At 41.2% G+C, this 129,602-nt stretch overlaps 2 protein-coding genes across 2 annotated transcripts; both read right to left on the bottom strand.

Moving 5' to 3' along the window:
- Nucleotides 1–6,534: 6,534 nt before the first annotated feature.
- Nucleotides 6,535–29,856, bottom strand: CNGA3 (cyclic nucleotide gated channel subunit alpha 3). Its single transcript, XM_088521238.1, has 8 exons — nt 29,713–29,856; nt 23,994–24,110; nt 21,078–21,257; nt 19,378–19,431; nt 15,830–15,937; nt 13,856–13,963; nt 12,945–13,051; nt 6,535–8,076 (listed from the first exon to the last, which is right to left on the bottom strand). Exons 1-8 carry the CDS (start codon nt 29,811–29,813, stop codon nt 6,668–6,670), a joined length of 2,184 nt encoding a protein of 727 aa, XP_088377364.1. The 5' UTR covers nt 29,814–29,856; the 3' UTR covers nt 6,535–6,667.
- Nucleotides 29,857–61,563: 31,707 nt separating this feature from the next.
- Nucleotides 61,564–127,426, bottom strand: VWA3B (von Willebrand factor A domain containing 3B). The gene is made up of 27 exons (XM_088528932.1): nt 127,338–127,426; nt 126,103–126,327; nt 124,029–124,123; nt 121,395–121,645; nt 114,230–114,389; nt 110,953–111,122; nt 108,933–109,057; nt 102,193–102,309; nt 98,165–98,361; nt 97,501–97,655; nt 94,922–95,060; nt 93,921–94,052; nt 90,341–90,439; nt 88,864–89,046; nt 87,309–87,436; nt 86,150–86,340; nt 85,343–85,480; nt 84,432–84,471; nt 84,154–84,310; nt 81,613–81,731; nt 79,005–79,055; nt 77,075–77,279; nt 68,731–68,851; nt 67,586–67,710; nt 65,732–65,869; nt 65,122–65,219; nt 61,564–61,825 (listed from the first exon to the last, which is right to left on the bottom strand). Exons 1-27 carry the CDS (start codon nt 127,375–127,377, stop codon nt 61,564–61,566), a joined length of 3,861 nt encoding a protein of 1,286 aa, XP_088385058.1. The 5' UTR covers nt 127,378–127,426.
- Between the last annotated feature and the right edge of the window lie 2,176 nt (nt 127,427–129,602).

Raw genomic sequence — 129,602 nt, 5'->3', positions numbered from 1 at the left:
GTGCAACTCTCCTTATGTGAACTGTGGTGATGTGGTGTGCAGCGATGTTCCACTGTCAAAGCCAATTCAGGAATAGAGGGCCTTAAAATGGAGATTTAAGCTTGGGCTGTCACCCGTCTTCTCATTTTTGATCTCTAGGTGGCACTTAACGGTTTATTTTCAGGGTTTTCACCTAGTAGCCAGACAGGTGTAAGAGGAAAATACCAGATATTCAGAGTTTCAGCAGAGCAGAAAAGTGCTGCTTGTCGAATCATTTGGATTGGGGCATCTTGTACTGGAGATGGTGCGAAAGTTTCTGCTTCCAGGTGCCTGGAGGTGTTTGGTTATAAGTGTGAACTGTGTCATGATACAACTATAGTCTGCATTGCAGTAGCAGCCTAACATTATTCAAATTATATCCCTATATTCTGATTTATTCTGATAGGGCGAGGGATGGTAGTGATACCCCACTGACGAGTGTACAATGCTGGTGGTGCATTTTTACGTATATATCGGTCCAAAAGCCAAAGAGGCAATGTTGTCGCAAATACAGAGTTTTCTCACGGAAGTGCTGACATTGCAAATGTGTAGGTTTTGTGGCTTTTTAATCTTCCTTTAGCATTAAGATTTAAAAAATATGTTTTTAAAGGCCAGTACTATTATGTAAGTTGGTTTTTGAGGCATCACTTTCAGGTAAAATAAGGACTTAAGACGTGACAGTTTTCCTAGCTAAACCTTCCCTCCCCATGGCACTGTCTCAGTACCGAGACCTTCTCTCCCTTGGGCCGTTACAGCTGCGTGTGACTGCAGCAGTTCACAGTGAAGTCACTGCAGCTGCATCTCTTGCGCTGCGGGAGCTGCAGTCAGTCCTTGATTGCCTGAAGAAGCTGTAGGTTAAAGCAAGAAAACACCGTTTCAAGGGGCTCTTGGAGTTGTTTGGCTTTCTCCTATCCCCCCTTCCAGGAACAAGATGCATATCCCCCCACCTTCACTTAGTATTTCAGATGGTCACAAATATGCCTACAAAACTTCCCTTGGGAAGGGAGGTGCACGGAGGCAGCACCTGGATACTCTCCCATGTGAACGGGAGCATCTGTTTCCCTAGGGCTGGGATCCTGGTGCTCTTCCCTCAGGATGTCCTTAGCGTGTTAATAAGGAGGTGTTTGGTACATCCCCAAAATACGTTTGCCACTCACCAAGTGAGACAGAGCCCAGTGTTTCCTTCCGCCCTTCCCAGGTCCGAGGGAGGAGATTATTGGGCTTTAGACGATGGGTGTCGGTGCCTTGTGCCTGGGAGGCCGTGAGCGCAGGATGAGCCGTGAGGAGCTGTCCTGAGCTCTGAGCAAAGGGACTCAGGGCTTTGGGAGGAGGCAGCACGAACTTTGCCTAACCCTAAAGGTCTGTCAGCAGGTGTATGAGTGTGTGTGGAGGGAGCCCGGAGACTCCGCCGGTGGAGATTTCTGCCTGTTGCCAGAAAGGTTTCTGGAAAGGGCTTCCCGAGAAGGGTGAGCAGAGCTGAGTACAGGGAGAGTTTCCCGGGCCCCTGACAGGGCTGCTCTCCCAGGTGCCCGGCAGCAGCAGGAGCAGCCCCCGCAGCGCTGTGTCCTGAGGAGAGCCCGAGTGCCGCAGCTCTGCGCGCAGCCCCGTGTGCCTTCCCCGCAGTCAGGCCCAGCCGCTCCCCTCGCGGGCGCCTTCAGTGCTGGAGCGGAGCCCTGGTACCCCCGGCATCCCCGCAGCAGCCGTGTCCTGCACCCGCTGGGCTTTCCGCGCCGTGGACAGGCGCGTCGCAGCGCGGCCCTCGCTGCCCTCCTGCGGGACACTGGCTCCGAGGTCCTTCTGCAGCGAGGCGGGTGCAGCCCCCACCACGAGCAGCGTAGCGCTGAGGCGGGCGCGGAGCGTGTGCGAGCAGGGAGTCCCTCACCGTTCCTGTGAACTTGCTGCTCTTGGCCGCACGTGGAGAAGCCTGAAGGGCAGCTAGCAGAATAAGTGGACTGCAATGGCAACCGAGCTGTTGGGAAGAGTGTGGGACACTCTCCTGGAAAGGCTCTGCATCCCTCTTGCTGGACGTTAGCTTTTCTCTCGCCTTCATGCAAGTGCAGCGTGAGGTGTTCATGTCACTGCGTGGAACGGGGCTCATCTCTTCGGACTTCAGGACTTTCCATAGCCAGGATCCATGTGATGCATCTGCGTCACCTCCTTTACTGTGGAATCCTCCTCTGTAATAGAGGTTTCACTGACTGAAGCATTAGGGCAATGCCCAAGAAAATACAGCCACGAGGACTTGCTTTAAAGGGCCTCGAAGCTGCCAGTAATGCATTAAGTAGTGGGAATCCCGCTGAAGGTAGTAGGATGAATCATCCAAACTGTTCTGCATGTAAAATATTTGTACTTCAGTGGGGAAACTGGCAACTGGTTTTCCTAAAAAGAGTAGTAGTTTTTTTCCAGTGTGGTCTATTTGCTTCATCAGCCCTGGAGGCAGTGCTGGAAAAGGCTTTATTGCTTCCCTACCTACTTATCTGCAAATTCAATAAATGACCCCTGGCTCTAGCTGTACTTTTCATCTAGAAGGGGGACGGGCTGCTCAGGTGCAGTGACTTTCATGGGTTGGCGGCTCCTCCAAAAAAGAATGAGAGAGGGGGAAGGTTCTGTAGATGGTGGAGCAGGAGCTCCTGGCAGGAAGCAGGGAGTTTTTGCTTGTCGGGATATGAATAAAATGTCCTGTCAACGCAGACAAGAAGCTGAATAACTATTCATCAAGCGGGCAGTCACTCCAGAACACAGTTGTGCTTTCGCTGTTTACCATTCCCCAGTTTTAGAAAGGCTGATACCAGCTACTATAAACATTAAAAAAAAATAGGTAACTATTAGTAAATTTCTATCATGTATATGAAGCTCTGGTTTTACTAACCTACTCTAACACCATTCTAAACTGGGCAGGTCTTTGATAGCGCCTAACGGCCTCTTTGGGCCTGGAGGTGGCCATGGCCATGAGCAACATGATGAGGAAAACTGCCGGAGAGATTCTGCTGCTTCTGGAGGAGAGTTGAGTGCCTGTGTTCGTCCTCTGAGGCGCAAGATGAGGAAAGCCCAGGTTCCCGTTGTTGAGGTTGCTGGAGCTTCTTTTGCTTGAATAACGCAAGTCTTCCCACTCCTCTCCTAGGGTGCAGGGACTGCAAGCACAGGGCAGCAGTTTTACTTTCCACAGGGAAGCCAGGAGGGCAGCTGGCAGCAGCAAGGGCTGGCGTTTGCTTTGTGACCTCTGTGTGCAAACTCGAGCTGGAAACGGTTGCAAAATCTGAGTTTCAGGAACAAAAGGCCGGAGCGTTTTCAGAGGCTGTGGCTGCTCCTTGGGGCGCGCGGGCGCTTCCCTCGGCTCCCGCCGAGGCAGCCTCCTTGGGGGCTGCAGCTCCCATGGCTGCTGCCCTGGGCAGCCGTGACCGACGGCTCCTTCCCTCGGCAAAGCTGCCACAGCTGAAGCGTTGCGCCCTAGCTGCCCACGCGCCGGCCAGGGCCACTTAGCACACAGTGCGTTTGGCACTCAGAGCGTTTCTATGAATGAGAACTTACGCAAAATATATAAAATATATATATAAAAAAAAGAGGGGGAGTTGATTCTTCTTGTTTGTTCCAGGATGGAAACGTCAGTTGAAGAGGCGGGGGACTGAAGCAAATGCAAACGCCACCGTGTCACAGATCGCGGTGCAGGGACGAAGAGCGGCGCTTCCGTAGCCAGCTCTCCTGCACACTCTGCTTGGACAGCCCGCACCAGATTTGCCAATGAGACCTGCTCTCATCCTAGCATCGCCAGAGCTGGAAAAAGGATTCTCTCCTCCAAATCGGCAACATATGGACCGGCTCAGAGAAAGCGCTGGTGCTTTTGTGTGGGAAAAGAAGCCGAGCGGTTTGTTCCCTAATGTAAAGCAGAGCCCACGCTGCTCGTAGATTAGTAAACATTTGGCAGGAGCAAAACTTTAAAGCAGATGTTTAAGAGGGAGAACTGAACACAGGGGCTGTTTTCTTTCTCAGGCCATTTCTGCAGAAACATCCGCCCAGCTCGCCACGAACCCCGGAGCGGCCCCACTTCAGCTATATGTGTCCACACGGGCACGTGTTGTTTTGCTTTTTTTTTTTTTTTGTATACTCCACTCAGTAAAGTTTTCCAGGACAATCTACTGTAAAAACAGTGCAAGTGAACTAGGGCGGGAAGGCGGGGGCGCTAGTGAAAGCTCTTTGGAAAACAGCAAGGCTTGGATCATTACAGAGCAGGGCCAGTGCCTCCGGCGCCCCTTGCCCATGCAGAGCCCGCTCCGAGCAGCACCAGGGAGGTCAGCGGTGCTCGGTGAGCGCCATGCTCCTCTGGCACCCGCAGCGGGCGGGCAGTCCCAGCGCCTCGAGCTGCATCTCACGGTGCCCTGCTCAGCTGAGGCTGCTCGGCTGAGGTCGCCCCACAGCCACCGGCTCTCGCACGCATGGGGTGCGGGTGAGTCGTGCCCGCATGTGGAAACAGAGCGATGCGGCTGGCAGGTGCTCTGCACTGAAGGGAAAATACTGCGAGCCCTGCTGGGTTTGCTGTTGCCTTAGACCTCAGTTAAAACCAATGGTTTTTCTAGGTCATTTATCTTTGGTCTTTCACCGCCTGTGATGAAACACTGAAAACCAGGGGGCTATGGACAAGGGGAAATGCGGTTGCTGGAACATCACTCAAAATACGTATGTACATATACAATATACGTATGTACAAGCTGTATCTGTTCTGAAGAAAGGGGAAAAAAAAGAAAAAAAAAAGACGAAAGATAACAAAGGACATGATTCCACCATGCCGAGATAAATATTTAGAAGGGATTGAAGCCAATAGCTCCAAAACGGCTCTTGTTCTGGTATGCAAGAGCCAGCCCTGGAAGGAAGGAGAGAGAGAAGGCAGTATCTACATCTACCTGCAATCATCCAGATCAAGCTGCTGTGATCCATCAGGTAAAGAGCACGTGTTCTTATGTGTATGGGCACTCTTTAATAGGTCTAAACTTGTTGAAAGTAATAATACTTAAAAATAGTTGTATTCACTTGTACCGGATAGGCTGGAGCCGCTGTAGCAAGGTGGGTAGATCATTTACAAAGACTGACACAGACCATGCCACTGAAGCATGAGAGCCCGTCAGATGTGACGTGTGAGGAAGGCGGTGAGCAGTGTCCCACACGAAGAGCTGCAATGGGGCAGTGCAGAGGGGCTCTCGCCTCTGTTAAGCCCAGAGCCCCGCACCTAAGGATATGGATAATTCAAAACTACCTGTCAGTCTCCCATAAGTGCAGTGTTATTTTTGCCAACAGGTACCTGCAAAGCAGCCCCCACCCAATACATGGCTCCTACCCCCAGACGAAGAGAGCGACAGTGCGAGTCCTCACCCAGGCAGCTCTTTGTGGATGTTAGGAGAAAAGCCCCCTTCCTAACTCATTGCCACATTTCTTTTCTCTCAGCAGGCTCAGTAGGAGGGAGGCCCAACCCGGCTGCCCCAGGTGAATGTTTCTTTAAGCAGTTGTGCTCAGCTGAAACCAGCTCAACCCTTGTGCCCAAGGCGTGAGGCAGCCTCTTGCTTCCAGCTCCTCTTAGGTTAGTTACACAAAGGTGAGAGAAGAACAAGGAAAACTGCAGCACCCAGGGCAGTGCCGACAGCCCTCCATGCTCCAGTTTCCCAGGGGAGCCCTCGCTGTCTGCACCCCAATGAGGCCAGGGTGGGAGGGGAGGCAGCGCTGCCCTTGGGTCCCAAGATCTGGGCTCCAAGGCACCTCCCTCCCACTGCCTGTGCCACCCTCCTGGGTGAGCAGCAGAGACCAGTCATTTTAGAGAACCAACATATTCTGCAGCCCAGAATGGAGGCGCTGCCTGCAAGCCCTGCAGCCTGGGCTGGTGCTGACCACGTAAAGGTGTCTGGAAAATTAACGAAAGCTGGGCTGGGAGGAGGTCCCTGGGGATGGGGCTGGGGCTGGCACTGGTGCCTGGGGGCTGCAGCCTCCCTGCAGAGAGCTCACCTGAGGGCAGCCAAAGAGCTGCCTGCATCACGGTGCTTTTCAGGGAAAACTTCTGTGGAAACCTGCCCATTGTTTTCCTTAGGCAGTGAAAACATGGAAGTGCGACAGCTACTTAGGAGGGAAGCTGGCACAAACGGGGAAGGCATCACTCAGTGAAGCAAAGAGGAAGGTGCGCGCTTCCTACCCGCAGGCCTCCAGACTGCTTCAGTGCATAGGAATAAAGATTGGGAGAAGCCTGGCTGTAAGTCCATGTGTTTAATAGGCTAATAAGGTAGCAAGGTAGAGCACGTACCCTATAAATATTTTAAAACTCCTTAGGCAAAACCAATCCCTTCCACTTTAAATACAGGGTCTTCCTAACATGGGAAGAGACTGTGTGCCCTGTGACTTACACATAACGACACCATGCTGAGCATCATGGGCAACAAACTCGCTCCCAGTACAAAAAAATGCACCCAAATGACAGACCCAGATCTCCCCCTAAGAAAGTAACAATGATCTATTTACAAGAAAATACTGCTTCAGTTAAAAATGCTAAAAACCCTTACCTCGGAGGCCATATAAAAATAATCATCATCTATGTATGCACACATATATTTATACATATTTATGGCTTTTACATGCTTCAGGCTTCTCTAACAAATGAGAAAATACAAATGCTCATTTAGTCTTTTTTCTCGCCCTCAGGTTTTGCAGCCTCAGCCTCTATCTCTGACATGGTGCCACTACCATATTTCTTCACTCTGTTTTCCACCTTGGCAAGTCTCTGCTTCACTTTTTGTTGGGCTGAGGTGTATTCTGCCAGGAGCCGAGCAAACCTTGTTTGTAGAGTATCCAAAGCTGTTTCAAGTTTTTCGATTTTTTCTTCCAAGTCTTTTGGGTCAGCTCCTGCTTTTGCTGCTTCCTCATCTATTAAATTGTCTTTCATCAGGATTTGTCGCCCTTTCTCTTCCAGAGCCTTTTTGGCATCTGGGTATTCAGTGAGGGCTTCCATTAGATCATCTTTAGACAAGCAGAACAAATCAGAATAGCCAATGCTCCTTATGTTGGCTGTCCTCCTGTTGCCAGATTTGCTACCTTTGATGTTCAGGATACTGATTTCACCAAAGTAGCTGCCATCACTTAGGACTACAAACTGTGTTATGCCATCATCTGCCACCACAGCCAATTTGCCCTCTTTGATAATGTACATTTCTCTCCCAATATCTCCCTTTTTGCAAATATAGTCCCCAGGGCTGAAGACCGTAGGTTTCAGTTTCAGCACCAGCTCAATGAGAAGCCCAGCTTCACAGTCCTGGAATATCCGCACTTTCTTCAGTGTGTCCAAATGGACATTGATGGCAATTTCAGCCTTCAGCTTGTCGGGCAGGTTTTTAAGAACCTCCTTCTCATCCACAGTTTTCTTGTTAGTCCAGAGGTAATCAAACCACTTGATAACCCTGGCTTCCAAGTCCTTGGTCACTTTTCGGAAATGCATGTACTGCTTAATAGAGTCAATTTTGGCCTGGAATTCTGCCCGGGAGGCGTTCATGTTGGAAATCATGGAGCCCACGTTCCCCACAATGGTGGCAAAGATGAGCACACCCACGAGGAAGTCGATGACCACAAAGAGATACTCCTCATCTTTCACGGGAGGCGGCGTCTCCCCAATGGTCGTCAGCGTGAGCGTCGACCAGTACAGGCTGTAAATGTACTTCCTGGACAGGCGTGCGTACTCTGGAACGGACACGTTGGGGTAGACCCAGGAGTCAGTTCCAAACCCAATGACCTTCGAAATTGCAAAGTAGATGCACGCGTTCCAGTGGATGATGATTAGGATATATAAGACAAGATTTCCGATGCGAAACATGTTTGGATAATTTGTCCTGGTTTCTGTACGGTCGAAAAACTCAAAGAGACGAGAAATCCTGAGCAAGCGGTTAAACCGCAGCTCGGGGTAGTTCAGACCGAGCTTCAGATAGGCCAGGTCCGTTGGCAAGAGAGAGAGCACATCCAGCTTGAACTGCACAGTCTTTGTGTAATGCTCTCGTAATTTCTTTTCATCCTTCACTAGCAAGCCTTGCTCGAGGAAGCCTTTAAAGAAGGAAAGCATGTTACTAGTTAGAATTAAAAGGACAGGTCAAAAATACAGTCAGCAGCACTAGGCGACTTAGATTTCGCACACCTTAGAACACACAAACTGGAACTGTTGCGCATACGAAAAATACTAGGAGTTCATTTAATGAAAAGCTTTTCATTGTGAACTTAAGTATCTCAAGTTTCAAAGCTCGTAAATGGTGATGTAGAGAAATGACTCGTATTATTACATGGTGCCTTCTGCACTTTGCCACCCTATTTTGGGATGACTGTGTCCATATCTTTCAGGCATCTTTGTGAATAGAACATGGAGATTCGCGCATCTCATTTCTCATGAACCATTGGCATGACTCAGAGCTAAAGCTAAGCATGTTTTGATTGTATATAAAATGAGAGTGGAACGTTTTTAAATAAATTCCAAGAATAAATACAATGCAATGTCAGAAAAGTGTTCAGAGGGAAATAGATAATGTTGAGATAACAAGACACATCACTTTCTCCCTACTCCTTACTTTTTCTTTTCTATCTAATGTTACAGCTGACAGGATTTTCAAGTGAAATGGTGGATATTGTTTGGTAGTTTCTAGAGAAAGAGCTACTGAGCAGAAGTCTCTCTACTCAATATAAATGGACGCAGTAGCTGGCCTAGTTCTCATCACCTTGAGCAGAAGGAAAATGTAAAGTCATTTTCACCAAATACATCCTGAGAAGGCTGGTGATTTGTCAATGTCTCATTATTTTAAAAGTTATAATATTATTGGAATTATATTGAAGGGAAGAATATTAAGCATTAGAAATGTTGGCTATATATGCGTTTTTTTTCCCCACCAGAAACCTAATAGGGGAATTAATAATAGAAGCTATTTGGCTAACACAGGTTGATTCCAGGTTATCTCAGTATGATTACTTAAGAATGGCTTCAGATTTGTTTGCACATTAAATCTGTAAGTATTTAATTAATATATTTCATCATTATTTAGTCATGGCAAAAAGATTATTTATGTTTAAAAGACTCAGAAGAGCACCAAATCCAACACAGAGCAGCTCTGTTCTGATTCCCCACAAAGGACCACACGTAACTGATATTTTGTCTCTACATATTGGTGTTTCATCCATAAAATGGAAAAAGGATGCCAACCTCCAATGTTGAGTAGTTAAAATCCACACACGAAAGATCCACACTAGGTCAGTTATTCAACATTAGCATTTTCTTTCAAAAAATTAAGCTCCTGGATGGATGATTCTGAGCCAGATGTGAAATGAGAAAGTCTAGCTCAGATTCTTTTTTACAAAAGAACTGGTGTTAATTTTTTTTTAATTGTAGATTTTTTATCTACATTTCTATATTGAAAAAGAAAAAAAAGAAAGAGAAAAAGAAAGAGAGAAAAAGAAAGAGAAAGAGAAAAAGAAGGAGAAAAAGAAGGAAAAAGAAAAAAAAGAAAAAGAAAAAGAAAAAGAAAAAGAAAAAGAAAAAGAAAAAGAAAAAGAAAAAGAAAAAGAAAAAGAAAAAGAAAAAGAAAAGAGAAAAAGAAAGAGAAAGAGAAAGAGAAAAAGAAGGAGAAAAAGAAAAAGAAAAAGAAAAAGAAAAAGAAAAAGAAAAAGAAAAAGAAAAAGAAAAAGAAAAAGAGAAAGAGAAAGAAAAAGAGAAAGAGAAAGAGAAAGAGAAAGAAAAAGAGAAAGAGAAAAAGGAGAAAGAAAAAGAAAAAGAGAAAGAGAATGAAAAAGAAAAAGAAAAAAGAAAAAGAAAAAGAAGAAAAATAAAAAGGGAAAGAAAGAGAAAGAAAAATAAAAATAAAAATAAAAAGAAAAAGAAAAAGAAAAAGAAAAAGAAAAAGAAAAAGAAAAAGAAAAAGAAAAAGGGAAAGAGAAAGAGAAGGAGAAAAAGAAGGAGAAAGAAAAAGAAAAAGAGGAAGAGAAAGAAAAAGAGAAAGAGAAAGAGAAAGAGAAAGAGAAAGAGAAAGAGAAGGAGAAAGAGAAGGAGAAAGAAAAAGAGAAAGAGAAAAAGGAGAAAGAAAAAGAAAAAGAGAAAGAGAATGAAAAAGAGAAAGAAAAAGAAAAAAGAAAAAGAAGAAAAATAAAAAGGGAAAGAAAGAGAAAGAAAAAGAAAAAGAAAAAGAAAAAGAAAAAGAAAAAGAAAAAGAAAAAGAAAAAGAAAAAGAAAAAGAAAAAGAAAAAGAGAAAGTGAAAGAGAAAGAGAAGAAAAAGAAAAAGAAAAAGAAAAAGAAAAAGAAAGAGAAAAGGAAAAAGAAAAAGAAAAAGAAAAAGAAAAAGAAAAAAGAAAAAGAAACAGAAAAAGAAAAAGAAAAGAAGAAGAAAAAAAAGAAGAAAAAGGGAAAGAAAAAGAAAAAGAAAAAGAAAAAGAAAAAGGAAAAGAAAAAGGAAAAGGAAAAGAAGAAGAAAAAGGGAAAGAAAAAGAAAAAGAAAAAAAGGAGAGAAAGAGAAAGAAAAAGAAAAAAGGAGAAAGAGAAAGAGAAAGAGAAAGAGAAAGAGAAAGAGAAAGAGAAAGAGAAGGAGAAAGAAAAAGAGAAAGAGAAAAAGGAGAAAGAAAAAGAAAAAGAGAAAGAATGAAAAAGAGAAAGAAAAAGAAAAAAGAAAAAGAAAAAGAAGAAAAATAAAAAGGGAAAGAAAGAGAAATAAAAATAAAAATAAAAAGAAAAAGAAAAAGAAAAAGAAAAAGGAAAAGGGAAAGAGAAAGAGAAAGAGAAAGAGAAGGAGAAAAAGAAGGAGAAAGAAAAAGAAAAAGAGGAAGAGAAAGAGAAAGAGAAAGAGAAAGAGAAAGAGAAAGAGAAAGAGAAAGAGAAAGAGAAAGAGAAAGGGAAAGAGAAAGAGAAGGAGAAAGAGAAAAAGGAGAAAGAAAAAGAAAAAGAGAAAGAGAATGAAAAAGAGAAAGAAAAAGAAAAAAGAAAAAGAAGAAAAATAAAAAGGGAAAGAAAGAGAAAGAAAAAGAAAAAGAAAAAGAAGAAAAAGAAAAAGAAAAGGAAAAAGGGAAAGAGAAAGAGAAAGAGAAAGAGAAGGAGAAAAAGAAGGAGAAAGAAAAAGAAAAAGAGAAAGTGAAAGAGAAAGAGAAGAAAAAGAAAAAGAAAAAGAAAAAGAAAGAGAAACAGAAAAAGAAAAAGAAAAAGAAAAAGAAAAAGAAAAAGAAAAAGAAAAAAAAGAAAAAGAAAAAGAAAAAGAAACAGAAAAAGAAAAAGAAAAAGAAAAAGAAGAAGAAAAAAGAAGAAAAAGAAAAAGAAAAAGAAAAAGAAAAAGAAAAAGAAAAAGAAAAAGGAAAAGAAGAAGAAAAAGGGAAAGAAAAAGAAAAAAGAAGAAGAAAGCAATCTTTGGGATAGTCTTTAAAATCTTCAGTCATCTTTACTTTTTTGTCAGTTTATTTCTGCTTTTCATTCCGGTGTCACTTTTTTGCTCAGGACATTTTTGCAATCACTTTTGTAAACTATCCAAAAGAATTCAGAAAACTTTAGATTTTAAGAATTGTGAGATGGCATAAAGAGCAGTAAGAGACCTTAAAGCAAACTGCAGCAGTGCACTGGTAAGAATTCTCACGGAAAGACTGCCTGAGCAGCACAGCTGCAGTGCTGTTTTGTCGCCTCTGACCACTCAAGGCAGTAAAATGTGTTCTTCAGGGAAGAGCCAATGCTCTGTGAAACACTCTCTGCAGTTGCAAGTGGAGACATATCCAAATGGCCACTCACTGGATCTACTAGATCTAGAAGTCTACCTTGGAAAAAAAGGAAAAACATTTCCTATGTATCAGGAATTACCACTTGTTAGATTTGGATACTACCTGAGCAATCTACAAGCAGTTACTTTTTCAGCATACAAGTAATGGCTAATGAAGCCTGAGCTGCAGTTGCCCCTGCCTTATACAACACCGCTGTATTTCTGGAATCTGTTGCGGTTTCTGTTAATATCTGCACAGCCATCTCCTGTGCATGCGTGCATCCATCTTTAAGTTTCTGTACGCTGATGCTGACTACAAATGGAAAAGACTGCCATCTGAAAATTATGGAAAGTGCTGGGCAAATATGCCATTATGAACAGTCCTATGCTCCTGAACAGAAAAGTTGTCCAGACAAGTGGATATCTGACTCACAATTATTAAGGAAAACTTTGCAAACACCTTTATACTGAAGGGAGACAGAAAGCCCTCAAGTCTTTTCGTCAACCACAAAACTGGAGTTCTATAGTAACACCTTTTGAAAACATCAAAACACGAGGTATGCCAGATGGAATCAAATGCTGAAAGACAGGAATATTTTCTGTTCTACAGTAAAGTTACCCAATGACTGAAATATAGGGAAGCTGGCGCTGCTGGTAGTCAGAGGTGTACCCCAGAGAACCTGCCATGGAGTGTGTTATCTCTGGGGCTTCCCAGATGCCATTTCCAAGCCAGTCCTTGCTGCTGCCCAGCCAGGGAGTCATTTCATAGATGGCACAGAACGTATCTCACCCTTCCTTCCCCACATAGCCTGTAATGGTGGACCTGCTTGGACGCAGTCCTGTGCCACATGCTCTAGGTGTGTGCAGGGGAGTTGGACTAGATGACCTCTGGAGGTCCCTTCCAACCTTAAGCATTCTATGATTCTATGATTTGGAGTGGGTTTGGACTGTTCTGTCAGTTCTTGGCCTGCCTGTTTGGCGCTGCTAGGCGTAGGTTTGGAGATGAGGGAAGTGCAGCTATGGGGATGTAAAGCCCCACAACAAGCCAAGTGGGTCACACACTTCATTATCCCAAAGACTCCCTTGCTGGGTTCTGCTGGAGACATGATCTTACACTGAGCAGACTCCACAGGAGAAGTCCTCTTCTCCAGCTTTTATATCCATGTTATTATCTGAAAACAACGTTTTAAAAAAATAAAACTCACCTGTCCTGAATCTGACGAGCATGTCAAAAATATATATGATATCAGAGCAATAGTCCAAGACCAGCCATAACCTAACATGGTCAATTTGTAGCTCATCAAAGCAGGCTCTAAAGAAACAAAGATAGTGCAAAATTTACACATGAGCAGAGCACTCAGAATGTATTTCCTAACAGCCTGTTAGTGCATGTCACTAGCACTGAACAGACCAAGGCAGTATGTCTCACACCTGCTAGTCTGCACACTGGAGCTATGTCTAAATAGACAGAAAAGATATTTAAGCTAGGAGCAAAACTTAAAACACGTATATGCAGCACAAGTGCACAGTGTAGCACAAGTGCACTTGTGGAGGGATGTACATATCCCTACATTTAAACATGCATCAGATTTCATGGGGAATACACCTAGGCACTTCCAGTCTTGCAAATACAAATAGGTCAGATAAAAAATCATATACATCATATATATTGGCTCAAACTGTGTTTTCCCCTCACTGTCCCACTGGTCTCTGCTTTCTTTACTGACCTGCCTTTTGAACAGCCATGTATATCTACACTGCATGGCTAAAGACATTTCTGCAAGGATGGTGACCAAGCCCCTGCTGAGTAAGGCACATTCCTGCATGTAGCCAGTAGGTGGCACACAAAGGCCACTGCCAACACCCATGAGCTGCTTTTTGCAACGTAAAATCAATTCATACACAAACACACACAAAGAATTAAAAATAAAAATTGCCATCTATTTCCTCTGATATGTACATCATATAACCTTAAACATAACTATGTGAACTATAAAGCCTCTAGATAAGCCTCCCAAAAGATGCCACAGGGAGCTAAATTGATGATATATGTAAGAAACATCAATAAGACCCTTTACTTTTGAAACCTAAAATTATTAGTAACTTAAATCCACACCTGCACACTATCATACACCAGTTATAGAACACAGGTGCTGCAATTATAGTCAGCCAGTTGTAGTACATGTTGCTTGAAGGATCTATTACAAAGATCTCTTTTTTCTTCCTGTAAAGTAAAACACACAGGTTACACTGGAACCGTAAGGACCCTTTGGATCTCCCTCTGCTGGAGGCTGCTCATCTCATGACTACCACACAGCTGCCTAAAAATGTGACAGAGTATCTATGCCAGCATCTCAAATTAAATATCAAATATCAGCCGAAAGATTCATCCCATTCAACACAATCTATTCCTATCTGATGCAACATTGGAAAAAAAAACACCAAGAGCAGAAAAAAAACCTAGGATTTTCAAATCACATTGGCCAAAAATACCACCATTTCAGCACATGGCCACCACTGAACAAGAAAACATTGAATGTTTCTCACTATAACTCCAGATAGAAGACTACAGTCCACAGCTAGACGAAATGTCTTCCTGTGAGGATTACTTTTGACATTTTTGGCAAATCCTTGTATTATTGAAATGACTGTGTGACCATGCATTTAAACAAGTTAAACACACATACTTGAACATTTGATTACACAAGCACAGCTGTGTGCATACACATGCGCCCAGAAGCAACATGTTAGTGTCATCTGTAAGCTGTGCAGTAGCAGGTGGAATATATGGCTGAGCAACACTTGGGTATGTATTTGTGTGACTTTTCCCAATTTTCAGGAATGAAAATATTTTAAAAGGTAAAGATTATATACTGCAGATTTGTGTGTATTTCTGGCACTGTCTTTGCCATCAGTTGAATATCAACCTAGGTGATAGTATTAATAAGGTAATCTTAACCTCAGAAGTACTTTGCTACTCTCACAATAGATTTTTAGCCTTTTCTTCTAATTCATCACCTGAAATGAAATATGGTCTTCATTTGATAATTCCATTGCCTTCTAGGCATTTTAAAAAACATTCATATTCCTTGCTGCAATGTTTTAAGTTGATTTAGGCTGATGTAAAGCTCAGGTTCTCATTACACAGTAATTGAAGCTGAACGAGAATCCTTAGAAAAAAAGGCTTTCAAATTCAAGCTTTGATTAAGACAGAAAGCCAAGACCTGGAGATCAAGCAGACCCGATCTAGAAATGACTCCCAACTAATGTCACTCCATCTATATAGCACACACAACCATATACACAAACAGGCTTGCAATACACTCATCATTTAACCTACTTCTTAACTGTGAAGCCCAGGCAAATGCACTCGCTTTTCATCTATTGCCACTGTATATTTTTGTGATTGGTATACTAAGCCAAATTAGGTGCATGTCAGATCTGTGAGGGCTAAATGAGACCATGATATATTTCTGTTAAGAGCATTTAAATGATTTCTTTTTTTTTTCACAGAAATTCAGTAGCTTTTAGTCATCATCAGCAAGCTTTACTATTCACTAGTAAATAATTGCACCCTAAGTAATCAGAAATGCTGCTCATGGTAAGGATTCACAGTAAGCAGGCATCTTCCTCACATATTTGTCAGAAATTATCAATAAACTAAACTTCTTAGTATATCTGTAATTGCCTACATTATATTTTCGTTCTGGGCCCACACTAGGCTCTTGGACCATCTGCTTTGAGTCATTACATATATATTAGAACTATGAAAACCCCGTACAGATTTGCAAAGCAAGGGCTATCCTAAAATGCCCGATAGCAAAAAAAGTGCCTTGAACAGCCAAAGTGATCAGAGGTAGCTGAATTCCCTTTTATTGACCTGGGGAGCTGTTCGTGACAGGTCTTAAAACAGGTTTTTAAGATGCAGCAAATTTGCTGAGCAGTTGCATCATTTCAAAGGGAAAAATGCATTAAAGATTTGACAATATAACATTCTGTAAGCTATAAAACAACTATAGTGGCAGTGTTAACCTTGAAATGTCATGTGTAGGAGGTGTGTTACAAGTGCACATTCATTCTGTATACTTACTCTTCCTTTTTTTTATCATCTTTTTTGTCATCTTTCTTTTCCTCTTTCTTTTCCTCCTTCTTTTCCTCTTTCTTTTCCTCTTTAACCTCTTTCTTTTCTTCCTTTTTGCTGTACAACATAATGTAAGACTTAGCAACATTACCAATTTTCTACTAGTGACGGGAGAGGATCAGTGGTACAAGAAACTACAAGGAACAGGAAACCAGGATGCTGGAGAGAGCAGGACAGGGTTTCTCTGGGCAGAACCATTCATTCAGCAGTAATTGGATAACAGGCTGAGGCTCTAGAACTAACAGCAGCACACGAGTAAAGCAGGTAACCAGCTGGCTGATTCTGTGTATTAGTCAGTCACGCTTTGTTGACCTTTTCATGTATCATGTACCAGGCTTGTTTTAATTAAACATTCCAGTTTGTCTCGCAGTGGTTTAACAAACTATCAAAAGTCTTGCCACATATGAACCTTCACAGTGCCTGCTGGACGCTTTAGTACTGATTAAATGAAATTAATCTGACTCTGATGAATCCAAATATCCTCTCCCAGTTCCTTAAAACCAAAATAGCCAGAAGTAATTAATTGTGGCTTGGAGAAGAATGCCAGCCAATACCTTTGAAGAAAGATTGAAAATGAAGAAAAAAAGAAGCGTCTCATTTCACTTAACTTTAGATCTCTACACATGATCTAGTCATTTTACACAAGCTTATACAATCAACACAATTAATGCAAATTATTTTAAATCCCTACATTAGAATGAGATGACTTGTGCCCTAACACTACCTTTTTTTTTTTTCTCTCCATCAGCTATAAAGGGAAAATGGGTTGGCTAGTGCAGATGCAGGGGTCCACGTGTGATCAGCCAGTGATGCTCAAGCTGCTGTCTTTGCAATACTGTCACTGTATTCAAAGCCTGAGCATTAAGCAAGAAATTCTACCCCCTCTGAAATCAATCAGTTTTGCATTGACTTAATGGAGACAGGACTGCCTTCGGGTTTATTAAGTGTTATTCACACAATAAAATGCAATATATTTGGACATAAAACTTCTGTCATTATGTCTGCACATCACTACCATTCCACAGCATCTAGCACATACCAAAGCTGCAAGATTTTGCCCCAGATCTGCATCCCAGATATGTATTTCCCTAGAGTTCGGCTATACACAACTTTGAGATCATTAGAATATGATGAGCTAGATGTAAAGATGGATCTGATTTACCCTGTTCTTAGGTTTGTCTAACATAACCATAAGAAACATCATAACTGAAGAGAGCACCTCAAATCCAGACAAACTGTTTCATTCACCAAAACTGATTTCTACAAAACAGGCAGAAACTTCTGCTCAAGACTCTCTGCCACTGGTTTCCTGGATCTTTTGTGGCTTTTTCAAATCAAATCTGCCACTAAAGCTCTTTCTAATATAGAAAACATGTGAGGATTTCATGATAAATTACCGTGCTTGGTACCTGATCTGAAACGTAATTTCCAGTTGCTGTTTTAAGCATTAACATACAGATCAAAGATACTTCAAATGTCTGGCCTCTTACTGGAAAGGAAGGACTGTGTGTAAACATAATTTCAATGGCTGCTGTCACCATACATTCATGACCATTGTTAGGCAGAGAAAAGTAAGCAGAGATGGAGAATCAGTGAAAATCTCAGTGACAATAAACTTCAGAAGGAAATTTTGATAGTTCCAACTTTCTCCTACATTTTGTTTCGAAACAGCTATCTAATGCCAACGTCTATTTTTCCCTGGTTTAAGATCTCCTTCACACTGATCCATTGATTACAGGTACCCTTCATATGTGAGAATCCTACATTTCCTTGTTCTCAGCTCACCTCCCTTCTGAGGTAATGTTACCATGCTCCAGCTGCTTGTTGTCTAGCAGTAGAAATTACTCAAAGGAAAAGGCTGGCCATAATCCTCATGATGTCTTCTAAGATTTGAAAGCATCATCCACAGTTTCTCAGAGATAGGCACATGTAGGTCCTTTACACACTGAGAAACTCAAAGCTCCAACAACACCTGCAACTTGTTTTCTTCATCAGTGCTTTTGAATAAACTAGAATCCAGTAATTAATACAAGAGTTGTATGTACTTATCCTCTTTAATAGCACTACAGCAGCAATTATTCTGTATCTTCAGCACTGTAAAGAAACACTCATTTTCAGGCTGAGAAGACATATCTCCACCAGTCACTATAAAAATACTGTTGTAGTCTCTGAATGATTTACACCTTTCATCTGCCAAGTAATTTTCAGACTGTTACGAAGGCAGACACAAAGATGTTGCCTTCTTTGAGGAATAATGAAACACTGGCTAGATCAAAGTTTTGCCCAAGGTATATGTGTCACTTTCAGAAGTAAGATCAAAATGCATTTCCATTCTAAATGCTCCTTTGGGTCCTGACTAGTAAGCCAGGCCTCAGGTTTATTAAACCTTTTCTTTTTTTAATTTCAATCTAAATAAAATGCTGCCCATTTCTATCATTGTTCTCTGCACAATGATTTTCACTTTTATAAAAGTCATGAAACCAAATCAAAAAGTTGCTCTAGGAAAAGAAGACTTCTTGTTCAGATATATGCACACAGGTTTTGCAGTGTCATTTTAAATGTACACTATGCTGCTAGTCTGATGTATTTGGAGACAAAACCCAACAAATTCAGGAATATTTCTGACATGATTGGAAACTATCCTGATGTTTAAATCCTTTTTTTTTTTAAATCTGAAATGTAATGAAAGAAATTAACTATTGTCACGTAAAAGAAGAATTCTGCTGCTGGAGGTTACAATGCAGATGAGTTCTCCAAGATTTGTGATTGAAGATGTGCAACAAACATCAGTGTTGGGTGACTTTAAATTACAGTAGTCCTTCACCTTTTCAAGAAACTTCTCCTTGGAGGGATATTATGAGGTATCTTGTGAAACATATAGAAGAGATTCCAAAGGACAGCTTCTGTCAGAGCTGGTGTGGTGCCAGCCTCATTATATTGCCTAGCTGCTACTCACTCTACATCCACACTAGGAATGCCTGGCTAAGCTAAAACACACCTTTCAGAAAGATGCTCAGATATCATGTAGACTTCACATACAAAGGTGGTTTTGGTACCCTGCTCAGAATTGACTTCTCTTGTAACAACCTGAAATTACTGAGGGACTTGATCTGCAAAAAGGACTGGTATATTAACAGAGGAAAGACCCTTGTTAGAAAACGAACACATGGATCTCACTGAGAAACTGAATCATTGACAAATCATTGGCAATGCAGTAAATCAGCCAGCTGAAGTAGAGGAGGAGGACTAAATGCTCAGGTAGTTGAACTCACTCCTGGAGAGGGAAGGGCAATTTAAGAAAAAATGTAGTTCATGAGGAACATGAAGGATGTCTCCAGAACTGACAAAGCAAGAGCTTTCTCAGTAATTAAACTATGTACTTGGGAAGGTTTAGAAAGAGATAAGCAGAAGTCTACACCACGTATGTTACTAGGCTGAAAAGGGAAAAAGAGAAGGAGCTAGTGACAAAGAGATGTTCAAAAGTTGCTGGTACTTACTCTTCATTCGTGTTGTTACTATAGTTGACATTAAAATTGGCCAAGGGCCAGTGACTGCAGCAAATTCAATAAAACACATTAAAGAGTGTAAAAGACTGGTACATTTAATACAAACATTACCAACATGACAGACTGACTTACTGGCATTTCACATATGTACTGGTAAGATTAGGAAGACCAACTTTGACTGCAATAACTCCCTCTGCATAAATACTTGAAGGCACCAATTTCTCTTTATCAAGTGCTGGGTATACATGGCTGTAACTGTATCCGATGTCTGAAGCTTGTTCTCATGGCCACACATACCGCTATTTATAGCCTTGTACCCATTTGGCTGCTATTTTAAGCTTTCTTCAACCCTTTCAAGTCTTCTTTACATATGCATCGCCAAGGCAGCTGGACAAATAACAAGCACAGCCACGACTGCTGTGGAATTGAGCCCCAGTGATAGCACAACTGGGAGTTACTGTCACATGGCAACAGTGTAAATCCATGAAGGCCAGGATGGACACTTCTAACCTCACCTCTTCTAATGGCCTTATAGAGAGGTTTGTTGGCCTGGGATCAATGCTGTCTTCTCTAATGACTTTTAATCTGCAGTTGCTACTGATCCAGAAGCCTGAAAAATCTCTTGGCTGCTGCCTTGAGTGACTAGAGGATAGCAGCCTAGCTAATACAACAAAATGCGTGAGAAATGCAGATTACTCTGCTCTTGAGCTGAATTTCTGAGGAGCAGATCAAATGAAGATAGCAGGCTCTGCTGGTCCACCACAAGTCAAGGTGACCTGTACTGCCATGCATTGCCCTTTAAAGGTTCTTCCTTTTATCTGAATTACTAGCTGAGATTTTGAAACAAATCTCAGATGACTGATGACTTGCCTACCTACTCAACCCAGCTATCCAAAAAGCTATGGAAACTTGTGCAACTTGGGACTCTGTTTCCCACTTTTAGTTGGAGTTTTATTTATATCTCTGAGTTATATTCTCATAAAGTAATTCATAAACTCAAAAGACTGGAAACACATAAAGCTTTCTCTTGCCGGCCTCAGTCAATTTTTTAGGAAAAGCACTTAAGAGAACACTAAATTTGCCTTCCATAGCAAAGACTGAATATGTGCTGATGAGCTCAACCAGCGGTCAAAAGATTTTCCCATTTCTGCATCAGAAGCTTTCTGCAATGTTAACAGCTGAACTCTTGGGCAAGTATAACTAAACAACAAAGTATTCCACATGACTTCGTGTTTGGAGTTTCCTAGCACTACCTGCTAATGTGTGTAAAATGAATGATGGATGTCATGAGAAGTCACAGTTCTCAGCCTCCTGAATCCTTGAAGTGGGAACAGCATTCATCCTCAGTGCAGAGGAATTCTGCAACCACAACTTGGCAGGTCACACAGATGAATATAGCCTTTTATGAAAGGTTCTGAGACAGGAAGCCTGAAATAGAATTTTATTTCTAAGAAATTGCTCTGCCCCAAGCAGCATGATCAAAACCCTCCACTTCAAGATCTCTGCCAAGCTGCTTTTGAGGGAGAATGAAAAGTCTGCTGAAAGCTGCAATACTTAAGTTATGTGGAGATTCCTGAGCTGCATTAGATACCCTGTTCATCTCTCAGGCTAAACTCCATATTAAACTCTCTATATAAAAATAAAGCTCTTACCCTGATCACAAAGAAAAAAGTACAAACACATCTTCTTACCTGTTCACTTTCCCAGGCTGCTCATCAACACCCACACTGGAGTGGATTTTATTTTGCCTGCTGGACACTTCTATGAATGTTGGCCCTCTGATACGCTCCAGGAAAGAATCAGGTCTTTGGTCTTCATGATGCAAATGTCTTGTGGCCCATGACCTCAGAGATACAACAAATTGTGAAACCCTGCAAGGAACAGACATGCAACATCATTGACTAAACCAGACAAGAAAAATGGATAATGTAAGCCATTTCTACATAGAGTGCTCCAAGAGGATTTTCCTCCATTTTTACACCTCATATAGGAATGGAGCTTCATGGATTCACACAGTCACTTCCCAGAGCTTCATATATCACCTTTCACAGTAACTCACACATCACTCCCTAGTCCACTGTTTCAGAACTGCAGGAGCAAGAGACTATTATTGATATAAATGCAGGTTATCAAGTGGTTGGGATGGGGAAGTTGATGAAAATCTCTGAAATTATGTAATAATGTGAGGAGCATAGAATTACATAAAAGAGACTTACAGGATCAAATGCTTGAGGGCTGGTATATACAGTGGAGACAGTTTCCTAACCCTAATACATAACTTTCCACCACGGGTGATATTCACATGCTGTGTCCCAGACTATGTATTCTTCTGGGCAGACAATACAACCCATTCACCACTGTCTCTAACACACTGTGTGTATTTCCAAACATTAACAACAAGAGGAGAACAAATCCTTCACGAGAACCATTAATTGACTGTTGCATAAAAAGAACCATTTCCTAATCCTAAATTTCTAGCAAAACACTAAAATAAAATGAAATGTGCAAAAAAGATGGTATTTATTTATTATTATGCTTCTTTCTCTGTTCCCTCTAACTCACATCATGAATTCTTTTTTTTTGAAAAAGTTCAAAAATAAATGACATTTGTGGAAAATTCAAAATAATGGACACCAAAATGTATAACATGGATGTGATTTACCACCAAAATAATATTCTGTATTATTTCCCATAAGCAGCCCAATTTGGATGGAGTAGTATTATTTCAGTTTCCCACACCTAGCCTTAGAAATACAATGAAATACTGACCAACTTCTCAAAGAGTTTTGGGGCTTCTTAAGGAAATCCCTTTATATTTGCTCAGTCCTGGTTAATAACATTTGTAGCAAGAATCCACAGAGAGGCCTGTGAAGATATGACCAACTTAAGTCCTATAACAAAATATAGCTACTTCTGGAGTGCAGTTCTCAAGGGTCTAACACCACAGCATGTCAAAAGCCCAGCCCAAAATCTCTTACTTTGAGATGAAAGAACATCAAAATAAAGGAATATCACATATCAGAAATCAGAAAAAGCTATTTCTAGATCCTCATCCCTACACTGAGACATTATCATACAAATCATCTAATATTTTCAACAAGAGAATTCAAGGCCTACCGAAGACACAAAAGAAAAACATAATATTCCACATGAAAGTCAGAGGTTCCTAGATTCATCATCATATTGAAAGAAAGCTGCAAAAATAAAACTAACCTCCAGAATCTTTCTCTGCCTGTGGACTTCCACTTTCACGTAAGGAATCATAAGAAAAACTCTTTAAGAATGTTATTAATTATATTAGAAAGTCCCCAGATCCATTAGTTAAAGAGTCAAACAAGTTTTACAAACTTAGAGTAAGAGCTTCTCTACATGAACAATGAAATACTCCTTTCTGATTTCTGTCATGGCATATTATTTCCACCTTTTCTGTCTTTTCTATCACAAATCCTGAGTCAAATGCACAAAACGATGTTGTTTTAGGTCCTTGAGCATTTGCATTCAATAGGCATATTACATTGCCATGACATCTGAACTGCTAGGCATTCAAGTTTTCATCAGACTTCCTTGTAGTTTTTGAGCATAAGTAATTCTAGCTGTACATATATTTAATTCAAACTGTTCTGAAAAGGAATAAAGAATAGTAATATAAACAAGGAATTAAAAGGAGTGCTCAATCATAGTTTATATATATATGTGTGTGTATATATATATACACACACATATATGCTTGTGTATATCATAACATACATGCGCGCACACACACACACACACACACATACATTCTACCAAAAACCAACTGCCTGTAGACTTAGTAATCTACACATAGCAGTGTTTCTATCTGACAACCCAACAGGGAATGGCAAGTGAATTCTCCATTGTCCAATTAGTTTTGTAAACAATTATTCTTTGCTTTTTGAAATATGATATGGCTAAACTATGTTCTGTAGCATATGTATCAATGGTATAAGAAGACAGTCAGAGTTCTGTAGTATCAGCTGGAATTATTTAAATCAAATACAGAAACTCAGATTCAGAAATGGACTTCAGCACTTGCTCTGCTTCGGGCAGATTGTTTAAGTCCATGGAAAGTAAACGACTTAAGGAAAAACTTAGCCTGGATTGATTTTAGCTTTGTTGAGTAAGGCTTCCAATACAACAAAAACATGATCATATGTATCTAAAAATAGACAGCAAGCTTTGCACTCCCAGCACAAGAGTCCCTGTTTCCTCCCTCCTCAGAGCCAACTACCAGCAAAAAAACAATCATTAGGTCGTAGGAAATCATTAGGATAGGAAACTAGCAATGCATCAACTATCAGCCAGAACCAAATATTTAATCATTCCTTTTATAGTCTGGCCTCACTCCAAGTATTTCCTCAGTATTCAATATATTTTCAGAGCTAATCATACAAATTAATCCTTTCTCTTATTTAGACTATTTTGTGTGAGCTCACTCAGCATCTCCAGGATTCTAGCAATTGTGTGAGTACATGATCAAAGTGAAAACCAGCTTCTGTTTATTTTATAGACTTTCTTCTAACCAGTAACCAATCTCTTTCAAGTATGTTAACACTTAACAACAGAAATAGTATTAATCAATACATTACCTTGCCATTGCTCCTCTGCCCGCGAATGAGCTTGCCTGAGATTCAGGCAGACCTCTTCCATCCACTGAAATGACCCTCTGCAATTCAGAGGATGAATCCTCACACAGCGAATGGGTTCTGCAAAAGTAAAAGTTTTAAAAGAATTTTGAAGAATTTCACACAGCCTCCAGCAGACTAAACCCCATCCAATACTTTCTACCACTACATCAGAAGACAATGTAGCAAATTATCCTCTTTCTAGCAGACACAGCATAGATGTGGTGAACACAAAACTAATCCTAAACTCCCACTTTTGTGGAATCTGTCAATACCTAATGAAGTCAGCTAAGGCTCTGGCACCCATGAAGCTGCTGCTTCACTGGCAAATACATCTCTGGTGTGCACATACACGACATGAAAGCAACATCTGCTACTCTGACACTTCCTGTACTGCATCAGCAGCTTTCATTCAGCATGGCTCCAAAACCTCCGAGGGGCTTTACAAAAACTCTCCACCGCTTTTTTCAATTCTGTTCTTCCAGATACTGTTTGGGTTTAAGAGTGTGGAATTCCTACCAGTGCCCTTCCTTTTACGATTCAAAGCAAATACACACACTCTTCCCTTTTGCTCCTGGCTGACTTGAAAGAGAAAATGATGATTTTACAGTAGTTATCCCTGACTAGCATCACTACCCTTCACACCAGTCCCTTGCAGGCAGCTATATGACTGCAGGCTTAATGCCTAAGGAAAGCTCTCCTACTGCAGAGCCAAACAGGCTCCAGATCTTCAAAGCTGTTTGAGTGCTGATGAGATGAAGCATCACAAGCTATTGCCACAAGAAGGAAACAAGATAGCAGCTCAATTGCACACAACAGCACACAGTGATTTTAACATTACGCCATGTGCGATGTCTGCCAACTCCCATGAATTCCCATAATTGCAAGACTGCCTATAGGCACTAAAATAAAAGCAGACCACTTTGGCCTCACTCTTCTTCCTCTAGTTTGGAAATTGACTTCATTGGAACAAGAACTTTATCAAAGCTTGCTCTGAATCTCGTTGTTTAACTCCTCAGCTTTTCTTTGTGTTTTTATTTCTTTGGGATTCGCTTTTGCAAGACTGCATCACATTCACTAAGGATCACTTTTTCCGCTTTGTAATGCAAAAAGGATTCTCATTTTGCTCTGGTAATCTGCTACTGTCAGAAAAAGACCAATTACAATGATATTTGCAATACCTTTGGAAGAACTTGCAATAACATTTCAAACGCCTACCAGAAAGTAATTAGCAATTGAGTTTTGTATGTGCTCACAGAAGAGAAGCTGACAAAACGTATTAAGATTTAAGATTTTAAGAGAATTAAGATATCACAACATATGGGTCCAGAAACAGTTTGCATTCTCATTTTCTTAATTGTTTTATTTTTCTCTTCTAATGAGAGGACACCAGTAGACAATGTCTGATACTGAAAAAGGTTCATAACTTGGTTTATGTTGTGTTGTGAATACTGTGGATGACAGAGTCAATATTGCTCCTAGAGGAGAACGAACAAACTCTTGAAAGAGAAATCCATTAAGGATCATCAGACATGTTGAAATTACATCATACATGATGAAAACAAAACATAAATAATTTAAATGACACTTAGGTCAAATCCCTGCCAATAAGTAACCAGATAGATTCAGTGGCATGTTCATGTCTTCTGCTACTCAAAAAAAAAAAAAAAAAAAAAAAAAAAAAGCTAAATTGTAGGAGAGAAAAGTGAAATTCTCTGACTCAACTACTGGAATCACAATTGGATGGAATTGTGGACTCAGCTGATGAAAGTTTGAAAGTCTGTATTTTTTTGCCACTTGACTGTTTTCAAAAACATTTTTATTAGTTTACACATGCATCAAGATATCCCATAATTCGGCTTATGCTGTAAGTAAACAATTATTAGTAAATATTTTAATAATTAAATTATTATTATTAAAATATTATTAAAATATTTTAATAACAATTTTAATAAAAATATTTGTAAATAAACAATTTATTAGTAGATTCAGTATTACATTCCATCATTCTAGATAGATCACGTACAGATGGAAAAATGAAAATCATCTGATAGCAACAGCACTATAGAAATCACATTTCACTTATATATATATATTTTACACATATCTGCAACAAAATCATAAAACAATACACAAAGGACTCTGCTGGGCAACAGCATCTGTCCAACATCACACAGCATAATCACAAACACACTCCACTAATTCACACAAATGTGAATCAAAAAGAAAAATCAAACATGAACTTTTCTATTATCTTCATTCCATATTATAAAACTCAGGCACTCCTTCCTGACTTCTCTCAGACACTCCTTCCCGACTTCTCTCAACCCTATTCAGATGACATAAGATGCCTCATCTGTCATTTGGCTTTACATCAACACAGAGGGACAATTATCAGAAGAGGCTTTTGATGAAACCTCTTTCATAGACATGTCCCAGTTTTTACTGGTCACCTGGTTTCTGCAGCAAAACACCAATGCTGCCACTACTGTCTGAGGGTATTACATGGTCTGAAATAGCAGGAGAAGCAAATGTGCAATACACCAAGGAACAGACAGCAGGCTACAAAGCAGAAACATCAGAGGATGATGGTGCCTCCTGGGCTTACGCTGAAAAATGCTGTATTTTCACAGTGATAGTCAAGTCGCTACATCTTAGAGACAACCCACAGAAGCTGAGGTTTCTGTTCCTTGTCTAAAGAGCTCTCATACCTCTCTTCAGCTGTCTGAGGGTAAATTTACTCCCATAAATCCTTCTGAATAATGACAATCAGCCAGATTTAAGAGAGGAGAAATTGGCTCCAAGTATGAGCTGGGTATATAGGTTTCCACTCTCATCAACTGAGGTCTTAGAGATTCACTTGCTTCAGTATAGGAGTCTAGGACTGTTTGGATCGTCTCAAAGTACTTTAACTGATCTCTCTAGAGCACACACGTGTCACATCATATCCACTAGCACCAGTTAGATGCATCAGAAACTCTATGATAGCTCAAATATCTCTAGAACACTGTATTTGAGCAAGTGAATGCCTCTACAGTCAATACAGTCAAAGAAGCATAAAAAGCTATTCAACTTCAGAATAAACTGAACAGCTCCCTAGGCTTTGCTGACTGCTAGTACTGACAAAATCTCCACTGATGATAGTGGGAACTTAGACACTACTCACAAACAGACACTGAAATTCAGATGTCTACAATGTTGAAAAACATGTCAAAAGCGAACTGTGTCTATAAGGTGATTTGCTGCTCTCCTATGGAAGATGCTTCTGTAGAGAAGCTGGATTAAAAAAAATCAATAGGCCACTTCTAATTTTTGCTTTGTTGATTTTTGTTTAACAAAATGGGCTTGTTTTACAGCACATTTTACTACAGCATGAGGATTCATATGAAACATGAACTCTAGCATAATAAAGAATGAGAGCTTAAAGACCACCAGCAACTTTCTCTTGACTTTTTCAAAGAATTGTTTTTTTATCTATTTTTTTTATATTTTTATATTATATTATTTTTATTTATTATATCAAGGCTTGGTCTTGATAATACCTCATTCTGCAGCAGAAATCACTTAAGCATATCCTAAGCATTAAGCATAAATTTAATACCCACTGACTTTAACGGGAATTAAGTAATGTGCTTAGAAGCTTTGTTGAGCTATAGCCAAGGGGAGCTATAGGAAGATAAGGGGAAAGGGGAAATATTACCAGCCTAGAGACCCTGCATTTTCTGAAGTCTGTAGTTTAAAATCTCACAGCAAGACAGAGAAGAGCTAAAACTTCGAACAGGCATCTGTCTTTTGCTACAGATGTACTTTAAATCGAATCTGAAATTAAAGAATGTATATCAGAATTTTGTCTGAGATGCAGATTAAGTACCAATGTCCCAAAACACTCTTTAACATGAAGATCTGAAGATGAAAGTATATATTCTGATTGATAATGACTGAAGTCTTACTATAGATCTCAGAATAAGAAATGCCTTTTGATGTTTGTGACAGATAACACACCGAACAATTACATTTTACTGTCTTCATATCCCAGCTTTCCAAGTCCACTTCTAATCTTTCTGATCATTTTGGATTTGCTGAAATTCCCTATAGCCTCATTCCCTTTTTCATTTCAAGCAAAAAGACATTCCTTTTGTGAAATGAAATTGAATTAAATGCTTTTGGTTATGAATTCGTCTTCTGATAAATACCAATTGCATTCTTACAGCTTGAGCAATCTAAGCCACATTGCTTTCTAATCAGTACATACATAGTTCTGCATGTATAGTTTTTTCTGGAAATTATATTACAAGGGTGTTATATATACTTACTAGCAATACTTTAGCAATCCATCAATATTAAATGTGAGATCTCTTTCACAGAATGAGGTTGAATCTTTTCACTCCTCAATAAACTGTCTGTAACAATGCTGATCACAGCAAACTGTATGTTTTAAATAAATTGTCTTTTCAGGATCATCATCATCATCCTGATAAAGTACAATTCATATTTCAGTCTCTTTAGCTTGCATGATTAAGTCATTGCCTCTGAAGCTGCAGCTGATTGTGATGATTTATTTCTACATTTACAACCATACTCTCACATCGCCGCCAGTACTTCCATTCTGCAAGCTGCCAATCACTGATATTCTCTACAAAAAGGACATAAAAGAGAGAAGGGAAGGAAGAGGCTCACTTTAATCTGTATTTTCCCTGTTTCTGAGGCATCACTGCAGATGGAGACAGAGGGCCTTGCGTGGCCTTGCAAATCTTCCAAGGAGACCATATGGAAGTATAACTAACTCAAGCAGGCCATACTGCACACAAAAACAGGTCCATCTCCACTAATGTAGGTATGTCTATATCCAAAAGATGCCATGTAAACAACAGAGGAAGAGAAAAAGGCACATTCTGCATGGGGACAGGGATCATGTCTAAAATACATGCTGGGGGCTTCCAGTACCAGCAGTTCTACCATCCAATAGACTTTTGAGCACTGTAGGCTGAGAGCACATTTGATAAGCAAGAGACAGTCCAACCAGGCCGATGTAGTTGACATAGTTGATGAAAGCAGGCCAAAAGGAAGCCACTTTTTCAATCTATAGGGGTGTTGTGGAACATCGCACAGTTTCTTGCGGGCGTACTCGGTTTGTCCAGACGGAAAAAATGAATGATACTGTGTAACATAAGAAAAAGCTCACTGACACATTTTAAGCAGCCACTTCAAAATTACCTAAAGAGAGGAAGTGAAACACAAAGAAACTGCTAAGTTCTACTGTGCAGTGAGAGGCTGTGAAAAGCCAGTTCAAAAATGTCAATATTCTTTGTGTTTCATATATCACAGATGTTACTTTTCAAAACCTTCCTAAGGCTTTTCACTGCATGACACTGGGACGATCCCTGTGAGTAGCTACTCAAGAAAGGGTGTTCTCGTTACTGAGCCTGTGTAATTCCCAGTAATGTGAGGATGGGGTCTATTCCTGAATACAGGTTCTAGTTCCATAACTGCAAGAAACGATAACCCTCCTGTTGTTGTCTCTTCTGTACTTTGGTTATTCACTGCTAAAAGTCTGTTAAAGGCATTAGGTCAACAGTGACGTTACTACACTCCCCTAATGCAACGCTACAGCAATACCATATGGTGAACCATAGATTATTGAGCAATCTTTGTCCTCTTGACTGGGATGAAAGAAATGGATTACCTGATAAAGCCATTTTCAATCCTTTCAATGTCTTCATCAGTATTTCTGACAGATATTCTGTGTATATCAGGGTAGGAGTGCTGGGTGTTGATTTTTGCCATTTTGCTTTACATATCAACATCTAAGCGACAACTGAAACAAGAAAAAAAAAAGAAAAGCATTTGGTACAGATGGCAAAAATGTGCTCAACACTTATAAAGAGGGATTTTTTTAAAAAGCAACAGAAAAGCAAAAAGAAATATCAGTCATTGGAAGAATAGTCAGTGCAACACAAAAGCCATTCCTTGATTTATTTGCATTAGACAGGAAAAGCACTAATAAAAAAATAACAAAGGAAATTAATAACAAACAAAGAAGAGGGTTACACAACACAAAATATTTTATTTTACTCTCTGGGGTTTAGAAATACCCACATTATCACAGATTTTATCCATAATGAAATTACATTTACAATCCAGTTAAATGGAGTTTAGAAAGTCAAGAAAAAAGCTAGGTGATACAGGTATTAGAACAACCTATTCAACCCTTATTTAGCAGCCCAGCTCCAAAGAGTTAGGAAAGTTACTCATCCAAATTCTGTCCCACATTTGGCCCTCAATACCTCACCAGAATTAATAAATCCAATTCATATCATACCTCCAAGCTAAGGATGTGATAACCTTGTTCAAAACCTGTTGAGAAACTGAGTCACAGAATTGAGACCAAAGTTACCCAAAATATAGCCACCTTTCAGTACAAACACACAAAACCTACAAGGTGGTATTCATTGCAATTAGCAATTTACAGCAGTTTATGAAGATTCTCTGGCAACTCTGAGATCCACATCTGACTGCTCAGCAGCCCTACAAAACAGGTTTTAAGACTGAAGAAAAGTGCCTCAAAAAGGTGGGACAGAAGGATCTTCAACAAAAATTCAGAAGTGACCTAGCAAACTCACTTCAGGAATATCTCTGAGACACCAAATTCTCTTTTGGGAACATTCAACTTCCTCAGCCCATCTACTGTCCCTTTTCCACTGTAATTCTCTAGATCAATGATCACACACATCCCACACAGCAGCAAATGAGATGATAGAGATATAAAAACTAAAATTCTCCCCTGAATTATTCCCCTGAAAAATTCACCATTCATGATTAGGTCTACATTATGCATTCAGCTTCTTAGAACAGATAGTTGATGATAAACCATCACTCAGTTCTCTGAAGAATCATATATAACATCTAGTGTTATTCAAAATATTTCAAAATAAAAATTTAATTAATTACTTTTTGGACAGAAATAACAGAATTAGTCTAGAAATACCACTAGGACATTTTATTTTAAAATGATTTGGCCTCTGAGATGAAGATTTTAATAAGTTTATCATCAGCCAAATGAATAGTTTTCAAAAAATAATATCATACCAAAAAAAACTCATCTCTAGGAAAATTGTTCATAAACCACTTTGAGCTACAATTGCTGCTTCTGCTACAGACTCTGTGACACCAAATTACAGGCTAGTTATATGCTGCACAAGAGCAAATTGGTGATTCAAACTTTTTTTTTTTTTTTATCCTAACAGTGTTATGGGAACTTCTACTTCTTATATATTAATTTGAATATAATTCAATATAAGAAGAAAATGTATTTTCTCCTTTTGCCATTACTGATAAATTTCAAGTTCCAGTTTAGCCAAATCCACAACTACACCCTGCTCCCTGTCCCACTGCCCAGGGTCCAAAAATTGAGGTTGTAACGGGAGACTACAGAGTTGGGATGTCACAACCTCTTCATTTAAAAACAGGGCACACATTTGCCTGAGGCCAAACTGTGTGTACAAACAGCAATAAGGCTCAGTAGCAAATTGCTTTTGCCTACTAATATCTGCTCTCTATGGCTCTCTATTAGCTCTTTCCCATTTTTGCTGCACTGAGCTGTACTAAGTGTCAAGAAAGAAAACTTGTAACAGTATGGTGGCACCAGCTGCTTGGGGTTTATTGCTCTGTTTAGTTCCTGCTCTCCGTCAAAGCTTAGCCAAATCATTTTATTTTAAAACAAACAGAATTCTGTGTCACATTGTAGGAGGGATGGAGAAGTTGACACTCTTTCACTGAACATCATAATGTATTCCCCATGTAACCCCACTAGTCTTCTGTTTTATCCTAACTAACTCAAATTTTTAAAAATTTGATGGAGGTAAAAGCAGAATAACTGATAAGAAACGAATTGAGAAACAGTGTTCTCCTAAGGATATATTTCCAACGCAAAGTTACTAGTGAGTAAAGGTCTCAACTAGTTCTGCCACCTAACACAACAACCACCCTTGTCTTTAGTGCTGTTATTGATTCATGATCAATTGCCTATACACAGTGGTGAATAGAACTTCTTAAAGGAAGGTCACCTGTTTTATAATCTCCAATAACGTAAGTAATTTGGCATAAAAGTTTAAATTATGAGATAATAAAAACCTTCTGAAGATTAAGGATGATATAGCTAATTTCCTATATCAGCAAAACACAGTATCTCAATGAAAAGATCCATTGCTCTGCCCTAGAAAAAATAGTGAACACTGCCACTGTATTTTAAAAAAGCTTTACATGTGATATATGGATTTCCAGATCAGTAATCTCTGTATCAGTATTTGGAAATCTGGTTAGAAATTACAAAGGACTGTACTTCTTTAAATCTGAAAATGACATGCCTTCTTCACATGTTACTAATCTCCTGGAATTAGATGTTGCTAATCTGGAATTACACACTACTAATAGATACTGGAATTAGATATTCCTAATCTGCTGGAATGCTATGAATAACTGCTAGAGAAGTGGATGCAGTAAACAGTTGTATACCTTATTTAGACATGAATAAGTCACAGGACATGAACGCAAACACTATCCTGGATGACAAACTAGCCCAGAAGACAGAAAGTTAGACCTGAATTAAAGGGCCAATTTTCACCACAGCAAAAGGTTGAGAATATTACTTCTCAGGATGCTGTATGAAGACCAGTGTCACTAACAATGCTGACAAAGGAAGGAGCAATGAAACCAGGTTATCTCTGGATGGCACGAAGCACTGTGGTCAGGAGAAACAAGAAAGAAAAAGCAATGCAGAGAACTTTGGAGAGACCCACATCAATCAGATGATTCTATCATCTTGATGACAAATGAAATTCAATATAGGCAAAGACAAGTCAATGCATACTGATGAAAAACACGTAAACTGCTATCTTAGATGCTTCCAAATTAATTATAAGGTCTCAGGAAGGGACCCTGAGCATCATTACATACATGTAGCTCAATTAAATCCCCCTGCTTCATGCAGACTTGTGGACACAAAAGCTAACAAGATGAGAGCATGTGTACATGGAAGAGTTAATAATATGAAGAATATTAAAATTGCTCTGTGAAATAACGGTGCAGACTTGTGTGGAGTATTACCAGCCCCCCTCTTAGAATAAACAGAGTGTGGTCTGAACTTCAGCACTGCACTAGACTTGAGGGAAGGAGGAAGGAATAACATCACAAAGAGACCCCCAGAAGCAACACACTTCAGGGAACTCTTACTCCACACAGCTCCCTTATATACTGGGAAAGAAAAGTCAGATCCCTGCAGTTAGTGACAAATGAACTGAATGCAAACACTAGTGGGATGAATCTCACAGTGTATTTCCATAAAACACTTTAAAACGGTCAGTACTCTTCCAAGTGTATGTATATGACCTATCAAGTCTACAACGGGTAAAACAACAACATAATTTACACCAGGAAGATTTTAGGCCAACTCTCCATTATTTTGACTATTTACATTACATATGCAACACACAAAATGCTGGCAAATTGCTGCCCATCCTATCAAGGAGAAATATGCTTTCCTTCTAAGCTTCCACAGTTCCTAGCAATAGCGGTGTTTATGAAGGTTCCTATAGGAGAGAGGAGCGTTTCAAAACTGAGTCCCTAACCAGACAAGACAGAATAGGACATATCTTACAGTAATCACAAAGCTACGAGGACCCAGGCAGCAGGAAATGCTAGAGGGATGAGTCTCCTCAAACCACAGAGAGACACTTGCAGATAGTTGGCATCCACATCCCTGAAACTTTTACTAAAAGTAGATTACAGGCCAGTCTGAAGAAGCAAGGACAGTCTTATTTCTATTTTAAAACCCAGCTGCTGCAGTAGACGTTCGCTTTTTAAACAGTCTCTGTGGTCTTTAAATCACATGTTCTGCTCTGAATATTTGAAGCTGGAAATTACACTGAGGGTAAAACTTAATTACCTAAAGGCTGGCAAGTCTGTTAAATCCATACTAGCCACTTAAAACAGGTATTTAGATCTTAGGTGATTTAACTCTCTTTACACATACACATACACATACACATACACATACATATATGTGTATCAGTCCTCAGAGCCTGAAGCCAGTTTTAGGAAGTCAATTTGGAGAACTGGATCCTCAAAGTATTCTTTCAAATTTAGTTTTCCAAGCCTTAGCAAATTATCTTTCAGCAGAATGAGTCTAACTATAGAAAACAATAGGCTACTTCAGGGTGTCAAATTTTTCAGAAAAGTGAGGAATTTCCAGTGCCAGACAGCAAAATAAAATCTATCTGCAACAAACATAGCTCTTAAAAAAACAATATATTTACCACAAAAAAAGACCTAGGCCAAATTATAACACACTTTCTCACTTAGTATTCTTTGCTGCTGCCAACTACTAATCTGCAAGGATGAGTAATAATTGCACACTCTTTGTATTGCTTTGCCTATATAAATCATTAAGATCAAAACTAAAACTAAATGAGAAATACATAATATCCCACTGAAAATACAACTTACTATCTATTAATGATAGCTCTACCTACTGTATGAATGCAAATAATTCATGTACTGTTGAATCATATTCCTTTAATATTCAACACCAACTAATGCATTGTGTCAAATGCTTTTATATGTATTGTTTGGTATAAAAGACTGGTTTTATCAAATTGAATGAGTTGTTTGACAAAAACTGTGTGTTCAAATAATAAAAGAAAGCTTCATTCACATCAACATTTTTTAATTCTGAAAACCAGGTTCTAACCATCTCTCCACAACTATCATAGGTCTTAGGACTAAATATATTAGGATAGCAGAATTTAACTTTTAACTTAACCCTACTTGGTGGCTTCCCTTAGTTTGGCTACCAGGTTTTCTACAGAAAGAATGAAGAAAATCAGGTAGCCAAGAATAAAATTATGAGAAGGAAGTTCCTTTAGGAAATGGCTGAAGCAAATATGTAAAACACTGAAAAAAACTAAGCATCTAAGCCCAGGTCAAAAAAAGGGGCACATGTTTCATTGCCATAACCTCCTCTTTCTCAAGTGTGTTCACCCATCTGCAGCAAATGACATTGTACTTACGACGTACACCTCAAAAACAAGAAACTGTGCAAATCTGCTGCAAATTAGCAAGCCGGGGCAGGCATGGGAATGCCTCGTTTCAGAATCCTGCATGAATTCTGACATTATCAAGGCCTCTGGGCTTCAAAGTTTATGATTTAGACAATTTCTCACCTGCTCATACGCAAAACCACCAAAAAACAAGCACGCATTTCAATATGTTCAAATGATACCAAGTCACTGGCTAAGCCAATAAAAAAGAATAGGGCAGCCTGCTAAAACCATTCAGGAAGGCGTTAGGGCTTGAACATCAATGAAGGAGGTTTAACATAGCCTCTTCAGAGCAGGAGGCTGACAGTTCACCCATGGACTGCTCCAGCAGCTCCTCTGCTGGGCTGACTGTGTTAACTCACCATAATTCGGTCCAAAAGTGCACCAAAATTGGCAAAATGTTAGTTACCGACAGCCTTAGTGCCTAAAAGAACTAGAGTGACTGAAAAAATGCATCAGTTTATATGCGCCTTTACAAAGTCCCATCTAGCAGGTAATTGTAATAATAATAGAAATTGAAGACATTTAAATCAGAATGGAAAGCAAAGAGTTGCAGAAGCAAGACTTCTTCAGAATAACTTCCTGTTTCATCTAAAGCAGCAGAGACGTTTCTCTGGAGGAGACCTATTTATGCATACTACACCTACTGCTACCATTACTGTCAATGGTAATACTAAGAAGAGACAGTCCTAATACGATTTGTATTTATTTGATTAACTTTTAAAGACATCATCTTTCCTAGTGCTAAATCTTGGAAGCTGGATTTTAAACTATTATCTCTGGAAAATCTACAGTTTTAAGACATCCATACCTCATTAAATTTTGTATTTCTGAAGTAAATGCTTATTTTTATCAAGCAATGATGGCAGATCAAGCTGTTCACATCACCCTTTACCTTTAATATTCTCAGCTCTGCTTTGTTTAGACCAAAAGAGTTATGGACAGAAAACAGGGCAGAATTCAAAAGGAGCTTTTCAAGGCAAAGTATTCCATCACTGTGACAGAGCAAAAGATGATGTTCCAACTACACAAATGCATACAATTCCTTATAAAATTATGTTCTAATTCTTGAACCTTTCAAACATTTTAGGTACTGCTGCAGAATCCCTGGTAAACTGCATAGTCTCACTTACATCATGTTACTTAAAGCACATCCCAAATCCTCACACAGTTTCTCAGCTACAACTCCAATAAGTCCCTGGGATTTATTTGGGGATTTCACCTTCACCCACATGATCCTTGTTACAGCACATCATTTCATAAGAGCTGTAATTCAACTATATGTAAAGACAATCAGCAAGTTCAACCTACCAACCTGCAGAGGTGGCACATGAATTTTTAAAATTGGACCTTTGAGCAAATTTAAGGATAGAAGGGCAAATTTTTAATTACAATTCTTATTACTTACATGAATTGGAGATTTGTAAATTAACCTACAGATTTAAATCTGGCAAATTCTCATGGAAATCAGCTTTATATAAAGACCACTGGATCAAGGCCAAATAGCTTGAAAAAAATATTAATCAGGCTGCATGGTCTTACTCCTTTCCTCTTTCCTCATGAATCACTGTGCATAACAGAGATTGTAACAGCAGTTTTTAAAACCTATGAACTCTTTTAAAAATATGCTCTTGAAATTATACAACTATCTGCCAAATCATTGTATTCTCTACAATCACTGGGCATTAACTAAATGAAATTAATTTATTTAGCTCAGTACTAAAGAGCTCACAAATAAACACACCTTTCTCACAGCTACTCCAGAACATTCATGTAATATAGACAACACTGCATATTGATATACATTTACATATTCACAGTTTTAGACTTAATGCATAAGATTGACCTTGAACGGTTCGCTTGGTCCTTGAACGTTTCCTTTGAAGATACTAAATTATCTTTTGAAAAAACTCAATTGTTTTCCCTTTGTACCTATGAATGACTAGTAACACATTTCATTTTTCTGAAATGTACTCATTTTTTGGCTAGAGACTTTCTATGTTTTTTGTTTGTTTGTTTTAACTAGAAACCATTCAGGAGAAATTTGCTGCAAGTATTGAACATGATATTGTTAATTACAATAAATTACATGTCACAGTAGACTGAACAGCCAAATCACATGGCATTGTTTCTGCTCCCTGCCTGGGTTAACGTGAAGCAGGTATCTATGTTTAAATATGGAAATAAGCTTATTTAAAGGATTCTCTGACCCCTGGCAGTATACTTATCTGGCAAAGAAACTGGCAAAAGTGAACAAAACCAGCGCATAAACACAGCTAAAAGATCACAAATTCAGATTTTTTAAAGACTCTCTATAGAAATTATATGTACGGCTATGTATGTGTAAATGGACATGCATTTGTACACATTCACTCGAATTCACTCCCACCCACCTTATGTAACCTGTCACACCCATCCTACTTGGCTAGGAAAGGAAAACATGAGCAGTAGGCAATTTGTGTCACGTTTTAGCAACACTAGCAAGGCATTTGGCAGAAGAGGATTTAAGGAGATGCTAATAAAAAGCGATGGTGACATTGGAGAAGGTGGCAGGATAATGTGCTGAACTGACATGACAGAGCTTGGGTGCAAATTGGATGACAAAGGCTGGCGTGAGCAGAGGTGCAGGGAAGGCCAAGCTGAAAATAAATAAAAAAGCTGACACAGAAGGATGATGTGTAATTTCTTGGAGCTGAAGAGCGTTTTCTCTCAAACCGGTCACTTCTTGTTTACTGTGATTTCCCTGGATGATTACACATCCTGACAGCCCATTATCATACAAACTTCTTCTTTTTTTTTTTTTTTTTAATCAGCTTGCAAAGGAAGGGAAAAGTATTTTTAAAAGTGGGTTTAGCATGCACACTCAAGGAAACTGGCACATAGGAAAAACAAAGCAAGAGAGTAAGAGTGCAGACTGAAGGCAAAGTGTCGCTATTTAAAACAAATATATTTGCAAATCGCGATTTACTCAACTGTAACCACTCAAAGCATAAATTTAAAATGCAGCATTCCCATTACTATTTGTTCGGATTGCAGTAACTCTGAATTTAGAAAAATAAAAACCCAACACGGAGAGGCAGGTGTCTTCGCGGGCTTCCCGCGCCAGGCAGCCGCGCTGCCCCCGCGCTGCCGCGAGCCGTAAGCCCGGCTGGCTCAAGCGGGCAAAGCGGCTCGCCGGGCTCGGAGGATCCTGTTAAGTTCTCGGAAAGGATCAAAGCGTCAAAGGAGCTCGGCGGCGCACCCGCGGAGCCGGGCGAGGACCCGCGCCTCCCGGCGGCCCCGGCACCCGCCCCGTCCCGGCGCCCGCATGGCCCCTTCCTCGGCCGCCGGAGACGCGCTCGCTACCTGCGCGGCGGAGCTGCGCCCGGCCGGGCGCTCATGCCCTCCCGCGACCGCAGCGCGCTGCGAGGGGGCCCGCGCCGCCTCCGTGCAGGGTACGGGCCGCCTCAGTCTCGCGCGGCCCAGCAGAGTCCCGCCGCCGTCGTCCTGCTCGCGGCCGCGCTCGCCGCCCGCCGCGTCACGCCGCGGCCCATGCCGAGAGGAGAGGGCGAGCGAGCCGCCGGCCTCCGCCGCGTGTCCCCTGCTCTGTCCCGCTCCGCTCTCTTCGCCCTGCCCCGCAGAGCCCGGCTCCTCGCGCACGACGCCCCCAGCGCCTTAATCCGCCGCCCGCGGCGGGAGCCGAGGGGCCGGGCTCGCCCGCTCGCCCGCCCGCCCCGGCCCCCCCACCCCAGTCGCCTCCCCGCAGCCGTTGGCGGCGGGGCCGTGCGCACGGGGTGACCGTTGGCCATGAACGTTGCGGGGGGACGTTGGGGGAGTGTGCACGGGGGACCGTTGGCGACGACGGTTGGCGACGGCGGTTGGCGGCGGGGGGAAGCGTGCGCACGGGATGGCCGCTTGCGATGATCTTGGGCGGTGAGGGGGCGTGCGCACGGCATGGCCGTTGGCGGGGGGGACCGTGCGCACAGGGTGGCCGTTGGTGACGACCGTTGGTGGCGGGGCCGTGCGCACGGGGTGGCAGTTGAGCGGAGCGGGAATGGGGCGCGCGGTGCCGCCCGCTGAGGCGGCCGGTTGGGTCGGGAGGAGCCGGGTGGAAAGGGCGGGCAGGACGCCGTGCTGGTGGGCGGAAACGCGTGCTCAGCAGTCAGGAGGGAGCATATTCCGTGGGAATTTCTGCTTCCAGTCGTCAATGGACATTCTCCACGTGATCCTCCATCACTCACCCCTTTTAAAGTACTCAGCTTAGCCTCTGGGTAAGGTTGTGCTTGAACATTTTAGCCCTCAGTGAAGTTCAGCAATGAGCCCACCTTGCTCAGACTCTGCCTGCCCTACCTCTGCCCAACTTGCCAACATCTCGACTCGTTGTACTTGAACTCCCCAAAGCCCTTTTGTGCTCCCTCAAACTTCACCTTCTTGCTTTTCAGTCTGCTTTTTGCAGCAGTCCAGAAAAGCTTGAAAGAGGCATTATATGCAAAAGCTCCATGAAATGGTTCTTCAGTTGAGAAAGGGGCCAACAAAAGCCCCATTGCTCAAAACTGAGGGAGGCTGCTGCATGGCTGCGCCGGCGCGTCAGGCTGGATTTGCTGCATAGCCTCAGTTCAGCCAGATTGAATACAACCTCACACTAAAAGCACACTTAAATAGTAGCCTTCATGGGGAGGGATGGAGTTACCCACAATTTACCCCACTCTAAGAGCTGTTGTACCTATGAAAGATTAAGCATGCCACACAAAAAGCAGTAATCAGAGAAAACGGCTCTAACACTCTCAAACCCTGTGAGAAATTCAAGGTCTCTTTTTCTCAAGCAGATAATCTTACCACAAGGGTCCTTGAAGTAAGAAGCTGTTTTGGATCACAATAATATTCCAGGAAGGCAGAAAGCAGTGAAAGAACATGCATTTTCTCTTCCTTTTCTGCTTCGCTGTCCCTCTGGAGAACTCACAGTAATATTATGGAAGTATTGGGCACCGGAGCTGGTTTTGCTGTTTTGGGAGCTGCTGCGTTGGTTTTCGTATAATTAGTTTGGTATAAGACCCAGAAGTAAGGGAATTTGCAACACAACAGTCCTTTTTGGCCCCTGCCCTTCATCAACTCCATGTAGGTTTTAACCTGTTAAGGGAGGGAATTGAGAGAAAATTAAATGTGTTCACAGAAAAACAACTGTGCCCTGTGCCTTGATCTCTCCTATACTACTTCAAACACCGTGTTTTTGAAGGCCATGGAGTAATAATATTACTTCCACAATAAGCTAGCCAAGGGAGATGGTAGTAAAAGATAATAATGGGCAGCAGTAACGGAGCCGTAATGGTTAGTCTTTAATATGCAGCAATGAGACCCCAATGTACTGAGATGCAAGAAGATAAGCTCTTGCATTTATAATAATAAAATCTGAGGGGATATATCTAAGATTTGCAGAAAGTTCTTTTGATAATGACAGAGCTAAGGAGTTTCTCAGTCACAGCATTCAAAAAAATCTCAGCCAACAGATTTGGTTCAGTGATACTTCCAGTTACATGAAACTTTCTCTGCTGATATAATGGCTGATTCAAGTGCTCCTTGTCAACAGATTTGTATTTAAGTTTCTCTGAAAGCAGAATAGAAGCTGAGGAAACTTCTGCTCTGCTTGTTTTCTCCTCTTGACCAGTGATGAATTCTTGCAGTTAAAATGAGATTAAAGAAGAAAAAAACAAAAGCATAGTGGGGCATAATCTGAATTTACTTCAAAGTAAATAGTTGAGTTTCTCAAAAATCTAGATCCATTTGTGTATTTCATCTACCAGTTGCATTTTTTCTTATCTGGGGCAGAGTCTGCCATATGAACACCCAAGCAAAGTATTTTCTGCAAAAGAATTTACAATAATTGCCCTGAAATAGAGAAACCCAGGGCAGGGTTCAACTGCCTGAGCATAAGGGTCTGGTTCCATTCCAGTTGCCCCGGATATGCTGCTTGCCTCCAGCTGCTTCCTCAACAGAGCACATCTCCCATAGATTCTGTATCATGTATATATGTTAGTACGACTCAAATGGAAGCAGGAAAGCATCTAATTATCCAGCACAAATGCAAACAAAAAACAAACCAAAAACAGTAGTTCTTACATATGTAAGTCTTTCCTCTGTATTAAAAATGTAACTTCAGTGTGGACATGTATTTTTGTTATGATTTTTAAGGGCTTGTGACTTAAGAGTGGGATTCCGTTGCATAAACATAGGTGCCATCATTCTTCATGGAAAAATTCTGCATCGCTTAAAAGACATTAATCGTTTTCTTTAGAAATACCAAGGCTACACTTAAAGATCTCTAGAAAGATAAAACTATTACCTATGGTCTAAAATTCCAGTACCAATATTCTTTATTTTATATATGCCATTAAATATATATGCGGTAATATTAAGCCTTCTCCATTAAGTGTGCCACATCGGCACAATGAAACAACGTCAAAACAGCATTAGTTGGGAGGTGAGAAAGAGAAGGGCAAAGTGGTAGCAAAGCTCCCTGCCACAAGCAACAGAAAACACCCTTAGGAAGGATGCAGGCATCGTTTAGGAACTGAAAACCTCACAAAATGAGAAACAGGAGTTTTAAACCCATGAGTTTATGAAGGCTTATTATACACTCCCTCACTGCAGGTCAAGTCAAACTAAACGACCCTTTTCCAGTCATATGTGCTGGGGCTACAGGCAAGATGAGTGAGTGGGGATCGAAGTGGTTGTAGTGCTGTCTAGTAACTACTTTTAAAATTATGCCCCAAATGTACTGTTACTACTTGCAAAGCTCATAGATTTAATTCTACTAGAGTAATCTCAAAAGGGAATGAGCAAACAAATGTAAAATGCAGAGCTACGCAGACAAAACTCAGGTAAGGGTTGGTGTAGAACCTCTAATTCTTTAAAGATACTTGAGTAATAGCATGAGGTAGACACAGCCACCTGGGAAAAAGGATTAATGGCTTCCTTCTATCACCAGCCACTATTGAGTTGTTGTGACTGACAGGCAGAAAACCATTCTGAATCCTGTAGCGGAAAGTGGCAATATTTGTCCGTTCCCAATTCTATTCCTATGAGGTAATTGTGTTCTTTTTCAAATCTATTTACTAGTAGGTTTCAGCAGTGACAATGTGCCAGGAATTAAAGAGGACAGAAAGTAAGTAATACTTTTTCACTTTTCCATTTTCTGAATTGTTAGATACAAGTGAAAACTCACTTACACAGGACATGAATCTTTATTCTTCCCAAAATTTGCCTAATTTCAGTGTTGTTTCCATTCCAAGAAAAAGCAGCCCCTGTCATTGGTCCTTTTGGTCCTCTGCTGGTCTCCTGCTGCAGTGGCTGCTTAACACAATCTCCTTTCTGGCACCTTTCACTCCCAGCTTGTTCTTCTTGAGCATTTTGAGAGCTTGCAAGTGAGATTCCTCACCAGTCAGTCCACTTTCTGAATTCTTCCCATTTTTCACGATGTAAGCTTCTCTCCCATCTACTTCCCTCTTTCATTTTCTGCTGTTTCATTATTGTGCTAAGAATTCTATTTTTTTAGATCTTCAGTCTGTTCTACTTCACCTTATATTTAGGCTTAATCTTCACTGTAATAAAAAATAGAACATAGCTGCCAATATCTTCTTTAAGACTGCCACGGGTCATTTTGAAGTCCAGGAAAATCCTAACATTTAAGCCATATTTAAGCAGTGCTTTTCTATCTAGAAACTTGTCATATTAGGCACTAGGCTTCTGCTGACGATACCTCTTGCCATCAGGATTTGTTTCTTAGATACCTTGGAGGATGCAGAGACTTTTGATTAGTGAACCAGTTAGACCATTGAAGATGTAGATTGCGGTTCTCAGAGTTTTTGCAGATCTTTTCATGCCTTTTCATGCCTTACCATTTCTTGAGTGAGAATCATTTGCCACCTCAGAGGTATTACCAGTGGATGCATGCCTGACAGGTTTCATACTTCAGCTAACCGAATGTAGGCAGCAACATAGTGTGGTGGCTATGTAGACACTTTACTCCTTAGAGTACAGACATATGCTTACATGACTTACTCAAAGGAGAAATAATCATTCCTAATTGAATGTCTGTTTTTTTTGTGTGTGTAAAATGCATGCTGCTCCACACATGTGACTCATTGGAGCATTTCCTCTGGGGAATATAAATACACTTGAGTCACAGTTTCATTGCCTGTGAAATCTTAATGGAATTTTAACTTCAGATTTGCTCCACTGGAAGGCGTTTGCTTGCACAAAGCTGTCACTAGGAAACCTCAATCCAGCATCAGCTTAATTCCAGAGTGTAAAGCAGCATTTCCTCCAAGGACTTGTGCTGATTTAACCCGGTTCAACCAGGCCCTGAGGTGGAAGCAGGCAGGATGCCAGGGCCATAGGGTCAGTTCCTTGCATTAGGTCACCTGTGCATAAACACCAGTCCTGCAGTCAGCTGAGGCAGTGCACCCTTACGAGTGAGGCCCTATAGGGAATAACCAAAGTGAGAGGTAGGCAGGCCCTATGGGGACGACTCTCAATAACCAGAGGGTAAGTTTGGTACATAATTTCCCTTTGCTGTCAGGAAGAGGTAGGTGCTTAGTGGCAGTAGTTCGTGCTCTTAGTGGTCATCTTCTGCACCTCCTATGTGATTACTGATACCATTTATAATGACACTATCCAAGAAATATGAGCTCATCCTTTAACAAAAGCCTTGCAATTTACTCCATTGAGCTCCAAATCCTCAGCTGCTCTCACCTGGTATAAGACGACGAAAATCAAAAGGCTGAGCCAATTTTTGCAGTATCTGAGGATCTGGCTATGCAAGTCAGCCATAAGGGGCATTAACACTATACTCATAGTTCTATCAGTCTGTTATAAAAACTACCAGAATCCATGACAGAAATCCACGACAAGGCTTTTGAAAATCTCAGTTTCTTCAGGTTCAGAAATCATCATTTCTTGTTTGCACTGCAGTTCTGACCCGTTTCTTCTGATTGTTCCACTCCAGAGGAATTAAATGAACAAAGATCTGTGAAATAATTGGACTGAAATGCAAACATGAGGAAAGCTCATTTGTTTTCATCCCCAAGAGAAGCTCTGATTAGATCTGCCTTAAAAAGCTGCTCATTTTTAAACAGTTTGAGTTATGATTTGGAGCTGCAGAGAGAAAGCTCAGCACAGCAAAACTAGGCTTATTTTTTAGACTGGATCTTACTTCACGCATGGAAATGTAAAACACAAAGGCTCACAGGACAGCAAAAACAGAAAAAGGAATAACAGCATTCAGATGTTGTCTGTGAAATCCATGTCATGAGTACTTGTGTAGTTCCAAAACTGACTAAGCCTGCAAGGGACAGAATACTGCATAAAAATAAACACAGGGTACATGGAAGCCTGTGCTGTCTCCCACTGAAGTCAATGGACACCATCCCACCCATTTTGGTGCAACATTATCACAGCCAGGTTACAGAGCACCTCACAGAAAAACAGGCAAGTGCCCGTGTCCCTCTGAGAAAAAGAGCGCGGTGCAGAAGAGCCCAGAGGGACGGGAAGCACCCGGTGGCTCTGTGACACAGGAAGGGCTCACGCACCCGGAGGCGGGTGGGAATCCTGCGGGGCTCAGAGATGCTGCAGACATGCTCAGAGAGCTGCAGGGGTTTTTCTGTGAACTGTGATGCTGCACTGCTCAAACTAACTCGATTAGAAATGCTTCCTCCTTAATGCTTCCCAGGTGACTAGGTTGGCTTCGTAAGTGTACACAATTTTACTTATTTTTATGTTACTTCTCACGACTAACCCACTGTAGCGAAAACAGAAAATCCCCTGCTGCCTCAAAATGCTAGTGAGGCCCGAGGCAGTGCTAGGGAGACAGCCTGGCTCCTGCGAACAGAATAAATTGGCATTTTCAGGCACACGATGGTGGCCCATTAGCAGGCAAGGGCAAGGAAGGAGACACACATCATGCAGAGCAAAAGAGAGCCGAGAGCGTTTTGCATCGTTATATATGAAGGCAGTTGCTATCAGTGCTGGGCCTCACGCATGCGTATGAGGAGACCCTGCTGACAGGCTGTGGTCAAACGCTGGCAGTCACAGATTAAAGACATCTCCTTCCTGATGGTCTAGCAACCATCTGCACAGGCTGCTTGTGAGGCTGTGTCCTGAGATGCAGAAAACAAAAATAGAAGTGTTAGGTGCTTAGCTGCTTTCTCTGAACACCATGTTGTCTTCTAAACATAGAAGTGAAGAACCAAACTAAGCTGAACTTTAGTTTCTAAGCTTAGGAACTCAAGAAAGTGTACGGGAAAGCTACAGGCGGTGCCCAGCTCCAAGTGCTCACGCGCCGACTCTTGCTTCAGTAGCACTTAAAGCAGCGATACTGATGCCTCGCATGTCGAAAGGATGATTGATGGCAGCCACGGAGCAGACAGGAGAAGGCAAAATGGCAGCCTATTCATTTTGCTCTGGAGTCACTTTTTGTGAACACCATTTATTTCATTTTACCGTATACAAGGCTCAAGGGGTAAAGTATTCCTCACCAAAGCTGGTGTTAAGAGCAGCTATAAAAAGCGAAGGGACAACAGGTTCAACATTTTAGTGAAGTGCACTCCTGGTCCTTCCGAACCTTCATTTATGGGGCGCTTTGTTATCTCTTTATGTGACTTCCCAAGACCTGTTTCACAAAACAGAGCAGCAACAGTCCTACTTGATTCCATGCAAACAGCTGCAGCCTGACCTGTCGTACTCAGACTACAGCGTCACCAGCAGATACGGCCAGTCCCGGCTCATGGAAACTGGGAGAGCCAAACTTGAAATCCCGAAGAAAGGAACAACTGTTTTTTAAAAAAGCAAATAGCCTTGGTTGGGGCAGGCGGAACTTGGACTACGGCATCAAAATGACCACTGGCAATAAAGGCAAAGCCTCCAGAAATCTCTGCTAATGAGCACATGCTTTATAGAGGTTTAGCATAAAGCAGCAAGTCGCCCGAGTCCCCACGTCAGCGAAGAGTGATCTCCCACTGATTTCCCAGCGCCACTGGCTGCCACTGTCTCCTCGCTGGGAGAGGCGGGGGTCTCACACGCAGCTCTGCTCTGCCTCTCTTCCTCCTCCTCCTTGTTAGCTCGGTTAGTGCTGTGTCCCCTCTGCCCAGCTCAGCCCCCAGGCATAGTAGGCTTGATGAGGATGTGTGTGTTTGGCAAGACAGTGAAATCATCCCAGTTTCAGGCCAGCTGGTCCCGGATTCACACCAATAGCAGATTCCTCTCAGCAAACTAGTCATACAGCGAACAACCCATGTAGCAGCCAGAGTTTCTCCACAGAGGCGCCAGCGCCATGAGTGTGGACACAGCTCTCGCTGCAGCACCTACGAGTCCCATTCTGCCCCAGCCGCCTCCTTGGCTCTACCAAGAGCAGCAAAGAGACAGTCCTCAGCACCTGTCACAAGGCTGCGCTGCAGAAGCGCCGGCTCCTGCGGGAAATGGACACCGACCTTAAGGACACACCATTAGCTATTGCATTTTTCCCTCTCTCCTCAGCCCAGCACTTCCTGTCAGACACCATGGCCAGGCTTGTTATCTTCTTTCTGTGCTTATTATCTTCTTACACTCATACTGAGAGCTGTGGGCAACCAGGCTCCGTAATGCTGTGCTCTGGATTAGCCGCCTGCAAAGAGGTTGCTCATAAGCTAATGCCTCTTGGAAAGTCAAACGGGAAATGGCAGCACAGCTGCCCTTGGGGAGAAGGGATTTCCCAGCTAAACGCTGGGTTTTCAGCACTAAAGAAACCTGGGACGTCAGCAAACCTGAGAGCTAGTGGCAGACACAGAGTTTGCAGATAGAGCAAAACAAAAGAACTCATGGGATTAATCCTGCTAAAATCTCATTTAGCTAATAAGAATTAACCCTTCTGCCTATTCACCAAAGAGCAGACGCTAGATGTTTTGATGCTGTTAATGAGGAGAAAGAAAGGAAGTTCTGTTCTGTTTTGGCAGAACTTAATCATAAAGGTTATATCTCCATTTAAGTTCCAAGCCACTGAAAATGAATATTACTAAAGCTAGGTTATCCTTAAACCATTTGCTTGCCATGAATGCCATTCTTGCCATGGAGATGGAGATTCCCAGCAAGCACTGTGTGCTTGCTGTTTTCTTGCAGAAATATGGAGAATGAAGCTAAATTTCAGACACATTTATGGTACTGGGAGTTACTAAGGCGTTACAGCTTCTCCTGCTCCTTCCATCACCATGTGCTTGTCTCTTGGCGGGAGGAAGCTCTAGTCCCCTTCCTTGTTTTGGCACTTTTCTTCCAGGGAACATATTTTATTCTAGGGCCATTCCAATTGCCTCAACCTTATGCTCAGATGTTCAAGGTAGGAGAAAACCACGAGCTGACCAGTCTGACTGTCCAGTTTCGTAAAGAGCTCATGAATTGTGTGATTCTGTGGAGCTATACAAGGCCAGGTATCTGTTTTGTATGATAATTCAGATTCCAATCACTTATTTGCATGGATCCTTTAGACACATGAAAGGGCAGGAAAACCTTCTCCAAAATCCAACCTTCTGAAATGTCAGCCATCACCATTCACAGAGAAATCACACTTACCTTTCACAACTGTATCAAATAGAAATAGAATATAATTTAAAAAAACCCACAGTTTTACAAACTTCTCAATGGTAAGTCAAGGCCCCCAACATGCAGCAGCAGCAGAGTGGGATGAAGACATTCCTTAGGTCTGCAGCAACTGCAAATATTTTCAAAATTAAGTTCCAAAATTGTATCCCATATAAAAGGTATTGAAAAGCGACATTGCTGCATGCTACTTTTGTGAGGGACACAGAGGGTTGGTCAGGTGATTAAGCCACTGCTAAGTGGGCTTCAAAGATTAACCAAAAATTTAGGGCAGGACTCAAGATACCACACAGGACTCGGATACCACACAGAAGTCAGTAAATTGCTGCAGTTGTGGCTAGGTTTCATTACACAGAATATGCAGGAGTGAACAGCAGAGGGTGTTAGCTCAAAGGCAAACGTCAGTGCACTGCACTGAACGCATCTTATTTGCTACATTTGCAGCAAAAACTCAGGCCCCGCGAGCGCAGCGGTGGCCCAGTACAAATAGCACAAGGGAACCTGACCGTTGCCTCATCGTCAAGACCAAAATAAGGAAATAAAATGATTGTTAACAAATGCCTCTTCCCACCTCAGTCTCACTCCACAGATGCTTTGTGTCCCTAGAGCCCAGCTGAGGCGCCTGGGGGCTGCTGTGCCGCTGGCTCCTCTGTGAGTAACGATGATCGGATGATCCTCCAGGAGGGACCCTCCGGATGATCCTCCAGGAGGGACCCTCCGGCAGCCAGGAGGAGCCCGGCAGCCTCCCAGACAGAGAGGCCTTTGCCTTGAGGAGCTGGGCTGGGGCTCAGGGCTCGACTCTGTCAGGGACCGAGTGCCCCATGGCCTTCAAAACCACCTCGGTGCCCTCGAGGAGTGTGACCCGAGTGCAGGTTTCAGGCTCCAGTTCTAGGATTATTTAGGCATTTTTGTGGGGTTCTCAGGAGCATCAACACCTGATATAAGCAAGAAATGAGCAGTTATTGTTTGAAAACCTCAGAAAATGCCAGTGTCTTTAGGCTTGTGGTTGTGATTCCTCTGGGCTGCGCCGGGGGCAGCAGCAGGGCTGAGCTCCAAGCAACAGCTCCCGAGGGCCTTCCCACTTGCTTTCTCCTCTGCTCTGCCACGTCACAGGAGAAAAGAGCCACAGAGGCTCTTTCTTCTGCTAATGCAGAGTGGCATTTTTTATGACACTCACACGCCTGCCTTTGATTTTCAGAGCTTTCTCAGGGCAAAGCTACATCTCCCTTCCTGCTTCACCTAACGAAGCAGAGTCTCGTGGCAATGGATATAAACAGAGAAACGTTGGATGCTCCTGTTGGATTCATCGGAGGGAGTGACTCCACTAACAGGGCCCAGTACTGTTTTGTGGGATATCTCCCACAGCCTCTAGTAGCCGGACCAAAAGAGTCCAGATCTTGCATAGGTCCTTTGTTGTGTATGTCTCAGACACCGTAAGGGATCTCAATAGCAGCGGACAGACATGTCTAAACCACTGGACTCTGTCCTGTTTGTTTCAATTCTGTATTTTTCAGAAGCACAGAAAAAAAAAAGATTTTTAAAGTTCTTTAAATTATTTAGGCTTTCTCGGGAAGCAAACTTACGGCTATAACAATTATGAGCATCATCCTACCTCTAGGATCACTGGATTTTAGTCCAGAACAACTTATTTAGAAGCTACATTTGGATTCTAGCCATACCCATCCACAACAAGTGTACGTGCTCAGGGAGAAGCTCTCCAAAGAAAATTCTCAAAATTTGTGGTTCCTCAAAATTTAGTGGCTCCTATAACACGGTCTTGTACATGGGCATTCATAAGCACCCACTGAGGTCACAAATGAGAAGCAATTGCGGGATAAGTAGCAGGAATATTATGGGAATTATTTAAAATCGTGTACTGGTGTCTACAAAGCCTAAAGCCCCTTAAAGTTATTTAAGGCCACCAGTGAAAATATTAAAACTGCCATGAGTTCAGCATTATATAGAATATATGACCCAAAACCTTTTTGAAGTCCTTATAATCTAATTCAACAAGAAGAAAAAAAGCAATAGATGTACATAAAAATATATGTATGTGAAGATACAGCTGTATGATGTATAATAAAAGCTAACTTTCTTTTTAATTGCATATTCTGTCTTATCTGCTACATAAGCAGCCTCAGATCTGCCTCTGCCAGCTTCTCTAGGAGGTGGCCCCGACCTCTCTGCTTTCCCTGGACTTCTTCAAAGCTACCAAAGAGCTTTTGCCTCAGCCCACGCCAGCCAGGTAGGGGAGACATGGATCATGGTGGGAGATGAGGGGTATTTTGTTCAGGGTCTTGACGTGTTGTGGAGTTCAAGGGCTTTGCAGTCAAATTGCGTAGTTTATGATTAAAGCTGTTAAAACACCATCATTTAAATGCATTGATCTCTCCAGTTTTAAGCAACACGTGGCAGTTAGACTTGGAGCACCATATATAAAATGTCACATATTCATAAGAGGAAAGTCCCCCCACTATTCCCACCTGCTGCACAAGTCTTTGTTCTATTTTGTCATCTAAAAAACACATCTTCTTAAGGTTCTTATCGAGTGCGGCCCATTCCTTTGGGGCAGTAATATATGCAGTCTTGCTGCACTTAAAGCCAGGATTACACTGCGTGTTCTGTAAAAGAGAAAGCAGAGTCAAAGAAAATTAACCGGGTTGAAGAAGACACGAGGGAAGTGTCTGTGCGTGGGCTGAAAGCGCCCAGGGACAGCCTGGGGCTCCCCCTGAGCACCCAACTGGCAGAGCCGCCTGGAAGCAGCAAGCGCAGCACCGCTCGGCCCAGCAGTGGTCATGCATTTAGTTATCTACTTAATTAAGAAAATAAACAGCCCCAAACTCAGCTGCCGGTGCTACAGGCGTATTCACAACGTAACCATCTGGAAACACATGCTTAATTACAGTGCCAAAAGATACATGAGCACCCAGCACCAAGTTGTTCAGTGAAGTTCTCCCCTCTCGCCTGGCAAGGGAAGCTCTGAGCTTCCCCTGTGCACGGCCGCTGTGCAGAGGAAAGGCTGCTGTTCACCCCAGTGAGGAGCTCTCTCTCTGGCAAAAGCGATTAGCCCAGTGATAAGCTTGTTATAATACATTCACGAGGCAATTAATTACACACTCACCCCACGTCACTAATTCTTGATCTGATGAAAACCTGCCCAGTGAGTGTCCACATCTGCTTTTGCTCAGGAAAAAATGTTTGCCAGTGTAAACACTGTGAAGTGCAATCAATCAATCAATCAGCTCTGCCGTGGTACCTAGCGGGCAACCACCGCACGCAGCAACGCGCCCAGTCCAGCGGCGACGCCGTCCTGTGGCTGGAGCGTCGCGCTCGGTGTCCTTGCCCGGCCACGACAGCAGCGCCAGGAACGGCTGCCAAGCCGAGCCCTGTGCCCCGCGTGCCCCTTCGCGCCGTTCCAGGCGCCTTTCGTGTTACATCAATGAGGACAACGGGAAAGAACAAAGGGGCGGCATCGGTGGGTGGCAGATGGGTGCAGTATCTATGGAAATGCATCCAGAGCAACGCCAGCCTCTGCAGACAGGGCAGAGAAGATGAAAACTGTGAGAAATATCACAGAAAGAACATAAAAAACACATCCTCAGCTATATTTACCATCTGTATTCACCACATTGCCTGAATTCACTCCTCTTGAGCCTTGGTAAAAGGTCTGATTTCCGCTGTACTCACTTTTGAGTAGATTCACACTGTGTTGGATCAGAAAGAGTCTGAGGAGACAGGTGCAGCGTCGAGCAGATCCTAAGAGGAAAATGCAAGGAGGACATAGTGGTAATGATTCCCCTTAGGAGAATGCTGAGCTTGAGAAGTCAGCGCCCACAGGGATCACTGCTGACCCAGATTTGGTTTCAGGCTCACACAAACTCGTTCGGCTTTAAGGCTGAGCCTACTAAAGCCTCGTAGCTCTGTAAATGCAGGACTGACCCCAAACTAATGCAGGCTGCTTAGTCCAGGGCTTGTTAGGGTAAGCTCCATTCTGCACTAGCCACCTTGATGTGGCTTCTGGGTGACCTGAGGCACTGAGTGAGTGAATCAGTGGCTGCTGGCGGAAGAAACCTGCCAGGAAACAATATGAAACACATAAAACAACTTCTGAGCATTGCAATATAGGTGTGAGCTCAGATGTGCCATGCTGTGAGCTCAAAAATAATTCCAGGATTAGGGAAAGCTTGGCTGGAGATTTGAACCTGTGGGAAGCAAGGCCTGGGGCAGGTGTGAGTCAGTCTGACCTGCTCTGTATCTTTTCAGCAAAACTATGGAAGATTCGGCAGACGGTTCAGGTTAGCCTTGAGTTTCACTGCTCAGCTGGGCCTGAAAGTCCCAAGTAACTTTTGAGGAACTAAAGATCCTGGAGTTAGCCACAGTCCTAAAAATCAAAAGCTTTCCCTTTTCCTAAAATCGAAGGTTAATCTTGTGATATTAGATGACAGTAATAACTTTTTAATAGCACAGTATTACAGGAGAACACTGATCCTCATCCAGATACTGGGGAATAAATGTATTAGAGAGCTGAAAAGTCAGCTCTAGGAAGAAAAAAAAGACCACACTGGCAAATAAGGCCTTGTTACATTGCTATGTTTCTTCTTACAGCAAACAGTAAAATGGTTGCCTGGAAAACCTTGTATAGCTGTCTGTAACCATGTATCTCCAGATGAAAGGTTATTTTCAGAGGAAAACAAGAGGACTTGAGGCTCTAAAATACCCCTCTGCAGCAATTTTGTTGAAAACTACTACAAACTCCCACCCTAAATCTCCATCCCTCATGGACCTTCTCGGAGGTCACACAACAAGAAAGGTGTGCAGAGATCTCCCCCAACCACATTGCTGTGTGACAAAAAGAGGAGAAAACTCACAGCCATGGGAGTCAGGTCCAGTGCACACAGGTGGCTGTCACTACCTGTCACTGCCTGTGTCCTGAATTTCCCAACATTCTTCCCTGAAGAACCTCAGGCAGCAAAAGATCTGGTGGAAAATCGGGATGCAGAGAGGTGGCAACTCAGATGCCTCATTGCTCCGCTCTGAGTTGCTCGGGGAGCTGGGAGGGAGCTGCCTGGAGCAGCTGAAGACTGAGATGTGGGGGCAATTTCCAGCAGAAGAGGTGGTCTCGTCGCTCCTAAAAGCTCATAGGAGTGGGAGACAAACTGGGCACAACGTGTTGATGCCCACTTTAGGTCACAGGTGTGTTTGCATGTGTTTGCTTCTAATCCCTCCTTACAGCCCTGTAATTAGAAGACAGAACTAATGTTGTGCTGAAATAAAACCTCACAGTTTTGCCCTACAGTGGGTACGTATTGAACTGGGGCTTGGTGCTGCCGAGCAATTTGAGGTCTATCTCTCCAGAAGCAGTAAGGCCTCATAGCCAACCTCATCCTGTGACTCAGTTGGAGTCAGCACTCACTTAGGACTCTCAAGCTTGCTCCAGAGTCAGCTCTTTGGTTTTGAAGAGTAGTTAGCAGGAATCTGCACCGCATTCTGCCAAACATCTCTGCTCTTGGGAGAAGCAGCTTCGTGGCTGGGGAAAGCCGTGAGGGTGGCGCTGGCACCCTCACTTTCTCAACAGCAGGTTACTAGAGGTGGCCCCACAGCCACCTGAAGCAGCGATGTGATTTCTCACTATGTGGTTTATGAGCCCTTTGGATCTCAGCTTTATTTAGGGAGTTAGAGTGCACATCAGTGAAGCTGGCAGTGTTGTCGCTAGCTAAGGAGGGGAATAGCCATGGAGGAAAAGACCCTTCGCGTAACCTGTGCAGGCAGAGTCCCAGTTTTCTTCGTAGGCTTTTTTCCCAGGGAGCCGCCCTTTCATGTGGAAGAGAGGACACGGACTTGGTTTCACGGTTTCATGGCTGAGTAGCAGGCTCCTAACGCCTCCTAAGAGGACTTAAATCCTGAAAGTTTTTCTACTTCTTCCAGTTGTATCAGCCAGTCTAATAAAAACCTTTACTTTCATCTTCCAATGCATCCGCCAGCCAGCTGGTGTTCTTTCCCGACGTCTTTCTATGGGTTAATCCAGTATTTGGTGTATTCATTGCCTTCTTGTGCCACACCAGTGAGTATATATTGTGACAAATGCCTGAGGGAGAGTCTCAAGCTTCAAGGACCAAGTGCTTGGGCCAGAATGATGAATCCAGGTGGAGGTGGACATGACAGGTTCTATTTATCAAAAGGTAACAGAAGGGGAGGAAAGAAAACATATAATTCGATTTTAACTAGTCGGAAGAGAATTACAAAGAATTACGAAGCCAGAGCATAAACTTGAACAGTCCCAAAACCAGAGGGGTTGCCCAGATGCCACAACTGCCAACTTTTAGCAGACAGTGTGAGGAACCAGCAACCCGTGTTTACAGTGACCTGGACACGGTCTAATCCCAGAACCTGAAATTAGGCTGTCCTAGTCAAACCCAGCCATCTGGCAAGTCTAATTGGAGAATTCATCATGTTGACAGACCATCGTAATAACACTTGCCTCTTTAGATCAGTAGAAAACAAAGCCTATGAAAACATAACCTCCCGCACATGTGCACCATGGTGGGAGAGCCAGGACAGAGCTCAGGATGTGCAGGTGGAACCAACAGGAGCGTTCAAATGAAAAAATAAATCACTCCGACAACTTCAGGTCTAATGCAAAACAGTGCAGCGAGACACTTACCCGGACTCAGGCAGGAAAAAGACCTTGTGGGTCTCAGGAGACAACATTAATAAATGTTGTCCCATGACAGGTGCTCCTTAAGGTCAAACCACACATCCAGAAAGGAACAGTGAAATGGACTCTTAGTAACAAGCAAAAAGGGAATTCATCGATCACCTTCCCTACTCCTCTAATAAATCAATCTTTAAGCCTAGGATATGTCTTAAGAATCAACAGTGATTTACGATCCGCCATCATTCCCTATTAAGCCTTCCTAGTTTTGACCATGTGCTCGGTTAACATTCCTATCCATGCAGCTCAGAAATTAGTATTGCATCCAGTGGAATACTAAGATAAGTTTTCTTAGTCAATATTTCAAAAGCATCCCAGCCTTTGTCCCTGTGGGGTGACATACAATCCATCTGCACATACCCAAGCAGTACGTACACTCAAAAACTGCCCGCTTTCCATTTTGTTCCTGTCATTGCAAGTCACTCTGGCAACACAAACTCCGTAATTCTCTGGTTTCTAACAAATATCTGTAGACCTTGGTTTTGCTCCACACTGAGACAGGAACAAGTTAACCAAACGTCACATACTTCCCCAAACTGATTGCTCAGTTAACTGATTGCTCAGTTTTCTCCTGGGAAATACATCCCTGCACAGACACTGGATAGGATTTACCTGGCCAAATGTACACCTGAACTGGCTATCAAAACCAGGCGCTTGTCATGTGCCTGAAGGAGACACCTGAGAGGAGACCTCAGGTTCCTGGGGTCATCCTCAAAGACTCTATGTGTCTCCGTTGGCTATAGGAGTCTAGGGCAACTAGCTCAGACACAGGCTTTGTATATACATTCTCTTAAATAATGTCGTCAGGCTATTCTCACTTCATACAATGTGTGTTAATAATGTGAGGCACAGAGAAAGTGGGGCTTGAGATTTTCAGTAGGTTTGCATAATGAAGCTCAACCAGTAGTCTGGCATAAGGGAAGCAAGTACTTGCCTCTGTAAACTCAAAATGGAGTTTCTTACCCACTCCATCATATTGATGCTGTGAATTTACCTCTCAAAACTAAGGTACTAGCAATATGGAAGGCCTTTGGTGGGAGCTGGGTGTTTGGACCCCTGCCATTGCCTCGTTTCTCTTAGATTTCAGGCCAAAAAGTCAGGGTTCTCACCGCACTGTCATGGTTACACTGTACTGGGCACTTTGTGCTCTGAGGAAATTGCTGCATGAGAGGCCCTCACTCAAAGAAGGTACTTCCTCACTCTTACTCTAAGCAGATACAAACACAGAATCCCAGAATGGTTGAGGTTGGAAGGGACCTCTAGAGATCATCTAGTCCAAGCCCCCTGCTCCAGCAGGGACACCCAGAGCACGTGGCACAGGACTGCATCCAGGTGGGTTTGGAAGATCTCCAGAGAAGGAGACTCCACAACCTCTCCGGACAGCCTGTTCCAGGGCTCTGTCGCCCTCACAGGAAAGAAGTTCTTCCTCACATGGAAATGGAACTGCCTGGGTTTCAACTTGTACCCAGAACACACAGAAAAACTGTAACACAGCCCACACAGTAAATACCTGGGCTCTAGCCAACCGTGCCTTAGAACAGACTTTCTGGATCAGAGGAAATGTTGCCTGCATTTCCGTCCCACTCGTTCTGCTGCTGATGGAGATTACGTACCCCTCACATCTACGCAAAAGCTTCTCAGCTTGGACTTGTAGAAGTCCCTCCACTCTCAGCTGCAGAGGTGGCCTTGGCCGGGGGCCATAGCACTGTCAGCACCCTGGGGTGAATGGGGACGGTGAGCATGGCAGGCCCTGCCACTTCTGTTCAAAATCTGCCATGAGAGCACTAGGCTCCAGATGCCCCAAAGAGCTGGGAGTGCCTGACACCTTCTTCTAAGGTGAAATTGTCCCCATTCATCTTTGTTTAATCATCTGGAAATCTTAACAGAAAGCACTGGAAAACCATACAGTTCTGTCACTTCATCTAGAAGCCAGGCCTTGTGTGAGGCGCAGATCTTCAGGGCAAAATACCTACAACGTTTATAAAACACAGTGCGTACTCCTGCCATTCCACTTGGACACCCACAGGTCTATGGGCCCAGATAGGGTGCTCACCAAGCCACTCTCCATCATCTCTCAGCAGTCCTGGTCAACAGGGGGACCCAGACTGGAGAACGGCCAGTGTGACACCCATCTACAAGAAGGGTCAGATGAAGGATCCGGGGAACTACAAGCCTGCCAGCCTGACCTTGGTATCAGGGAAGGTTTTGGAGCAGATCATCTTGAGGGCTATGACACATGTGTGTGACAACCAAGGGATCAGGCCCAGCCAACATGGGTTCATGACAGGCAGATCCTGCCTCACCAAGCTGATCTCCTTCCGCAACCAGGTGATCCACCTACTGGATGAGGGCAAGGCTGTGGACATGGTCTGCTTAGACTTCACTAAGGCCTTTGACAGTCTCTCACTGCTTTCTCCTGGAGAAGCTGGCAGTTCATGGCTTAAACAGGTGGACTCCTTGCTGTCTGAGAAACTGGCTGGATGGCAAGGCCTAGAGAGCGGCGATGAATGGAGTTCAATCCAGCTGGTGAACAGTCACGAGCAGTGCTCCCCAGGGGTCAGTGTTGGCGCTGGGCCTCTTCAGGATGTTTATCGACGATCTGGATGAGGGGATTGAGCGCACCCTCAGCAAGTTTGCAGATGACACCAAGCTGGGAGGAAGAGCTGATCTGCTTGAGAGTAGGAAGGCTCTGCAGAGGGGTCTAGACAGGTTAGATTGATGGGCAGAGACCAACAGTATGAGGTTCAACAAGGCCAAGTGCCAGGTCCTGCACTTCAGTCACAACAATCCCACGCAGCGCAACAGGCTTGGGGCAGAGTGGCTGGGGAGCTGTGTGGTAGAGAAAGATCTGGGGGTGCTGGTTGACAAGCGACTGAACATGAGCCAGCAGTGTGCCCAGGTGGCCAAGAAGGCCAATGGCATCCTGGCTTGTATCAGGAATAGTGCAGCCAGCAGGACCAGGGAAGGGATCATCCTCCTGTACTCAGCGCTGGTGAGGCCGCACCTTGAAAACTGTGTTCAGGTTTGACCCACTCACTGCAAGAAGGACATGGAGGTGCTGGAGCGTGTCCAGAGAAGGGCAACAAAGCTGGTGAAGGGGCTGGAGCACAGACCTTATGAGGAGTAGCTGAAGGAGTTGGGGTTTAGTCTGGAGAAGAAGAGGCTCAGGGGAGATGTTGCCACTTTCTACAACTACCTGAAAAGAGGTTGTAGTGAGGCAGGGCTTGGTCTCTTCTCCAAAATAACTACCGGTAGGACAAGAGGAAATGGCCTCAAGTTGTACCAGAGGAGGTTCAGGTTAGACATTAGGAAGAATCTCTACATGGAAACAGCGGTGAAGCCTTGAAACAGGCTGCGCCAGGAAGTGGTGGAGTCACTGTCCCTAGCAGCGTTCAGGAAATGTGTAGATAAGGCACTTAGGGACATGGTTTAGCAGGCAGGGTGGTGATGGGTTTATGGTTGGACTTAATTATGTTGAAGGTCTTTTCCAACCAAAATGATTCTGTGATTCTATGATTCAAAGGTCATGTCTTGGAAAGTGCAGACTGTAGGTGACCTCTTTGCTGGCAAGAGATTTGGATTTTTATTTTTACAGGGTTCAGTCATTTATCTCTTATTTGGGAACTGACTGTAGACATGCTCCTAAACGTGGCTGAGTGTTTGTAGTGCTGTAACACTGAAGCAATTCTGCTCCCTTCAGAGTAACATTAGCTTTATATCAAAAAGGCACACAGAAGAATTCAGTCCTTGATTTAAATCTGCGTTATCAGGGGGAGAATCCTCCAGCGCAAAGCACCTCATCTGGGTAGCCATGGAACTACAGTCCATCAGTGCTAAAGCTTTAGGTCAGGTACTCATGAAAGGCAGTGCCAGTGGGAAACAGGATAGGCTCCCAGCAGGAACTCTTCCTAGATGCCTTCCCCACTGAGTCTGTGCAAAAAGCATTTTAAAAAAGAAAAGGCATTCTGTGAAAATGACCCGTGGTTAATGAATCAAATGCATCTACCACAGACAGAGGACACCCAGACAAATAGGGTCTCTCTCCTCTGATACTGACTGTGTGCTGATTTTCAGCAGCACAGATGAACCTCTGACACTTATCCTTACCTCCAAAATAAGCCTGTAAAGTCATAAATAATTTTGCATCAGTTAGTTTATTTTTTTTAATCCAAGGAATAAAATCTCACAGTTGCAGGTGCTAGAAATGTTCCCCTCACACAGCGCCATCCGTTCCTCGGAGCGCCCGTCCTGGTGGGCGCGCAGTGCCATGCGCCGCGGCGCTGGGGCCGTTGCTGCCGTGTGAGCCCGGCCGTGGCGCCTGTGGGGCTGCTCCAACCGCGCTGTGGTGGGGCCTCCGCGGCGGCGCTGCAGGAACAAGGGGGACACGGGGGTGAGCGGCGCTCCCGGCCCTGGAGAGCTGCAGGGTGGCGAAAGGGGAAGAAGGCACCAGGGGAGAACAGGCACTGCAGTGAGAGAACCTGTGGGCCACCACGGGCTCCACTGCAGTAGTTCTACCCCACACTCAGGCCCTGAAATTTGTCATGGAAAAGGTGGCTCTGTGATTACAGTAAGAGAGCGATAGTCCTGTGCAATAATGAGTATTTTCACTGCTTTGCTTTCTTCTTTCACCCTCACGAGTTCTCGCCTGTCTGTCAGCTTTTCAACTATGACCGTTCCTTGGCTCGTGTCTGCTGTTACTCACACACCAACCTTTGTGGGCACCGTATCAATCATTGTGTCGTATCAAATGGAACCTCCTATCACTAGCACCCTGCCTGCCACAAACAGGGGCGGGCATAGCGAGTTAATAGCAAAAGACTAAAAGCAGGAGGAAAGACAAAATAGCCTTGTTTCAGACAACCAAGACAAAACAACCTAAACAACCAGAGACAAAATGCAGAGCCTTGGTTTCTCGAGTCAAAATACATGGGAGAAAACAGGATGAACCAGGGTAGGCTTTATATCTACTCTGGTAGGGTTTGCTCTGTTTTGCTTTATCTATATACATTATATATATATTTAAATGATTATACAAAATACACAGGGGTGTAGTAGAAAAAAACTGTGGGAGGCATCTGAGGTTGATATATATAAGGTGGGGAAACATCACTGCACATTGAGGGTACCGAGAGCATGAGACATGACCAGGGCTAGATGAGCTGATTATCCATTGCTCCCACTGAAAATCCTGAAGCTGAGGGGCTGGGAATCAAAGCCATGAAAAAAAACTTTGAAAATTGTTTCACACATGCCCAGCATCAGCATTTAGACACATCAAAGAAACATTTTTGATTCTTCTTGAGTAAATTAAACCTGGGAGACAGGAGCCTGAAGTTTCCCTGTGTGAGGTAGAGGAGATGTCTTGACTACATCCTGAAAGCTGAAGGTGTCTGCCCCTATTCTGCGCTACAAATGCACTGCTTGGATAAAATCCTGACAGCTACTGCAGCTACACTGTTCCCTTGAATAAAACAAAAGATCTACTGTTCATTTTCCCATCACCCACAATTCACAAGCTATTTATTTGCACACGCTGCCTGGGTACCTTCCCAAGACATTGTAACAAGCCATTCTGCTCTTGCTATCCCAATCTGGAAAGCATTAGCCTCCCTCACACACAGAAGATACCCCAGCACAGCACATGGCAATGAGACTATGCTCTATTCCCTTGCATAGCTGCAAGTTTCGTTCTTCATGGAAAAACAGGTGGCCCCAGTCAAACACACTTCCCTCTTTAGACGAATGGACAGCCCCAGTGGGGCGGAGGATGGTTCTGGGCACGTTGTAACCTGCTGCCAACAGAGGGACTAAAGCTCAGGCTGGAGGCTGCTGGGGAGCTGCAGTGGGTGACAGATGCAGCTGTAGATGACTCAACAGCGACTGCTGAAGAAGCAGGCCATGGTCAGCAGATGGGCACACTGCTTCATTACAACAGCTTTCTCCCTCCACATGCTGGATGAACCAGCTGGAAAACGAGGCTGGAAAACAAGCAGCTCCTCAAGACACAAAATCCCACTTTGGGGAATGTAGCCAATCCGATGCGCTGCCAGGTGCCACAGCTGCTAAACTGCTGAACCCAACTCAAAGCAACTGCATTTGCCAGAAGAAAAAGAAAAAGAGGAGAGGGGAGGAGAGGGGAGGAGAGGGGAGGAGAGGGGAGGAGAGGGGAGGAGAGGGGAGGAGAGGGGAGGAGAGGGGAGGAGAGGGGAGGAGAGGGGAGGGGAGGGGAGGGGAGGGGAGGGGAGGGGAGGGGAGGGGAGGGAGGGGAAGGGAGGGGAGAGGGGGAGGAGAGGAGGGAGAGGGGAGGGGAGGCTCATTTTCAGAGTCCTCCCACCTACCTCATATTGGCAGCCATGGTAATTACGAGTGTAATTACTTCAAGACACACCTCATTAAAAAATAAAAAAGAGGTTTCGGCTTTGCTGGCCATGATTTGCTAGTGCATCAAGCATTGCCATTTATTATTGCGTATCATACCTGCTCCTTACTCCATTTTTTGGTGATTTAGTCTAATTAACAAGGAAATCACATTAAATGCACACAGATTTTAGGCACTACTAAATAGGGGTTGGGTAAAACAGAGACAAGATAGTAGACAAAGATAATTTTTCTATGGAAACAAATACATGTTTTTAAAGCATCTCTAAAAGAGCCACTGCAGTAACCGATGACCAAATTAGCACTTATGATCTTGCTTCTTTTTTCAGTCTTTTGTTTTTATTAGATTTGCCCAGACAATTAATCACTGGGCCTCTAAAAGTCAGAGGATTGACAGGATTCCATTTACACTCATATAAGCACACAGAACTAACAGAAGTGATAGGCTTATACAGTAAAATAAGAATGTGATAAATGTAACAGTTCTGAAATAAATAAGACAAAATTACACATCAAAACACTGATGAACCTAATACACACTTGTGAGAGTGAAAAGATATCCAAACTATTCAGGTAATAGATAATATAGGAGAGGAATATGTGGGAAGATTATGCATTGCTCAAATAAGCCAAATCCCATAGCCATCCTATTATGGTCTAACATCCAGAAATGATAATGCAGAGCCTTGGTTCCTTAGGTGGACATAAACTGAAAGCCTATGAGATCTGCTTAATCTCTAATATTTATAGCTTTCTACAGCCTAGTTTTTTTACCTTCAAATTCCTCTTCATTATCAGGCAGTATTTTTTTTTCCCTGTGTTTTATTTCCCTCCTGGAGATAAAGAGAGGATCACCAGAGTCTAATATTCTCTCCTTGGGATGTTTTCCTTCCTCTGCTCTCCTCTTCTTTTTCTTTTTTCCCGTGTGCTCTTTCATAATATTTTTCTTTGTTTTCTCTCCTGCTTCATCTCTCAGAGATGAGTGAGGATGGGACTTCTTGGCCTCTTTGTCCAGACTAGAAAATCAGAGAAAGAAGTTCATTAAATTAAAAGTTCACATACCATATACTATATCATATCTTTTTATATTACATTGATTTCACCTTCTCCCACATCTCACAGTGCTGAAGAAAGAAGGGTTTTTCATCCTCCTGACCACTTTTCAGGTTTTACAGTTCCATTTCCCTTTTAGTTACAGAACAAGTTAAGGATCGTCTACAACACAGAATGGATTGTTTCTCTCATTTCTGTAGACAGGGTGTATCATCTTGCTTACTTACTGCATGTAACCTTTTCTTTTTCTGTTTTTAGGTCACATGTTAAGGAACAACAATAAAATGATTTTTCCCATGACAAATATGTGGCTTTACAGAGAACTCAAAACAAAACAAAAACTTGCTGAAAATGTTACAGAGGAACTTACTGAACAAGTCAGTGCTTTGTTGGAGCCTGTCTATTCATATCTTACAAAACAATTTACTGCACAGTCATAGCTCCAAAAAGTAAGAAATCAAAAATGATGTTAACTATAAAAGCTCTAACTCACTGGGCTTCAGTTCTTAGAGAGTAGGCTACAAATCAACCAGAACTAGAGATGATACATAATACGGAAAAAGAGGATGGGGAGGAAAATGTTAAAAGAGATGATAAAGTTGTGAGTATGCAGCAAAGCTGCTGTGATTCTGGCAGCAGAAGGGGAGCACTGTGGCTCAGTACTGATCACTGAAGTCTTTCAGTGCACCTGACCTTACCTGGGGTAAGGTATATGCTGCCTATGTGCTAAAGGTTGCATCATAAACTCTTTATGTATTTTATCCAACACCAAAGAGGCTTATGAATCCCAGCTGCTCCAATATGCCTACTCCAGGGTTGTAAGTGGGCATCTGAGTTAAATGAGTGTCCGTTATAGCTGCTGTTCCCAGGTATGTGCTGCCTTACACATCTCGCTGCATTGTGTGCTCCAGATCTCTGTATCCATGGAGCTGAGGCATTTAAATTCCACTTACACAGCTGCCAGGTGTTCGGGTGCTACTGTCCTGAGTGACCCAATATCCCTTCGAGCATCCGGGCCTTGGCTTCTTTAAAACATGAGTGATCAGATGTACATAGCATCACTTGCAACAATATGTCTTTAATAGGGATAATTTGAGGACAAACTATCTGAACAGTGCTATTCTCACAGACATTTTACAATGCAAATACTATACTAAAATAGTACATAAATTGTCATTTCGAATGTTCTGCTTTGTTTTTAAAAGCTTCAGCTCTGGAGAGAAAAGAAACAGAAATGATATAGTGACAACTTTAGATCTTAAAACAGCAAAGACACTGGTACCCTCAATAATTATTCTTACAAAATACATATTTCAGGGTACACTAAGAACTGTTTCACTTAGTTGAGCTTACAGGGAATAGAATGAATGCCTTAACTAAACTTCTATTATTTTGTGCTGCAGGCAAAATATATATTTTTTAATATTTTATTTATATTTCATTAATTTTACTCATCTGCTATACCAACTATCAGTGTTTATATGAGCAAACTAATGTTTACTAGCTGGATACCCTATACAGAAATTCCAATTAGTAAGACTTGAATATGTAGTTTCACATGCTGTTTTACCCAGAGAGCTATCAGATTTGATATCCCTTCATTTGAAATTTAGATCTAATGAGAACTATTATTTTTCGTTTGCAGAAATTTAGTGCATTTACCTCAGTCAGTTCTCTCCTCTATTTGCCAGGGACTAACTCAATCTTCTCATCATTGGTACATAACAAGGGCAAGTCAGCTTGCCAATAAAGTCTATGTTTGGAAAATGAATATCAAATTCGATATTACAGCACTCAATTACGAAACAAAGCACACAGAAGGAAACTCATTCTTATTCCATATGTATTTAGTCATATCTTTTATTAATAAGGTATTTTTATTTAGAATATAATCCAGCTCTCAGTGTAAGACAGAATCTACTGATATTCCTAGATGACACCTCTCTATTTTCAACGGGCTGTAAGTATTGAGTGGGAAAGAGATCGTGGTTTTAAGGTTTACTTCTGGGTGAAAACAGGCTTGTTTAGCATCATGTAGATGATCTGACCTGGAAAAAAAGGGCATTAATATATTTCCATATGAGAAATTACACTGCTCAGTATAATTTTGGATTATTTGCAAAGGGACATAATTTTTTACACTGATAACCATATTAGGGAATTTCAATAAAAGTTGAATTTTAAAATTGACTTTAAAGGTGGGATTCGTCCTGTTCATGTAGCCTCTTGAGAATAAATCTCCCTTGACAGGGATTATCCAACTCTTTGGCAGCAGATAAAGAGGGAACAGACATAGAGCAGATAAAGAGGGAATCATTCAGTCTAGAATCCCTATGGCGTGCCAAGGCAGGTGGAATATTCAAAATAAAATGTAATGAAACTATGCAGCTCCTTCTGGCAGCTTGTGGATATTCAAAGTTCATAGGGCTTCAAAAAGGTAACTGTACAAATCTGCAGATGACTCCCATTCTGCTTCTGAAAATCCTTAACTCTTAAATGGCTGCAGGCCGGGATTATGTTCTGAGAAATAACCCTAGATGATTGTTCTGATCTTATACTGCTTCCTAAAATCTGATGTTGGTAGCTACTAGAGACAGCTGGTACTCTGGAAGTTACTTCAAACAAACATCATTTCAAATGCGTAAAACTAGAACTTTATTAAAAAAAAAAAAGAGAGATAGTAATTCACAATCACTTGGAACCACTGCATGCTCAATGCACTTCTCACATCAGAAAAAAATCAGCTCTATTCTATAGAAGTTTTGCAGAACTTAAGTAGGGACTTATATTCAAGTCAGGTTACATGCACTCCCTACCATTCCCCAGATTTAAGCCTAATACAAGACCCAGCAACCACAATCTTATGCATAGCTTTATATAACAGCAAATATATTGAATGAAAAGCGAGTTCTGACAAACATCCCACCTTGCAGGAAGGCTCTAACAACTTCCTACAGGTAAGTTTCAAGCCAACCCATCCCACCAATGTTTCCAAAATGGAAGTTGGGTAACTAACTGCCAGGTAGTAGAATGGTGAAACAGACAAGCAATGCTCTTGTCCATATGTTCTGTGGGTCAAGCTGCTTGGTCACATGGTTAGACTAAACCATATTCCATGAACCATATTCACAAAGACAGCAGCTAGAGTAATCTGATGGCACAGTACGTAGGGTACTCTGATGGTACCGTTGAACTCAAAGTGGAACATTTAGGATTCACATAAAATAAGTTTTATATTGTGAGGTTCAAGCATACTTACATCATATAATCCGCCATCTGCACCATTCTTATGTATCGGCAGGAAAAGGCATATTTCGTTTGGCTGATTTTAATAAGCTCACTTCTTACACAGTGTTCCTGCAATAATAGAATCAACACTCATCCAAATTAAATCTAAATCTTGGAAACAGTAAAGAAACACACATAAAGAAAAAACAACCATTTTAGCACAGGTATAATCAGCATCTGAATGATAAAGACAAAACGTTTCAAGAACAAAACACATTTTTTAATAATGCACTATGAAAAAAATAAAGTAAAATTACCATAGTGGCCTAGAGACAAACAAAATGAATAAATATTTTGCTGCATGTGATAAAATCCCCCTAAGTTTCTCATGTTAGCTTCATGAAGCTTTTGAAAGGTACCAAATAGATTACTGAGGAAAGAACACTTGAATCAAGAACTTCTCAACTTGTGTCTGTTAGAGGGCTTTTTGTTCAACCTTGGAAGCTGGCTTAGCTTGGTTGGCTGGAGATGGGGAATGAGACAACACCCTCTTCAAGCCTGGCCAATTATACCTGCATCCTTAAAACGAGAATCCTGGTACTACCACTGCCCAATTGGTTTCTTCTTACAAGTTTACTTACTTTCCTGTTGTTGAACAGCAGAACTGTGTAGAGTTTATTATCTGTTTCCACTCTCTTTGGTGTTGAAATGACAATGGCAGGAACATAATAATCATTTCCAGTGTGTGTCCAAGTCCTGGCAAACACGTAGTCTCCAATCTGCACACCAAGAAAGTATTGGTTTGTGAGAACCTGGTAGACCGTGAGTTTACAAGACATAGCTACAAAATATTGAGATTTTTATACAGATCATTGTTTTAACGTGTTCCAGTCCTTTAATACAGAGCTTTAAAGGCAAAGATAAAGGACTTGTTTCTCTCAGGTACTGGTCGCTCTTAATTTCCACTGCATCAGGAAGAGATCACAAAGCAAAAAATATCTGACAGAGCCCTACTTATTGTACCAGGGCTCAGCTGGAGAGTCGGACAGACTCAAGACAAGGAAACTCTTTTAACTCTTTTAGCTCCTTGAACTTTTCATTTATAGCAAGCTTTCAAAGCAGCCTTGGAAATTTTACAGCATGGCATAGGTAACTGACATATACAGAAACATTTTTAAATCAACACAGAAGTTGCAATTTCTATAAAATTCTGCAGATCTTTTCCCTAATGGAATATTTTCCTTACAGAAACCAAGAGCCACCTGTTCAAGATTTGATTTCAAGGGAGAAAAAAGACATGTCTGTAGCAAAATAGCTATGAAACTGCTTTTTATACCCATCATCTCTTTCTTGAGTAAAATAAGAATCAACTGAAAAAAAAGTTGTGATGATCAACTTGAAAAAACAGAAATGGAATAAAAAGAGTTTTTTCCACTACAGTTAGTATGGGCTAGTAAAGGGTTATTTGCCAGATTTAAATTATGCTATGCTAATTTAATTCTTAGAACATGCTGTACTTAAATGGCTCTCTCTGGTTCTTAAACTACCTGCCAGGAACCTGTTTTGCTGGAAAGAGCATGCATCTCCACAAAGGGCAAATAGGCATGTTTTATAAAGAAAATAATATACCTCAGAGGGCTGCGCTGCCATCCAGAGGGACCTGGACAGACTGGACAACTGGGCGGTGAAAAACCTCATGGAATTCAACAAGGCCAAGTACAAGGTCCTGCACCTGGGGGGGAATAACCCCAGACACCAGTACAGGCTGGGGACTGACCTTCTGGAGAGCAGCTCTGTGGAGAAAGACCTGGGTGTCATGGTGGATGACAAGTTGACCATGAGGCAGCAGTGTGCCCTCGTGGCCAAGAAGGCCAATGGGATCCTGGGGTGCATTAAGAAGAGCGTCTCCAGCAGGTCGAGGGAGGTGATCCTGCCCCTCTACTCAGCCCTGGTGAGGCTGCATCTGGAGTATTGTGTCCAGTTCTGGGCTCCACAGTACAAGAGGGATGCGGAGCTGCTGGAGAGAGTCCAGCGCAGGGTCACAAGGATGATCAGGGGCCTGGAACATCTGCCCTACGAGGAGAGGCTGAGGGAGCTGGGCCTGTTCAGCCTGGAGAAGAGAAGGCGGAGAGGGGACCTGATCAGTGTCTATAAGTACCTCAAGTGAGGCAGTGAGGAGGATGGTGCTGGTCTCTTTTCAGTGGTGGCCACTGACAGAACTAGAGGTAATGGCCACAAACTAAAGCACCAAAAGTTCCACATGAACTTAAGGAGAAATTTCTTAACAGTGAGGGTGACAGAGCACTGGAACAGGCTGCCCAGAGAGGTTGTGGAGTCTCCTTCTCTGGAGATCTTCAAAACCCACCTGGATGTCACCCTGTGCCACGTGCTCTGTGTGTCCCTGCTGGAGCAGGGGAGTTGGACTAGATGATCTCTAGAGGTCCCTTCCAATCTCAACTATTCTGTGATTCTGTGCAATTCTGTGATTCGTTTACCTGCAGACAGGGGCATGGCATAGCACCCCCTACAGATATCATGAACTTCACAGGAACAGTCCAGGCCTCCCCATGGACGAAGTCAACAAGTGCATGGGTAGAACTGATATTCTTTATCACAGTTCCTAAAAAAAGAACATAATAAAATATTAAAATGGTTTTGTTTTTACTCCTTGTGGAAAACTTCAAAAAATCATATAAACTGTCACATGTCACTGAGGGCAGACAGACACACTGTGTCAGTACTAAATATTCCCCATTTCCATCTGTATTTGGCTTTCATTTAGCCAGCATATGTGCTAAGGAAATAAGGGAAATTGTGCCTGAATGCAGCCCTAGTAAACATCCTTAATAACACAGCTGTTATAGAACCAAAAAGGGCAATTTTCTTGCTCAGGAATGAACTTCGCAAACCTGCCAGCCAGCTGATTGCTGGTGAGATGAAGCTATTACTAGAGGTAAAAATACGGAGGGGGAAAAAAAAAAAAAAAAAGTGAAGGTAGCATAAAAATAATGGACTTTCCCTCTACACACACCCACACACACATACATAAGACATCTGCAGTTACATTTTTTATACGGACACACAGAGCAATCTCAAACATGGACAATCCAAAAAAAAGAAAAAGAAGAAGAAAACTGAATTGGCCAAAATACTTTATTTTTCCTGTAGCAAAGTCTCTGCATTAGTTTTATTTTTCTAATGAAACAATACACAATTTTACATGACAATCAGTCTGTCTTAAAACTCAACAAAATGGCAAAGCCATGTGATTAATTATGTCTGCAATGCCAAAACCTTGGCCTTTTCCAAACACTGAAAAGGAAAAACCCAGCAAGCACCAAAGGAGAGACAGATACTCTCAGCTACCTCTAGTGTGTGCCAGGTACTGAAAAGCATTTTTCTCCCACTCTTCTTTTATAATCCCATCTTTTAGCAGATCTGCATAGTTTTTGGACCTCACACAATGTGATTTTTTATAAATGTATATAAATGCATGTACGAAATACATATATTCATTTTTATTAACATGGAAGCACAATAATAAATCTAATGAAAATCAAACTAGCTAAATATGAGCAAAAGTAAAGTTTTATTGGAACTAGGAAACTAAAAATACTTAAAATGGAAAAAAATATATTACCTGGATAATAAAATCCGGTGATGTCTGATCTTGCAATCACCTTTTGGCTTCTGAGAGTCAAAAATACTTTACCTTTTTGTCTTTTTTTAGACTGCGACTTTACACCTTCTTCTTCAAGTCTCTGTAATTTGATATAAATTTTTTTTTTACAACTACCCAGTCACGCTGTATTTATACTCTGGAATTAACTAAAATTAATGAAATATGATGTTATGAATTCTATTAACAATTCACAGTGCATTATTTTAAACAATCAGAATAGTTATCATAGAGCTAGGTTACAGTAAGTACTCATGGATAAGATCATCTAACAGTTTTCACCAAAAACCTGTTTAAATGGTTATAATGATGTGGAAATTTACCTTAATGAATCATGAATCTGGCTCACATTTTTTTCTAGGAAAAAGTTTACAAATTCAGATTTCCAAGAATGAGATAAAGAAAAATCTAATTATTATACAAAATAAGTGAATATTGAATACACTTCTATTTCCTTCAGACAGGTGGGTTTTCATTATAATGCTTTTTTATTTAAAGTGTCTGTACTACATAGAATGACCGATTAAAAAAGTCAAATAAAAAATCCAAAAGAAAAAGAACATCTTGAAACTTCTGCCTGGATAAAATGATTATTTACAATCTATAACTTATATTTACCAAATATTTAAAGTTCACTTAATTTCCAAAATTATATTTTCAGGAATTTTGGAACATTACAGCCTAGCAAAACATTAAACCATATTTTCCAGAGCCACCACCGTCTATCATTCTACCTTGGTAGTTTGGGTTCTTCAAATGCCAATTCTTTTCCTTGGGGTGGAGCTCCCCATACTGTAGCTCCCAGCAGCTACCACAGCCACCATCAGAATAACAGGACTTACTGCTGAATTGCTCACAAATAAAACTGGCTACACAAATAAGTCTTGAATTTAATTAAGTAGGCTTTTCCTGAGGAAAAGTTTTTCTCCTTGGCCAATCTTTTTAAGGCACAAGTTCTTGAAAAACAGATGAAATTTTCTGTGGACTATTTTGTATTATTCCCTTTTAAAATGTTTTCCAGGAGGAAAAAAAAAGTGTTTTTCAATGGGTTTCAATTGGCTTCTAAGGCTCTTTTTCAGTGCTATAACTGTTTAGTTGAGATATTCTTAAGAACAGAGTAGGTGTATGGACTCAGACCAAATATGCACCCAGCTGCTTTCTTGCACGTGGCCCAGGCCAAGAGCACCAAGGAGCATAAGAACAAGCACGTTCTTACTTGAACACTCTCCCAAGCTCCAGTAATTCATTGATCAGGATCTTCCCGAGGCAGAAGACAAAGTGTTTGCATTTAATAGTTTGATACTCTCCTTGTGTGACGTTTTTGAAGATATGTCTATGTTTACAACGCACAACATCCTGCTGCAAGCAGTTTAACACCTTAACAGTGTGGTGTGTGAAAAAGCACTGTTATTTTGAATCTGTCACTAGCTAAATGCATTTGAGCTCCTATTTCTCATACGGGAAAAGCCAATGAATATTCATTCTCTATTCACATTTACACATCTTGATTTCATAGCTCTACCACACTCCCTTCCGAGCCAGCTCTCTTCCAGTCTACTGAGTCTATTATGAAGTGTCAGCATATGCAGAAGCAGCTCCAAACCTCACCTAACTCCTCTTGCCAGTTGCTGTAGCCTTTCTGCTCTACTTGCTCCATTTTGAAGAGGGAAAATTGGAATTACGGCCAGTATTCAAGGTGCGGGCACACTCTGGATGCACTCAGTGCTGTAACGCTTTCAGACCTCTCCTTTTTCTGCTCCATTCTTAATGAGATTTCTTTTCACTGCTATTGAAAACCCAGCTATTGTTTTTATAGATCTGTAGTACCCCCTAATGTTTGTTGGGAAGGGTACCAGTCAGCCCAGAGCCCAGCACTGTACCAACAAAAGATGCAATTTCTTTTTCTCAAGCGCTATTATTTAGAACCATGTCTCCCAATGATTTATAACAAAGTACTTGAAATTTCACAGGCTCCCTCACGCTCACTAAAGCCACAAATTTCCAAATGGCAATCTACCCTATCGAGGATGTTAATACAGCAACATCCTAAACTGAGGTGACTTGAATTTAGATCAGAAAATTGTTCTGATTTGTGGCAGTGTTTAGCATGTGTAACTGCAACAGGGGACATCTGGTTTGGAAGGGAGGAACTGCTCTAAAATGACCAGCTCCTGGAAAAGTCAATGTGGTCAAGGATGTGCTGCACTGCTCAACCTGGACATCCTGAATCCTTCATCATTCTGGTCTCAGTCAGCATCTACCTTGCTTCCCCATCTGCAATATGAGGGTAATAACACAATTTTACATCACAAGGGGTTTTGTGAAAACAAGGTGACAAATTACTTCAAAAGACTAAAGTATTATAATGATAAAATAAAAAAGGTTCATAAATAAAAGGTAACCATGTGTTGCAGTTCAAATGGCTGCAGCAACCTGGTTCAGGGACGGCACGGCGACCACCCCCAAGCCACTCGGGCCATCAGCTAGTTGACACCAATGTGGTGGACGGCAAATAGCATTTATTGATGGGTAACAAGGTGTTATATAGCTAGGTTTACAACGTCACATCCGTCTGCTTACACCATAGACTAAACACTATTGGCTATTAGGGGCCCTATCTTTCCATACAGCACGATATCTTCCGGCCGCCGTTCCCTAACTATCTGCAACAACCATGCAAACCATTTGGTCCAGGTATCAAATGCATGGTACACAATTTAACACAATTTAAAAATCTCTTACAGCAGGTTTGGGGAGTATCAGGGAATTATTTGCATTTGTCAGAATGTGAAAGGATACTTCCCATTTTTGCTTCCTGAGAAAATTATGAATATTGATGATACAAAAGCCTAATCTTTCTGATAATTAAATATTTTAGTAATATAAAATAACAATTTTATTTTACATCTGCTACAAGACTACGAAATTATTTATTGAATAAAAAGACATTATTCCCTCCATAGTTCTCACAATGTTCCTAAATATAAATTATATATATTAAGATACAAAATATATTTATATTCCTAAATATAAATTACAAGCAAATGCAAAGTTAAATAAATCAGTTTCCCCATTAATTTTTAAAACATTCAGTAGCCCACATTAGGTAAACAATTTGCAGCATCTGTCTCTAGCATTGCTCCCTTGAATCAGAAAAAAACATTTTTTCCATTGATTTACACTTCATTTACAAATTTTATTTCTGAAGAAAAATACCCATAACCACAGACCTCTTTAAAAAAGCCTAATTGCTAGGGTGAGAATGGCATGCATCCTTGTCTGATGACATTTTTCCCTTAAAGATATATTTGCTTTCAATACTAGTTTTGCCCTAACGGAAGATAAGGATGTGAAAGACGGATAACTAAACTGTTTGTTCTCAGTTTCACTCTAAGTATTTAATAACCCTCACAAAAATCACAAGTAGTGCTAAAAATTCCCCCCCAAATAAATAAAACTCAACAAAATACACAGGGAAATATTTTAAACAGGAGATGCATAGTTTCCTAGTTTTATTCTTGACTTCTATAGAACATAAATTATACCGACACCCAGCCTTTCCTGTTAATCCCAGAATCACAGAATAGTTGAGGTTGGAAGGGACCTCTAGAGACCATCTAGTCCAACCCCCCTGGTCCAGCAGGGACACCCAGAGCACGTGGCACAGAGTCGCATCCAGGCGGGTTTGGAAGATCTCCAGAGAAGGAGACTCCACAGCCTCTCTGGGCAGCCTGTTCCAGGGCTCTGTCACCCTCACAGGAAAGAAGCTCTTCCTCACATGGAGATGGAACTGCCTGGGTTTCAACTTGCACCCATTACCCCTTGTCCTGTCACTGGTCACCATGGAGAATAGTTTGGCTCCATCCTTTTTACATTCTCTCCTCAGATATTTATACATATTTGTAAGATCCTTTCTCAATCTTCTCTTTTCCAGACTAAACAGGCCCAGCTCGCTTAGTCTTTCCTCATAAGACAGATGCTCCAGTCCCTTAACCATCTTCGTTGCTCTACACTGGACTCTCTCTAGAAGTCTCAACACTAATGACCAGGCAAGCAGGCTCAGTGTCCTGTGCAATGGAGGGGACAAGGAACCACCATCTAACTTTAAACACATCTTTCCTGCCTAAGGTGTTATTGCTCTTTGCAACTGGCCCAGGGACCATTTCTGCTATGAAGGGGTCTAGTATTTTTCTTACAAAAAAAGCCCCATCTGATTCACAGGGATTTCCACTAGTGTCAGAGAGTCCAGCTCTGCTTCTGTTGAAGCCAATACACTAAAGCATACGAAGTGAAGCAGATTTTGCTTCCCTTTGCCATTACCTGCTATGCGTTAAAACTCATTTTCACAAGAGATTTGTGGTTGCACTTTCCTGCTGTAAGCAAGAATGGGTAGGAAATGACTACCCATAGACCTCTGAGTATATTTGTCCTAACTTTGGCATTACTACTACCACAGTACTGATTATTGCGGATCAACAGTGCCAAACAACTGCCGCTTTTCCCTTAGCGCGAGGCAATGAGCCCACTTTGCGCAGAGCATGGCCTTTTGATGACAATGGAAAATTTAACAATTTTAGATAATTATTAAAATCCGTTACAACTATTTTAATCACACAACAGTCGTTCAGCATAGCCACAAACAAGGCTATGTCCTGCACACTCAAGCTCATACTGAAGAATACACAGCACTTCTAAAACTGTAATCTTGATGAGAGGGGTTCCTTCAAAAAGAATATGGCTCTATTTCTTCACAGAAACTAATGTCCACTGATATCCAGAAGCAGAAATATTTAATATGAAAGGAGATGTTCCTTGCCACTCAAAGGCTGCATTAAAGCCTGGATATTTTAAGTCAAAGTAGGTAACAAGGTGACTGATACATTTCTCATTATTTGTATCTTCAAATCAAACCCAAGCGCCAGCCTGAAGTCAAAAGTCTTAGTCAACATGTTTTCAGTCATCAAAAGGAACTGAGCAGCAGGGGGATACAGTATACAGTTATGCCTCCAATTAGCTAATCATCAGTTTCCAATGGTTTACATTTTCTCTGATAATTATTAAATATGTTTGCTGATTTCCCCAAATATTTCCTTCTTGCATCACCAGGGACCTTCAGCCATCGCAGGGCCCTGTGCAGGTGGAAGTCTCCTTCATCCGCTTTGAATAAGCTAGGGATGTAACTCACCTTTCACAGACAGCAGCAAACAGAGCGGCCTGAACTCAACTCCCACAGAAGGTCAAAGCTCAGAGGGAGGATAACCAGACCATTAATTCAGTTGCAGACTTAAATAGAAAGCTCCTGTAGCAAGGACATCCAAAAAGGATTACTAAGTCTTCTAAGAACTTGTGAACATAATTAGGAACTGCAAGCTAAAAGCTAGGGGTTTTATTTTGAATTTTCATAAAAACAAAACAACAACAATAAAAGTACAGTAGACCTGTACAGTAGTTGCCATTTTTCTACCATCTCACTGTAGCAATATTCAGAATAGCTACTTCGTTGCTGCAATGTATTTCAGCCAGTAGTTTACTTGCTTGTATCCCTTCTGTAGACACAAATCACAGTCAAACAAACAAATCCTCTGACAAACTTTTAAGGAGACTCCTCTCTTTTTTTCCAGTTTTCTTCATTGTTTTATTTTCCCAGCACACAAACAGAATTCTAATTACATCTGCATTTCTACCTCTCACTCTTAAAGCCTTTCAGCTGCAGATTAGTAATTCCTAAAGACGCTGCTCTGCTTATGCTCCTAAAGCAGGTTGACCTGGCAAAAGCGATTGCACAATGTTAATCACATCATGTCTGGGAGCACACGCTGCTGTTCCAAGGAAAACTGCACAGAATCCACAAACAAGCTATAACAAACATGGTCAGAGTTGACACAATTTTCAGGCAGAGGACAGTCCCGTTCACTGCAGAGAACTCGCGTAGGTTCATATTGTGCTCATTTAGGTTTCACCTGACTTGCCTCTCCATATTAATGCATATATATACAAGCATGTGTTTATACACATACACAGATACATCAAGGTAAAAAATAACTAAGATGATCACCTAACCAGGCTCCTACAGAATACAAAGTTTACGACTTTCTTCAGCATCCACTTCATTTAGGGCAACCATGCATTGAAGTTCAGTCTGAGTAATTTCCCTCATTCAGTGAAGAAAAAGAGGAATAGAGGAAGAATATATAAGAATATATATAGGAATATGTCGGAGGAATAAGATGAATATATAATATATGAAAATATGTGAGCTTTATGATGAATTCTCTATTCATTTTTTACTTATCCTCTTTTAGAACTTAGAGATGTGAAAGAATTTCTATTTCTTGTCATTTTCCTAGTGAGCTTATTTTAGTATTAGCGCAGTACAACTCTACCTAGACTGCGGTTCTACAGGGGTGGCAGCATTGCCAATAAGGCATTTACTTTTGAAGCTTTTAGATGAAAAAGCTTGAAACTGAATGAGAGAAATATGTTGTTTTTTAGAGGTAAGTGGTTTGAATTTTAAAGCATCAATAGCGTATACAGAACAATACTGAAAAAATTCCACTGGGAAAATTAAATCAATTTTTAAAACTTAAAAGTATTTTTTGATTCCTCTAAGAATTCACTCACACACTCTATTGCAAAGACAAAACTCAGGGCAGAAGACCTAAGCATTATTTAAATAGAAAATATGGGGCTCTGGAAAGTAAGTGGGCTCTGTGGGGTTTTATATGTACACAACTGTGTTCATGTTATAAAAGTTATTATTATGCAGCATAACTTAATGGTAAAAGCCATTATGGTAGAATAAATTCATTTTCAAGAATAGCCTGAAAGAGTGAAAATAATGATAGAACACAATATTATAATCTAAGATATGTTTTCTGAACATACATATCACAGAAAAAGCTAGTATGACAGAGTATGTTTTCTCTTCCCATATCACAGCCTAAAATAACTTTCTAAGCTTATCTTTATACTTGTTTCTCTATATATTTCCATAGGCATTTCATCAAATTCCTCCAAGTAAAACAGTACTCCAAGTAATATCATCCATCAGGAAAGTATATATGTAAGATCAACAAAAATCTCAGACTTCAGTTGCAGTGTCAGAGCAGCTACATTACTTTGTGCAAATGAAGAAAATGGAATTAACGGAATGCAGAGGGCACTGGGTCTGGGCAGAAACAGATATCCTCTTTGGGACGTGCTGAATAGTAGCATCTGCAGATGCTTCTGCCTGTTGAGTACAGCACTATCCACAGCTGTGTGACTTAGACACCTATTCATGTGTAGACACCTACATTGAATGGACACTGAAATTTCAGTGAGTGAATGTGGAAGTAAAGGAAGTAAAATGCAGGACTGAAGCCATCTCCTAAGAATGCCTCACCCTTCAAGCCAAACAGGGGAGCTAACGCTAATGGAAGTCCAGCATGTTGCCCATTTCATTAGAGAACATTTCATTGTTTGCTGCAGATTATTATGTGCATTTTACATGAAGTTACTCTTAAAAAGCACTAAAATTCAAGCAATGGAGAAAACGGCTACCAATCTATGAAGCTCCACTTCCAAAAGCACCCCCTTTTTTTTCTTGATATTTTATGCATGTGTAGATTAATGAAGATCTGCAGAATAAAGTGCCACAAAGCTTATTTTGTAGCGATCTTTCCCCAACTCTTCTTTTTCAGCTGTCCTTGCAGAGAAAATAAAGTTATTTTGCTCAGATTTGGTTCCTAGAAAGCTCAATGGCTCTGGCTCTGTCAGCTCTAGAACTTCTGTTTACAAAGCAATATTCAATAGAGTTCAAATTTTTGGTATACAAAGGAAAGTCTACCTTTTCATTCAGGATAAACTTTAACTTTACTGGAGTTATATTTCATGCCTAATTGATTATTTGTGCTATACAGACGCCCTATCTACACAGTTGAAGTGCATATCCCAGGCAATTCGTCTGCTTTTCCTGTGTGCCTCGGGGGCGCATCTTTTTAAAAAAGTTACTCAAGTGCTGTATGACACAGTGGAAAGCTGTATCCCAAATAACAGTATTTCAATAGTTTTGCAGACCTGGCCAGTGTGGATATTTAGGTAGACACATAGACGACAGATAGACAGGAAAAAAAGTTCACTGTAAAAAGATAAGCAATCATTACAGATTGTTTTATTTTAATTACCTTTTTCTTCTATCCATGTGGATACCATTACACTAAGTGCCTAATTTATTGGCTATTACCACAGAATAAAACTCTGCCAGAAGCACATACTGAAGAGGAATATTTGAAAGAAAAATGTGTGTGTCTTTCTAATATCTTACCTTTTTGTTGTTTGAGCTTTTCTCAGTTTCTTTTTTTACAGCATCTTGAAGATCAGAGGCTTGTTGCTTATATGTTAATGCTGTCAGTATCTCATCTTCTAACAATATGACATCGTCATGTGAAACTGGCCATCCCAGTTTTTCTAAAGTCTCCAGCAAAGCTTCCTTATTCTGCATATACTGGACTGGTCCATCTTCTTTAAACCTTAATAAAATAAATAAATACAAATCAGTAATTGCATTTAGGGCAGATTTTAATTTTTACTGTACTTGACAAATAGAATCATGGAGTTTAAAGGCAAAACAAAAAACCAAATTCTTCTAATCCGATCTTTTGAATGCCACAGATTCCTGCATTCAGTTACTGTTGTGTTGAATCAAGTAATTGCACTGGCTTAACCATATGCCACTGGAAGACAAGTAGACAGCAAATCAAAGGGCTGAGCATAGGTGCCTGATGTCATTTTAAACGCCTTAAAACATCTGAGGCATTGACAAAGACCTTATGATCCTAAAATCATGAAAATGCTAGGCTGTTCTGGCACTTCTTCTTGGCTACAGCCAAGTAGAATCTAGAGCATCTAAAATGGTACTTATTAAGTTCTCATTTGCTTCATGAGTCTTGACTCACGCATCAAAAAGACAGAATCTTCTGCTGTTTGTTCTTCTCGCAGTCCTGTTCCACTCTGTTTCTACCCATCAATCAGAAACTTACTTCCATACATGGGTTATGGTTATATCAATATCTGTTAGACTGAAGGCTCATTTTAAACCTACACACTTAAAATACATCTACACAAGATGTGAATCAGCTACAGTATCAATGTTGATAAAGAAAGAACAAACAAACAAACAGAGCAGATTATTTAATTCTTTAAATTGCCTATTGGAAATAAGGTAGTTCTTTTTAGTAATCCCATTATTCCTCCAACTCTTCTGCAACCTTGCCAACATTTTAAAAATGTGAAACCTAGGCTTGCAGAGAGTGTTTAAATGTTAAATACTTATATTTATGCACAATTGTGGCATATTGTATTTTCTATTCCACTGCCCTACTCCTTCTCATTACTCAGCTCTCTACTCCTCCAGGAACTGTTCTGCATTGAAATCATACTGATTGACAGGGTTATTTACCCAGATTTTGTACTCTATTAACAAAATCCACTATTCATCTGGAACTGATGTAAAGCAAACTGATCTACTGAATCACTTCTTTCAACTATTTTGAACACAAATCACTTCTACATTAAATCTAATTTTCCCTCACAATCTCATATACCTTTTGGCAAACATCATCTAGTAATAGACCACAATTGCTAAAATTTCTTTGTTTCTTATATACCTAAACTCATGCCTTATATACATGGTCAGTCTTGCTTCAAATATAATCACGACTAAGTAAGTCATGATTATGATGAGTTTAGGTATATAAGAAACAAGTCAGATGATTTTAGGTATATAAGAAACAGGTCATAAACTCATGACCTATATAGCCATGAAGTAATGAAGTAATATAAATTTCCAGTGTGGTACATAGCTCCTGTCAGGATAAAAGTGCTTATAAAACCTTTGCAAACAGCCATTAAGGTGCTCTTTACTGGATGACAGACAATATATCAAGATGCCAAAGGTGATATTATGCTGCCCTCCGAAGGCCTGCCACCTGACACTTGATTGAGAATAGATTAGCACCATTCAAAAGGATTGCAAGTCCTTTCCTTTAAAAATAATCAGCACTGGAGAAAGGAGGCTCAGAGTTTAATACTACTCCATATCACATATCCCATTTTAAAGCAATGAACAGGCCCAGAATATTTGAAAATAAAACAAGCTAGTTACAGAACTAGTGACCAAAAGAAAAAAGAAAATGTGATATATTTATGACCAGCTTTTCAGAGGTGAGGTAGAAAACCAAAAGGTGACAGCTTACTTGTCTCGTTCATCTTGAGGTAGCGCTCTCCAAACAATTAGATTTAGGCGCCTATTAAAGAAAGCAAAACAGCTGTTGAGAATGCATTTCCTTGTACATCTGTTAACCTCAAAAGAGCAGCTGAATAGTTCATTTAGATTTCTGCACTGATTTGTATTCCAAGATCACTGTATTGTCAAACTGTATCATTCAGCTATGAAATTATCAACTGCAAGAGAAGGAAGGAAAACAGCATCTTCTGTCAAGTAGCAATATGACTATTTTGGGGTCATGGAAGGATTAGTGGCAATGACTGATTCCTGCCAGGATTTTCTATGGAGGGTTCAGTTCAGCACCACCACATTAAAACAAACAACAGAACTGATTAAGTACCAGTTAACTTAAGAACAGTTCCATTCATTAAACAGTTCCAAAAAATGTAGCCTGAAGACACATGGAGGGCAATGCTAATTACATTTTTCTGCCAAGATAACCCCTCGGTTGTGCCATTCACATTTCTACTTCACTAAACTCTGGCTATGCAGGAAAACCACTGATAGGAAAACAGAACTGAAGCAATGCAGTTCTGTGACTTTTTAAAAAGACCACAAACCCTTCTGCTTTTGCTTTCTAGATGCTAAGCTTTTATCATGTTGTCTACTTCACAGTTTTCTCTATTAACATTTAAACAGTTAAGCCATTGTTCAATTACTTTATTTCATTGGTAAAAATCTTTACCAATGATCCTAGTTGCTGTAACTATAGGGAAGTGAAATATACTTCAAAAACATTAGAACAGATTCATTGTTTCGAATAATTCAGATCCGTTAGACTTCTAGGTATCTTGTTTGATTTACTGTCACATATCCACAAAAAAGTGTATTAAAACCAGACCTTGAGTATGAATTTCTTGTTGGTTCATTTTATCTTCTAGAAATTAAAATCAAGCACTTTCAGCATGTAAATGACTTACTTAATTCATTCACAACCTGGAGTCTCGGTGTGCTCCACCCCCTACATCACACTTCTAAACCTGCCTCCTCATAACTGGACTCGTTTGTAAAAGCCTCTAGCTATACGAGATCATGCAGTTTGCAGCTTTCAGCCTTTTTCTCATTCAGTAGGCTCGTTGTCAGAGCATGAAATTACTGCCCTCACCACCTTCCTCCCTCTTTATTTGGTGCTAAAGGAAAGCTACATATGGGGAAGATACTGCCATGCTTTCTGTTGTTCTTCAAAGCTGCATGCACTGATATACTGTCTAACCTATGAATGCCAGAGTAAATTTGTGTCCAACCACCACGCACAAAGCTGAACAGCAGCCTTTGCAAATTTAATTACTGAAAATGCATTGTTTATAGCAAAATAGTTCATTTGGCTTGCAGTTTCACATGTAGAGGAAAAGCAATAAGAAAACATATTTTTTGTATCATTAATGATAAGGATCCTAAGGCAGGTCCATCTTTTATAGATATATTTACATGAGTCGGGAACTACATCCTGCTATTATAAATATGACCAATTAAGCCCTATGGGACAGTTTGCATAGTTAAACATTCCCACTCACCAAAGTTTGAGAGACAAGGGCCAATATTGTTACAATCCTAGAAAATATATTAAATACAGAATGAGATAGCACAACAGGGAAAAGCTTGAACATTTATTGAAGAACATCAGAAATATCTCAGCCTTTCTACTATAATCAGTGACAAAATGATTTGCTACAGAAATCAATGACAAATCTAGATTTCTGAGTTCATCAGATCACACAATAACAACAGTTTTTTTCACTGATTTCCATTAATATTAGACACTGTGAGAGTCATTTGCAAGTCAGAATTCTTGACTTTTACCACAGACAGAGATATATTTAGCAATAGGAAATGGGAAGGAAAAGGAGAGCTATGAAATGTTTAAAAAAGAAGTTATATGACCACAGAGATACAGAGAAAAGCTTGAAGAAGCCACACTGGAATTAATCAGAAAGCAACACATAACACTTCTCATCAAGGCTTTTTGTTTTTGCTTATGTGAAATAATAATTACTTTTGTAAATGTTGTTAGAAAAAAAAGTCTGATAAGACATCTCATCTCAAAAACCCACACAAAATAGACTAGATATCTAATGTCCTGGTTCTATTCAATTCTCAAATAAATAAGGCCAGTATAGACAGGTGCCTTGGTTATCCTCCTGCACCTATAGCTAGATTCTGGCAGAATATAGCTACAGGCTGGCAGAACAAAAAGGCCACTTATATTTAAATATAAGACTGTGCTTTCAGAAACCTAAATGTAGATTATAATCTTGCTACTACGGTATGTTCTGGAGGTGTCCCTTCAGCAAAGATTGCTTCCAGGTTTACTCTCAGAAAGCAAGCAAAATACTATTTTCTTTGTCATTGAAAAAAACACAGTATGAGCAACAGGGTATTTATGATCCCCTTGGCTATTCACTGGTTTTTCATTCTGTATTTTTTTTTAAGAAACAAAACATTTCTCCTACAGGTTAACGGTCAATTAATGTGTTTCAAAGTGTGGAATTACCCGTATGGGCAAATGTATACCCAATAAATCAGAAAAACCTGCATCTGGATTTTAAACATGGTAAATTTCTGATTGTCAGACTTGCCTTTCATAGGATTTAATTGCCTGCTCCAGTTTCTCTTTATAGGCATCAAGATTCACTGCCTGAGGATTAATTAGTGTGATCCGCTTCTTGTCACTGCTAACATGGGCCAGTGATAAAACCTATAACAAAATAAAAAAAGAACGACTTAATTTATCACGTTTCCTCCAAGAGAGCGCAGAATGCCCACGACTCCATATCCAAAGATCAGAACAGACAGAAAGGAAAAGTATGAGGAAAGAAAAGAAAGGCTGCAGGAAGAAATCTCGGAACACCCTAAGGAAACGGTCATTAGTCAGCAATAAGGATTTTCAAAATTAAGAAATCATTTTTATACTGTTAATAAAATCTTCTGAAATTATATGAACCCCTTACACAAGTCAATGGTTTTAAGCCAAGACAAAGCAAGATTTGTAATTACTAGCTAATTCTAACTAAATCAGTACTCTCCAAAATGTGACTTTAATAATGAAAGAATAGGTCAGAAGGGACACATGCGTGTCTAGATCATGAGTATACTCCAGATTGTATTACTTTAAAACAACACTATCTTACACTTAGTAGCATTTAATTCTAGCATAAAGACAGGGCAGTTACTTATTTAAATAAGCACTTATTCTGGAGGACCATGTTTTCAAAAGAATTAGAGTCCAAAAGACACAGAGAGACATTTTTGACCACCACACCGACTCCTGACAAGAACAAGGTGGCTGTTACCTACTGAAACCAGTCTTAACTGATTGCAGCAAGGCCGAGGAACCTACTCAGGCTGAGGTTCCTCACCGTCATGCAAAGCCCACAACAGAGTATCTCCAGCTTACCAAGAAAATAGGAAGCCATACACTCATCACCAGATCTTCAAAAGGGGGGAAAGGGGCAAAGACACAGAAAGAGGCCTTCCCATCTCCCAACCCAAAGTCCCAACGTTCTGCAGACTATTAAATTACTCAGAGTTACTCTATGAAAAGCTACTTATTTATCAGTGTCCTGACTAAGATCATCAAGAGAAAAAATTCAGAAACCATACAGAACAGCATGAGAATGTTACTCTCCCCAAAACACTTCTCTGCACATTATAGTGGAATGTGAAGCTTTTCCGTGTGTCAGGGTATGGATGACAAAAAGACAGAAGAACTTCAGTTTAGATAAAGCTGAAACTTGTGTTGATGAGATAACTAATTGGCAAACAAATAAAAAAAAATGGATTTAACGCATTGGCACTTTTCCGTTATATTTTGTTTGTGTTCAAATAATCACAACCTAGCTGGATTCCCAGTTACGTCTGCATTATCATTTTTCAGGAGCAGTGGTGTGACTTTATACTCCCCATGAGCAGCTGGCTGTGAAGTTGCAGACCTCTCTTTCTGAGGGCCTCTTCACTCTGATTTATCCACATCATCTTAGTGTCAGTCTACATCAAAGTTTTCATATTAGATTAATTTTAAGATCACTTAGAAGCTAAAGTTAATTGCAACATGACAGTGAAGTATGAGTTGGATAAAAGTGGACTTGGAAAGCTGAATGCCAAGGAACTGAGAGCACTTCTTGTCCAATTCCATATGGCCCTCACTGCTGGCTCTTACATTATTCAACCAAGATTTTAAAATGTCAGCAAGACCTTACAAATTCCCACAGCAACTGCAAATATAAACAGCATCGTGTCCTAAATGACTATTTAATACAAGTCTAGATAGAACATGAGGGATAGGCAAACATAAACACCTTATTACAGTATTGAAGAATAAAAACAGAATAAAATGTATTCTATATACATTACTAAGCTTATCATACATACTTTCAAAGTCATGAAAACTGCTTGCAAAGTCAAGTTAAATTTGACAAACAGATTCAAATGAAGGAAAACACAAGGAAATTTTTTGAATGTCAAAATGTTTGGGCATTTTATAAATTAAATGCTTACATTTGCATATCAAATGAATGCTTTTGTTTCAAAATAGCTCTTAGTTGGGAAACAAAACAAAAACCTGTTTCCTCCTTTTGCTTGATTTGCTAGCATGAAGCTTGAAGGAGAATGGGTACTGCAACTGATAAAGTAAATATCCAGAAGCTCCCAATGACCTACACCTACCAATATTAGGTTTTAATTATAGAATTATTGTCTTTAGAAGGACGTAGGTAAGCCCTGAGAATGCACCAATCCACAAAAGCCCGCACGATTATCTTTGGACTTAATGAGCTTAAAATATAGAACTCCAGTGAATTAATACACATCAGTAGCAGTTGTGGCTCACACAAAATTACTAACCACCTGATGGCCACACACTGCCATCAACTGGCAACTGTGAGAGAAAGATGAACAGCTCTAAAAGTTTCAATCTCTCCACTTGGTAGGAAATACTATTAACTATCAGCTGTATCTTCTTCCTGATGCATGAATGAACTTTCAGATATGCACTATGCATTTTGTGTACATCATAGGGAACATCAGAGAATTGAATCATGATATTTGCAGATATGAATAACAAAATCCTTCTTAAAACAATGCCAAATTTGGTTTGCTCTAAAACAGCATAAAAGCTTTACCTCATCAAATACTTTGGAACCCACATGCTTGTCCAGCACTGGTATGTAGGTAGTGCCATGAGGGACAGCAGTCGGAGCTAAGGCATCCAGGATGGTGAGGCGCCTGGCGACCAAGCCGTGAGTCCTTAACCAGCGAGCCGAAGAGGTAGCTGCACCACTAGGGGAAAAGAGACTCTAGGATGCAGCACGAGCTAGAAATGTAGTTGAGCAGTTCAAAAGGACTCAAGAAAAATATAAACTATCACTTTTGTGATATATTTGTATGTGCACAAACGTACCTTTTGCATGGTCTTTTCAAATCTCCCTGCATTTTCAGATCTGGGAAAAAAAACATTTGCAATGCATTAGGTCATGGCTTTTGTGCAGATAGAAGAACACACACTTACACTTACATAGTAATAGTATCACCTTTTCATTTTATTTATTTTATTTAGTAACAGTGTCACAAGGGCTGTACAGTAATGTCCATTTCAGTGGCTAAATTTATCAATGAGAATTGTATTTCCTGTGGTTCTTTCTTGGTGTTTGATCACTATTAACATAGTTACCATATCTCTCATGGCATCTAATTAATAAAGAAATGTATAAAGAAGATAGGGAATATTTTAATTAAAAAAATCCTTTGAACTTTATATATATATTAATTTCCTATAAACCAAAAAAAAGATTAACCAGTTTATCCCCAAATTCAAGATATAATATCAAGTATCACTAATGAGATGGCTTGGGCTGGCTAATTTAAGGTGTACCACTATGAAAATCTGTATAAACACAAAAGGTTCTTCTAAAATGAAGACATCAAAATGCTCAAGCATCAAACGTTTTTACATAGAGGTGAGGTTTTAGAACTGTGCATATACCCGGTTGACAAAAAACAAGGATGCTTCAGTCTCCTCTGTGCAGCCTCAGCCACAGCTGTGGCACAACTGTAGTGCCTCGGGGACACAGATAAGCTGTTCTCACACTAACTGCCTTGGGCACTGGACCAAGGAATGCGGTCGTACAGCAAGGACACTACTGCAGCACCCTCCTGAATGCCCAGCCCTCTGCACCTCTGCTGAGTTCCACTCGCTCCTCTTCTCTGCAGGTTTGCTTAGTTTTGTCCCAAATGAGACATCATTCATTTCAAACCTATTAGGAGAAATGTTATCACCTGTCCCACTCCCAGCTTCCTGTTGGGATAACTTGCCTTTGAAAGTGGTTGCAGATTTCACATTCTTTCTGTCAGAAAAAAACTTTTTTTCAGGAGATGCTCTTTCCTCTGGGCTTTCTTCCCTAGATTTCATTCTGTGGCTCAGGATTCTCAACAGACTTGTCTTTGTTTGTTCTGTAGGTGTTAAAAGGGAAAGAAAAGAACAGCTAACATTAATCAAATACATGGCAGAGATTTTTGAAAACTCAATTATTCTTTGGTTGTCCAGTCCCAATTTTGGGGGACTGCCTGCCCAAGACATCAATGATAATACAACTTCAGTGCTAATTTGTACTCTGTATTTTCCCAGGGGTGAAGACTTTTTTTCATATCAGCCAGATAAATTCTGTTTCAGATTGCATCTATGTGATGCTTCAAAGAGAAATTTAGTGTACTGAGGAAAAATATGAGCGTAATTAATGATGTAATTAATGAAACATAGAACAGCTCTTCATTTTCATCAGTAATGCACTTAATTAGATTAGAAATAAATTATTCAAATATGAACTGTTAACAAACTGCTTACATAGGTTTTATAGCATTTCTGTCAAAACAGTTCCATCTTTCATTGAGGGGCTTGTGATGAAGCATAAGGAGAAGACATTTGTCAGTCTGGCTCAAATCAGTAAGACAGGTGAGAAGCAAAATGATTAAAAGTAAGTTAGAATTGCAGGAAAATGGCTTCTTATATAATCAAAGGCTTCATTTATTCCCGCAAGAAGCGATGCTCTATTCTAGAATTAGCACAATCTTTTAAAGTGAGTAAATCAATTCTACTAACCACAGTTCATTTTAGATTCTTACCTGCATAAAGCACCTTCTTCCTTTGGGCCGGGCTGTCGCCCGTCGCTTGCCAGGCACAGGCTGTGCGCGGACGCGGAGCCGGCGCCACTGGCTCTTCGGAAGCACAGCCCGGCCTCTTGTGAGGAGCAGTACCCAGCTCTTGAGCATGTGTGATTACAGACGACACAGCCAGTACCTGCTTGGGAGCATCGCTTCTAAGTGACAAAAACAACAACAAACAAGCAATAAATGAGCTTCTAAAATATGATATAATTGGTTAAAAGATTATAAGTGCTAAGCTAAAGTGTTCTGGAAATTTAAATGCTCCTTTCAATTATTTCCAAGGATGCAAAATATTTGCTGTATTATCCTGCTCTGAACTCCAAAGAAGGGATCAAAGGCAGTTAAAATATTCTTAAATATTTTAAAAATATTTAAAACTTATTCATTAACCCATTTCAAATGTTGTTTGTTAGGTTTCAGGCAACACCCAAATGTAAATTTTTAATGAGGTCACAATGTTCTGTAGTAGTAGCTTTGAATTCTAGGGGACAGAGTAAGATAACCAACAGTAATGAAAGCAAGTGACACATATATATACATGTCCCAGCATTAATAAAAAATAAATAAACCAACTTTGATGTAAGTACTTATTTTCATTTTTATACTGGACAACCTACTTTCCCTTCCACATACATTAAGTAAGTCATACAAGTGGACACTCCACTTCAAATTTCTTCTTATTTAAAACATTTGTTTTATTGTAAGCATATTTGTTTTAATTTACTGTGAGACTGTCAGTGAGTTTGTCAACTGATGCTGAACTTGAAAACACTTTTAATGATGAAATTACTTATATTTTGATCAAAAGCAGCTCTATCAATAGGGTAATCTTTTTTTTATGAATTCTTCAGGTCAAAGGGAACAACTCTACCATGTGCTGAAGACATCAAAATATATTCACTTCTTTGCATTAATTATTCCTAATACTTGAGAGACTCTATTGTTTTGTTTTTATTATTGTATTGTTTTTTCCATTAATATAACTGTTCCTTTCCAAAAAAATCAGCAATTCTTCTTGAAAGAGAAGAGTTAAAAATGCAACACAATGCAGAAGGAGAAATCTAACAGATAGATAGCTCCTACCACATATTAGCATAACGAGAGTTCGAGGACATACTTGTTCTCTGTGTCTTTTTCTCTGTTACACCAATCCAACATCAGACATTCATCATGAAAGTTCTTCACTTTCTCTAGATCTCTTTCTCCCTTTTCAATCTCTTTTCTTAAAAGGTGCATATCTTCACTCTATCAAAGAGAAAGTTAAATGTGTCGTTATGATTACTCTTTAAATGTTTCATTTCTGAACCAAAACTATCCAAACTCTGACAATAATTTTGAATAATGATCCAGACAGGACAGCCACATAATTTTGTATAATTCTTCAGGGAAACTACCTACTCCCTGTAGTCTCCCTGCTTCCTAAACCAAAGTTTGTTTTGTTACTTTCTGCACATACAAGCAAGCAGACAGCAAAAGAAGATTGTAGGGGATCTTCTGGGAGATCCACTCCCAGAAGTGGAACAGGAAGATCATTTAATCAATTCCTGCTTTTTAGGAAAAAAACCTAGCATCCTCCAACAAGCCAGTTATGCTTTGCAATATGAACTGCCATATTTCTAAATAATACAGTGAGTTCATAAATAAATAAAATACAAGATATGTACATGTCTACTACTATTGTTCCATCAGTCCACCAGATTACCACTGTTATCACACCCAGTCCTTGAAAAATGGGAACAAAAAAACACAGTCTTTAAGTAAGTGTTGGAAGTGAACAGACTGGGAATCATTTGAATCACAGGCAGGAGAAACAGGTATGAAATTCCAAAGATGATCCCTTTCCAACCCCCCACAGGGTGCAAATTCTGGCTTCAGACAGCAGAGGTTCCGTTCCTCATCCTTCCAACATGTGCCAGAGTCACACACCAGAAGATACACCAAAATTGCCCAGTGTATCCCCTGACATATCGCCAGCGCTGGCAGGACAGAGCTCTTCCTTCTTCTAATTACTCTCTGCAGCAGTCTTAATTTTCTGCTACTGTCTTGTTCCCAGTTACTCTCATAGTTCCACTACAGCCATTGCTAAAATTTGTGGAACTAATTAACTGAGTATTAGCTTTAATTAAAAATGAGAATATGCTTTCAGTGGGTGTTTCTTTCAGCCTACTCAGAATTTTCCTACTGGGAATTGTTAGATTGAACTCCTTAGTTACACTCGACAGGTCTCTGCCATTCTAGTTACTTTAGTCATTACAGATTTCTCCCCAGTGGCTGTTGTAGAGGAAACTTTTAGCAAAATTCAGCTCTCCATTCTCTCATTCATTAACAGGATACAAATCAGAGTTTCATTTTACACAATAACTTATTTCTGAGACAACAGATATCATGCGTGTGCCTTCCAGAGCTGAATTTGACTTAAATGTATATCTTCCTTTTAGCAACATTAGTACAACAGATGTACTTTAAATATTTGGGCTTATTTGTTGTGATCTAATAAAATATCATAATCAAAAAATGGCATACTCATTTCTTTCACTTCACTTCAGATTTGACTAGAATTAACCTTGTTTTCTAAATAATATATTGTATGTAATATGAAACTGCAGTAGTGTAAATTCTGTGGCCTCTTCAATAGCACAAAGCAGCAAGCATGTGTATTTAGAAATACTCACAACAAGAGTCTCCGCAGCCTCAGGATCAGTCAAGTAAATGTTGTAATAATGAAACCGTCCCCCTGTTTCTGTAGCTAGTTCATGCAAAAATTTATTGGCTTCTGTATCATCACAGTTGAAGGATACAGTATGAATGGGAATCTTATGGTGAAGCTGGACTTGAGCCAAAATTGTTTGAGGGCGCTGAAGAACAAAAGTGTTTATTGAGTATGTGGCATGTAAAATATATTTACCAAAACGCGGAGAATCTGTATAGAATTTCAGCAGTTGTAACGGGACATACACATAGATATGGCTCAGTTAAAAGCATGCATTTTATACAGATTGCATATTTCATAATTACATAAAATGAACTCATTTTGACTAAATTTGTTGTCCTGAGAATGTTAGAGGTAGGGGATACTCTAATAAAATAAAATTATAAAATAATATTATGCTTTGTTTCTGAAGTTTTAAAGGAAAATAATGCATTAAATTATGATAAATTAAATATGTTCTAGAATATATGTCCTAAGCTAGCAAGGTTAAGTGCCAAACAATGCAGATTTTATTCAATTGTAAACTGAGAATTTTTAATAACTGATAACCAATAACAATCAACTTTCCTTTAGAAAATAATAGAGATTAAAACTAAAATTAAAAGAAAATTTAATATGTACATTAAACATTTTCATCCGCTAATTTAAATTGGGATTAATTACGCTTTGATATTCAAGTAACTTTGAAGCATGTAAATTTACCTTGATTCTTGGGCTACTTTCCTTTGATCAAGAAAAATAGAGTAAAAACAATAGTAAGCCTTTAGTATTTTTTTCATTATCAGGGCATAAAAAAGTTATTTCTCTAAGTTTATGATGTTTCCGGAATCACAGATTTATTGCATATGTTTAAGCAATTAATTTTATGTGACTTTTAACACAGCTATTTACCTAAGTAAATACCTACATACTTAATGCGTTACTTGGTAAAAAATCTTGAGCTCAAGTTCACTTATTTTGTTATCAGTCACTTTCTTTTTATGTTTCCAAGCCATCACATGAGATTGAAAGTTTTTCATAAGGTTTTAAATCCAATCATAGTATGGGAGATTGCAAGCTCTTAATATTTCAATCCAATCATTTTATGGGACGTTCATTATTTCTCATTTTTTAATTAACAAGAATATTTTTGCTAAGTTAGGAAAGGAATAGGTACGGTTTAATACAAATCCTAATCTTAGACATTGAGATACAATTTTAATCAATTATCAGATCCTTAAAGCAACTAATTAAAAATTACACATCAAAAGTGGGATTGTTGGAGAAGAGTTCTTGTCAAAACCCTTTCACAAACAGCACATTTTAGAGATACAATTTATTGATATTATGACCAAGAGACTGAGCTCTGGACTACTATATCCATCTCCTACAGTTTGCCTCAGCCTTGTGCCACCATCTGCAGCACCATGCTAGTTCATTTTCTGGTATTTCAGAAATACCTGGTCAGGTCTCCCATCGGTCAGAAGATAAATGGCTTGAGTGTCAGTATCAGCGAGAGCAATCTGCAGAGCTCGGAGAGTATTTGTGGAAGTTCCAACCTAAGCAACCAAAAGGAAGTAGACAACATTGAGTGGCCAGAAAATCAAAGCGAATGTCAAAGCAGCACCTATTAGCACCAAATTGCTATTCTGGGCTTATGCAATCATATATAAGTCAATTGTTGAGCAATAGAAATACAAGCTGTAGCAAAAGCAACCACTGAAAGATTATAAACAGATAGGAGGAAATACATAGAGGATATATTGTATTTTCCCATTACTGTTCTTGATTGGCAACTCATCACACTTAACATGTATGTTACTTAACCAAATAATTCAAACCTGTAAATGAGTTGCTCAAGATGTTTCTCAAAAATAGGGAAAAGAGTTACTGCTTTTCTCAAGTAATTTTCTCCAAACTATCTTCCATCTAATCCCTCAGAACGTTGATATAAACATAATTTGTTTTTCAATAAAAATGTTAGCCATGACAATAAAAATACAACAGTACTGTGACTTCTAGAAATTCATATTTGAGCAACACTTTCCATGTGTTATTAACATACTTAGTGTTCATGACTTGTCTTCTTTCTTTCTAGACTTAATGCAACTCCTAAACTCACTGAAATGCAACTCACAGCTTACAGGAACCCAAGACCTAAAATATTTTATATCTTTAGATTTCTACCTTTCAAACATTCCATGGACAAAAACTACTAAATTTAAGGGAAAAGTGAAGTTTTATCAATGTGGAAAAATGTTTTGTTAATTCTTAGTTTTACATTTGTATAGGACCCAAGAAAACTTTACAACATACAAATCTTTACAAGATACAAGTCTATCTTATGGTAGTATAATGCATGAGTACCTGTTCAGACAGCAATGAGAATTATAGAAGCCTAAGCGACAAGAGACTTAGGATCCACATATATACCATATTGCAGAAGATACATATGTTTTTATCAACCCTAACATTGACCCTACATCCAAAAATATGTTAAAAGAGAGCATTATTAATTCAGTTCTAGTAACTGTGTTAGCTAAAACGTCTTCCAGTCTGTCTTTCTTTCAAAAGCTTATTAGAAAGGGTAGAGAAAGTAAATCATGTAACACAGATGGTACACTCTGGGAGTGACTCTGTAGACCTATGCAACAGTTACATGGGCCAGGCAAGGTGGTCACTTAGATGCTTTATACTCCTATCCCCTTATCCACAGAAAGCTCTAACGGTACCCATTCATAACTAGCCTGAGCCACTTCTTGTGTTAAATGCATCTAATATTTTTAATGTTTTAGTATGCATCACAGAGTTTTAAGCACATCACCCTTAATACTGGGTCTTTCTAATGATGGTATCTGGTTTTGAACTTCTTCCACTTTTCATGGGAAAAGACCTATAATGTGGATGTGAATGATATGAAGAAAATGCATGACTATGAATGTTAGGGTAAATCTTCTTAATTTTAGATTTCTCAGTTGCTACTTTTTACAAATTGATTAGAATAGATTAGGGTTTGGCCCGCTGGAAAGCAGCTCCATGGAGAGGGATTTGGCAGTCCTGGTTGACAACAAGTTAACCATGAGTCAGCAATGTGCCCTCGTGGCCATGAAAGCCAATGGGATCCTGGAGTATGTTAAGAAGAGCATCTCCAGCAGGTCGAGGGAGATGACCCTGCCCCTTTACTCAGCCCTGGTGAGGCCACATCTGGAGTACTGTGTCCAGCTCTGGGCTCCCCAGTACAAGAGGGACGTGGAGCTTCTAGAGAGGGTCTGGCATAGAGCAACAATGATGATTAAAGGCCTGGAACATCTATTGTATGAGGAAAGACTAAGCGAGGTGGGTCTGTTTAGTCTGGAGAAGAAAAGGCTGAGAGGGGATTTGATCAACATGTACAAGTACCTGAGGGGTGAATGTAGGGAGGAAGGGGCCAAAATCTTCTTGGTGGTGGCCAGTGCCAGGACAAGGGGCAATGGGTGCAAGTTGAAACCCAGGCAGTTGCATCTCCATGTGAGGAAGAACTTCTTTCCTGTGAGGGTGACAGAGCTCTGGGACAGGCTCTGTGTGTCCCTGCTGGAGCAGGGGGGTTGGACTAGATGATCTCTAGAGGTCCCTTCCAACCTTAACCATCCTGGGATTCTGTGAAAAGCACCACCGTTTTTTGTAAGTTTATAAGTGAATGTGACATGCTTTAATTATGAGGTACCCCACAAAATGTAAATGTTATCAACCTCTAAAGGATTTTTAAGACACAGTTACTGTTTATAGCTCAACTTCCCTATTCAGCATCTCTGGGAACCAAAGCATACAACAAGAGATCAAAGGGCCTATTCTGTTTTATATTCAGAGAGATCTGCTGTTCCTTTCAGCTTCACTGTGAAAACAGCTTTCTGATTTCGGGTTTATGCCTGTGCTGTTTTAAACAGTCTAAAATGTCAGGAGATGAGATCCTTGAAAAAAATGTAGACTCTTCTTGTACAATTCCCCGTGCTTTTCAAAAATTCAGAGCTGAGCATTTGAAAGGAAATGTATAGAGCCAACAATTCACAGATTCAGTGAACAGTGATAAAAATGGCCATTACTAAATGCATGTACAAAATGGTGTCAAATCAAGCAAGCTCAAGGTATGCTCAAACCTGCATGATGTAGCACATGTATGGCTTAAACAGAGACAATTCTCTGGGTCTGAAGGAATGCAGGACCATTTGGTTTACTAACCACACTTCTCTAACTGCTCAGCCAGGCCACACGAATGTTTCTCCCTTCTTATGCATTTGTGCTACTGTTTTCTGAGTATGATGGGTTATTAGCACTTGAGGAAGGGTGAGGAGTTTGATTACATGTTATTCTGTTAGCAAATGTAACATGGGATATATGGGTACTGATTTGCAGTCCCATGTTGGTGATGCTGCCGTCCACATTTGACCCAAGGACTGGTCTGAAGCTGTTGGCAGTTGCACTCAGGCTAGTGTGTGACTGTGGCAGACTACAAACACTTCTACTCCATTTCAGGGAAAATTCACCTGCTTTTGGCCACAGGCAGAGAGAACATTGGGAAGAGAGGTGGGTGTCTGGTCTGATTAAGTTAGGCTGCTCTCATCTTTCTGTAGAAATCGAGAGCCAGCTGCCTGCCTGTGCACCCAAAGGGACGTGAGGAGCTCCAGGAGCTCCTGCAGCTCCCTGGTGCCAGCTCAGAGTTCCCCAACAGACAGTTTCTTAAACCACCCCTGGGCTGTAGGTCTGCCCACAACTCCTCTGGTCCATGCAGCATTCATGAAGCAAGAATGACAAATCTGAACATGGGATCTGAGTCTGTCTCCTGAAGATATCAAACTTGCATTGTAGCTATTGAAAGTATCAAGCTGTAAGTGGAATTGATATGAATTTATAAATATATCCACCACAAAAAGGTAATACCTGACGCAGACAATGCTTTTTATTCTGATCAACTAAACTTCATATCTCCTCTGTATTCTCAGGAAATTTAAGTCAAATACTTAGTCAATCTGAAAAATAATTCTTGATAATTAGTTTCCATTTTACCTCAAGTCCTTTTATCCAAAGCCAAGCACCCTGCAAATTCTCCTCATTAACTTCAGCCAGTTTCTCTTGCCATGCCACTGCTTGAGCACTAAATTTCACAAAGTTAAATCTCTTTTTGTGTCTCAGTTGTTCCTGCAAGAGACATTTTGAATATTGTGTTGTATTCTCAACAGATGATTAGAGTCAGACTAGTAGAGTCTTAATTAGTATATATTGATTATATGGTTACAATAAATTATGGTATCGAGTTAGGGCATACAGAGAGACACACTGAGACAGAGATGGGTCTGACACTGTGTGCAATTATTAAGATGATATGAACTTCCCAGTGTGAGTCTCCATTTACTCCCAGTTCTAGGTCTAGGCCATCTGAGAAACAAGTATCTAGGAGGGTGAGAAACAGAGATGAGACTGGATATGAACATTAGGATAAGGAAGAGATAATGAGTGTTTTATACAGGAAATTAAAATAAGAATCAAAATAAGAGATTGTTTAGAGCAGGAGAACAAAAGGAAGAATTAGGACAGTAAAGGGAGAATTAAGAATTTCCTGAAGTTGTTTTTTGGATGGAAGTTATAATAGACTGAAAGTTCTGTGCAAGCTGTACAAACTTTCAGAGCCTAGAGTCTTTGATTCCCTATTGCTATTACCATTTCTGTGCAGAAACCTTCTAGCAGAATATCTATTCTTCTAATGCTGATCCACCAGACAACCACATTTTACTATTTCTTGTCAGTTACACACTTAGTTCAAAAAACTCTTTTTTTGTTCTTTTTTTTTTTTAGCCCACCTAATGATTGCTAACTGTCAAACAGATGGAGTAATTATTTTTCACTGGCAAAGTTAAAGTACACGACTGAATCTAGTACCTGCATTATAAATCACAACATGCCAGTGGAATTGGATAACATTGCTTAAAAATAAAAATGAAAATTCCAAAGCTGTTTCATCACATTGCACTTGTTATTTTTTTGTCTTCAGAATCATCGCTTAAACAAACCTGTATGAGCTGAAATATTTTCTCCTTCACCAATGACAACTTGTCCTTCATAGACTGAGATGTATCAATAAGAATATAGACATCATCTTCAAACACGTTTCCAAAGAGCCCTCTACTTCCTTGCTGAAGCCACTTAATCCTGAGGTGAGATGGGGGAAGAAAAAAAAACACGAGAGCACTGTGTATCATAGTCTAACAGGAAGTATCTTTTTATCATTGCTGCATTTCTTATTCCTTTTCCCTAAACATCTGTCACTAGTCACTGTCATATGCAGTAAACTGGCTTGAAACCTCTAGTCTCTCACTAACAATGCAAGATCCTCTTAGTTTCTTATTTCAGCAGGAATTTGGAGACAGATGAAACACAAAGCTATGGGGCAACTTTATTATGTCCATGTCAGGTACTGACTATTTCTTCTGTAATTCCATTGCCCCTGTAACTGTTCTCCAAGATGAAGTCAAGAAATCATATAAACATATGCTAATATCCCTCCCCATTCAGGAAATCACTTGAGAACCTATTCTGCACTTAAGCACTTTAAAGAGTCCTAATGTAACACAGATGCTTAAATGCCTTGCTGACCTGGGGCCTTAACCACAGTCTTAGTTTTACATCTCAAATAGAATTTGAGCGTGCCTGCTGGTTAAATATGTGCATGCACACAGCTGTGTAGAAGAATATTTCCTCAGTAATGACTGCAACTGGTTTAAATCTAATTTCCCCCGAGCGTGGTTAACTCCTTGTCTACTCTGAAGCATAAGCATTTAACAGGCTGAACATAACGGCTTTGGGAAAAATTTTACTCAATTCCAGAGAGGTTAAAAAAAAAAGTTTTCATAGAAACTGAAAGGACCCTATTATGTTTGCTACTGACAGACATTCTACCACTAGTTATTTCTCCAAAGTGTCTGATGAAGTCTACCAAGATTTTGTTATAATGAGATCAGCCATTCAAGCCATAATCATGGCGCTGCATTTCAAAAACACACAAATTCATCAGAGCTCTATACCTCAATTTTCTGCTTTCACAGTATGTAAATATTATACTAAAAAGAGCAAAAGTGAAGATACATCAAAAGGAATAACAAAATTCTGCTCAATTTTGCTAAATATATTAGGACAATTACAGCTGTGGTAGAGAAGCAGCAATAAAATAAAATGAAAAAAAGAAAGTTCACATCCTGCTTTTTTTGATGAGATATCTCATTGCCCTAATATACAAAACAGAAGGCACTGTGTACTCTTTCTGTTTGCTCTAGGATATCTATTGTGAAATTGTCCTTCTTTTCCTAATGTAGATATAAAAGATAAGATTTATTGAATCTATAATGCAGATATCCGCATTTGAGTCACTCAGAGGAAGATCGCTTTTGCAGACAACAAAAGAAATGGGCATTTTTCGAGTATAACCCATTTAAACTATTTGGGGCCATCTGTGGGGCAGATGAGTCACACCCAGAATTGCCTGTTTTTGTGTAGACTTCCTATAGAATCTGCAAGTACATGTGTCTATACTGATATAGAAACATAAGCCATGAAGTCAGCTTGACATATGTTTCTTAATAATTAGCTTATACTCTGCCTCTGATTTAGAGTGTTCATATTTTTTCTTTCCAACACAGAATTGCAGCCAAGGCAGAGAGCCATCATCCATATGGGCACAAGGTAAGCTATGCTGCTCAGTATGAGTGCCAGGTATAGACCCCTGGTCCCCTTTCATTTAGCAGTGTTGGCAAAATTTAGATGACTGGCTCAAAAGCCAACATCTGCACTTGATCAGCAGAACAGCCCAGCTGTTCATGTTTTCACGGTTTCAAATGATGTGTCATCTTCAGTTGTCCTGGGAATACTTCAGGAGAGAGGTTATCTAATTTCAGATAATGCTACCCATTAACAATTAGAAAAAAAAAATCTTCCCTGTGAACACTCTGTGTTATAAGAAACATATCCAAGCTCCTCTTGCAACCAAACAAGTGCTCCCTTTTGGCAATTTCCTCCTCCTGATTAGGGGAAGTCTGCTCTCCACATGATGGTAGCATGTAGTTAACCTTTGCTCCATCTTTCTAGGGAAGAATATCTTTGAAACTGAGCAAGTTCAGAAGAGCACTTGGTTCACCTTTGCAGCTGGCTCATCTACAAGGAAACCTATGCCAAGGCTAGTGTAATATGCTCTTAAAGAGAACGAAAATGGAAACTACAAGCATCTGTTTTCTCTTTTAAAGGCATCACAAGAGATTCTTAGGTATACAGAACGAATGTCTATCAAGTGTTATTGATCATTCCAGAGGTTTTCTGGCATTTTGTGTTCCAATGCTTTTCATAACTTGAGCAGTATTTTGGGAGTGTGGGGAATGACTTTCCTTTTTCTGATCCATCCCAAGAATAAAAGGTAACAAAACTCTTCATCAGATTATTTATATAGCTACAGAGACACAGAATTCTGATTCAAAAATTGATTTCTGCCTTAATACTGGTATTGGCAATTTACCAACTACTTCAGTTTATTATGCCAGTAAAGGAAACTTTCCAATAGCAAAGTAAAGTAACACATACTGAATTCATGTGACAGGAAACTAACCTTCCTTCCACTTGTCTAAGAGCAGTCCTCATTTTCTCTTCATACTGCCTGTATTTTTCTGTAGTAACATGCACATGAACTACAGAGCCATCTTTCCAGAAGGCGTGTACAAACTTGTCACAGTATTTTGCATGAATTACCTTCCTCTTTGTCTCCTACAGCAAAGAAACACAGGTTACATGTTCCAAACCGCATCGTTTTGCTATTTGGAAAACGAACTTCAAAGGCACATGCATGTTGCAAAGGAAAAGCTGCAGAAATGGACACAGAATAGGGTGGCCACAGAATTTGTTCTTAGCAAAAGCTTAGACAAATTGTTTTCATACTCTAGCTAGCAAGAACAAAGTGTACTGAATAGCATAATGGTAGAGTTAGAGAAAAACAAACAGAAAAAAAAATGAAAGGTAGACTAATAAGGCATTGCTGAAGCCAGCCCTGATTCCTCCTTTCAGAGGCCATCATTTTCAAGTACACAGCCCTTTGAAGAAATCTTTTGTATGGCCATCTTTGCCCCACCCCACTAAGAAACTGGTTTTAACAAAACCCACATCACAAAAAATCAAACACTTCAACATAAATAGAGCTATTAATCAACACCTCAAGTTGTAAACCAAAAAAATAAACAACAACCCACAGGATGTGAGGGAAAATTAACAATACTGACAGCATCAGTTTGTGAAGATTCATCCTCTGGTTTACTTTTTATGTCAACAACCCCATCTGCATGGCGAAAACTACAATCAGCAAGTGCATCGTGCAGTGTCAGCTTCCGAGCTTTCAAGCCATACTTCTGCAGCCACTCCTTTGAGGACAAATATTCGTCAGACTTGTGTTCCTGTAGCGAACGATCAGCTTCGGTTGCTAATAAGGCAAATAAAAATAAAAACACCTTCATGTTTAATATGGTTCACTTTTGATAAGCCATTTCCAAAAAACTGGGGTCAATTTTTTCAAATTTATGACATACTTTGTCTCCTAATTCTTGCTTAGTCTCTTGAACAAACCAATAACAGGTGATTACGTCACCAGTATAACTGCCTAAATATGGATTTAGGAGTCTACTTAAGTATTTTTAATTTTCACAGCAGAACTGTACTGCAGAACTTTGAGATGGATCCCCTAGTAGTTCCTGAACAGAATAATAAATGCTAAGATATTCCCCAAACATAAAACATGGAGCTCTATGTGGCATAAGAAGATATGACAGTCATTAAAAGTGTTTAGTATATTCCCTTGTCAGCTCTAATTATCGGGTTTTTATGATTTCCCCCTCCCAAAACAGTTTCTGACTGCTAACTATAATCTTCTGTGTTATAGACTTGCCTAAGCATAGTTGTTAAGGAGGGAAGAAAGCATAAGAGACAGACAGATGGAGATTATGAAAAAGAGTATGGCTATTTCTCAAGAGAAGGAGGAAATCCCTTTGTGTTCTCATAGGTGGACAATTTTCTACAGATGTTTTTTAAGAAGCTTTCACACCTTTGGGCTTTGTAGGACTAATTCCTGCTTTGACAGAGAGTCACCTATAGCAGACCTGTGACTCTTGCCAACCTTATCCTCTGAATTTTGTTAAGTTTTAAACTCATATGATATGATCAGTTGTTAAAAGTTGGCAGCTAAATTCTCTGAAGATTCATTGCTCTGTAGCTGTTTTACTTGCACTGACAGCTTTGGAGTGAGTGGATACTTCCGACAGATTTTTAATACTCTCTACTTCAGTTGTGTTTTTTTATTATTATCAGGCAATTCTCTGCAACAGATTCCTTTATAACTGGAGCAACCCATCAGAAAATTGAGAGCAGAGAATCTCAATAGGCAATAGGATCAACACGTAAACAGAATGTTTTTGGTCTTATAAAATTTGGTTTAAGTGCTGAATTGTTGAATTACAAAATGCTTGAATAGGTTCCCTCATAAGATGTATAAATTTAAGTAGAATCATTTGAGAAAAGGAAACATCAGAATATATAATTGGAAATTCAGTTGAAGATGTAGGCTAACACTGTATCATCTTGTTGGTTCTTTGAGAGAAAGATAATAAAAAAAAAAAAAAGCAAATGTTATCTTTGGCAGAGATTTTGCTCTGTTTCTGCACAATATTACCTTTTTATAGCCTGCATACTTGTGCGCCATCTTACATTTTCTCTAGATCTGTGCTCTTCCCCTCAATATCAATATTGATACTGAAAGACACAGGATTTTTTTCTGTTATCTGATATAACTGTTCTCATGCATATCTTTTTCATACCATTCTGTTTTATAAACTCTCTAAGGATCATTTCTTAGAACTGGAACTGCATATCTCTGGATACTGGCAACAGGACAAAGAGCTCTACTCATCACTAGCTCAATAAACCACATCTAAACTGAATGACCCAGCAGCAGTTCGCATAGCAAGGTGAATTTATTTTGTCACACTAGAATTTCAGTGGACTTTTGTGATTTAAGCCTACTCTGGTTAGACACAGCTATGGTGACTACAGTATTGATATCCTGAGCCTGGTTAAACAATCTTATCTGCTCCCTTAACAAACACAGGGATGAGCTGGCACCAGTGCAAGTGCAGGGTCAGAGTCTGTCCCTGTGCAAACGTTTGCTTTCTGGTTACGTGTGGCCCTTAGGACAGCTGCTCTGACAACTGTCACACATGCACTTAGGGAGAAATGACAGAAATCTGCCATTTTCCTTTTTTACATGTGCTATACATAAAAAGTCAAGTCTCAGTTCAGGTAACTGCATTATCTGGAAAGCCAGCCGAAAAGATATCCCTTCGTTTCTCCCTTGCTACAGAACATTGCAATCTTTAGAACAGATCATACTTTACAGTAGAGCATTTACAAAGAGGAAGGCAAAAACAGGAAGAAAGGCAAAGGCAGACAAACAGAAAAACTGCAGTCATTTGGACCAATGGGCAAAATTCAAACAATGCTGAAGAACTGTCATAATTTAAATGTAAATCATGCTGTAATTTAATTTCTTTTACTTCATCTAGAAAGTGATTACATTTGAAGGCTACACCAAAAGAACACTAAAGCTTCACAGTCAAGCACTCATAAATTAACAAGCCCTGGAATTAAAGCTGCCCTTGCAACTTCTTTGTGGTCCCTTTGCTCACATGCATTACAATAGTTGTTAAATGCATATTGGCTGTCCTGCTAACTCAGAGGATGTTCCCATCAGAACACTAAAGAACTGTATAATATCCCTCCACAGAATAATAAAGCCAAGCTAAGCCTGAGGAGTTATGTTATTGCCAGATGTTCAAATCCAGCCCAGGCAGGCAAAGTTCCCTCCTTCAGACCCTTACCACTACAACCCACTCACACAAAACACTGCTGACAGAGCTCAGGTGGTGTACAAGAGACTTTACAACTCTTTTTCAGAAAAGGGTATCTGCCCCCTGCCCCCACCTAGCCAAAGTGAAAGCAATTGCATTAAAGAAAACACCCTGAAACTACACAACATCACTGATAAGTTGTGCTAACTCTGCCTGAATTTTGTATCAACTTAAGCAAAGAAAAAAAAACACTAGACTCTATGTATCTTAAACCCAGGGCCTAAGGCAGAACATAGGCATTGACACTTACAACTATGATCACGAAAATCCAGCCTCTCAGTTGCAACCTAACCCTGAAGCCATTGAGACCTTACAAACTCCTAAATTTCCAGTATTTAAAACTTGCCAGTGTTATCACCGTGCTCCAGAGCACTGTGCCCAGAGCACCTCCATCTCAGCAAGGCTGAGCAGCCTCTCACCAATCCCTGTTCAACCCTTCCAAGGGTTCAGAAACCACCAGTGCTTCTGTCTCCAGAAAGGCTCAGTCAAATATGCACAGAACAACAAACAGATCATGCTCTGGACAAAATATAGTGGTGGAAACTGTTTACTAAACAGATGTGGTTGTTAACGCCATGTAACTTAACACAACAGGGTCCCTAACACTCACCTAAAATTAGAGTAACTTGGTTTCAATTCTCTGTCCCTCCCTAGGAGAATTCAAACCCAAACTTTTGCCTTTCAGGGGAATATTCTAGCTACAAGATTAGAAGTTATCCCAAGAAGTCGTGAGGGAGAAAGACTTCATAGCACTCTGCAGAACACAGCAAAAGATTTACTGGCCCAGGCAGAGAGGGAGAGAGCACAAAAAAGGAACTAAACTTCTCAACATCAGCGGTGAACACATTAAACTAGAAGTGGAGTGATGCAGATTACAACCAGTTTCTCAGGCTGTTTCTGTATTTTGTCCAAGGGCTGTTCAATACAGAATATGGAAGTCCAGGATGCCATGAAATCAGTACTCTGTTAAAAATACACAGTAAACTGGTATGCTAGGCCTGCTATTTCTCTCTCTCTCTCTGGTAGAAAAAAATCTTGAAATCTAGGTAATTTCCAAACCTAACCACTGGTGTGAATTAATAATGACGTGTTTCAGTCAGAGGTTTTAAAATTCAGCAAGTTTAAAGCAATAGCAAACAGAGGTTTACAACGGAAAATTTTAAACACCCTATGTTTAGATACCAAGTAAAGATTCTGTCTATGTTTAGACATTGCTGCTAAATCCTCCTACTTGGAACCAACAAGAAAATCACCCCTAAGTTGCCATATCATGAAAACTGTTCACAAAAAAAAAAAAAAAAAAAAAAAAAAGATCACAAATGCAGTGGTCACTCTCTTGAAAGAAACAATGATACCATTTCGAGAAGCAGGCTGGTCAGATTCTGATAAAATTTTCTGGATTTGCGTCAGTGTACTCCTGGCTTCCTCCAGCTCATTCCAGATCAGGAAGACATCTTCACGGACACCAGCTACTGCAAAAGGAATAAAAGACAGCACTTGGCATTCTGAGAAAAAAATCTTTCACTTTTATAACTTCTCAATTGCCATGAAGTCACAGGGGCTTATCTAGATACTGCCATATAACTTTGCTTACAGGGACCAGCTGCAATAATAAGTGCTGTTCTTTGAAGGAGGTCTAAAAAGAGCTCAAAGCTGGCACCAAATTCTCTGTGCGGAGAATGAGAGCTGCTTACCCTGGCAGAGGTAGCCTACAGAGCTGGCCACAGTCTGTGCCAATTATGGGAACAAATCGTTTTTAACATTGTCAGACAATAATAAGGAAATTCCACATAGAAATTCATATGTGGTCCCCTGGACTCCATTGCAAAGGAAGGCTCAAATTATTAGTTCCAACTTTGAAATTTTAAGGTGAGAACATTTTCAACTTTTTCCATCTCCCGAAGTACAGATATATCTTTAAATTTTAATATTTTTTTCCTGAAGAGTATCTGAATTAAGTTTGGTAAGAAGTATTTATGCTATTAATGCTAGAAAAAGAAAAACCTTTCCATCAGGCTGTATTCTAAAATAAATAGAAAAATCCAAAGCTGGAGTTGACACAAGGATTTCTTGATCTTGACAGTTATGTTTGTTTAAAAGATTAAAATATGTATTTACTTAGTAGAGTCCAACTATTAAAATTGAGGTACCATGTGTATTTAAGCGGTCTACAAACTACTAAGAAAAAATGGTTAAATTAGGTTAATCACAGATTTTAAGACCACAATATAGGACAGAATGCAATACCGAAAAGAAAAAGGCATGTAAATTGTGATATGTGTGTAAAAATATATACAAAGGGGGCCAAATCGTAAGCTCTCCTAACTGCAAATGCAGACTACAACCTATTGCAAATTACAACTTATTACTGCATTACAGATGAAGATGCTGGGTGCATCTAGTGGTTTAGTGTATATACAGTGGCTCACTATACTAAAGATAACACATGCAAACCTGTCTATTAAAGTAGGCCATCAGTTAGCAAACAAACCAGATCATTTTGTTCTTTGACAAACTTCCTTGAAATGGTAATACGAACATGTTTTGCAAAATCACAACTGAAATTTTACATGTGAAATCCTTTTTATTTCCAAGAAATACTTTGAAATGTGTTGTTGTACACTGCCATCTCCTGGGATCTGCCTGTACTTAAAAAAAAATCCTGCTTCGGCCAGTACAACAACAATCAACAATTCCTCAGTGGCAAAAAGCCTAAGCAAAGCAAACCTTTCCACAGCATAAAACATTAAAGACATTAAACACACATCTGTAGTAACAGTACAGACCTCAGAGCATAACATACATGCACACACATGCATCTATTTCTAATTTTAGAATTGCTGCAAGTGCAATCCAGCGAATCCATCTTCTACTGAAACTGTATGTGCTCTACAAGCTGTCAAATAGCAGGATCCAGGTTTAACTTATGAAGGCATTTAATGTTATGTTAAAAATATCGAAAGTGTTAGTAATTTTTCAACTCCCTTAAAAATAATACTGATGATTTTACAGTGTTTCTTCCATTCCCCTTTAATTAATGCTGTGGACTCTTCAATTTTACAGGAATATTCTGTCTTGAATAACATGTGCACTGAAATAAGATTACACAAGAAAGTGCTTGGTTTCTTTTTTCTCCTGTTTGCTTTTATGTCACCACACAGCCAAGTGAAACCGCATACATTTATGAAGCAAAGAGGTTTGCTGACCCATATTTGACAGGAAAACTGCAGGCATGAACCACTGTGGATTGCAAATGCCACGCTGCCTGGAAAGCCTTTCATCCAGGCCACAGTCTGCCCTGGCTTCAACCAGAAGAGCAGGTTGGGAGCAGCACCACCGAAGCAACTTTCTGTCCCTACACGGGACACACACCTCCACCTCCACTTCCACTTCTTTTGCTAAGGGAGGCTGGGAAGGAAAAGTTCCTCTGACAACTGAGTCCCCAGACCCAAAACAGACACGCGCGCCCCTCGCGAGCATCCTCCAGGCAGTGTTTTTGACCCTGTGGCCGGCCATCCCTAGTCAATGACTTTGAAGCAAAAAATGATTGTGAAACGATCAGTGAAAAACAACTAAGGAGAACAAACCTCTCGTCAGCTGAAACTCCCTGTGTTCGCACCGCAGCTGGGCCATTTTTAGGGTTGCACAGCTCCAAGCAGTTGCAAACCGCTGCCCTGGCAGTACCATGAGGGCCAAGGGCTCCTGCCCTGGCCCATTCCCCAGCCCTCGCCCCTCTTCACGTGCCCCCCACCTCTCAGGAACCACCTCGTCTTAAAAATAGGCGTTTTAAGGGCTTTAAGGGCCTACGGGTTGCTCCGCTTGCGAGGGGATGCAGCCTCCCCTCAGCCCAGCCACGAGGCGACTGGCAGTTTAACGGTCCGTGGGCTGGGCCAGGAACCCGCTGGCCCCGTCTCTGCCGCCGCCAGGGGCGACGGGCGCTGCGGGACCGGCACGGCGGGAAGCGCGTGCACCGAGCGGGCCAATGTGCTCCCCTTGCTTGCGAGGGAAAGGGTATTTTTCACTCCTGCCCAGCTCACCACTGTGCCGCGATGAGTCCGAGCAAGCCAGAATTTGGCCACCAAAATTGCAGCGCCATGAGAATGGGCGCTTGCACGGCGCGAGGAGGCCTTGCCCTCACTGGGATGGTGTTTCTGCCCCTGGGGAACCCGGTCCTCAAAAGAGAGTGAGAGGACGGGGAAGGGCACAAGGGAGAGTCGGGGACAGGGGCACTTTGCTGACACCTAAGCACGAAGCAAAGCAACGTGGCTGCGCAGAGACACACACGCTTCCACATACACATGGAAACTAATAACCACCCTCATCTCCATCTCCCAGTTATTTCACACTGGCAGGCAGTTTTAAAAGATTTTTTTTTCCCTGTGTCTACCTGCCTCATCCAGTTTGGCAAGTCGTTGTAACCCATTCTCATTTCATACGCAAGAAATAATAACTGCTTAGAAGAAAAGACATACACAACACGCACACACAAAAGCCTACAAAATCCACAGTATCTTTGAAAATCAAACAGATACCAACAAACGCGTAAACTGTGCAAAAGAGAAGTATTTCTTCCTTCTCTGAGTATCTAGCTTGGACCATGCAAGTGAATCCACATGTAATGGAAGAAGATACATTTTAATCTTGATTTCCTTGTCAGTTACGAGTAGCCATTTCATTTCTCCACTGCCGGTCCCTCCCTGTGCCTCTGTGGGGCAGCAAAACACAGCAGCCTTCCCACAAGTGCTGCTTCATAAAACCATCCTGGGAAGGGGACCACGCCGAGGTACAAGGCACCACCGAAGGATCAGCTGCGGCCTGTACCTACCAGGTCAAACAGTGGAGAAATCCAACCTAGGCAGATCCTGCCCCTTCTGCACTGCACAAAGGGACAGAGTCTGTGGACTTTGCACCCCATGTGGTAGTGAGAGCAGCTGGCTGCAAGCATCATGCTCTGCACATCAGCACAGAGACTTGCCAGGCCACGGTTAGGCTGCTAAGGGCATGTGTGAGGCAAAAGCAGAAACAATGATTTTTACTGTGGCTTGTAAGCAAAGGAGCCACTCTGAAGATACCCCAGCTCTCTGGAGCATGGGTTCTCCCTTCCCCATGTAGCAAAGGCTACTTACTTCGATGCTATACATGAAAGTGGCTTTCATGCTTCCTATCTACATATAAGCCAGCCTAAATATCCCTGTGGCCATCAGGTAAGCATGAACAATCAGGCAGAACGAGGAGTTCGGCCGACACTCTTTGTAAGCCAGTCAGGCACATAAGCCTACACAGCCTGGAATAGTTTGCTATTCCAGAGCACTGTCTGTACTGAGATCTACGCTTCTTCAGACTTCTCACATCACATAATTCCTGGTTTCAACCCACTGGCATTTTCTTTACCCATCACAACTCTTCGATTCCATCACACACAGAAATAAAACACACTGCTCAGAGATTTACTTCTGGTTCTGTTTCAGTCAAGGAGGAGCTCCTAATTCGTTACAGGATCTAGCTCAAAACAACGATCCCGATTCCAACCCTTGTCTCACTGCCACTCCGAGTGGATAGCGCCACCACGTACTTCCCAGGAAGAACCTCCCTCGCAGGTTCACCATCTCCTGCCCCCTATGCCTTCAAGTTCCAGCCTAAACTGCATCTTCCTCCCTGTAAGTTTTGTTTCTGTTCTCCCTTCCTTTTAAAATTTTAACTACGTGACAGAATTGCTTAATTTGCACCTGTTTGCAGATGAAGAAGCTACACAAAGGAGGTAGGCAGATGTGATAATAGGAAAATCAGCACTGAAAGGATAAGGAGATATTACCACATTAGTCCAAATTAGGCTTCATATAGGAGCATTTCTTCGCCTTAAGCAGATCTGAGCCTGCCAACATAAGAACCCTAATTCTGGCTTACACCTGTTTTGATCTTGAGCATCCATTCACATTGAGTGCAAAAAAAATTCAAATTTGGCAGCTTCTCACATTCACTTTCTAAATGACTGCTCGGGATGCAAAACAGGGCAGAATTAAGCTCTTATCTGAAATTTTAAATAGCTCGCCTGTGACTTGTTTTGGTTAAGTATATGAAGAAGACAGAGCATGAAGATACGCCCTATTTGCAAAATGATGTTTTTCAGTAGATTCTATGAAAACTATTTGACGATCTTAAAATGGCTTCTTCATCCATAAAACACCATGATGAGTTTGAATTTCCAGCTGTTGCATTTGTGATGCAAAAAGAAAGAGGATCGAAATGTCCTTGTGCCTCTCCTCAAATTCCAAGCAACACCCCATTTGTAAGATTAAATATCTGGCTCATTTTCCATTTATTTCCTTCTATAGCTTATCCAAGAACCAGTTTCAGAATGCATTAGCAGGTAAGCGACGCTTTTATTATTAACGTTGCCTTCTATATCCTCCAAGGAGCCTCAGAACCAAGAGGCATCAGACACACACCAGAATAATGTCTTCCAAGTATTTTCCTTTTCTGAGAGATTTTTCTATTCCGCAGGCGACTGGTAGGTCCCCATTGGCTGGCAGTGATGTCACAGTCCCCGCTACGATACCCGCTAAGTGCAGACAGCTAATTGTGCTCCTTTTTAATGTGTAAATTCTGCTCCATAATAGCAATAAGACGCAGCAGACAATGCGTTTCAAGGAGATTACTGCCCTTTTGAGCAATTAAAGCTACTCAGCATTCAGCTTTAGAAACAGGGGTGAGGAAGTAATTTCGGTCATACAGGAGCTCTGGGCCTGTCTATTGAAACAGGCTGGCTGCCTGAGGGGAGAGGAAAGTCCCCCCCTGAAATGGGGTCCAGCCAGGAAGCACTTAGAGCAGCCTGAAGGCGATAATTATAGTGCTTTGAATTAGCATGGTGAGAGACACAGTTCTGAATAACACTCTGCTGTTAGTTTTAAAATCTATGCAGGACAGTCTTGGGTGTCCTTTCATGAAACAAACAAACAGGTGACACTTTGTTCTCTTATTTCTGGTCCAGCATGATTCTCTGGTACCGTTATAATCATGGTTGTCTTAGTGCACAGGTGAAAGATAGCTTAGTTCACAGGGAACTGGTCTACGACTTGGGAAATACAGGCTAGTTAGTCACAGACTGCCATATGTGAATTTATGAATTTATGTGAGTCACAAAATCCACCTTATGCCATAGGATCCCCAGCAGTTAGAAGACAATAGCACTGTTCTGCCATTGGGCAACACTCATGTGGAGTGCTCCAGCATAACAGTGATATGAACCATGACAGTAAAGAGGTCTTACGCTTCCTGATGCTCAAAATACACCATTTCTTTTAACTGAATGTCTTGCTTACATATGCAGCCTCACTTCACAGCACAAGCTGGTCTCCTCACAAGCTGGTTGAAAGCCTGGATCCACTAAGGCTGATTTATCACAGAAAATGTAGCACTATGACTAATGACAACCACATTGAGAGCTTTTGACTCAGCCCCACCCCCATTAAGACAGGAATTCTGCTGCTTCTCTGCTTCTCTCTGCTATTTGTTTCCTCTTTTTAACCTCTTTGCTCCCTCTTTTCTCTGGTTCTTTTTCCTGTGCTTTAAAAAATGCTTTTGCCTGTCTTTATGATAAATTCAGATCTTTAGAGAAGCAACTCTAATTCATGTGGTTTTAATTCCATCATATTAGGTATGAATTGGCCTTTATCAATGTGGCTGTTGTATCAGCTGATCTGTCATACCTCTCCTATCTTTCTTTCCTCTTCATTTCTGCTATTTCTCTTTACATTTCCACCAGGTCACTGCCATAAGCACATCAGTGTTAATCCATATCTTATTAAATAAATGTTGTTGCTTCTTCTCCTTTTTTTTAATTTCCCTTTCATTCTCTCTCACAAGCACATCCTTCATTCTCTTCACTTCTCTCTTTTTCTTTCCCTCTCCTTCCCACCCACAGAATTTCCCTCTGACCAGCCCTGTCTCTGCTCCACCCGTGTTGGCAGAAGGCTTCTTTTGAGCTTACATTTGGCAAGTTCCTATATCACATTGCTATTTTGAAACCTTAGTGAGAAAATCAGTGTAATTAATTGGGGGTTTTGGGGTTTTTTTTTTTTATATATATATTGTCTACCTAGAGGTATCCGCCCTTTCACTTTTCTGGTATTCTGGGCAATTAGACTGTTTCCATCCTCTTCATATTTTAGTGTGGGCCCAGCCTTATCCATATAGTCAATCCTCTCAACAAAAGCGTGGAATCTGTAACACAAAATAGTATTTCACCGGTGTGTAAACTATGTAAATACCTTTGCAATTTTTATTGATATATGTCACACATATATCAAGTTCACTGTGCCATACAACTTTGGAATTATTTTCTTGCCTATTCGAGATATCTAAGCCTTCAACTTCAACATTATCAATATTATGAAATATTCTAGACATTATAGAGTCTTTTTTTTTTTTTAATGAAGAACACCCTTTCATTTTGGTACTGTTTACTGTGAGGCATCTTCTGCTACAATCTTCTGGATGTCAGCTTTAATTAACACTTGGAGCATACGGAGCAAGCACATTATTTCCCTAACACCTTAGAATCAGCTCATCCTTCTATCTCAAAGGCCAAAAGAAACATTTATTTTACTATTGGCATGTAAGTTATGAATTTAAACAGACATTTATGCTCACTGTCCAAAAAAAAAAAAAAAAAAAAAAAAGCTCTCAGATAAAAAAACAGAATCAGAGAATCAGATTCAAACTATGAAGAGTCCATGAACCTTGGCCATTCCTGTGGTGAAGTTGGCTTAAACTTATATAAAATTATTGGCAAATACCCACCAGCAAGATATTTGTAGACCTACTAAGTCTCTGCACAAGCTAGACTCATGCAAAATTACTGAAGACTCAGTGGGAATCATATGAGATGAAGCAGTTCTCAGATCCCTGCCACATCCCTCGTGCCTCTTTCTCTACTGTACAAGATACGTTCACCTTTCTTATATAAAAGGAAAATAAAACATTGCCAAAAGAAAATGAAGGATGGTGAGTAGCAGTGCACTTGATATCATGGAGGTACTGCAGTTCTAAATGACCACAGTCATTTAAACATACATCAGACCTCAGCAAACGTAATACTTTCCCACCACACTGCTTTTGGCAGACACTCTATCACTTAAAAGCTACTTCTAAACACAGATGGCTATAAAAGAGCTAAGCAGCTGCCATCTTACCAACTGCTCTGCTGCCTTTTGGGAGACTTCTACCATTGGAGGTCTTTCCACTCCTGTACAACTTACAGTAAAACTTACAGAACTGGCAACTATTTCACAGCTCTGTGACTTAGTGTGACTTTCGTTACTGAAACAAACACCTACTGACTCCTACTACCCTCCTGCTTTTCACCATGAGCTTCGTATCATGTTTTTTTGTCTTTTTCTTCTTATTATTATTTTGTTACCAGCATCAAGATCAAAGTCATATTATCCCTGTCTACTAAAGGTTGATTCTAGATTCACATGACTGGTTCCCAGGATAAGGCAGCCAACAAGGCATGTGAAATACTTTAATTTCTGTCAACCACATCAAAATAGATCCTGGAGAGCATGGAACAGAACTGCAGCTTCACATCAACAGGTCTATTCAATAAGACTACCTCAATATTTTGTTATTCACAGAAATGCCCGTGACAGGCATTACCTTTTCAGGACATGTGTATATCTCACTTGATCCAACAAAACCATAATCATTTGCTAGACGCTACGATATTACCAAAATACAAAGCAAGACAACAAAAATTGCTTCAGTTCTTGCTGTGACCCTTTCCCTTGAATACTTTTTTCAGTATCCAAAAGAAGAGCAGAAGAAGGACAATTTAGGATATAAATAAGGAATGACCTATTTGGAAGTCAGGGAATATCCATCTAAAGAGAAGCTTGGTCTGCTCTAGTAGGCCTCGTATTTTACTCATAGTTCTTTAACTGATTTCCTCTATTTTCCTGGACAACTTACAGAATACATATTGAATAGTCTCATTTTCTCCATAAAAAGGAGATAAAATATGGATAATCTCGAGTGGGGTATCTTGAGATACTGTTCATATCAGAAAAATACTTGACAAATACCGAAATTATTACTGTGCTTCTTTTTTGTCATACCTGCCAGAAGTCAAGCGGCTCAACTCCTTCAGGAAAATAACAGTTCCATCTTCCCTGGCGTTGAAAGATACAGTGTTGACAGGACAGGGGCCATGACAAACCTTCTGCAGAAGCAGCTGCCTTGTGTCTCCAGGAACATCACCCACAGCAAAGAAATAAACAGCTTCAACCTGCCATTAAACAGAAAAAAAAAAAAAAACGGGAATATTGGCTGTTTTGCAGAGATCCCTGTCACTTGTTCAAACTCTGTCCTGTGCTGAGTACTTGAATGAAAAACTGCTTGAACCGATACACTACTTGGACTATAAGACTTGCACATAGTTGGTTCTCCCTCTCACTTAACCTAGCTACTCAAAGTATAATATGCATCGCACTTCCTGAAATGAGAAATGAATCTGGTTCACAGCCTCTGGGTCTGATTCTGCCCAACACGAACTCCTTACCTTCTACAAGTTAAGAGAAAAACAGAGACAGGTGTAAGAGATGACACCTTTACTCTTAGTCAGGATGAGGTGTTCTGCTGCATTCTGCTTTTAAGAAGAGAGATGCTCTGTAGGTGTCTTGCCAGGATTAAAAATCAGAAAGAACTTTTATTCCAAAATGAGATGAGTTGGCAGCACATATTTTGAGAGCTAGGAAAGATGCAACATTCTTTAAACTCTATTGCAGGTATTTAGAGATTCGTATTCTTTATTCTTCCCAAGGCAGAGGGAGCTTGGCATGTTTGTTATGACCACACACATGTATTATGAAAATATTGCTGCAAGAAGAGTTAGAAAGTGAAGAAATGTCTTCTAGTTACTGCCTGTGTGTTACACTGTAATAGCTGCGAGGTTGCCTCCACATATTCATACTAACAATCCTCAGGGTAAGTATGCCTCTTCTAATACTAACGTTAAAGACACAAACAAATGTATTTCGTTAAATTGAACAAGTAACAGAATACTAGCTTCACAGAAACAAAAGGAAGAGATGCTTGCAGCTCTCTGCTTCAGTTCTAAAAGCTACCCTCTCTGTTTCACTCTGCTAAAAAGCTTTTGGAGCAGTGCACAGCTCTCCCACCTGGGAGCCAGTCCTGAGACTACACCCTTGCCCGGGAAATTCCTTTTGCTGAAGAGCCTCTGGCCTGGGGACACACACACATGTTGCACAACCACTCTTCTCTGTGCTCCTCCTGATTCCCATGTTCTCCTCCTTCCCATGACTGCCAATAATTCATAAACTTGGTAATTAATTAGGATATCAATCTTACATTTCTTCCAAGGAATTTACTGCCTGTCCCTGCAACTCCTAAAATGTTGAAGTTTTTTGGGCTTAGCTGATACAAAACTAGCTGCTGACAAGAAAATGAACAGAACTGCTTAGCAGAGCGTACTTCACTACAAACCCAGCAGTAACGTACCATGAAGGAAATGCTTCTGACAGATCACTGGGGGAAAGGTTCAAACCTTTGTGTGCAGCCCTTCATATTTTGAAAACAATTACTTACACAGGCATCTAAACCAGCAAGCAAACTTCCTAAAAGAACAGGACAGACAGCAGCAGTTCCTCACAGTCTTTATCTGGCTGGAGAGGTGCAGTGTGACCCCTGTCTCAAGCTTGCAGCAGTGGTGTGACACGCTGATGCGACACACCTGCATGAACTGCAAGTTAAGCACAGGTGCAGATGTGGCAGGTACAGCTCAAAGGGTTGCAACTTTTCGGCACAATGAGCTCTAGCATGGGAGAGACAGTTGTTAAGAAAGGAAATCAAGAGAGTAGCCACACAGGGGAAGAAAAGCTCCACTAAAGGAATGGCAGGGAGAGCCAAGTCCAGGCGAAAAAGGGAGCTATTGTTTTGGAACAATTTCTGTTGAGGAAGCGAGCTGCAAGGAGTGAGTCATTTCTGACTGCTCAGTGAGTATGCGGCTTGTGCTGGAGCTGCATGAAGGCTCCACCAGGCTGCACCAGAGCGAGGCTTGCACTCCAGCTGAACCGTCAGGCATGAATGATAATGACTGCACTTAGGAGTAATTAAAGTCTGCTTTATATTGATTACCTGCCAAAACTGACTTGCTCAGCTTACCCACTAGCCCACCAATGTTCAGAAAAGAATAATAGGTGTTTCACTGTCAGCTGGATTTTAATTTATATTTATTCACACTCAGACCTGCCAGGTCCAACAGGCCTTTTTTTTTTAACATGCAGACAATAGTGCAATCTAAATATGATCTTTTTGTGCTTCCCACCAGGAAATTGGTAATATGTTGCAAATTGAAAATGTTAATGAAATTTTATGAAAGAGGCATCTAAAAAAGCAGTCATAAAAAATGTCACTCTTGCACAATTCGCTCCTCACCCAGTCCCTTTTCAAACATCAAGGTTCATCCAGTTAAGAATTCACCAATACAGAGAGCCCAAAAGGAACTAAAATCCAATTTACCTTCTCCTTCAAACAAAGTCTCAGAACAAGGAAGTTAGAATTGAATATGTGCAGATGGCTGGATCTTTATGACAGTAAAAACTAATGATTCCAGTGCACACACAATGGGCCCAGTTTTCCATTAAATTCAGGTGCCAGAGAGCTGAATCAATTTACACTGCAAGCAAATTTCATCCAATGCCTCTTTCATGACACATGTTCTAAGTGACTAGCTCGAAGGACGGCATGTATTATTTTTATGTCTTGTGGATCTGCTACAATGAATAATGTAATACGGCACTTTTAGGAATAGATAGAATTTAATTGCAACAATATTTGGACGTACTTTGTCCTATTGTCCTGGAAGAAACTTTATCTATAATGGGAATGATGAAAAAAAAAATTACAGACCCTGCACTCTGCTAATCCTTAGGTAAAATTCTGTACATATTATTTTGGATTTCAAGTAAAATTTTCCATGAGAACTTTAGATATGTTATAAAATAAAAATGATTTCACTGTCTCCAGTAATTTTAATATGAATAATATTTTTATAAGCTTGAGACCCTGAAAAGCATCTATGGTAAAGACGGTGGAAGGCAAGATATTTTCTCTTTCCCTTAATGAATGAATATGTTATTTATTCTATGTACCCATGAAAAGAAAACAAATAAGTTTCTGCTTTCAAAATACAATCCATTTACATAAACAGGCCATTAGTAAACATAGCATGCAGCTATAGTGGAAAAAAAATCCTCCCAAAGCCTCCCATTAATATTTATCCTTTCAAAACTCATCAGAGCAAATCGTGGTAGCCAGTATGGCACTGAATATTCTTGGATGGACTTGAGGCTTCTGAAAGGCAGGGGAGCTCACCGTGTCGTCGCCCATGGCTTCCAGCAGCGCCTCGGCGGAGCTGCCGGGGCCGGCGGCGGCGGCACGCGCCAGCCTCCAGAGCCACTTCACAGCAGAGCTCACAGCCTGGTCCGACACAGCAGCGGGCTGCGGTTGCCACCTCACGAGATCCCGAGCGGCCCTGGAAGGGACATGAGCTATAAAGCAGAGGTAGTTGGAATAACGCTGGCACAAAAGATCTCTATCAATACTCTTTTGCTAGATTTTTAATAACAATAATAATAAAGCATGCCTACTAAACCTAGGCCTGCATTAAGAGAAGCAGAGGCAAAATAAAACCCTCATTTTTTAATATAATTTTTTTAAGACCACTGTTGATGGCTGAAGTACTTTACGGACTAAGAAGAATATGGCCTGTCTCCTATGTTGTTTCAGCAGGATTTTTTTCTTTAAAATGTTGGGAGAAGGAACAGTCAAGGTTTTAAAACATCTGGATAAAAAAAAATCATCTGGTTTCTACAGGCCTCTCTTCACAATTTGTCACATGGCCTTTATGTCAGATCATTTCATCTTATACATGCTTTTTGCAAGAGAGTTGATCTTTATCTGTCTACCAAAATAAGATCTCTGATACTAAGCTTTTTGATATTTTCATTGATCAAAAGCCTTTATCTTAATGACATTATAAAAGTGCAAAATATATGATGTGCTGAACATGCACTAAAAAAAAGCAAATTAAAAAATAACTGCTTCCAGCATCCATGACATTCCATCAAGTATTACTCTGAAGAGTTTCTTGGAAACCTAAAAGACCAGTATGACTTCAGAGATTCTTTAAGATAATATTGTGTACTACACTGGCCCTTGCCTTCCTGCTTCCATTGCAGCAATGATAAAGTTTACAAACACTTCCCAGATGTAGGGTACGGCGCTCGGAAGATCTCGCGATGTACGGGAAGAATAGGGAACTAAGGCATATGCCATATTAGGTAAAGAGCAACGCTTATTGGCTATATAGGCATGCTTCCGCCTTTGCTACCTTTATAAGGTCCAACCTGCGTATATTAAACGCCATTCGCAGCATCCTCATATTGGTGTCTGTGCTCTCTGGCCCAGGCACGGGTGGGACGTGCCTGGCCGCCTCGGCGGACGGAGTCGATTGCCAATGTCAGGCAACAAGTGGTGACCCCGACGTGATACTCCGAGGCGGCGGACCGTAGGCGGTCGAGGGATCCGGATCATGGAAGGGATAGTCAAGGTCGTATTATCGTGTGCTCGTGAATGGGGGATTTCTATGAAATCGAACGCAGTTAAGAGCTGCATTGAGCGGCTCCTTGAAGAAGGGGCGGTTAACAGTGCCGGGGAAGTTTTATTCCCTCAGCACTGGCAGAGATGTACCACCGCCTTAACGGAATATGGTATGTCTAAAGGGAGTGCGAAAGATCTAAAGACGTGGGGAGTGATACGGCAGGTCCTCCAGAGAGCAAGGGAGGAGAGGGAGACTTGGAGGGCAGCACGGGAGGCGCTCGGGAAGAGCGAAGCAGTGGGAGTGCAGACGGAGGCTGATGAACAGACCCTCTGCAAGCTTTCGATCTGGTGCAGAGAGAATGGGTTCAAAGCCGAGCCCCACCTAGTATTCAAACCCGATGTGAAAGCCAAAAGCAAAGAGGCCATCGGAGCCACGGCAGCCTTTGCAAGCACTTCAGGACCGGGACCGCCACGCCACTGAAAACCGCTGGTGTTTGGAGATCCATCGCTAACCCCCCCGCCCGTGCCTGCACCTGCAGCGCCTACACTGTCTGTGCCCCCGCTTCCGCTTGTTAGATCGCCTTGAAAAAAAAAAGGAGAAAGCGGGGCTGGGGAAGAGAAGGCGAATGAGATCAAGGAAACTTATGTTGCTGAAGGCTTGATGAAAGCCAGGAGGGAGGTGCAGAGGAATTTGATCTGTCTTTAAAAGTGGTGTTGAAGAACTGTAATGCTTTAAGTGAGGACAGAAACCGTTATTAGGGCTATTATTTCTATTTGCTATGTTCATCTCTATTATGTGTTGTATCCTTTGTATATTGATGCCGACATGAGGTATGGTTGAAAGGTGGAAATTTGTATGATCCGTAGAGTCATAAAACTATTGTGCAAAATAGAATCCAAGACCCTGAGAAAGATGTTTGCCTGCCCAGGCTGAGCGATAAGGAGCGCGGAGGCGGCTGCTCAGCCAGGTTCACAGCCGACCTCCTCAGAAAAGCAGTTGAAGGCGGCTGCTCGACCAGGCTTGTAGCCAACTTAACTGCAAACATCCTCTAAATTAGTTTGAAGGTCAAACACCCGAGAGGGAGGGAGATGAGAAAGGCAGGACCCTCAGACTGACGACTGGGACAATTTACTGACATGCACACCTGCGCACCCAGGAGGGAAGATTATGTGACTGAAGGCGGAGTTTGTCCGCCCCCCGGTCTGCCTGCTGGCACGTACTGACCCTACGTGGCAGGATGCACTGGGCATAAACAGACAGAGCAGAGAGAGGCGGGGGTGAGACTCCTAACACTGAGACCCACGTTGTCTCTGCGGGGACGCCCGCTGAGTTGGGAGCCTGTCAGCAACCCTCTCATCTGCCAACTCAAGAGAATGTTCAGTCTCAGTGTCCTGCCGACAAGTATTACCTCATGAGTAATTAGGCATACTTTGCTTCTTTAACGTGCTTTCACCTGAATAGCCGTAGCCACTTTGTTCTGTGTGATTATTGCCGAATCCCAAACCCATTCGCAACCTAATTGGTAGCGAGGATGGGATTAGGCAATTGAGACAGTGGAACTCACTAGTGGAGCGCACAGCTACGTGAGGTCGTGCCACTGGATGGAAATTGTGTTTGTGCTGTTTGTATCTGTGGTTTTTAGATCTTTATTGTGTAACATATATATCAGCAGAGAGGGCTGAATAATCACAACAAGTAAGTCCAGAATTTGAAAACGGTAAAGTCAGGAATAACTCAGACTATGGTGTTCCCCCCCCCACCTCCCCCGCCCACCCACCCCACCGGTGGAGGACTGTGAGCTGTACTCTGACTTGTATCCTTGGACAGAGAGGAAACCAAATTGAAGCTATGCAAACATAAATAGAAATGGAAATCGAGAACCTTTCAAAATGATTTGGACATCTTAATAATCGATTTAAAAGATTGTTTTTTCACCATACTATTACATCCTGAGGACCATGACATAGTGGAACATATGAACCAAACGCTGAAACGCCAGCTACGAAAAACAAAAAATTGGCAAGAGCAGAATATGTTTTAAAATTTTGAGATTGCCCCAGGATAGCCTAGTCCCTCTGATGGTCAAACACAGGGCTGGGCTAAAGGGAGGCCTGACAGAAGTAAAGTCGGGTCCGTGTAAGGTGATGCTGAGAGACTGGAACACGGGAAAATGGATGGGACCCTTGGGCTTAATAACCTGGGGAAAAGGGTATGCTTGTATCGTTACAGATACTGGAACCAGATGGGTGCCAGCAAAAATGGGCGAAACCTTGGCTGGAAGCAAACTCGCATACATCAAACGTAGCAGGCAGGCAGCTGGTACCCTAGCTGTGGAAAGTGTGAGCCTGCAGAAGAACAACATGGGAGGAAGAAGTGTTACTGTTATTATTAGCTGTATATTGTGGCTTTTAGGAGGTAATATTACTTTTAACGCTATTATAGAAGCTGATGCTACTTTTAACACTAATGGATATGTTATGCTACTTAGGCGTATTGTTAATTATACCCAAATTAAGAGTTGTTGGCTTTGTGGGACAGCGGATCAATTGATGCACTGGTGTTAGGTATTCCTCAAAGCAACTGGACAGACCTGAATCCATATAGCCTACTCAATACATCATATCAGTGCACACAGGAGAATGTATGGGCGGGCACGCCAATAGCCATCATGCTGGAGGAGGCGCTGCAACAGCGCAGCACCACAGCCTCCATAGTCCATGTGAGAAGTCATGCCAGTATACAGGGATATTATCAGGAAGGCAACAATAAAGCTGATGCAGCAGCCAAGGGTGTATGGACAATAACACAAGCTCGTGCTATACACGAGCACCTCCACATAGGAGCGAGAGCCCTCGCAAAGCATTGCAACATTCCCCTTGCAGCAGCCAGGGATGTGGTAGCCACTTGCCCGTATTGCCAACGATCGACTCTATGGGGTGCTGGGGTAAATCCCCGTGGCCTAAAGGCAAATCAAATCTGGCAGTCAGACTTCACATTATGCCCTTTATTCAGACCACGACCCTGGTTAGCAGTTACAGTGGATACATGCAGTGGACTGATCATAGCCACACAACACCAGAGGGTTACTGCGCGTGCAGCTCACCAGCATTGGATAATGGCTATAGCATGGTTAGGCGTTCCGCGAATAATCAAAACAGATAACGGCTCCTGCTTCACAGCCCAATCTACGCAAGACTGGGCTGACAAATGGGGAATTCAACTGCAGCACGGAATTCCTCATAATAGCCAAGGACAGGCAATTGTAGAGAGAGCAAATCAAACCCTCAAACAAAAAATCAAGATCCTTGGGAAGGGGGCTCAGCCTCTCAACTGACCCAGGAGTTACGATGAATTCTTCCCTCCAGACTTTTCATCCTTAGTTCACCTTTTATACTTTTCTTTACATTCAGGTGGAGCTTGAGTGACTAAAGCCATACTTAACCTTGTTGTTGATTGATGGAAAAGTTTCTCGCTTTCATTTAAAGGTACAGTCAACCGAAAATCTAAAGCGCATGCTCAGTGAGGGGTGGTCGTACCTCGGAGGCGGGTAACTTCTGAGATGGAGGTACGGTTTTCACATTATAATGAGCAAAGTTTAAGCAAAGTTCATCATTTGCCACTTTTGCTGGCACAGCACCGGACATGTTATCGTATATCTCTCATTAGACAGCCACTGTGCAGCTTATCAGCAGCCCAGCAAAGGGAGTGCAACAGAGTTTGGCCGTGGAGCTTTCACCCCGCTCCGTCCTCCGTTACTCCCTTTTGCAGCTGCGAGGAGGGCAGATTGCGTTGCCCAGGGAACCGTGGAGGAGCAGAGTCCGTGCATACCAACCATCCTGGAAGTGGCAACTGTGTGGCGCCCCAAGCAGGCCTCTGTAATGCCAGAGCTATGTGAGGCCCTAGTTTTCCTCTCAGTTCCTGCTTTCAAACAATTCTTCTACAAACGCTCCTTCCACACAATTCACTAACATGCTTTGCTTTTGTAAGCTTTGCGGCTTCGCTAACAGATAACGCTTTATGCAAATTAATGGCACAAAGAGCAGCAAATCTCACAATACTGCCTAGTGGGACAGTGTATGGGGAATCATGGTCACCATATGGGTCATATGTTAATGTGACATACCGCTCCCATCATGTGAATTTCACAGGGTACCTAGAGATAGTCACTCAGAAGGCTCAGAAATGGGAGAGAAAGATTACATCAGACCCCTCTGCCACCTGTGAAAGTTATAATACAATAAATATAGGCAGAGGTGTGGGAAGATTTAGCTGCAGGGATGATGAAGGAAACAGGGAGTGGATTATACCCGAAGACTTGTTAGACACTCAGGTACAAGATGGACGAACGGTACTATAATTCTCCCCACCTGAAACGTTTCCTGCTCTAGCGCGCTATGCTTGCTGGCTGCTGCATACCTACCACCAGACAAAATACCCCCAACCCTTGTAAAATTTTTTTTTGCCCCCATGTCACCTGGTGTCTTTTTACCGGGTAATATGAGCGAGGCACCATTCCTCGTCCTGGTGAATGCTAATATTACTTGCCTCGGCCCGATTTTAGGATCAACAGGGCTATACAAAATTCAAAGCTCGACCTGTCACTTGTTGTGGACGAATAAAGCAGTAAACACATTGTCTCAACAGATAGCGGCAGGTTTTAGGGATGTCAACAAGATACTCAAAGCACATCATGAGGCCATCAACGTAATCTTCGAGATTCTCCAGGTGGGGGGAGGCCGGTCCAGAACATTCAAAAACCTAAAATTTTGTTGCCTGACCACAAAAGACTACGAGAAGATCGACAAGAGGTCGGAGGACATTCAAAACGTAGGATCAGATCTGCTACAGATGATAAGACGTAACCCAGGAAACTGGAGATGGCTTGAGAACATAGGCAACAGTATCTGGACATGATTACTATCCTGGCTCAATTGGATTGATTGTGGAAGCTTGGGTTGATTATCATTATGGTATTGATTGGTGTCTTTTGCAGCATGCCTATTTTGTCATGTATAATCCACTATGTATTGCATCAGCTACGACGCTCACAGAAACAAGGCAGTCACAATGTATGCTATTAGCAGCTTGTTCAAAGTAGTGATATTTAGGATATTTAGATTAACTTGGGGGGGGGGAGATGTAGGGTACGGCGCTCGGAAGATCTCGCGATGTACGGGAAGAATAGGGAACTAAGGCATATGCCATATTAGGTAAAGAGCAACGCTTATTGGCTATATAGGCATGCTTCCGCCTTTGCTACCTTTATAAGGTCCAACCTGCGTATATTAAACGCCATTTGCAGCATCCTCATATTGGTGTCTGTGCTCTCTGGCCCAGGCACGGGTGGGACGTGCCTGGCCGCCTCGGCGGACGGAGTCGATTGCCAATGTCAGGCAACACCCAGGTTACAGTGCCTAGAATTTGATCTAGTTTTGTGAACCATCTTTAAATAAATTGTTACACGTGCTTCTCAAAAGCTGTGCTACCGTTTAAATCTCAGCTGCATCACAAGCCAGAGAATTAAGACAGGGCACCAGAATTAAACCTGTAGGATCTCAGTTGCTAAATTGGGATTCTAAATTCCTGTAAGCCATCTTTGATGACTTTCAAAATCATACAAGCTAATTTGCACATAATATAGCTTTCTATTTTTCTGTGGTAGAGTCATAAAAAGCACGTACCAATATTTGTTTTCTGTTAGTGTTTCTCTTTTCCTCAATGTGGTAAGAATGTTCTTCCTTTAAATGGAAGTACTAGGCTCAGCATTACTGTGGGCAAAACTTGGCAGAAAATCTATAGGTTTTACTGAGACACAAATGATAACAATTTCTGCTACAGAACGCATATTATCCAAACACACATCTATATGATATGAGACTTTTTTTTCTTTGAATTCTCTGCCCAACAAAGGGCAGACACAGATTTCTTTCTGCTTACCGAATGAGGTTAAATTTGGCAATTTGGGTCACCTGTTCCATGAGGACCATCGAAAGTGCATCACAGCAGAGATCAAATTCAGCAGGCGACGCCGTGCCAAAATCCAGCACAATTACAATACACTGCTCTTGAATGACGCCAAATATCTGCCGGCTTGCACTGGTGAGCCAGTCCATTCGCTGCTTGTAGAGCTCAATAGCTCTCATTAGACAATCCACAAAATGAAGAATCAGTTCTTTTTTGGCTGTCAGCTTAATTTACATACGGGAGAGAAAGACATTGAGCATCAAAACAAACAACCCAAATGGAGCCCCAAGCTTAGCACAGCTGCAATAGCTGGCTTCTAAGTGCCAAATGTGCCAGCCAAGGTAGCAGTGAAAACAACCCATTTTAATTCCACTATTTCAAGAGCAAATACTTGACAAATGCATCCAAGCTACAGCATAAAAGACACTATTCTGTCCTAATTGCTTTTCATAATCTTTTTAAACAAGCATGGGGCAGTGCCAACGGGTTGCATTACTTGTCTGTCTCAAGACTGGAGCAATTATAGTGAGCTAAACAGGGGCTAGGATGGAGAAAGGGTTGCAGAACAGATGGATGGACAAACTGAGAAACAGAGAAACGTATTAGGCTGGATTTTTTTTGTGGCTGTTAAAAGTGTGTGTAGTGACACAAAGGAGTGTACAGTTAGGTTCTGGGGGCACTTCAATCTTGGCTTTAGCTTTTGAAAGGAAATGTAAAATGCTTCCTATTTGAGCTTTTATTTCACTAACAATCCCCAACATTACAGCATTTCTAGTAGGCGCTTCTGCAAATTTAGTTTAGACAAAAGCAATCAACAACTAAAACTTCCCATGTCATATCAGCAAATTAAGCAATATTAGATTCAGTGCTAAAATGAAAAACATAGAAGGCTATGTACATAGGCATACATATTCACTGCAAAATGCGGGTTTACAAATTCACTGTGGGTTCTACTTGCAGTATCTTTGTATCTGCTACACAGACTTGCAGGGAATGTCTTTTTATTTACCAAAAATACTTCCCTCATATCTCTGATCCATGTAAGTTAATTTACCTGCTACTTTCTGCCTCCAACAGTTTCCTATGTGTGAGCACGAAACTTTGAATATAGAAAGGTTTTCAAATAAAAACATTTCTCGGTGAGAAAAAAAAATTGAGCGCTATCCCAGAGTCAGTCTGCAAACTTCTTCCTCTCAAATGTATTTTTCCCTGCCCCTTAACGTCAGCTAGGGTCCTGCAAAACACGTCCCAAGAGCACAGGATCAGGCTGCCTGCCAAAGGAATGGATGCATAGGAAGGAGGGCTCAGAAAATCCCTTCTCCTATCACAGCCAGCCTCATACAAGCAGCTCATTGCATTACAGTGCTCAAACTCCATCTTAAAATAGAGCAGTTTTCTTGCCCCTCCTGCCTTGTAGATTGATCCAGATTCCCGTTTCCCAAAGGACTGGAACGCTTCCGACTGTCCAGGCTAAATTTATTCATGGCAGCTTATACCCGATTATATTTGGACTAGTATGCTTTTTAGCACAGAAGACTATAGCCCTTCTCTGTCCCTGCAATTTGCCTTTCTGTAGTCATTCAAGGGCAATAATACCCTTTTTTGGTTTTCTTTGGGCTTAACTAAATGCATCAGCATCAACTGAGCCCTCCCAGCACCACTGTTGTTCACCCTGGAGCCTTCCCCAGTAGCTGCTCCACTTGCTCCTTCTTAACCTGTGATAACCAGGACTGTACAGAATGTTCTACAAGAGGGCTCACCAGTCTTGCAGAACGGCACCTTAGGGCTACAGTCAATTTTTTTTCTCCCTGCCCCCAACACTTCCTAAGATTGAGAAACATGGTGTAGCTCTTTCATACAGAATTAATGGCAAGAAAAGAGGGAATAAGGCTCCCTGAAATGGTTCTTTCCCCATTTTCACACCTTGTGTCTCAGAAGTGATACTAGTTAGAAGAAAAACGACAAGGTCTTGTTTTCTGTAAAATCCGTTCTGAATTAACTCTCTTCTCTACTAGCTCATGTACGTCTCTCTTCAGTCAGAAGCCACCCTCCTAATAACGGGACAGGCAGCAGCTGCTACAGAGACATTCCTCAGAACATGAGTCTGGGCAGGGATCCAACTAGCTGTCTCTGCAGACGATGCTGAGCCTTTTGTAACCCACTGGCACTTAGCAATGGGGAGCTCTGCATTGGGAATGATGCCATATTATGTCTCCTCATTTCAGCATCTACATTTGTTTTATTGACTATAATTTTCTCAACTCGGCTGAGCATCTTCTTTTTAAGTGTTCCCTCTTTCAAGAAAGGGTAAATGTTGCTTAGAAACTGCAGCCTTCTCTGGAAAGCCTTACTGCAATGCTGCACCACAGCAACAGTGTAAGACTGCGCCAGAAAAAAAAAAAAAAAGGAGAAAGAAAAAATGATATCTAGCTCATATACCACTATCCTTATCACTAACAGACTGGTAAAACAGAAAAAAAAATGCCAAAAGATAAAGTTCTTTCACAAAAGATACAAATATTTCCTGTCACGGAGACATTATAGGCATATTATCCTGCTGCAGTAAGCCCTAAGTGCATAGGAAAGTTACAAGCTCATGGCACTTACATTATACACGCTGCCATCTTGTGCTCTCATGTACTGAGGAAACAGGCCAGCCGCATACCGAGAAGCCACCGGTTTCCCCAAGGTGCTCACATAATCTGCAGGAAAGTTTGCAAGAGATCAAGCTGCTGATCATAAGGATTCCTTTCACAATGTACTTTTCTAAAGCATACGCAACACAAAAGGGAATAAATCCTCATCCAGTTGTCAAGTACTTTGTTTTCAATAAATCAAAATATCTGTTCACAGAACTCCAAAAGTAAAACACAGTAAACCCTTTTCAGGGGAATGGAGGAGGATTCTTTGGATATACTAGACTTTGAATGAGTAGTAGCTTTTCCCTTAATAAGGAGCATTGCAAGATAGATGTGTCCTTCAGATACTTTCCAGTTTGTCATGAACACCATCCATATGTGAGGCAGATGTATCTGTGATGTACTGCTGATGTTATGAAGCTAGAAAGAAATTTTGATTATGCTTTTGTTTTCCCTGTTTTGTTTATACATGAGGGCCCTCAGGGCACCAACAGGCCTTGATGGCCCTGACCAGCCTCCACTCATAGGGTGGCCTGGGCACCCAGTCTCTGCTTGGGCTGCGTTTTAGGTACGTGTGCCCCAAGTCCTCCCTCTGGCCACTGTCCTGGACAGGCCTGTCTCTAGTCTCCTGGATGGGTCTCTCGGACCTACGCTGTCCTCAGTCTTGTCTCTATCTCCTGCTACTCCTGACTGCACTCCCAGAGTGGACTCTGGCTGGACCTGATTCATCTCTTCACCTCATCTGGGACTGTCAACTGCCCCTGCTACCAGCTCCCTACTGTGCCCGCCATGCTCAGATACTGCAGGGGCTGGACATTGGTCACTGGGAACAGTGCTAGTGCTGTGGTCCCCTTGAGCACCCTGCTCTCACTGCTCCCTGAAAGCCTCATCTGAAGTAGGGGAAAAGGTACGTTTAGTTGTTTATAAGCAAAAGACAAATGAAAGGTTTAGGCAATAAAACTTCCGTATTATGCATTTACCTCTCCACAGGACGTGCAAATATTTGTCCATCAAACAAAATACAAAATCTGGAACAGATAATGCTGTTTTCTTACACAACAAAATGGGTGCTGAAGTGGGTGCAACTAAGGAAAAGGTTGCACTGTGCTCTTTTGGTAGCTGGAAAACTCCTGCAGTAGCTCTGCTGATAGGAAAATGTTAGGGGTGGGAATATTTAACGTCATAAAACTGCATATTCTATTCAGCACAATGCCCTGTTAAGCCGGTACTTTTTGTTCTTAAATCTACTCTGTAACAACATGAACCAGCTTCTTCTTCCTCTACTGCACAGAGGATTTCAGGATCTGTACTGTTGGTCTTTGAACGCACCATGGCCACAAGCCAGCCTTATACAAGCTGGAACAATCGCAATTTATTACGACTTTTACTTACCAGGCTGTAAACTCTCCAAAGAAGAGACTATTTTACCATAATCTGCAAAGCACTATTATAGAAGTGATTAATAATTATTAGCAAAATCTTCCTCTCCGGCTGTCAGATAGAGAACTTCAAAGAACATTTTTGTACAGCCTGACTTTGCAAGAACATTAGCCTAAATACAAATCAAATTGAATTGCTAGCTTAAAAACCTGATACCTGGTAATGACATAGACAGTAAACCCACAGATCACAGATTACAGCACAGTGTTCCCCACTTACTGCCTCCTAAAAAACAGGCAGGATCTCATGATGTGTTTTTTCAGGCAAAAGATTAACAGCCTCATAATCACAGGTTATTTTCCAGCTTTAGCTAAATAGTAGAGTATCTAAATGAGGTGTACGGTAAAGAAGCAGTATAGTTCAATACTGAAAGCATCTTTCTGAGATCAATAGGAAACGGAGTTCTTCAGTCCTTTCAATGTGCCTCAGTTCTGGCAATGTCAGGAAGTGGGAGCATGGCTTCCTTTTCTGTCATTATTGTACAACAACAGATGATCTGAAAATCTCAGAGGAAACTGCTGTGTAAAATGAGCACCACACTACAGCCTATTTATTTATTATTATTATTACTATTGTTATTGAGTTGTTGGCTTGTCTTATACCTTCCCTGTGCTGGAATCCAATTTGTGGCAAAATCTGGGAGAGGGATAATTTATTTCTCTTGAGCCCATGAAGTTGAAGCCACTTAGAAGATGAAATGAGGGGCTGTACATCCAAGCCCCACTGACAGACTGCCAGCCTCCCTTCCTTTCCTTTTGATTTCTTCTTGTGGTCCTCATGGGAATTTGAGCTCTCATGATCTCGTCTGTGCTTTGAATCAAAGGCATCTGTTTTAAAGAGAAAGTAGGGAAAAATACTATTTACACTTTTACAAAAGATTCATTTGAATTTCTCTATGTCTCTTCCATGGCACTCTGTATACATACACCTTACTTCCCATTTTCTTTTATTATGCTGAATAATGTCCTCAATCTGGAAAGTTGCTATCAGTCATACGCATCTACTTGCTATTATGCCTTGTATTATGTCCATATATGTGCACCTTCAATTTCTTCCCAAAAAATATCTCACTATTGCTATGCCTAAGCTGATTATCTGTGGACATGGTTGATGTTTCTGCACATTTTCTCCAGTATCAACATTATCAGGAGTATCCAGTCTCCCACTGCCCCAAAGAGTGCAAGCTGTTGGAGCTGCAAAGGTACTGCATGGATCCAACTGGTCCAAAATTCAGAGAGGGGCACTTCTAACTTTAATGACTACAAAATAACTTTCAGTCTAAGGAATATGATCAGATCTCTGCCAAGATAAAATATTACGATGAGTGACCTGGTTACAAAAGTTCATGAGATAAAATGTTCCTCAGTTAATAATGCATAAAGGAAATGAGACTGTGCCTTCAAAAATCATCTTTCAGTGTGACAGTAGCCTTCTGTGTGGGGCAGACTGGCGCCAGCTCTTTCATAGCCATCAGTCCCACAAGCAGAGTGCTGTTGTGGCAGGCCTGCAGAGGAAGGCATGCTAGCAGCCCTCCTCGTCCTCCTCATACAAAAGCAGCAGTGGCAAATGTTAACCCTGAAGAGACACAGACGAAGGTAGGTAGCTACTCAGGCACTACACATAGTCAGCTAGTGCTTATAATCACTTGAACAGTCATTTCCAGTTTCCTCCTCAGGAAAGCAGAAAAGCCATCAGAGCACCTCACATACAGCAAAGGTGAGACTAGCACTGCTTCAGAATGGCTTGTACTGAGCTAGTAGTCCACAGTTCATCAAACCAAAATGTAAATGATTCAGAAAACACGGAATCTGTGCTAAGACAGTCCTGAAATACTCACAGTCGCTCCAGGCAAGCCTCTTACATGGATTGCCAGTCATGCTGTATGTCTTGATTTGAAACTCCTCCTTGTTTTCTTCTTAAAAACCTGCATGAGAATAATAATTTTATGCACAGGACAGTATGAAGAGGAGACTAACAGCACAGGCCTTGGCAGTAAGAAGGTTAAAGCCAAGATATGCTCATGGCTACTAGTGTTACAGATTAAAAAGGATAGCTACCTTCCATGTCAATAAAGCGTAAAGTCAGATGCAACCAAGATCCTCTTCATATTCTGAAACAAGAATGCAAGAAACTACCAGCATAGTTTCCCTTCATCCCCTCTAAATTATTGTAAAATATATCCCATGTGGTAGTTCCCACAAAGATGGGAATGGTACTTTGGCTTATTGTCAGGCTGCTGTAATACATTCTCTTATTGCTTTGCATTATACCTTACCTTTGCTATAATCCAATTTATGACTAAACCTGGGAGTATCTGAGATTTTGTGAACAGATTCATAACTCTGTAAGCCTACAAAATGATTCACAAAGGAAAATTATTATGCATGTGTATATGTATATGCATGTGGTAAAAGGTGCAACTGCAAGTAAGACCCAATCTAAGAACAGAAAACAAAATGCCAGGGGAAGCAAGGTTGCATATACAGGCCAACTGTCTTGCCATTTCCTCATTTCTTCTTTCAATAAATAAGATGAATGAGCAAGGGGTGTTTATGAATCACTAATAGGCCAGCTGCTAGCTATTGTCATCAAACAGCTTCCTATGGGAAAAGCAAAAAAAAAGGGATAAAATAATAACAGGACTGCACCCAAAGAATTAACATCCTCCTCCTTTCTTCTTTGCAGAGCTAAATGTGCTATTTATTCCTCCTAACATGAGTTTAAATGCCCATACAGAAATATATGATCCATTCTGGTCTTTGTCCTGCTCATGCGTAAAGACATTAACAGCATGAAAGGCAGGGAGAATATTTAAAAATGCAGGGGTAGGTCTGCATGTTACAGCACAAGCAACCCGCAAAAGCCGTTTTCTAGCAGACCCCACCTCCTTAGCAGAGATTTTGTGTTAATGCACCAACAGAAGAGAACATTGACAGTCGGGGTACAAGATGCCCGTAGTGAGCGGCAAGATGTGTCATTTCCAACTGAGGAGGCAGAAATTATGTTGCAGAATTGCACAAGGCTCTTGTGGTTTATAGCCGATCCGCATTTCACACGCCAGCCTGCACTGCAGTGCTAATCCTAGAGGCAACCTTGCTCCCCAGGCGCCCAGAGTATTGCGGTGATAGATCTGCTTTTGCTTTACACACACGGTACCACTCCCAGCCACTGGAATGGCACCTCCGTGGAAAACTGGCACTGTGTGAAAAGGAGCATTTGAAAAGGAGGTGCAGTGACTTCAACGGAAATAGAGAATTTAACCTCAAGTCCTGGAAAGGCAAGCAAGATCAAAAGAGATGACAACCAGTATAACCTCAAACTCTGTATGAAAACCGAGTTTTCTCAAAAGGTGAATGGGAGTTCAGCCGAGCACCTCTTCCCTCCACCCACCACAAACGCCATGGGAAACCGTGTGTTCCCATCATGTGTTGCCAGTTTTCAACAGATGTGCCGAACCCACCAAGGGCGCCTGCCTCGCAGCCGCCGCACAGACACCACTCGCGCAAGGCCCACGTGTGGGTCCCTGTGTGACAGCCCCAGAGCCACCGGTGCCACCAAAGCCGGGGGGCAGCCAGGAGGAGCCTCCTCCTCCCCGCGCCTGTTGGGGCGCGGCCGCCCGAGGGACCAACGGTCACCAACGGTCACCAACGGTCACCAGCGGGGAGTAACGGCCCGGCGCCCCCTGCGGCGCCGCCCGCCCTCACCTGCCTCCGTGCGCGCTGCCCCCGCGTCCTGGCGCTGCGCGGGCTCCCGGCGCCGCCCGCCGTTGGCCGTGGAGACGGCGGCGGTTGCCACGGCGCGGCCATGGCGGCGCGGCGCGACCCTGCCCGGCCCGGCGCGGCCCGGCCGCCTCCTGCGGGGCCCCAGGGGCGACCCCGCGGCCGCGGCGGGGCCCCGAGAGCTTTGCTGCCCCCGGTGACCCCTCTGTGTGCATGTATTTATTTATTAGTCAGGAAAGTCCCCCTTCCTCCCGCTTTTTTTTTCTTTCCAACTTTTGACCTGAACGGATTCCAAAACCGAGGTTTTGGCACAAACCTTGAAATAACTGGGGGGGAATTCCCCATTTTTCTGCTTCAGGGGAAGTTGTTGGCCACGCAGTGAA

Source organism: Tinamus guttatus, unplaced genomic scaffold, assembly GCF_059628265.1.
Source record: "Tinamus guttatus ecotype Peru unplaced genomic scaffold, ASM5962826v1 Tinamus_guttatus_pri_ptg000002l, whole genome shotgun sequence".
Taxonomy (NCBI): domain Eukaryota; kingdom Metazoa; phylum Chordata; class Aves; order Tinamiformes; family Tinamidae; genus Tinamus; species Tinamus guttatus.
This window is presented reverse-complemented; position numbering and strand designations above follow the sequence as displayed.

What these genes read in the sequence shown, in the direction of transcription:
- CNGA3 (XM_088521238.1), bottom strand. Translation starts at nt 29,813, where the DNA reads ATGGCAAAAATCAACACCCAGCACTCCTACCCTGATATACACAGAATA. An exon ending in ATTGAAAATGGCTTTATCAG is followed by an intron (nt 24,111 to 29,712) that starts GTAATCCATTTC and finishes TTACTTTTGCAG; the next exon opens with AACCCATTCGCTGTGTGAGG. An exon ending in GATGATAAAAAAAAGGAAGA is followed by an intron (nt 13,964 to 15,829) that starts GTAAGTATACAG and finishes TTTACTTTACAG; the next exon opens with GAAGAAAAAAGAGATCTTTG.
- VWA3B (XM_088528932.1), bottom strand. Translation starts at nt 127,377, where the DNA reads ATGACTGGCAATCCATGTAAGAGGCTTGCCTGGAGCGACT. An exon ending in TGGATTCCAGCACAGGGAAG is followed by an intron (nt 124,124 to 126,102) that starts GTATAAGACAAG and finishes ACTTTCCTGCAG; the next exon opens with ATTATGTGAGCACCTTGGGG. An exon ending in AGCCGCTTGACTTCTGGCAG is followed by an intron (nt 109,058 to 110,952) that starts GTATGACAAAAA and finishes TTTGTGTTACAG; the next exon opens with ATTCCACGCTTTTGTTGAGA.